At 42.5% G+C, this 144179-nt stretch overlaps 2 protein-coding genes across 2 annotated transcripts; one reads left to right on the top strand and one right to left on the bottom strand.

Annotated features, from left to right (window-relative positions):
- Positions 1 to 28484: 28484 nt before the first annotated feature.
- LOC147465129 (NAD(P)-binding Rossmann-fold superfamily protein) lies at positions 28485 to 54246 on the top strand. The gene is made up of 7 exons (XM_086518322.1): positions 28485 to 28778; positions 29173 to 29260; positions 51465 to 51553; positions 51630 to 51685; positions 51788 to 51934; positions 53557 to 53682; positions 53763 to 54246. Exons 1-7 carry the CDS (start codon positions 28591 to 28593, stop codon positions 54044 to 54046), a joined length of 978 nt encoding a protein of 325 aa, XP_086374448.1. The 5' UTR covers positions 28485 to 28590; the 3' UTR covers positions 54047 to 54246.
- Positions 54247 to 66647: 12401 nt separating this feature from the next.
- Positions 66648 to 107398, bottom strand: LOC147465128 (uncharacterized). Its single transcript, XM_086518310.1, has 14 exons — positions 107220 to 107398; positions 106933 to 107085; positions 96053 to 96145; positions 95869 to 95970; positions 95653 to 95796; positions 95473 to 95567; positions 95235 to 95370; positions 94919 to 95023; positions 94717 to 94823; positions 94572 to 94623; positions 67348 to 67437; positions 67194 to 67278; positions 67040 to 67104; positions 66648 to 66961 (listed from the first exon to the last, which is right to left on the bottom strand). The coding sequence occupies exons 1-14, from the start codon at positions 107340 to 107342 to the stop codon at positions 66860 to 66862; spliced, it is 1452 nt and encodes a 483-aa protein (XP_086374436.1). The 5' UTR covers positions 107343 to 107398; the 3' UTR covers positions 66648 to 66859.
- Positions 107399 to 144179: the final 36781 nt, after the last annotated feature.

The following is a 144179-nucleotide window of genomic DNA, read 5'->3' as shown; positions in this document are numbered from 1 at the left end:
AGGAGGAGGATCACTCTAGGAGTGATAGCCCATGTGGAGACCATGACAATGGTCTCATGTGTAGGAGTGTCAATAGCAGTCGTAGTTGTGTGTACGTCATGTCTATCTGTTGGGCACGTCTATTCTCTAATGGACCACCCTTGGTCACTTGTATGAGTAGCTTGTTATCAACATGGAGAGCCTTCTCCATATCTCTCTGTCTCTCTCTCTCTCTCTCTCTCTCTCTCTCTCTCTCTCTCTCTCTCTCTCTCTCTCTCTCTCTCTCTCTCTCTCTCTCTCTGATATCTTGTCTCTTTCTACCTCAATGATCTCTCTTCACCATAGGTGCGTTTTTCATGTGTGTTGCATTGCAAATGTTCTAGATTAGATTTGAGGTGTTCATCAGATCACGAGCCAGTCCTTGTCTTCATTGCATCTTCCACTACCATTTTTGACATGGTATCAAATCCCTACGCGACACGACCACCTTGGATGCTCAAATATGACTAATCCTGCGACATTTTGTACTTGATTGAGAGAGAAAAAACTTGCTATTTGTTCCTAGTTTTTCTCTAGTTTGGGATTGATTTGGGTATGTGGAGGCTATGGAGCCTTATCTATGACTTCCCCATCTTTACCCTTCTTTACTTCAACCTCTTTTCATCAAGGGGAACCCATTGGAGGTTTTAGGATGTGTAGCAATGTTGTATTTCTTTGGTTTTCTTAGATGGAGTCATGTTGTCGTGACTTCCCAAAAGGGGAGAAAGCATGCTGTTGTTGGATCCAAAGGGGGGGACTATTCATTTCCAGATTCTTCTATACAGAGAATTGTTTGGACAGTAGTAGGATCTTCTTCATCACTTTTGAAGCAAGTTTCTATGGCTGTGTTTTCTTTGAGGAGATGGTTTGGTAGATTTGCTATGTCTTTTGCAAATGCACATCTTTTTTAGAATTTTTGATAGAGCTACCTAGAAAATGGGTAGCAAGTTGATGATTTAGTTGCACTTCTATACCAAATTGTGGATTATTTATGATATCTTTCCTTCTTGAAGAAGATGATGCTCTTTGAATATTTTTTTCCTTTTCCATCCAAGGATGCAAGTTCAAGTTTTGGATTTAGTTAACTCTTGTTCATCCGGCAGGCAGAAGTTTAGGTGTGAGTTCTAGTGCATGTGCTGGAGTTGACTTTGAGAGGCTGAGAGGGATACTTTATCTCTATAACCACTCCTTGTTTTATTATCTGATTTCCTTGGATGAGGTTTAGAGGTAGAGCAGATCCTTAAACAATAATGAAAACAATTCTAGGAGGTTTTGTTGGAGTGTGGATTTCTCCTATCTCCACATTATCCCCTTCCTCAATGATAGTGTGACTATATAGATTTGGTCATTCCTTTGCCCTTTTGTGAGCTTGTTAGTACCAATTGTGGGACAGGTTTACAATATCTTGTGAGCTTGTCACCAACAATTGTGGGACATATTACCAACATTCTATGGGTGGTTTTCTTGATTTTCGATGGTAGATTTGCCGAGATCCTTTGGAGGATAGGTTTGCACGTAGTGTCAACTTTTAGTATTCATAGAAGTTCAAGTTGATCAATGATGTATTTTTGAGTCTTGAGTTTCTTAAGATTCAGGTTTTTCTACTCAGTTACATAGGAAGCAATTTTACTCTAGGTTGTCTCAGATTTCTTTCTGGTGGTATATATTTTCTCAAGATTGAGCAAGAAGGGGGCTTCCTTTCTTTGAGGGAGTTCTTGGCTGGATCTTTTGAGCTTTCAATCATAGTGTTTTCTTTGTTTCAACATGGGGTTGAGTCAGTTGTTACCTTAGAGCGTAATTTTGACGATACTTATTTTTCAAAGAGGGCTTCCAAGTTACTATCTTCGGTCAACCACCAGTGCTCCATTTAGCAGAGTACCATGCACGGTGTCTTCTAGTCCTTGGTTTCCTTGCCCATGTCTTGAGGCTTTGGATGGTGTGCTTTAGCCCACATTGTAGTTAGTATCTGGGTAGATGTTTTCTTGATCCATTTTGGTGGTTGCTTCATATTTAGAATTTGTGGTGTTCTGCCTAGTGCATCCGGGTAGTAGTGCCTATGTTTTATCTTCTAGATCGATCCCTGGAGACTGTACCATTGAGGGTACACCTACTTTCCTTATCCTTAGACTGGCATGTTGTTTTGTATAGGTGGATAGTGGTTCTTCTCTGACTGGGAACTAGTTACAATTAGCCGACATCCTTTATAGTGGGGATATGATCGTCTTGGTTCTCCAGATTTGGTTCCACGTTCCACATGTATATTTTCTTTTGGATTCACCTACCTTGGGTGGTCTAGTTACACAAGTAGAGATTGTTGGAGAGTTAAGACATCTATCCACGGTTCAAGTGTTCTCCTTTAGAGCGGGGTGTGGAGCCATCTTAAAAGCCAGTTTTTGCAGAATAATTACTTTTAGTTTTAGTTGTGCCATGCCCAACAAACATGATTGAGAGTCTATATGGTGGCTCTCTATAGGACATTGTTTTTCTCTAGCAAAGCTTGGGTACATGGTCTCTAGATATTGCCATATTAGTTAAAGTCTCAGTGTTGATGTGTGTTCCTTTTTGCTGGATGTTTGTTCCTGATTCACTCTAATAGTGGGGTGATACTCTCTCGGGATGTGCTCCATGCCGATCAAGATCTGTTGCAGCATTCACTCTTAGTTTGGATGAAGTTCCTTCAAATTCAACTTGGAGCTCATTATTCTATATGGTGGTAAGTGCAACTCTTTGACTCTTCATCATTGAACATTGATTTCTCAGTAGCTTTGGCAGTCCCATTCTTTGGACTTCCATAGTACATGGCATGTGGTATATGATTAGAGGTGTAAGTGTCCGACTTTTTCTTCGAGGGTGGAGCAATTTAGAGTTGGGAAATGATACAAATACCAACAGTTTATTCCTTTACCCTCAATTTTGATGCATTCTCTTAGAGTAGTCAACAACAATACCTTCTGCAAATGTTGGTTGTGTGACTTGTGAGTCGGATGAGTTGAGGAGATTCTTGTTAGAGCTGGATCTATTATTAGCAGATAGCTTTTAATTCTCGAACGTGTTTCATGATAGTGGTTGATGATACTATGATGCCTTGTATTATTGGACCCCAAAGTTTCGTAGTAAATATCCTCATCCATAAAACCCTCTTTTTTACAATTGCAGATTGCTCAACTTTCTAGTCCATCTTTCTTTAAAGGAGCTTAGAGGGGGCATTAGAGTTCACACATCTCTTTAGATGCATCCAGTTGGTCCTAGTTTCTCCTAGGGATAGGTGTAAGGAAGTATGGATTGTTTTGTGGTTGTGCCTCATTAGTGTGAGGTTTTTTTCTCATGTCAGGATATCTCTAGCCTTTTGTTGCATGGCCAAGAGGCTCCTGCAAGCTGGAGGTATATTTTATAGCCTTGCCGATATTTTTCCCACAACCCTCTTGGGCCTCTGGTGCCTATTCTTACATACTACCCTATTTTAGAGGTCTTGAGGGCAAGTGCTTAGCTAGCCGACCCAAACCTCTAGGGGTATATAGGTGGGGACAGGGCCACCTTGTGTAGAGGGCACAGTGCATGCAAAGTGCGATGGAGAAGAAGAGTAGACACATAGAGTGGGTGGAGCACAATGAGGATAAGGATGCCTCTTATGTCCTTATTCTATTAGGAAAAAGAAAAAGGTTAGTGATGGGTTGGTAAGTTAGTGGGCATCCGGCGAGTTGATCCAAATCCCAATAATCTCCCACTTGAAGGCCAACGTGACCTATGTATGTACAACCTATACATGTGTGAAATTTCCATGGCTTCACCCTACACCCATCATCTCAATGCAATGTGAAAACCACTCTAAGGCTAGGCTCTTCTTGAGAGCATCTATGGGGTTGTCATCCATATGAACCTTGATCCCAATGCGCTTCTTGCTAGCCAGTATGCCCCATATCACATGATACTTGACCTCTATGCGTTTAAACTTGGAGTGAAACACGGGGTTCTTCACTAACACAATAGCACTTTGACTATCACAATGCAACACTGGAGTCTGATGAATGCCAAGTTCTCCCAGTAGACGAGCTAACTATAAGTTTCCATGCTAGCACCAGAAACTGCAACATACTCTACCTCTATGGTGGAAGAAACAATGCAATCTTGTAGACATGATCTCCATGATACGCGTGCTCCAACAAATAGGAATACATATTCAAACATGGATCTTCTATTATCCACACAATGCACATAGTCTGCACCCGTCTTACCCACTATGGATGCATCACTATTCCCAAAGCGTAAGCACTTGCTTGGTGTACCCTTAAGGTATCTCAGAATGTGTGTCATTTCTTCCCAATGCTTCATGCCAGGATTTTCCATAAATCTACTAGCCATCCCCATTGCAAATGCAATGTCTGTATAAACCTTATTCTTTTCTAGATAAAGGAATACGGGGCTCTCTTATAAACACATTGTGGTGAGTTGCTCCACCCACATCCTATGTGTTCTCTCTCTCTCTCTCTCTCTCTCTCTCTCTCTCTCTCTCTCTCTCTCTCTCTCTCTCTCTCTCTCTCTCTCTCTCTCTCTCTGCACACGCACCGCATTCGTGCAGTCAAAGTTGTTATCAGAGTCGGAGTCAAGGTCTTGCATCATTGCAACATTGCGGCAAAGAATGGGGAGATGCTGTGAAATTTCTAGTACTATTTTGCAATAGATATTCAACTAAGCAAAAAGTCGGAGTGAAGGTCTTGCATCATTGCAACATTGCGGAGGAGAATGGGGAGAAGCTATGAAATTTCTAGCACTATTTTGCAATAGATATTCAACTAATCTTACCAGAAACACAATGATCTACAACTTTCTACTTGAAGGTTTTTCCAAAATTTGCACCAATTTTGATGTACGTTTGACAAACTGCCTGCAGATCAGAGTAGACAACTGCAAATTTTTATACATGTGTTTTGACCTATGAAAATGGCCTATTTTATTCCTATTGTTATTCTTAACTATTTATCTAAGATTTACAACTTTGCAAAAGAAAGTTTGTACAAATTTTGAACGGTATGAGAGATATTGACTGACTGACTACATAGTATTTTGAAAGTTACAGATAGATATGTAGAACATGTGTGTGTTTTATGGCGGACTAGAGTGCTTTTAAAGCTGATTTTCAACATCCAAAGAGCTTGGATTGAGCTTGGTTGTTGTCTTGTGCATAAATTGAGAAAATTTGGTGGATGTATGCACACTTATTATAGGAAAAATATGAACCCTCTAGGGGCCCTTTGGGATTAAGGTTAATTAGAGGCCAACCAATAGGAAGAGGATGGTGGACATACCAAACGTGACATGCAACACACAATGACTTTTACTATAATTTTGAGGCATATTTAAGTTAAATTTACATGCAAAATACACATCAAATACTTGGCTTCGGGGGTGCTACACCCGAAAACCCTCGCCAGCTGGGTGCGGCTCCATAACATGTCACCACCCCCCCTCTGGACCCGCCACAATGACAAAATAAAAGGGCTTAAGGAGAGATCCTGAGAATGGACCTTGATTTGTGGTCACACAACGACTTTATTTCAACAACATGATGTTAGCAAATCTAATTTAAGCTATCAAGAAAAAGTATGGTAGATCTAGAGTAGTCTTGCACAATTACAAACAATAAAGTCCAAAATTCTTCATATTAACTCTGATCAAGATACATTTATGAGGAGTTTAAAAGGGGAAGTGCCATCATAGTTCTTGCATCCATTCCATGGCATGTTGTGCTCATGGTGGAGATCTAGCACATAAAACTACCGCTATTAGGGGAGCCTCCATGCTAGGTGAGAGTGCCAGAATCTAGGAAAGATTTCGTATTGCTCTACTAGGGATCCCCCCATGTTAGCATGGTGGTTCTTGATGTAGTGGGAGCTTGAGGAGAGTTTTGTGCTACCTTGCAGGAGTGACGATATGCTTAGCAGCTTAAGCCTTTGGCATGAGACCCCTCAACCAACATCATAAGAGTCTAGCTTGTGCCATGCCTTGATTTCACAAATCTGCAAGCTCTGAGGAGGTAGAGAGAGAGAGAGATGATTTATTTATTTTTTTTGGGGGGGGGGGACTTTCCAAATTTTGAATTTGACATTTTAGGAGGAGAAAGAGAATAGAAAATGATATAGAGTGTGTAGATGTAGAAAAAATAGCTTAAACCCCCTTCTCTCTCTCTCTCTCTCTCTCTCTCTCTCTCTCTCTCTCTCTCTCTCACACACACACACACACACACACACACACTGTATTACTTACCTGTAAAGAATCCCTAGCTTATTTGACACCCTAGATTCTACTAAAACATGCTTCCTAAGCTGCACTATGTGGGGTATCCACCATGGGACTTGGCCCTTTTTAAACATAAGTAAGACGTATGGTTTACTGCCTTGGGTAAACCCGACAGTGAAGGCGCTATGGTGGTTTTTCCATACCACATTGTAGGCGTCCTCAGAGTCATAGCAGGGGATCTCTCCACTCCTGAAGATCAGCTCTCTACACAGTAATGGTGGCCTTCCTTCTTCCTCTATTTAAGAGGTGAGGGTGCAACTCTACCCCTCACTTAGCTTTGTATGTTTTCTTGCTTGCTTAAAATGGGACTATGTGTCTATTTCTCTACTGCACCAAAGTATGGAGCTCACAACACAAGCAACTCAGGTTGGCTTTGCGTTATCAATTTGATGGTATGGAACTTTTGTGTGGATTTCACTCAGTATAACGGAACTTGTTTAAGGTTCATTGGTGGATAAGTATATATGGGTGATGGTGTTTTGGCAAGGCCTTGACCCCACTGCTGGGTTTCGGTTTGCTGTCAACTCTGCGTAATTATTGTTATAAAGATTTTGAGGTTTTTTAGTATAGATGGTTTCGAGTATGGCTTACTGGTTGCTGCCGCTTAAACTCTGTAAAAAACTTGCCTTTTGATTGCTTTACGTTAACTATTCACTAATTTTTTAGGCTTGCTGCCGCTTAACTTGGCTAGGCAGAACTTTGTTGAGGATAACCGGACTTACTATTGGTGCTTACTAATTATGAAAATGCTTGGGGATTTGCTTGGTACTCTCACTTTTGCATGGGTTGTTAATCACAGTCATGAGAAGCCTTGATAGGCCCTGTGTTTTGGTTGGATATGGGAACACAAAAAGGGTGGAGTTCTCTTACCCACTGCGCACTGATATTGAATGTTTTTAAAGGGGAGATGGCCCGGTTGCACACTATTGCTTTACTTGGTCATTACTTTATTGTTGGGATGGGGTAATGCAATACATTATCTGCATTCACATAGGCAGGTGTAGCTCCATTTGTAGCTTTGGGATTGACTTGGTACTATCACTTAAAGCATGATATATTGCCTGTTAAAAGACCACCACTTGGGTTGGTTATGTGAATATAAAGGGGTTGACTTGCTGCGCACTGTTATTAGATGTTTTTTGGATTTGTAAGGGAGTTTGCCCTTGTCATAATAACTAATATCCAATTCTCCTTAATGATTTTCTCATGTTAAACTGATCATTTAATATGGGGAAGTGTCAGGGGAGAAAAAGCTAGAATATTGGTTAAGCTGGCAGACCGGCCACATTAGGGATCCAAAAGGGGGCCCATCTGCAAAAGAGCAATGTGCAACAATGGGCGTAAAAGACCCTAAGGTTCAGCCCATTAAGACTTCCAAAATGCTAAGGTTCCAAAATTTAAAGATTGTGTCCAAAGGTCAAAAGCCTAGGAAAATTGGATGCTTTGTGTGTGCTCAAAAAGTCTTCATGCATCCCTACATAGGAGGGGGCGAGCCCTAGAAGTAGGAGATGAGAGAGAAACACACACACACTCACACAAGCTCCCTTTACACAAAGGGAATGAGGGACACATGTCAGCTCCCTAGGCCAGATGCCCACAAGGTGTACTCAAATCCTATTGGATGGCCTTGGAGGTGGACCAATGAGAATTAGGGCAGATTAAATCTAGCTTAATTAATTTAAAAACAATTAATAAAAGAACCAATAGGAATTAAGCTCTCTAGAAGACTATTGGACAGTCTCCCAAGCGGTCCAATGAGCATTCAACAGTCTAATGGCTTGCCTGATTCCTATTGGCCAGGAGGCAAAGGGGTCCAATGAGAGTTTAGTTGCATTTATTAATTACCTAAAGCTCTCACAAAAGGGGAAAGGGGGACATATGTCAGAAGGCTATCACTTATGATTCTTAATACTCATTGGCTAAGCCTGAAAAGGGCCAATAGGGTTGCAGCATGAGCAAATAGCAAGGGGGGTCGACCAAGAGAGAGAGGGGGCTGATTTTCTCAAGGCATTATCCACACACACTCACACAAACTCATGTGTGAAGCAAGAAGACTCTCTCTCTCCTTCTCAAGCTTTAATGGAAAGCTTACCACCTACTCCAAGCTTGTGACAAGGGAGGCCTACACCAACAACTCTTGGCTTTGTGATGCAAATCCAACCAAGAGACAAGCTTCAATGCATGCTCATCTCCTCTAGCATGCTAATTACTAAGCTAAGATATGCTAATATTAGTGATTATGTAAGGAGATGTACATCTTTCTCATAAGAATACTCCTTCTTCCTCTCAGTCTACTCTCATACACCACTAGCTCTCACCATCTTCGAAGGTGTGTGAGGTCTTGGGTCTGAGACCGTATAAGTATTCGCAAGGATGATCATGGATATACAGGTTCAGATCTATTTTTTGCTAAATGCATGCACACTAGGTGTTATGGACCCTAGTGTTTAGCAAGGGCTGATTTGGAGCGGCATGCATATTCATCACATTAGTGCTAGGAAGCATTTTGCACTCTATGTGCAATATCTCTATGAGATTATGTTTTGATCTACCAATCACCAATAGAGGTCATGGCTCGGTTTGGGTGCTTGTGGATCTTTCAAGCTAACCAAGATGGTTATGAATTTCATTGTTGATTCCTCATCAATATTATACGACATTGTGATCCCCTTTTATGAGTCATCTGGGAAGACTGTCTGTAAACCTTGGGAACACTATCTGTAAACCTTGGGAACAAACACCTCAATACTGTCAGTTATCCAAGGGGATAAGCAGATTACAAAGTGTAAACTTGTGCTAAAGAATATGCAAAGTGCGTACGTAGCACCAAGCAATCCATTTAGTAAGCATTTATTGCTCTACTTGGAGTTTGCTTACCTTAAGTTAAAGCATGTTTGCGACTAGGTTGGTCTCTTCATGTATAAGTCAGGTTCTCAACCTTGAACACTACTTCTAGTGGGGTTGTTTACTGATGAAATTTGAGAACAAGTCAAGGACTTAAACTTGAATGATGAGTTATGTCAGCAAGTTACTTTCATGGAAAGTGAATAGAGGTGCTCTTTGGGGTACATCTTTGTTGTGATAACTCGTTTAGCATGCTCATGTACGTTCTAAATGGAGTCTACACACTATGCTTGGATAGGAATCGGTAACACGAGATGGTTGCAAATGGACAACAATGTGGAAAAAATCAAGATGTTACTCTTGCTTTCATTGAACCTCCTGCTAAACCGTGTTTCGATCAAACAAATAGCAGGATCCACGAAGGATGCCACTAGGGAAAACATTAGTGTATCATCACTCTTGTTTTTGAGGACGAAAAACGCTTCTCCAAGGGGGGAATAATGTCATGCCAAGGGTAGGACCAAGCAGGGCCAAGGGCCAGGACGGACATGTAGTCAAGGGGGTCTCTATGTGTAGCAGGCCAAGGGCCTATATAAAGCATGGCTGGGTGGAGATTAGCATGTTCCAGTTCCTTGTGCCTTTCACTTATTGACCAAAACATCAAGTATTTTTTGCTTCCATATCGTGAAGTTTGTGCCATCAAACTTCTTGATATAATACTCTTCTTTAGCAAAAGGTCCAACCATAACTAATAAGAGCAAATGCAAGAGAGAGAGAGACTAGGAAGTTATGGCAATTTTTTTTGGCAAAGTCTCCTTTATACAAAGATCAAAATCTCAACGAAAACTTAGCAAAAATACATAAACCATAAAAGAGTATTGACAGGGCATCAACTGGCATATACTGCTCAAAAAAACAGTCGAAAGAATTCCAACTTGCACCTATACTCTTTTATACATATCCTATGGTGAGGCCACAAGTGGGGATCTCCAGCGAGCTAATCCACCTCACTTTGGGTACCTGGCCTCTAGTGCTCTGTTTTAAAAAACCTTAGGTAACAACCCTCACAAAGGCTATGCAAACACAACTAGTCTCAAAAAGGGCACTTCCTGATCGAGTTTCGAAAATGGTTGAGACTGCCAAAAACAAGCCATAATAGGCTTTATAAGGGCATATAGATGTAGTATCTGCAACACAACTTACATATGTCATGAAATTACTGCAAAATATAGTGTATGCACTAAACAGGTGACAAAAAAATAGCAAGCAAGAAAGCACGTAATTCAACTCCTTGCGGGGAGTAAAACAATCTCAATGCAGCTCACAACACAAAATGCATGCCAACATATGCATAGTCCATACACATAAAACGTCCATTGGAACTATAATGTTTGACGCTGCCAAAGGTGCTCGTAGATCTATTTTGTCAAAAGAACCTGTAGATCTATATCTAAAAGTTGTCTCTGAGAAGTCATCAATGGCTATGCATGAGCAATACCACAGAGAACATACATCATGTCCAAAACACGCATATGGAAATCCAAAAAAAATCTTCCCAAAATGCCTAGAACTACTGCTAATGGCAATCTCTAACTTGCCTCCCACTCCTGACAAATTGTTGCTCTCTACAATGCCAAAGAGCATGTGAAAATTTGTAGTCAGTCTCACCAATGTCAATGCCGATGCCAATGCCAATGATGGGTGTCACTCCTATATGGAAGAGGCACCTCACCCATGCATGTCGATGTCAGAGGAGAAGCCGATGTCGTAAGGCAAGAAAATGAGTCATTGATGTCGAGACAATGCTAGGTGTCGATGTTAAAGATTAATGGGATGCAAGGATATCAATTATCAAAAAAACCAAATTGATGTTATAACATGAAAGCATTGAGAGTCAAATTTGATGCCAAAAAGTTGGCTGAAAAGTACCTTCTAGTGTGCTAGTCAAATGGAAATTGTGAGAGCATAAACAACTGGGAAGGGGGGGTTAAAACCTAGGACGCCTGTTAGAAATACTCTCGGCACTATGAAGAAGTTGCAGCAACAATCAAAACAAGCCTGAAATTGTGTGCGGTAGTAGTAATAATAAATGAATCAAAAAACCCAACTGGCCATACTAAAAAATGAGCTTCTCTTGTACAAGTTAAGTAGCCATGCTATATAGATTTATCTTAGCATGGACATTTGACAATATCTGAGATCTGGTGTTTTTGCCATAAGGCCTTAACACTCTCCATTATTTAGCATACATAGCTCCAACTATATAACAAATTTTTAGATGACAGTATCTGTTACCCAATAGTTTTGAGTTACCATCTCTTCTATATGGGTGATAACAAACCCATCAATCTTCTCTAACTAGAGATGATGAGCTACTTGCCAATCAAACATGCTAGATAGAATGTTGAGAGAGAAATATTTTCGCCAGATGTAGTGCCATGTGCACTTTAAATTGAATATTACCACTTTCATCTTACATGAAGCTTTGGTCTTTGCCCATACATGGTAAATTTCTCACTTGAAGCAATTTGAATCGCTCTAATGAACATGATCTACAATGATGGTCCATGCAAAATTAAGGGTCAGAATGAGAGACCCATTATTAAGTGTATATGTTCTTTACTAAGCATGTCTAGCCCCTTTTCTATGCAACAACCACAAGTTGTGTGTGGTTTTGGCAAGATGCTCTTCTTGCACCTCTACCTTGGACCTCTTGATGGAACCTTGGTCCACTGTTCATTCGATGTTTGGGCCAAGGTGCAAGTTTTATAACAAATGTTTTTGTTACTCCACACCTCTTGCACTTATATGAGAAACTATGTATATTGTTACTTTGTGTGGATTCCTCTCTCAAGTCCCCCTTGGCTTCCTCCCGCATCTTGTCTGAGAGAACCAATGTTTGACAAAAACCGTGGTTTAGTGTACTTTTGATCGGCTAAAATTACAAAATCTAGGCTACATTTTGAGCTTGCCTTTAAACAAAAGTGACCAAATTTCACAAGTTCGTGTAAATACCAATAAAAGCTTCAACAAAAAATTGTGTTACATAAAGACCGGTAGAGGTTTAAGTGAACCCTTATTTTTTTAGGGCAAACTAGGAAGACAATTGAGATTTATGATTATTACTTTTTGACCTAGAAAATCAAGGTCTAATGAAGTTACGACAGGGATATGTTTTTTTTTCATTTTCTATTGGAAACGTCACTTTACAAACGAGGATTACTTTACGTTGGATCATGTATTAAGAAGGACATACGATGACTTAAAATACTCCCTTTCTCTCTTTTTTGAAGGCTCTTAATGCACCATCCTCTTGGACTTCCTTTACAAAGGGTAATTGCCACTATCCACCTTCTTTTTTACTCTCTTTGAAGAGATTGGAAGTGAGAAATGTGGTCTATGGAGGAACCCAAAGAGATAATACACATGTTTTTGATTTGTTGCAAAGAATGAATGTATTTGAATCTTGAAAAGATCACTTTTTTTCAATTTAACATTAAGTATTTAGGACATATAGTCTCTAAGAAAATTGAGGCTATGAAGTTAAGACCAGTTGCTACAATTTGCATGAGTTAAGATAATTGCTTGGCTTATATAGTCATTATAGAAAATTTGTCAAATTTTGTTTTGTACAAGGCACAATGTCGCACATTGATTTTGAGAAAACCTAACCTTATGTTTGGTTTGACTTTCATGACCAATCTTTTTAAGATTGAAAGAGTTATTGATCAATGCACTTGTTTTAACATTGCCTTTTTCCCATTAGTTCTTTGTTATTCTAAGGGATGCTAGTGGAAATGGTATATGTGCTACATTTATGCAAGATAGTCACCCAACTTCTCTTGAGAGTCAAAAGTGGAAGCCCTCCAAATCTAAATCCATCACTTACGACAAGGAACTCGTAGTTATCATACATACACTTAAAATTTGAAAACATTATTTAATGAGTTAATTTTTTTTCATTAGAATTGATCAATAAACCATCAACTATCTACTCTGACACACATTAAGTGGATGTCTTTCATTCAAAGTTTTCAGCCTAGTGTTTAGTACCAACGTTGGGGAGAAAATGGTGTGACTGATACTTTGAGTAGAAGACCCTCTCTTAATAATCTATCATTGAAAATGCATCAATTGCATCCATGCTTGATGCATATGCCCAAGCTGAAGATTTTAAAACTACATGGTTTCTCATGACTGAGAATGCTACACATTCATTTTCAGAGTATACCATTAAAGACCAATTTCTCTATTTTCAACAAAAGTTGTGTTACACAATCATTTTATTCTCATCATCATTGAACACTTGCATGAGCCACCATATGATGATCATTGAGTTTTCTTTTTGTGACATATCAAAATTTGTGTTGCGATTTCTTTTGGCTTACTGTGTGCATTTATGTTAAGAAATATGTTGAAATTTGTTTGGTTTGTCAAAAGATTAAGTCTCCTTTTAGGTCTTTTGCATCCACTTCCCATTGTTCAAAGACCTTATGAGCATATTTCAGTGGATTTCATTACTGGATTTCCTCTCGCTTCACAATCATGATATGGTTTGAAAGTGAGGGGATGGGAATGGAGCGAGCTTGTGAGAAAGGTTTTTTGGCATTTTAAGCCAAGTTTGACTTCCAAAGAAAATGTTGAAGAGAGATTTTTCGAGGGAGATTTTATTAAAAAAAAAAATTAATCAGAGTGCCTCAAACATATCTATTCACTCAAGCAAAACACCTTCCATCAATGCACTCTACAAGTTTTATGCCACAATTCCTTCTCCAAATGAGAAACAAGACTTTATATTTTTTACAACACTTAGTTGTGAAACCAAAGAACACTAACTACCATCAGAAATGCGGAAAAAATATATTGGAATATCTGACAAAATAATTAAATGTTACAAAGAATAGGTCCACACAGGGCCATTTCCTGATGGCCATTTCCTGGAGGGGTGAGAGATTTTGGGATCGGATACAACTACTAAAGAACACTTCTTTCTCAAATAGCACGTCAACAATTGAAAACATGAAGCAAATCCTCATTTGTTAGCTTGATTTGATGGATAAACACATTGCGGCTCACAACCAAGCCAAAGTGTCGAGGAAAATGAAGTAAATATGCTTGCAATCCATGTATGGTTTGCTTTGTGCCACTCTCTTTGCAAAGCTTCAACATGTACACATTGGGCTACTTGTGATATGAATTTCATACCTCTCACCTTTGACGTGCAAACTAGATGTCTCCACCACAAATTTTTCATGCATGTTTGTCTTAACAATAGTGTGTTGCACAATTTGAGCTTCCATGATTACTATTCAGTCAATTCTCTTGGAGGTTTGAATTGAAACTCCTGGCCAATAACGTGCATTGTTGGTTTCCTTAATTGTGGTCTTCTTTAATGTGAACCCTCCTCACTCCAAATTTTGCAGCTGAGAACCAATCAAGTTCATTCCCTTCTCTATTGGCCATATGTTGGGTACTCTTGCTCGGCATTGGACGATCGTGTTACAAATTTTCCATCCATGATCTACACTATCATCAAAAAACCAAATAAATGTGACTTTGAACCACTACCATGAGTAGAATCAACCCCAATTTCCCAAGTTCTAACACCCCAAAATAATGGTGCACCGGCTCTTATACCAGTGTTTTCTATATTCTTCTTGCATTTCCCCACTTTGGACCCCAACCACCCCTGACATTGAACTCTATTGCCCTTTGGTATGCGATGAGTTGCCTACATTGTCTTGTGGATCTCTGTCTCCTCCACCACTAGCCGACCATCTTGTTGATGGCCTTCTTGATTTTCCATAGTAGTAGGTGCTCTAAGACCTGCACGATTTTGTGGAATGTTTTGTGTGACATACTCGGGTCAATGTGATGCAATTCGCATGCTTTGTTTCGGTCAGATTTGTTGTTAATACAAGCAATAGATCATCCACCTCCGGCAACAAAGTTGTTTTTAGTGACATTATACATTGTCCACAATGAACTATATCCACAATCTCGATAGGTTTTGTTTACCCCAACATAGTGTTTTCTCTAGCGAGGGTACCACACACATGCCACCAACTTAGCCAACAATCCATTTGCGACAAGTTGTAGTCAGACACTTTCCCAGATGCCCATCAAGCTCGTATGTTTTTGTACAAGCTGGTTGCCTCATCCCCGATCCTTGCACATCATCATAATTCACACATACGCTTGTGCTCATCTTGGAAAGTTTTATGTACATATTGAGTGGTGTGAATGTGTAAGCTCTGTTCCCACCAATGAAACAAGCAAAAGTGCTCTCTTATTTCCATAACATTGTTAGGACCTCCGTTGAAGACAATGCGGATTGCTTTCCAATTTGCTCCAGCCTCATCGGCCATGAATCCTCTAAAATCAACTGAACGGTGGCCGTAATCCAACAAAACCACTTTCATCATTTCCCAGAACATGGTTTGTGCCTGCGTGTCTTCTTCTTTCATTTCACAAATAGCAACAGTTTGCATCTCTTGAATTCTGTGTAGAGATAGGGTTAGTCAATTTCTCAAAAAATGGATCGAGAAAATATTTGTGATATTTCTTAAAGGACTTACATAGGATTGTATACATGTGATGCCATTGTTGTCCACCCTACAACCCTTTATACATGATCAAGCATACCTAGCTCCTTCACAAGTCTATATTACCATCCTTATGTAGGATCATATACATGTGTTGCCATTATTTTCCACCCTACAAGCCTTTGTACGTGATCAAAGCATACCTAGCTCCTTCGCAAGTCTCCATTACCATCCTATTGCAATTTATTCACTAGTTCCACACCAGATTCAGGTCTATTGATCAACATTTCAAACACGTGACATCTTTTTGTTGGATCTGTGGATTTTCTTGGAAATAGCATGCCATGGAAAAACTTATGCCCGCAACTATTCTTCAGCCTCAGCAACTGAGACTTAGCATCAACTCCAATCATTGCACTAGTGGATTCTCTCATCAAGTGTATGAACCTGGCAATGTGGGGACTTTTCCACAACAAGGCTACAAAAAATGCCAAATATGACCTAAAATAGTTGCATTATCACCTTGGAAATTCAGTTCCTTGTGCCAACAACGCCTCTTATCCGGTTCAGGGAGTTGGAAATATTGTGCTTATTGTTGCAAATGGCAGTTCTTTCACACTTGTTGATACACTTTATATATCTGGGATCAAGAAGAATCTTTTGTCTGTGTCTGCACTTGCTAGACTTGGTCTTGTAGTCATTTTTGTGGATGATAGATGTACAATACATGATCTCAGTTTCAGTGATGAAATTGTAGCATCTGGCATTTTATGTCGTGGGCTGTATAAGCTCAATCTATATGACAAGTGTGGGCATAATTTTGCAAATGCAATTGTGGATTCTAAGGCTATTTCATATGTAGAACTTTGGCATGCACGTTTTGGACATCTGAATTTTGCCAGTTTGCTGCATTTGCAAAAATCTGATATGGTTGCTTCTCTGCCACCTCTTGAAGCACCTGTCAAACATGTTTGTCAAGGCTGTATTTTGGTAAGATGCAGCATTCAAAGTTTCCAAAGGATGGTTCAGTTAGGGCCACATGTAGGATGCAACTTGTGCATAGTGATGTTTGTGGACCCATGCAAACTCCGTCCTTAGGCATTTACCTTTACTTCGTGACTTTCATTGATGATTACTCCAGGCATGCATGGTTATTTCCACTTAAAGCAAAGTCCGAAGTATTTGTTACCATATACATGTGGTAGTGATGCGTGTGAACGCACTAGGACCGCCGGGGCATTTTTTCCCTCTTTAGGAGGTTTCCCCCCCTGAGCATTGTACATACGCCCATCACTCTAGGGCTATCTATCTTTCCATTGCATGCTAAGTAACACACTCTCTATTGTGTGCCTTGAGATTCCTTCGTCTTCTCCAAGTTGTGTGCGTTTCTCTGTAACCCTAATTCCAACAATTGGTATCAGAGCAAGTTGCATCCTCCCGGGCTTAGTCGCCAGCTGCTCCAGCACACGCCTGCTCACTTTCTCCGATTTCAATGAGCTTTGGCAAGTGTTCGCAGGTCGACAAAGATTTCGGTTAGACTCCTAGAGCTCAGTCTGCTCAGATTTTTTATTTGGGCTCATTTCGGCCGCCGTTTTCACTACAGGCAGTACTGCACATGCTATTTTGTCATATTGTGCAGAATTTTTGTCAGTGCCGTTTTCTGTATCACAGGTGCCTCATAGTCTTCTACGGTTTGTGCTATATAGCACGTATTGTTCCCTCTCCGTTTTTCCTATTTTTGGGTAGTTTTCACATCAGGTGCATCATTTACCATGGCTGACAACAACACAGATGTGTTCAAGATGTTTGTTGCTGAGGATAGGTTGGATGGGGACAACTACCCTATGTGGGCTTATATGATGCAACATGTTCTTGTGTCAAAGGGCGTCTAGAACATTGTGGAGGGCATTGATGTACGTCCAAGTTCTGAGGATGTAGGCGATGTTGAGGATGTTGCAGGTCTTGCTGCAAGGATTGCTGCTATTAGAGTTGTTTTGCCTACGGCAGAACAAGGTCGTTGGGATGTAAAGGATGCGCAGGCTCATGCACTGATTGCGTTGTCTGTGAAGCCCACCATTGTTCCTCACATTCGTTCAGTAAAATCTGCAAAATAGGCTTGGGATATTCTAGCAGGTCTTTATGCAAGCCGCAATGAGGCTAAAATTGCTTTGCTGCGTAAAGAGCTGGAGTCGAAGATTATGCATGAGGAAGATGATATGGACACTTTCCTTGCTAGTGTCAAGGATATCAATGAGCAGCTTATTTTTGCAGGTGAAGTCATTTCAGACAGCTCCCTTGTGCAGACTGTTCTTGATGCCTTACCAGATTCTTACCAGACTTTGCTAGTACTTGGAGACTTATGACCCAAGGAAATCCAGAAGTTGTCAAGTTTGATGCATTATGCACATTGTTGTTGCAAGAGTCACTTTCTAGAAAAAACAGGACTAGACAGTGTGCAGTTGAACAGGCTTTTATTGCTTCTCAAAGAAACGGTGGTAACAGCAATGCAGCCACTTCATAGGGTTCTACTATGAGTGGCAAAACTTCTATTCCTAACGCTTCTACTGGCAGCACTTCGTCGGGAAATTCTGGTGACAAGGGAAAAAAGAAGATACGTTGCCATTATTGTAAAGCTAATGATCACTTGATCAAGTCGTGTTCTAAGTTGAAGGCCAAAGAGGCTAAGAAGAAAGAGGGTGGTTCCGCGGCAAATGCTGGTTCCACTACAAATGCAGCCATTGTTGAGTCTTATGTAAAAGGAGACTGTGTTGCTTATGTTGACGCAGAATGGGCTTTTAGCACAGAGTGCACTTACAATCGTGCTGTCCATGATGCATGCTTGTCAGTTGCTGCAGATTCACATGTGTGGTATTTTGACAGTGGTGCTACAAAGCACATTACCTCACATGGTGAATTGTTTACCTCTCTCAAGTCTGTCCCTCATGGGAATTCAGTCACTTGTGCCAACAATGCCTCTTATCCGGTTCAGGGAGACTGCTACAAATGGCAGTTCCTTCACACTTGTTGATGCACTTTATGTGCCTGGGATCAAGAAGAATCTCTTGTCTGTATCCGCACTTGCTAGACTTGGACTTGTAGTCAAATTTGTGGATGACAGATGTACAGTTCATGATCTCAGTTTTGGTGATGAAATTGTTGCATCTGGCCTTTTGTGTCGTGGGCTTTATAAGCTCACTTTGCATGATAAGTGTGGACAAAATTTTGCAAATGCTGTTGCAGATTCAAGGGCTATTTTAGATGCAAAACTTTGGCATGCACGTTTTGGTCATGTGAATTTTTCCAGTTTGCTGTGTTTGCAGAAATCTGATATGGTTGCTTCTTTGCCGCCTCTTGAAGCACATGTCAAACATGTTTGTGAAGACTGTATTTTGGGTAAGATGCAGCGTTCTAAGTTTCCAAAGGATCGTTCAGTTCAGGCCACATGCAGGTTGCAGCTTGTGCATAGTGATGTTTGTGGGCCCATGCAAACTCCGTCCTTGGGCAATTACCTGTACTTTGTGACTTTTATTGATGATTACTCCATGCATGCATGGGTATTTCCGCTTAAAGCGAAGTTAAAAGTTTTTATGTGTTTCAAACAATTTCTAGCTATGGCTGAAAATGTCTCGAACTGTACTATGGGCACCCTCCGTTCCGATCGAGTGGGGGAGTATATGTCTCATGAATTTAATGCATTTCTGGCTAGTCTTGGGATAAAACACCAATGTACAGTGCCTTATACACCTCAACAAAATGGTGTTGCTGAGAGGAAAAACAAGTCACTGACGGAAATGGCACGATGTATGGTCAAAAGTCAAGCTTTGCCGCATTCTTTTTGGCTTGAGGCCATCATGTGTGCCACTTATGTACTTAACATGTGTCCTATGAAAGCTTTGCAATCTATTACTCCATATGAAGCATGACATGATAGAAAGCCTTCTATTGAGCACATGCGTGTTTTTCGTTGTTTGGCATATGCTTTGGTGCCACAAACACAACGCAGAAAATTGGACGATAAGGTTGTCAAATGTTTTTTTTTAAATTATAGTATTGAAAGCGAAGGTTACAGGTTATATCATCCGCAAACAAAGCGTATTCATGTTTCACGAGATGTAGTGTTTGTGGAAGATTCTGTTCAGCCCTTGCTGTCATGTACTAGAGGCAGTAATGTAAGCTCACAGGACATTTATGACACTTTGTTGCCTCTTTTCAGTGGTGGAAAAACGAATTTAGGTTCCAATGAGGCAAATGTACAGCCTATGGGGGTTTCTGAAAATGTTACAGATCATTACTGATGCAGATGTACATGATGTACTTGATGAGGGAAGGGCTGAGAATGAGTAGGCTAGAGGTATGCCAAAATGGTTGTTGCACACGTTGCGTGACAGTAAATTGGATGCACCTTTGTCTAGTCGTACTCGTTTAGGCTCTCGCCATGCATCTTATGCATCAAATTGTTATGCTTGGGCTATGTCTAGCTTACATGATGTTGAGGAGCCTCTGTCTTTTGATCAAGCACAAAATTCAGAAAATTGGATGGCTGCCATGCAATGAAAATATGATGCACTTATAGAAAATGACACATGGACTTTATGTGATTTGCCTCCTGACAAAAAGGCCATTGGTACAAAGTGGGTTTACAAGTTGAAACGCAAGCCGGATGGTGAGATCGATCGCCATAAGGCTCGACTTGTTGCAAAGGGTTATGCACAACAAAAAGGCATAGATTATGAAGAGACTTTTGCTCCCACTTGTCGTATGACTACTGTGCGTTTTCTATGTGCATTGGCAGCTCGTTTTGGTTGGGTTGTACATCAATTAGACATTGTTACTGCTTTCTTGAATGGTGACATATTTGAGGAAGTTTATGTAACATAGCCTCGCGGTTTTGTCATAAAAGGACAAGAGAACAAAGTGTGCAGATGTAAAAAGGCTTTGTATGGGTTGAAGCAATCTCCTCGTGCTTGGTATGAGAGAGCTGACACTCATTTGGTCAAACGAGGATTTCGTAACAGTCCAACAGAAAGCACATTGTATGTAAAGCGTGAGAATGATGTACTTCTTATTGTGGTTCTTTATGTCGATGATTTGTTGATCACTGGACCAAATGAGAGACATATTGCTGAATTTAAGGATGATTTGAATGCTACTTTCAAGATGAAAGATTTGGGGCTGTTGCATCATTACTTGGGTATACAGTTTAAGCAGTATGATGGTGGTATTGCCTTGTGTCAAAAAAGTTACATAGAGACATTGCTATGTAAGTTTAGACTTGAGGATTGCAAACCTATTGCCACTCCCATGGAAACATGTTTGAAGTTGAATCTACATGATGCTGGCGATCCTGCTGATGTCACTCTTTACCAAACTGCTGTTGGCTGCCTCATTTATGTATGCAACACGAGGCCAAATATTCAGTTTGCAGTCTCACGAGTCAGCAGATTTATGCATAGCCCAAGGGCTAAGCATTTGCAGGCTGTCAAGAGGATTTTCCGCTACCTTAGTGGCACTTTACATCTTGGCTTGTTTTATCCCAAGGGGGGATCATTGCCGCCAGACTTACATGCTTTTTCGGACTTAGATTAGGCTGGTTGTTTTGACACGCGAGTGTCCACAAGTGGTTTTTGTTTCATGCTTGGCAATTCATGTATATCATGGTTGAGCAAGAAGCAACCTACTGTGGCCACTTCGAGTTGTGAAGCTGAGTACATGGCAGTCTTCACAACTACATCGAGTGTGTATGGCTCAGACGCCTAATGGCTGATTTGGGTGTTGGACAGGACACTACCAACACTATCTACACTGAAAGTCAGAGCACATTGGCAGTTGCGACGAACCCAATTTTTCATGCTCGCACAAAGCACATTGAGGTGCATTACCACTATGACAGGGAGAGGCTCTCAGCAGGAGAGATCAGCTTGGCTTATGTGCCAACACAGGACAACCTTGCAGATCTTTTCACAAAGGCATTGTCTCGTGAGAAGCTTGAAGCTTGAAGCAAAGCTTTGGGCTTATTCCCCTTTGTGGACTGATCATGTCCTCAGGGCATGACACTTCCCTTTACTCATGTGGCAGCTCTCGTTCACCGCATCACTCCAAGGGGGATTTGTTACCATATACATGTGGTAGTGATGTGTGTGAACACACTAGGACCGCCGAGGCATTTTTTCCCTCTTTAGGAGGTTTTTCCCCCCGAGCATTGTATATACGCCCATCACTCTAGGGCTATTTATCTTTCCATTTCATACTAAGTAACACACTCTCTATTGTGTGCCTTGAGCTTCCTTCATCTTCTCCAAGCTGTGTGCGTTTCTCCGCAACCCGAATTCCAACAGTATTTATGTGCTTCAAACAATTTTTGGCTATGGCTGAAAATGTCTCGAAATGTATTACAGGCACCCTCCATTTTGATTGAGGGGGGGAGTACAAGTCTCATGAATTTAATGCATTTCTGGCTAGTCGTGGAATAAAACACCAATGTACAGTGCCTTATATGCCTCAACAAAATGGTATTGCTACGAGGAAAAACGAGTCACTTATGGAAATGTCACGATGTATGGTCAAAAGTCAAGCTTCGCCACATTCGTTTTGGCATGAGGCCATCATGTACGCCCCTTCTGTACTTAACAGGTGTCCTACAAAAGCTTGCAGTCCATGACTCCATATGAAGCATGGCATGATAGAAAGCCTTCTATTGAGCACATGCGTGTCTTGGCTATTTGGCATATGCTTTGGTGCCACAAACACAACGCTAAAAATTGGGTGATAAGGCTGTCAAATGTATATTTGTTGGTTATAGTGCTAAAAGCAAAGGGTACAGGTTGTATCATCCACAAAAAAAGCGTAGTTTGGTTTCACGGGATGTTGTGTTTGTGGAAGATTCTATTCAACCCTTGTTCTCATGTACGAGAGATAGTAATGTAAGCTCACATGCATTTATGACACTTTGTTGCCTCTTTTCAATGGTGGAAGTTCAAATGTAAATTCCTATGAGGCAAATGTACAGCCTATGGGGGTTTCTTAAAACTTTGTAGATTAGCCTATTACTGATGCAGATGTACATGATTTACTTGATGAGGAAAGGGTTGAGAATGAGCAAGCTAGAGGTATGCCAAAATGGATGGTGCATACTTCGCGTGACAATAAATTGGATGCACCTTTGTCTAATTGTACTCGTTCACGTTCTCACCGTGCATCTTATGCATCAGATTGTTATGCTTTGGTTGTGTCTAGCTCACATGATGTTGAGGAGCCTCTCTCTTTTGATGAAGCACAATATTCAAAATATTGGATGGCTGCCATGCAATCAAAATATGATGCACTTATAGAAAATGACACATGGACTTTATGTGATTTGCCTCCAGGAAAAAAGGCCATTGGTACAAAGTGGGTTTACAAGTTGAAACGCAAGCCGGATGGTGAGATTGATCGCTATAAGGCTTGACTTGTTGCAAAGGGTTATGCACAACAAACATGCAAAGATTATGAAGAGACTTTTGCTCCCACTTGTTGTATGACTATTGTGCATTTTCTATGTGCATTGGCAGCTCATTTTGCTTTGGATGTACATCAGTGAGACATTGTTACTGCTTTCTTGAATGGTGACATATTTGAGGAAGTTTATGTAATGCAACCGTGCGGTTTTGTCAAGAAAGAACAAGAGGATAAGGTGTGCAAATGTAACAAAGATTTCTATGGGTTGAAGCAATCTCCTCATGCTTGGTATGAGAAGGCTGACACTCATTTGGTCAAATGAGGCTTTTGTAACAGTCCAACAGAAAGCACATTGTATGTAAAGCGTGAGAATGATGTACTTCTCATTGTGGTTCTTTATGTGGATGATTTGATGATCACTAGGACAAATGAGAGACATATTGTTTAATTTAAGGCTGATTTGAATGCTACTTTCAAGATGAAAGATTTGGGGCTGTTGCATCATCACTTGGGTATACTGTTTACGCAATGTGATGGTGGTATTGCCTTGTGTCAGAAAAGTTGCATAGAGACATTGCTATGTAAGTTTGGACTTGAGGATTGCAAACCTATTGCCACTCCCATGGAAACAGGTTTGAAGTTGAGTCTTCAGATCCTGGTGATCCTGCAGATGTCACTCTTTACCAAACTGTTGCTGAATGCCTCATTTATGTATGCAACACGAGGTCGGATATTCAAATTTGCAGTCTCACAAGTCAGCAAATTCATGCATAGCCCAAGGTCTAAGCATTGGCAGGCTGTCAAGATGATTTTTTTGCTACTTGAGTGGCACTTTATATCTTGGGTTGTTTTATCCCAAGGAGAGATATTTGCCGCCGGATTTGCATGCTTTTCCAGACTCATATTGGGTTGGTTTTTTTGACAGACGAGTGTCCACAAGTGGTTTTTGTTTCATACTTGGAATCTCATGCATATCATGGTTGAGCAAGAAGCAACCTATTGTGGCCACTTCCAGTTGTGAGGATGAGTACAAGGCAGTCTTCACAGCTACGATTGAGTGTGTATGGCTCAGACGCCTTATGGCTGATTTGGGTGTTGGACAGGACACTGCCAACACTATCTACACTGACAATCATAGCGCATTGGCAGTTGCAAGGAACCCAAGTTTTCATACTCGCACAAAGCATATTGAGGTGCATTACCACTATGTTAGGGAGAGGCTCTCAGCAAGAGAGATCAGCTTGGCTTATGTGCCAACACAAGAGAACCTTGCAAATCTTTTCACAAAGGCATTGTCTCGTGAGAATTTCAAAGCTTTCTGCAAAGCTTTGGGCTTACTCCCCTTTGTGGACTGATCATGTCCTTAGGGCATGTCACTTCTCTTTACTCTACGTGCTAGCTCTCGTTCGCCGCATCACTCCAGGGGGGATTTGTTACATGTGGTAGTGATGTGTGTGAACACACTTAGGAACACTGGGGCATTTTTTCCTCAATAGGAGGTTTTTCCCCGTGCATTGTATATACGCCCGTCATTCTAGGGCTAACTTAATCTTTCCATTGCACACTAAGTAATACACTCTTTGGCATGTGTGTGTGTGTGTGTGTGTGAGAGAGAGAGAGAGAGAGAGAGAGAGAGAGAGAGAGAAGGAGGGAGAGAGAAATAGAGTGGGATAGAAGGATTGAATTTTCCTAAAAAATAATTCATGTCATTTGATTTAAGGCAAATATAGGGATATCATCAAATTATAATTTAAGCAAGATTTGTTTCTTGAATCGTGTTGGGACTTTAAAAGTTGAGTGTTAAAGTATCCATAGTGTATATATACTTGAAGAAAAGTTTTCTTCTCCTTCTCAATTAAGAAAGTTAAGAGGTGGTTTATAATTTAAAAACCTTGTGCCTCATTAATAGACTTAGTGTAAATGATTATTTTTTAAAGAAATTTCCTCATCCCCTCTTTACCTCTCTCTCTCTCTCTCTCTCACTCACACACACACACACACACACACACACAAGAGAGTGTATTACTTAGTGTGCAATGGAAAGATTAAGTTAGCTCTAGAATGATGGGCGTATATAGAATGCACGGGGAAAAACCTCCTATTGAGGAAAAAATGCCCCAGTGTTCCTAAGTGGGAAACATCAAGTGGTGGGTTCTCAAGAAGTATCTTTTTGATGCATTGGTGACACCGATGCTTCTTTATGGAGTTGAAGTGAGGCGAGAGCATCTCAAAGTCTACTTGGAAAGAGTTTGAGAATGTCCAAAAGCGTTTTCTCACAAACTTTCTCCAAGTAAAGACAAACACCATATATGCTCCTACTTCTTGAGTCAGGATGTCTTCCAATTGAAGTTATGGGCATAGAAAGGGTTGTGGAGTACACGATAAAGATGCGTCAAAACCCCTCACATCAACTTCCTACAATTGCATGGGAAGCAAGCAAAAAAGTTCAAAAGACGCATAAAAGCAAGCTCTTAAGCACGAGAGGGATACAAGACATAAAGAAGTGGTTTGGGAGATGGGATGCATTACACTTGGTATATGATGCTTCAATTGACTCCCAAGTGAATGAAGTTTTTTTACAATGCCAATGTATTACGGATTGGGAGAAATCCGATGGGTCACGCTTCATACATTACACCACCCATATTGCCCTTAACTACAAAACCATGTTCTTTGCTGAAAGAGAAAACCGTACTCACAGTTACATGCTTGAGCCTATCCCCTTGTCGACGATACGCACTATCGCAACTATTCGACTTAGCTCGCATTTCCTCCGATGCGAGATAGGGCGTTGGGGCAATGGAGAAGAGTCAAATCGACTGTGCACATTATGCTCACTGCAAGTTTGAGAGTCTGAGTACCACACACTACTAGAGTACTCAGCTTTTGGTCACATCCGAACTTGCTTCTCTCACATTTTTAGCCATAACTTAGACCTACACACTTTCCTCTCCCAGTCAAAGTGTGGGCTCTCCATTTCGACTCTCATCACCACAATTTTGGAGCATCGAGAGTCACTCATCAGCCATACACATACTATATCACATGTAACTTTGGTCCCATAGGTCATATTTGACCTTCGAGGACCATAATAAAATCTATCTCTCTCTCTCTTGCGCACGCATGAACGCTGGAGCACAAGTCTATGAGAGAGAGAGAGAGAGAGAGAGAGAGAGAGAGAGAGAGAGAGGTAAAGAGGGGATGGTAAGATTTTTTAAGTTTAAAAAAGCAATACTGATTTTGCTTTTATGAATCTATTTATAATCAATCCGAGAAGTAAATAACCTATCACTATTTTGTCTCTCACTTAATCAAGGTAACTCTCCCCCTCCCCCTAATCCTATCCTTCTCTCTCTCTCTCTCTCTCTCTCTCTCTCTCACTCGCTCTCTCTCTCTCTCTCTGTGTCTCAGTGACCATGAGAGAAAGAGAGAGAGAGAGGGTGAGAAGGATAGGATCAGGGGGAAGGAGGGGACGTAAAGATTTTCTCCCTATATTCAATTTAAAGATTCAATAACCTCTCCTTCTTTTCTCTCAAGAAATCAAAGTAATGTTAGGGAATATGACGAAGCTAAGTAGATAATTGAGTAGTTTACTTAATGGAGAGAGATAATTTTCACACATGAGAGATTATAGAGTAGAGTAGAGTATAGAGAGAGAGAGAGAGAGAGAGAGAGAGAGAGAGAGAGAGAGCACATGATATACGTGGTTCACCCAATGTAGGTTACGCCCATGGAAAAGCAGCCATGGCTTTAGTACTTCAAAACAAAAAGTAGATTACAAAGGGATTATACCCCCTTTGGAGCTCCCGCCTTGCTTCATTCTCACCACCGCACATCAACTTCACAATGCCAAAAGGACTGTCCTCTCCCATGAGAGGCAATCGTGTGTAGCCGCCCTTGTGTAAACAAATCCAAGTTGGACTCTCCAATGCGCCCATGTGTGGCCGCCCTTGAGAAGACAAGTTCAATTTGAAATCGGCCACCGGCCATTGAATTTGGCCACTGCCAAAGGCTTTCTTCCACCGGCCACTGGCCATTGACTACCGACAACCGGCACGACGAGTCGATTTTCGACCACTTTCCAGAAAACTAAGGCACCGCAAAAGCATATACATGCCCGAAATCGAGTAAATATAGTAGGTGCATTCAAGTATTCATATAAATATAAATAAATAAATAAATAATATATTGTAGGAGAGATTGGTGACTCACCGCTGCTAAGGTTTGTAAGCATAAGGAAGAGGCTTCATAGGTAGTGGCACTGCACAAATTCTTAATTTACCATTTTGCTCAAGGACACAATGCAACATGGCAAACCATGGCTTATAGAGTTAGCCATATACATCCTAAAGCGGTGTGATCGCCCAAGCATCTACAACAATCGTCCAACTACTAACATCACGCTGTCGATTTCTTTTATTAGGGAACCTCGATTTAGAGTCAACGACCGTAAGAGGAAAATAACAAAACTCAGGGAATGTCCCAATTCTTTTCCCACATAGGCATACGCAGACCAAAATTTTTATCTAATGCTAAGGTATCTCCCTAGATATGCCACTATGAGGGTGCCGAATATGCATTTTACATTTTGAAAAATACGTCATTAGTGGGATTCGAGAAAGATTGCAGGAAACGAAAAGCGCAAGGCACATCACAAGTGGTGGACTAGTAGAGAGAGAAGTTATGCCAACCGGACAGAAGAAGTTTTTTTTTGGGAAAATTACCAGAATACCCCTCTAATTTGTGGAAATTCCCAAAATACACTTCAAATTTCAAAAATTCCCAATAGACCCTTCATATTTTGTCAAAAATTCCCAAAATGCCCTTCAAATTTTCCAAAATTCCCAAAATACCCTTGGTTGTGAGAGTAAATTTATCCAAAAAATAAAAAATTGTAGCTTTTCATAAGAAGATTGATTGTCTATGAATACAAGATACTAAAAGTAGAATTTGAGCTGGTTATGTTGGCTTTGGAGATGAATTGCTTCATTATTTTTAGACGTAATTGTCTTTTTTTGGGATGTAATTTGTGACAAATTACATGCTAAGCACTAAAGAACGGATATACATTGTCAAAATAAAATAAAATTAGGAAATCGTGAACAATCCAGCTAAAATAGATACTAGGGTATTTTGGGAATATTTGAATTTTGAGGGGTATTTTGGAAATTTCCACAAATTAGAGGGGTATTTTGATAATTTCCCTTTTTTGTTTTGGCAAATCGCACAACTAGCGCCAACGGGTCACTTGGCCGCATTCGAACCGATCACCAAGGATGAATGCTCAAAAAGTGGTGCACCACACACACTAAATGAAATTAAGTGGTTGCCGGACCCCCGTCTCTCGCGGGCGCACACACGCCCACACGCACACACGTCACATACGCGTTACTCACAGACCACAGTTACCCACAAACACTCCCTCTCCCTAGCACTCGCGATCGAAGAGTCTCAGATGGCGGGAGCAGCAGCAGCAGCAGCAACGCCAGCTGCGATTTCATCGACGGCATTGCTTTCCGCCCCCAACGCGACCTGTTGCTCCTCCTTAGCATTCCGTTCCCAAGCCCAGCAGCTACAGGCCCGCTCTCTAACCGTCTCCTGCCAGCATCATCTCCATCGTCCTTACCAGCCGACGAACCTCCAGTATACTCTCACTCTCACTCTTAGAAATTCTTGACTGTGGGCGCAATTTATGGATTTTCTCTGCATGCAAATGTGTATGAGCTTCTACTGCTCTCAATACTGGATATCTTCTCCAGCTGAGTGGTTTTCTTTGCCCGTGCAATCCAATTGGCAACATCTCCAGGGAAAGGACCGTTCCTTCATCAATGCAGGTTTCATGCATGTCTGCGGGTGTCTTCTCTGCATTAAATTGCTTGAGCTCTTAAATTTTGATTTTCAAAGGCGAGACTAGAGGTTTTTGAGGTTGTCAACTGTCCATCTCACATTCACCCACCTATTGGATACACATTTCCTCCATCTATTTGATGGTTTTTTTTCTCCTTACGTGATTGACCTTGCTCTTACATGAATGCAGAGCTGTTATCTGTGCGGCCTACACATCTGGTACCAATGAGTTCTCTGCAGATCCTATCGATGTTGTTGCTAAGGTGCAAACAGAAAAGGTATCCAAATTTACTTCTAGCATCCAATTTTTTCTTTTGTCCTTGTGCAGAAAGAACTGAAAACTTGTTAAGAGTTTGTTGGGTTTAAGTTTTTTAAATGCACGACTCTTGGGAAGATGTTTTGATGATACCAAAGAAGGTCCTTGAATTAGTATAGTACAGTGAGGAAGGCGTCTCAAGTATAAGCTGTATGTTCTTTCCCCGTAAACTACATTGGGTTTTGTGGGGCAAGGTATACAATAGGTTTTAGTAGGTGGAATGAAGTTTGTACAGCAGCATTGTTTTGTGGTTTGCAGGTTTATAAAGATTCTACATTGTGGTACTAAAGAAGGAGATGAATTGGCTTGGATCGTAAAAATGGCTTAGGTCCATTCTGTTCAACCTGTTTACAGTGACATTGAACTTAGTCGGATTTTTAATTAGATACAGGCATACAAAAGATACGTTCATGCCATGTTACAAAGTAAAGACCTCGTGAATACTTCTTTAGCCTGTTTGATAATAAAGATCGTGAATTTTGAGCCCAGTAGATTGTCTCCTCTCTTTCTTGCATGGTACTTTGCTCTGTCACCTATTAATCTGGACAGAGCGCTGCCTTCCTTCTCAAGGTTGGGGTCGATGATGTGCAAGAGTAGTACTGAAGTGATTGATAGTGTATTCAGATGACACTGTGCATGATGCACCAACAAATATGGAGCTGGTAGCTATAGACTTTTGGATGATGATCAGCATGGCTGAAGTGCATTAGTTTATTGAGGTTTATTCAGGAAATAGTTTGCATGATGGAGCGGATGGTTATATTTTTGCTGGATAGCTCTTTTTGTATTCCAAATTTGCTCACTCTTGGTGCGTGCTAGCCTCTATCATGTCCGCATGTGACCACCCTACAATGTGATAATAAGCAATATCGAAGGGGGCGTTAGTCTTTGGGGCCAAAAGGGTGTCGTTGTCTGCTTGGTAGCGCTCTAGTTGCGTGGCTTGTCTTGAAGTGTTGAATTTCAGTCTCACAGGTTTATTCTTGAAGTTCCTTTGTGTCGTAAAGTTAAAGTAAAGTTTCGGGTGAAAGCCAAGGTCCACCGCCCTACGGGCCGGTTTCATGGCTTCATTGCCGGGACAGAATCACTTTTTCTTCAAGAAGTGAGCCTCGGTTGGTTTGGTGAAGACACAGAGCACAGGAACTTGCAATTACACTATGGTTGACAGGACGGATGATACCAGGGAAAAGGGTTCCTCTTCACAGGACAAACAGGAAATTCTGCATGATCGCCTTGCCAAAAATTGGTCAAATTAGGGCTGATTTTCTAGTGCGTTTTTAGGGTTTGCAAGTATGAGATAGGGAGAGGTCTCATGGTGGTAGATTGGCCACTAGATCTCCTGCGGGAGTGATGTGGGTCTGCCAGGTGGCATGCTGCTCGCAGATTTTGTGAGGTGTTTGCTTGGATTCTTTGATGCATTGGTAAATCATCTTGAAATTTGAGCTTTCTTGGTCGTGGGTAGTACACTACAGTGTTGTGGAATTATGCTCGTTTGCTGAGGCAAGAGCCTCTTGCACAGGTAAAAGTTAGGGGAAAAGTTGCTAGATGTTATTTGGTGAAGTTCAAGAACCATCCACCTATGGATGTTAAGTGGATGGAAGAGCATGAACTGTCAGAGTCACCAAATGTATTGCAGCTTTACCTTGAGGGGTTACAGCCTACGTATGCCCCAACCCAATGTCTGCAAAGGAGGAGTAATGATAGAGCTAGCACATCAAATGTACTCATGGATTCAATGCAATAGCAGTGTACAGTTTGACAAAAGTATGAAGGTCTCATCAAGTCATTTGTACACATGTTTTGACAGTCTTTCTTGCGGATACATGCGATGATAAAAGGGTGCTTACCACACAAGATCATCTATGGCATGTATAGATGGCACGCAATCGAGGACGTTTGCGATTTTGAGAGGGCGGTATGTCACGAGGACGTGGCAATTGCTAACTTGAGTTGTTGGTTTCTTTCCGATGATTTTTGTTTAATTTTTGGGAGCCTCTTTTTGAAGTTGCAAATGACTGGACATTGGATGGCCAGTGTGAAATGGTGGACGGTTGAGAGTTTCACCCGCAGTCGGGAAGGCAGGTCGCCACGAGTTGGTCGGGCTAATATGCACTGGAATCGGAGCGGTAAAAGGGTGTCTAGGCTCAACTCAAAGTCATGTAGGCCCCTCGCGACACTTATAAGTTGGTGGATACTAGGGAATTAACTCAAAAGAGGCAAACTGGACACATGGCGGCTCCTGATGCAATTGCTAGAAGCATCGGCAAGAGGGTGCGCCTAAGAGAGAGAGAGGGGGCTGATTTTTGTACATACAATGTGTGCTACAGTGTGAGTAGTGGGTGCAGGTGCTCACAGCTTTAATGGAAAGCTTGCCTTCTCCCTTGCTCTATGTAGCGCGACGATTTGCTCTCGCACATCTCTCTCCCCCCTATGCACATATGGTAATGCTCCACTAGTTGGGCTTTTAGATGACCATGTATAGTTATGGGGGTTTTATGCGCGTTTGCCAAGGCAAGAGCCTTCTGTACAGGAACCGGACTAGCTAATTGCTAACCCGCTTCAGGTATGCACAGTTCCATCGCGAAGGAATGCGAAAACGGAGAGTTTTCTTGTGTGAAAACTTGTGCGATTTGAAAGGGAACTGTTACATTGCATGCGGGAGCACCTGAGACACGCGTAGGCGTGCTTGCTCCGCTCAAAACGGTCCAAAACAGAGAATTACAGCTTGCTGTGTTTTTCTGCAGGTTTAGGGTTATGCACCTAAACTGCAAGGAATTGCCTGGGGAGCCTTGGGAAGGCCTTGGGATGCGTGTACAGGGCAGTAAGCACCTAACAGTGGCAAAACAGAAAATTACAGCATGCTGAAATTGACTTGGAGCTCACTAGGAAGCTTCCATACCGTAAGGGAAAAGGTCCTTGACGTGTACTTTTGACCTATAGGGATATTTGCGTCGTTATGTTGGCAAAATTGGGTCAAAAACTTGCAATTACAGCCATTGTCACGTGACACATCTAACCCTATGTGTACGTGGACAAGCTACTTCATGACAAGGGTTCGGTTCGGTTCAGTCAATCTAGAATAGGAAGTGATGTGGCACTTTTGTGAGTCTGTTCGCAGACTGTGCATGTCCAGACACTTAGAGTAGATGCATATCCTCTGATTGCACACAGCATGATCATCAGATTTCCATCAAAACCCATCAGTAGCATTTTTACAGTGCATAGACCTATTTTCCATTTTTCACTTATTTATTAAGTGACTTTTGTTGGAAACTAGGTAGGGCAATTTTGTTCAGTTTGTATATATAGAAACCTAGCGCTAGCACTTTCTGGCAGAAGAGGTAGCAGGAACCCGGTGTTCATCAGACAACTTCTCAGCAAGACTTTCCCCCCGTTACAACTCTAGCGTTTTCACTCACCAGAAGGCCTAGCGTTTTTGCATTAGATCAGCCATCGTTTTTGCACTTGCAAATTCCCGACGAAGGTAGACAGCAGATCAGCCCTAGCGTTAGCAGATTCCCCAGAAGATAGCAGACTCCGAGTGTTAGCAGATTTCCACCGCAGGAAGCAGAATTCAACCTAGCGTTTTTGGTTTGCAGATCATCCTCAGCGTTTTACAATTCCATCGCGACAAATTCAGCCCTAGGACTAGCGTTTTCAGTTTTCAGCACATCGACTCCACAGTACAAGTCCCGAACCTCGCAGATCTCACCTTCCCACAACAGATCCTCGCTGCACGATGAGCTTCATCAAGGTTTACAGTTTCAGCCCGGAAAACGCAGATTTCAGCATCTGCGTTTTCAGCACATCGTCGTTGCATTGTCGTCATCGACATAGAGTCAGTTTTCAGCAGATAAAGATTTGCAGATTTCAGCCTTAGCATTTTCAGATTTCAGCCCGTCTCGTCGTCGTCTTCATCATCGTAGACATCGTCGGCAAGTCCAAGCATTGTAGAGATTTGTGCAATCGTAAGTAGACCGCTCTTGCCATAGAGAGTGGGGCCTTCGGAGAAGGGTTTGACAACATTCTGGTGTCGTATTCTTCTCTCTCTATCTCTCACTCTCAGCACCTTCATTCACTGTGTTGATCCAGTTTGTTTGTGTCCATTGCACTCTCACTAAAGGAACGGAAGGCTCTCCCTTTCGTAAGAAAAAGGAACCTTGAGCACAGTTCGGAGCACTCATCTTGAGCAAAGTTCAACATCCACTTCCGCTACACCTTACATTAGTGTTCTGTATCACTCAAGGAAAGAACCATATAATTTTTTTGCTTGTTGCGGTCGCACGTAACCCAAGTCCTCTTGGGAGGTGTCGATTCCTAATCGTGTTTTTGAAGAAGTGACAGGAAACCCAAGAAAGAAGGGCTTGTCCAGCCTCCCCTTGTTATCTTTTCACTCATTGAGAGCGGACTGTGCACTTAGCGGCCGGCCAATCGACTTGAGGTGGGAAAAAGCAACCTTGGTGTGAGCGCAAGGCCGCCAAGGGGTGCACCCGCAGAAAAGAAAAGAGCTCGGGTGAAGAGAAGATCCTTCTCTAACACAGATTGCAAGCTAAAGAAGAACCTCAAGACCCGCAAGAACCTCAAGAACTCAAGAACCCAAAGAACCAAGATCCCCAAGAACCCAAGTTCCTCGTGAACTTAAGAATCCAAGACTTTAATGGATGGTCATCACCCGAAGCGGAATGGATACTTCGCATGAAGGTGGTGAGCATGGGAGTGGCGAAGAAGAATTTTCCCCACTAGGAGGTTTTTCCGACCCTCCCCCTTCCCCATCTACGCCAAGGATTGCACTAATTCCTATGGAGGAGTCCAAGCAGTTGTCTATGGAAAGGAAGTTAGAATGAGAAGAAAGAAGAGCAGAAAGAAAAGCAGAAAGAATGGCAGCCATAGATCATGAATCCGCAGAAAGAAGGGCAGTCATAGATCGTGAATACGAAGAAAGAATGGCAGCCATAGAGCGTGAGCACGAGCAAGCACGCTTGGAAGCCAAAGCACGAGAAGCAAAGTTGGATCGTGAGAACAAAAAAGAGAAGCAAAATTTGATCGCGAGAACAAAGAAAGACAAGCAACATTTGATCGCGAGAACAAAGCAAGACAAGCAATGAACGATTGACGCATGAAAGAGATGTTGCTACTCTTTTCTCAAATTCAGGCACAGATGCAAGAGATTCGGGAAAAGGAGACTCTCTCAGTCTCTTCTATGCATGACACAGGATTTGCATGAAGAATTGCCTGACAATGACAAGCATGATGTTTTGGATGACAATGACAAGCATGATGATTTGCATGATCAAGATGTGATTTCTCACAAGCATGATGATTTGCATGAAGATGATGTGATTGTTTACAAGGATGATGTGCTAGTTGATACTTTCTCTAGTGAAGCTAACCTCATTGCAGATTCGATCAATCACGAAGAACCGATCTTGGCTCTCGAGCCTAGGTCAAACGAACCCTCACAGGAAGTATTTTGTGTTCGAATGATTAGTCAGCACACATTGTTCGAGTGTTTCATTCGTGATGCTTTTTTGTATTTTAGTCACAGTTCTTATGCGATCCCTTTTCACAGGCATGACATATTGTTCGATGAGCACGATTCACTCATGAATGAGCACGGATGTATGCGGATTTCTCATGAAAAGCTGAAAAGTATGCATTTAAGGAAGTCACATTCCATGTCTCTTCCTTGGCATGAGACAGTCGTAGAAAGAGCACAAGAAGGATTGAGCACCAAGCATAGGCATTTCTATTGTGATTTGCCATAGTTGATTGATTTAGGTCAGAAAGACAAGTTTCGACCCCATTGTTTGTGTGTGTTTGATGAACGGTTTGGTACTGTGTCACTTTGTTCATCTTCATTGTATGCACTGTTTTTTTTTGAAGGAATAGAATTTTTCCAGTCACTTTACGTGGAATGAATATGTTCATGTTTTTGTGTTGGAAGTGGTTTCAGGAATTTTCATCCTCGGAGATTCTTGAAAAGGTGTCGCATGACTCTAGACGAAGTTCAAGCATTGAAGGAGCCTCAGATGACTTTGTGTCGCGTTCGGCGCGGCCCAAAGAAGCAAGCGTTGCAGACTTTTATGAAGTTCAAGTATTGCATGACCCACTCATCAGAGTGGGCCGGCGAAGAGTCTTTTCCAGGATTCCAAACGCTGTTGGCAATCTCTCTCGACGCCATATGTTCGGTACCAGTACCTCACTTTGAAAAGGAGGGGATGTCACGTGACACATCTAACCCTATGTGTACGTGGACAAGCTACTTCATGACAAGGATTTGGTTCAGTTCAGTTAGTCTAGAATAGGAAGTGATATGGCACTTTTGTGAGTCTGTTCGCAGACCGTGCATGTCCAGACACTTAGAGTAGATGCATATCCTCTCGTTGCACACAGCATGATCATTAGATTTCCATCAGAACCCATCAGTAGCATTTTTACAGTGCATAGACCTATTTTCCCTATTTTTGACATTTTTCACTTATTTATTTAGTGACTTTTGTTGGAAACTAGGTAGGGCAATTTTGTTAAGTTTGTATATATAGAAACCTAGCGCTAGCACTTTCTAGCAGAAGAGGCAGCAGGAACCCGGTGTTCATCGGGCAACTTCTCAGCAAGACTCCCTCCCCCCCCGCGACAACTCTAGCGTTTTCACTCACCAGAAGGCCTAGCATTTTTGCATTAGATCAGCCAGCGTTTTTGCACTTGCAGATTCCCGACAAAGGTAGACAACAGATCAGTCCTAGCGTTAGCAGATTCCCGAGAAGATAGTAGATTCCGAGTTTTGCAATTCCATCGCGACAGATTCAGCCCTAGGACCAGCGTTTTCAGTTTTCAGCACATAGACTCTACAGAACAAGTCTCGAACCTCGCAGATCTCACCTTCGCGTAGCAGATCCTCGCCGCACGGTGAGCTTCATCAAGGTTTACAGTTTCAGTCCGGAAAACGCAGATTTCAGTATCTGCGTTTTCAGGGCGTCGTCGTTGCATCGTCGTCATCGCTGTCATCATCGACATAGAGTCAGTTTTCAACAGATAAAGGTTTGCAGATTTGAGCCTTAGCATTTTCAGATTTCAGCCCCCGTCTCGTCGTCATCCTCATTGTCGTCGACATCGTCGGCAAGTTTAAGCATTGTAGAGATTTGTGCAATCATAAGTAGACCGCTCTCGTAGAGAGTGGGGCCTTCGGAGGAGGGTTTGACAACATTCTGGTGTCGTATTCTTCTCTCTCTATCTCTCACTCTCAACACCTTCATTCACAGTGTTCATCCAGTTTGTTTGTGTCCATTGCACTCTCACTAAAGAAACGGAAGGCTCTCCCTTCTGTAAGTAAAAGGAACCTTGAGCACAGTTCGGAGCACTCATCTTGAGCAAAGTTCAACATTCACTTCCGCTCCACCTTACGGCCATGGACAGGTTTGGACAGCTTGGTGAGGGTTAGGTGGAAGTGTTCGGATTGTTATTTATCAGGGGAGCCTCGAGAAAGCATTGGGTGCTTGTACAGGACAATTAGAGAGATTTCCCGTTAGGAATCTCATCTAATTCAAGGGGCAAGAGACCCTACAGGTGCGAGAGCTCGAAGGCTACCTAGAAAAGTGATCGGCACGCGGATCGGAGCGCAAAACAGAGAATTCAGCGAGCTGCAATTTTTCGTCAGGTTTTGCAAAGAGCTCTAATGTGCGTGGTCAGTCAATGTTTGCTTTGGATTTTGTCCGTGGAGACTTCTATTGTGGTTATGTTGCCGAAATCGGGTTGGAGTAGAGGAATTTCAGCCCGATAAAAGTGGGATAGCTTATAGAAGTTTACAGGTTTTTCTCAAGTATAATAAGAATAAAGAAATACCGAAAGGGGCGCTAGTCTTTGGGGCCAACAGGGTGTCGTTGTGTGCTTAGTAGCGCTCTAGCTGGCAGGCCGTGGTTTGTCTTGAAGTGTTGAATTCCAGTTAGGTTTATTCGTGAAGTTCCTTTGTGTTGTAAAGTTGAAGTAAAGTCTCGGGTGAAAGCCAAGGTCCACCGTCCTACTGGCCGGTCTCTCTCTCTCTCTCTCTCTCTCTCTCATGGGTCTCTCACTGTTTTTAGGGTTCTTTCACTTCTTCTTTGCTGTTTTTAGGTTTCGAAACTGCTTTTTGGCTGGTTTTAGGATTTCGTCATTGTTTTTTTGCTGTTTTTAGGGTTTTGAAACTGTTTTTTGCTGTTTAATAGGGTTTCGTCTCTGTTTTTGCTGTTTTTCAGGGTTTCAAATCTGTATTTGCTGATTTTAAAGGTTTCAGAAGCGTTTCTTGCTGTTTTTTAGGGTTTCTTGTATTTTTTTGTTGTTTTAGACTCTCTCTCTCTCTCTCTCTCTCTCTCTCTCTCTCTCTCTCTCTCTCTCTCTCTCTCATGGAAAGCATCGGTGAAGTGCCAACGGTTTCCCCTTCGTGTCAGAAGACGCATCCCTCGCCGGTCGCCCACAAAGCCTCTTTCAGGCAGACATGGAAGAGGATGTCGGCAATAGAGAAGGAAATGAGAGAATGGAAAAACGAAGTGGAAGAGTGGAGGAAGGATAGGAGCACTATTCTTCAAAGATGGACCGAAGAAAGAGATAGCATGCGTAGGAGGGTTGCTTCGCTTGAAGAGAAAGTGGGCATCCAAGATTCCATCATCCGAAATCTACAAGAAAAAAGTGGGTGGCTCGAATATGACGAAATTCAGCCATCCATGATAGAAGAATTGAATACCATGAGAGAAGAAATACGGGTTATCAAGGAAGGTGAGGAGAAGAAGTCATGGGCCGTGGTCATCTCCGCAACACAAAAGAAAGAAGTGGAGTCCGAAAAATGGATCGTGGTTGCCAAGGAAGGTAAAGGTAAGGAAGCTCCTTGTACACCCACTCTTATTAACATGACCCTCGACGAGGAACAAAGAAGGAGGATGCGGGCTCTACATGTGAGGGTAACCGGTCTCAAGGACATAAACAATGTGGAAAAAGAGGTCACAAGCCTCACATCCATGATGGGGGTGGACAAGCCTTCACACACAAAGGCATGGAGAGTGTGGCAAGAAGAGTGATGGCCCGGGAGAATCTTCAAAAGGGAGAGCTCTCATACTACGCTTCCCCTTCTTGGAAGAGAAGAAGGAATTCTTGAGAAAGAGGCCTATTCTCAAGAAGACAGGTATTTTCCTCGGTGATGATCTCACTCTCTCACAGCTTGCGCATATGAGAGAGGTAATGCAAGAGATTAAGGTGGCAAGGGAGAAGGGAAAGATGGCCTTTTACAAAGATGGTCGGGTGGTGATTGTAGAGCGGTGCTCTACATGACGGTGTGAGACCTATGGGGCCACACTGAACATGGCTACTTGGAATTGTACTGGATCTATGATGTTGGACGTTGGTGCCTTTGAGGATAGTTTCAGAGACAGGGACATTGTTTTCTTCTGAGAGTCTCATCAGGCCCCTGGACAGCTTATACCACATGTGGTGGGATACAGATGGGAGACAGCCCACAGGACAGTCGCGAGATCTGAGCATGGGAGTAGAGGTTCAAGAGGAGTAGCAGTGCTATTTAGGGAGGAGTTACAGCCACTACTACATATTGTACGAGAGATGATCATGCTAGATACATGTGCGTGAGGCTGAGAGCTGACACAGGCGGATTTCTATATATTGGCATATGTTACTTCCCCCCAGTACGTCGGTATATGCTGCATCCAGAGGACAATCGCCTTTCTCTATACTAGATGATGATATATGGGAGTTTTCTAGGGATGGTGATATCATCCTCCTAGGGGACTTCTGTAACAGACTTGGACACTCCCAAGTCAAGAATCAATCACGACAGCACCAAATAACCACTTCAAAACAGTTCACAGTTCACAATAGATTTGCACTGGCCCGGCGGAGTTCTGTGCCTAGAGATATTGGCCCCAAAGACTGGCGCCCCTTTCGGTATTTCTTTATGTATTAATCAGTTCAAAGTACAAGAGAGTGGTTAGCGTTTCACTCTCAGACTTTGCGTCCAGATGCTCTGCAGAGTGTGAGCCCAAACCACTTATTTAAAGTTTATAAGGGATGCCAAAGCAGAGCCCCAAAAGCTTAAAAATAAAGCAAAACTCTTTTCTCTCACAAGCTCTCTCTCTAGAGCTCTTAATAAAATAAAAGCAATCGAACACTCTCTCTCTCTCTCTCTCTCTCTCTCTCTCTCTCTCCTGGCAATTGCGTAGAGAAAAGCTTGATCTCTGGTTGCCGTAAAACGCGCCGCAAAAAGCGGGCTCAGCCGTATGGTGCCACGCCATCAAGTCCCCGCAATTTTCGGGACTGCCCGAGGGTTAGGGCTAGGGTTTCTGGCAGTTCCTAGGGTTTGCAGGTTTTAGGGTTTGGGTTAGGGTTTTTGGCAGATTTTAGGGTTTGCGGGTTTTAGGGTTAGGGTTTCTAGAAATTAGGGTTTCAGCAGTAGTCAAGGTTAGGGTTTTCCGCATGCTCTTGGGCAGACACGTCATCACTTTGTGACATACCCTCCTTTTGAAAGCATTGTAATCGCCCTCGATTACGCCTGCAAAACAGACAGAGGCCATAAACCGTCTTAGCAAACATTGACTGTTAGTACCTTTGTACTAGGAACACATCTAGCACATGTACCAATCGACAATCACTTCACACGACATCCCAGGACATCACATGACATTCAACATTCATTCAAAAAGCGGGCTCAGCCGTATGGTGCCACGCCATCAAGTCCCCGCAATTTCCGGGACTGCTCGAGGGTTAGGGCTAGGGTTTCTGGCAGTTCCTAGGGTTTGCAGGTTTTAGGGTTTGGGTTAGGGTTTTTGGCAGATTTTAGGGTTTGCGGGTTTTAGGGTTAGGGTTTCTAGAAATTAGGGTTTCAGCAGTAGTCAAGGTTAGGGTTTTCCGCATGCTCTTGGGCAGACACGTCATCACTTTGTGACATACCCTCCTTTTGAAAGCATTGTAATCGCCCTCGATTACGCCTGCAAAACAGACAGAGGCCATAAACCGTCTTAGCAAACATTGACTGTTAGTACCTTTGTACTAGGAACACATCTAGCACATGTACCAATCGACAATCACTTCACACGACATCCCAGGACATCACATGACATTCAACATTCATTCGGATCTTAGACCATGATTTATTGGCAATGTAGCTAGCAATCGCATCTAGATCCAATCGGTTGACTAACCCCTATTGCAACCATGTCTATTTGAGATCAATCAGACCAAAATGCTGCAGTCATTTCGTCTATCAGTTCCTGCACTTAAAAGAAATCAAGAACAAATCAATATCATAATCAGGAATTCCATTTCATAAAGTCATACAACAAAATGTTGTCAGCTTTCAGTATCCCTGAAGCTCAAAGAGACATCAGTGACTCTAGTATCTAAATCAAGGCATCTGTTGACAAAGGAGCGGAGTGACTCCCCTCTTGTGCGTCTCACTGCACCAGATCTCCAGCCAAGCTGAATTGTGGGTTCTATTTGGAGTAGACTATGCTAAACCAAAAGCATCGAGGTAAAGTTTCACACTCTGAAGAGTATCTGCCCGGTACTCCTCCTCCATCCACTTCGCATCCAATGCAAGATAGTTCTTGAACTTAACCAAGAACCGCCTTCGGACTTTACCTTTATTCTTCGTATCCTTATGTGCCAAAATCTGTTCAGGAACAAGGATCTCCTCGTTTTCTTCCACTTCGGGTTGCTCATCAGGCTCCCCATCATCAGGCACATCACCTTTAAAAGGTTTCAAGAGACTCACATGAAATGCATTGTGACACCTCCAAGTATCAGGTAATTTCCGTTGGAAGGAGACATCATTTATCTTTTCAGTGATCTGGAAATGTCCGTAGTATCGCATACTAAGCTTTGGAAAAAGCCTCTCCTTTCCCTTTTTCTTTCTCAGGCGTGCCTTCTCAAAACGTAAGAGCACCCAATCATCCTCCTTCAATTTCAAGTCACGACGATGGCGATCCGCTGCCTTTTTCTGTCGTTCTTGAGACTTCTGTAAAGTCTCGCGAACCTTGGCAAAAGCCGTAATTAAGTCTCGCGTATATTCATCCGCTTCAAAAATCTTATTTTTTCCTTTTTAAGAAGGGTGGAACCTTTGTAGCACCTTCAACAATCTCAAATGGCGCCTTCCCCGTCGAAGAGTGTATCGTGTTATTGTAGGCAAATTCCACAAAAGGTAAGTACTTTTCCCATTGAGTCTTCTGACTTGAGATATAAGACTTCAATAAATCTAGAACCATTGAATTGGCAATCTCTGATTGCCTGTCAATCTGCAGGTGGAACGATGACGAGAACTGCAACCGCGTGCCAATGTTCTCCCAAATTGCCTTCCAAAACGAACTCGTAAATCTGGGGTCTCTGTCGGAGACAATCGTCTTAGGCATGCCGTGTAATCTGAAGATCTGGGCCACAAACAGTCTCGTTAAGTGATCCGGCTTGATTGTTTTCTTCACTGGAATGAAATGAGCCTGTTTGCTAAATCTGTCAATAACAGTTCAGATGCCATCGTGACCACTCTGTGTTCTCGGGAGATCAAAAATGAAATCCATCGCAATACTTTCCCAGGGGCGGGTGGGTATGGGTAAAGGCTGCAACAATCCGTGTGCCTTATGCCTGTCAAACTTGACCTTCTGGCATACTAAGCAACTGCGCACAAACTCTTCCACATCCTTTTTGAGTCTCGGCCAAAAGAAGTATCTCTCCACCCCCTTCATGGTGGTAGCAATGCCGCGATGACCCGTAAAAGGTGGACAGTGGCGTTTAGTCATAACCTTTTCCCTCAACGGCTGTGTAACGCACAATATAGTCTTTCTCATCAAGTAGCCTTCCCGAATGGAGTATCCTGCTACTGTCTCCCCATCCCGTATCCGTGTGAAAATATCTGCAAAATCTGTATTTGTGGCATACTGGTCTACCATATCCTCGAAGCTCCTATGATGTATCGCGGAAATAGCCAGAACCAACGGCTTCTGAGACAAAGCATCTGCCACTACATTCTTCTGTCCTTGCACATGGACAATCTTGAAGTGAAACTCTGACAAGATGTTCGCCCACCGCATCTGCTTTTCTGAACAGCTTGTGTGACAAGAAGTAGGGCAAATCTGATGGTCTGTAAAAAAGACAGTAAAATCCGCTCCGAGTAGGTAATGCTGCCATTGAGTAAGAGCATAGATCACCGCCAAAAGCTCTCTCTCATAAGTCTGTGCTGTCATTTTCGGCCTTGAGAACAATCGGCTCTCGTAAGCAATGACATTGCCTTCTTGCATTAAGACCGCACCCAGACTACGACCACAAGCATCACAATATACCTTAAATGACTTCTGCAAGTCCGGCAAAGTCAAAACTGGTCCCGTAGTCAATTTCTCCTTCAATGTCTGAAAGGCAGTCACCTCTGTGGATCCCCACGAGAAAGGGACTCCTTTCTGGGTCAAGATATGCAAAGGGGAAGCAACCTCTGCAAACTTTCGAATGAACCGCCTGTAGTACGAACATAGTCCCAAGAAGTTTCTAACTTCATGGACATTCTTCAAATCTGGCCAATCACGGATAGTCTCTATCTTGGCCGGATCCATTTGCACTCGTGCTGCTGAGACAATGTGTCCCAAAAAGTATATCTTTGGTAGGAAAAATTCACTTTTCTTTGCATTAATCACTAACTTGTGATCTCATAATGCCTCAAAGACCTGAAGCAGATGCTCTCTGTGTTTTGTCTCATTCTTGGAGAAAACAATGATGTCGTCAAAGAAAGTGCCAACAAATAGCCTGTACTCTCGAAAAATCTTGTCATCATCCGGTTAAATGTCGCAGGAGCATTGGTTAAGCCAAAAGGCATCACCAAAAACTGAAATAACCTAAAAGTCGTTTGAAAAGCTGTCTTGTAGACGTCTCCCGACGCGATTCTGATATGATGATATCCACTCTTCAGATCAATCCTGCTAAAGCATGAGGATCCTTGTAATCTGTCGAGTATATCATCGATCCTAGGAATTGGAAATCTGTTGATGATGGTGATTGGCCCAGGATGCCAGAGTCGAAGGAAAGCCTCTCTGCGCTCCCGCATGCGGTCGGAGCTGCCTTGTAATCCCTCGAGCTGTCCTTTGAGAGTGTGGATCAGCTCTAGCCAAAAATCGCGAAGTCTCTGTTGGTAGGCCCTCTGAGAAGTAATCGGTGTGAGAGTGGAGAAAATCTTGGCGTTCTTTATCAAGTTTAGACATATTTGTCCTATCCTTATTGCTCAATTCTTTCATAAAGATCGAGTAAACAAACAGACTGGATTTCATTAATTTTTTTCCGTGAAAAAGATCCTTCTATTAGTTACTGAAATTGCCCATAGGGCTACAACCACCTCTTCAAGAGAGGGCTACAACAACCATGGTGGGAGACCCTCCCAATGAAAAAACCAGCATATGTACAATGGGGCTAATCAAGAAATTGGGGGAGAAAAAGCCACACAGGTGGTCGGTAGTGCCATCGGAGTACACCCTAGACCATGGTGTAGAAAGGCCCAGGATGCCAGAGTCGAAGGAAAGCCTCTCTGCGCTCCCGCATGCGGTCGGAGCTGCCCTGTAATCCCTCGAGCTGTCCTTTGAGAGTGTGGATCAGCTCTAGCCAAAAATCGCGAAGTCTCTGCTGGTAGTACAGGGCGAGCCTCAGAGATGCGGAAGCAATGGGCCCGCCAGATGAACCAGAGTGTCAGGCCACTGATGAGCTCCCAATACTCCTCTCTCTCATTGCACCACTCCTGTGGAGTAAGCTTTGTAGTAGGCTGGAGTGTAGGTCGCCCCTCCTGCATCACTATCATCCTGCTGGTGGAAGATAGCTCAAACTTAAGTGCCGAGCTCGTGAGGGTGGACCAAGCCGCTGCTCCCCAAGTGTACTGTCGAGCCGTGGAGAGAGCAGGCATCAATCGAAGAACTCGTAGCCACACCTGTTGGGCCGAGGGACACTCCCAAAGACAGTGACGCTGACTCTCCACAAGATGGTCACAAGCTGCACATGCGGCCGAAAGACCACTATGCACTAGCCAACTCCCAACTGCTGTAGCTTTGTGTGCGACCAGCCACTGAAACAAGGTGACTTGCCTCGGCTGTCTGGAGTCCCATAACCTCTCCCAGAAGGCTGCCAAGAACTTAGCTGTGAGACCCTCCTCCTGCCAATGAGGTGCTGCAGCGGAGCGGGCCTCTCTCTGTGCTGCTAGTATATGACGTCCTAGTCGAACAATGTACTGAAAGAACGGGACGCCTGGGTGGTTTGCAGCCCAGTCAACTTTGTCGTAAGCCTTCTCAAAGTCGAGAAGAAGAATCACTAGGTCCTCACCACGGAGCCGTGCTAGGGCAAAAGCCTCCCAAAAAGTAAAGATGTTGTCAAGGATACTGCGTTCCTTGACAAAACCTGTCTGAGTCCCATGTATAAGGCTCTCTAGAAGTGGCTGAATCCTCAAACTCAGAGCCTTGGCAAGAATTTTGTAGGCTGAGTTGAGGATGGTGATGGGGCCCCACTGTCGAATCTCATCCAAGGAGCCACCCTCCTTGGGAATGAGGTAGATCAAGCCCTCACTCATGCTGTCAGGCATCACTTCTGTGTGCAAAATGTACTGAAAAGCACTACAGAGATATGGGCCAAGCAGGTTCCAGTACTCCAAGAAAAAACTGGGAGTGAACCCATCCTCACCTAGACAGCTACCATGGGGGAGGGCCCTAAGAGCCGTGTGCAGCTCCTCCAGCTGAAGTGGCAACTCAAGCCTCTAACGTATCTCCTCAGTCACAAGACAAGGCATCTGTGCCCAAACCTGCTCCCTGCATGCATCCTGACGCTCTGACTGGGGCTCTGCAGACAGTAACTCACGGTAAAAGTCAGTAGCAACTGCACGCATATCCTCGGGCTCAAAAGCAACTTACCCGTCGGGTCTCCTCAATTGACTGACCTTGGCATGCGAATGCCGAGGTCCCACTACCTCAAAGAAAGCACCAGTCACTCTGTCGCCCACCTGGGTCCACTGAGATGTCCGTCGTCGGAAAGCAAACTCATGTCGCCTCTCCTTTGTGCTAACAAGCTCCTGTCGAGCCTGCTGTAGCTGCTCCTCCAACCAAGGATTGTCTGGATGCTGCTCCTGCATCCTCTGTAACGAAGCAATGCCTCGTCTGAGACGTTGCTCCTCCTCTCTCGCTATAGCCCGGCGAGCCAGAGACTCCTGGAGAAAGAAACGCCTAATCTGAGCTAATCCTGAGGCCACTCCGTCAGCAGGAGAATCCTGCCTGTCCAAGCTCTCTGACCAGAGAGCCTCTACTCGCTCTCTGAGTGCAGAGTCCAACAAGATCCTCCCTGGGATGCGAAGCATCGTGCTCCCACTCCTTTGCCTGTTTGCCACTGTGAGGATCAATGGTGCATGGTCCGAGAAGGAAGTCCCTGACAGAATGCCAACTGTCTCTCCCAAGTCACTGAAATGGTCACTGTGTAGAAGCGATCTATCCGCGATAGATTCACTCCTCCCACTCTGCGGTCCGAACGAGAGAAGGCAAGGCTGTCTGGGGGCCTCACAAAACTAGAGTGCTGCCAAACATCCGAGACCCTCATAATCATACAAAACCTCTCCCAAGCTGCTAGCTCAACTCCATGCACAGTAGCATGGCTATCATCAATCTTCTCAGAAGGGTCCTCCAACCTGTTGAAGTCCCCTCCTATGCACCAGTGTTCTGCCTGCGGCGGCAGAGACTCAACTATCTGTGACCAAAACTCTGCTCGAGCACTCGCCACATTGGGCGCATAGATGTTCAGGAATCCCACTAGGCAACCCTGAACCTGCATAGTAATCCATTGAACCTTGCCTGGCACAATAATCTCTCTACCCACAATGGCCTGCTGCAAAGAGCCCGCAATAGTCATACATATCCCACCCTGGATGCCTCCAGGTCCAAAAGCAGCTAACCAAAAAGTATCATATCGTCCACGCAAGAGCTGACCACAACGTCTAATGTGGCTCTCACACAGATGGTGCTCTTGAAGCATAAGGAGATCAATCTCTCCTCCCACAAGGCAGTGCTGAAGCTAACGGCCTTCCTGTTCATGCTAACCCATGCTTCATCCGCCATATTCTGCGGCTTCACCTGTTCAAGTGCCCCTTCGCAATCTTTAAGAGATTCCTTGAATCCTGTCTTTCCAAAGATCAAAACTTGTTCCATCGAACCTCCTAATCTCGAAGAGGTTCTTCACATCCGAAGAAGATGAGGCCATAGTTGCACGAAATAAGAGGGGTAATACGCTGAATTTTTGGGCAAAATGCACAAAAATCGGAGTATAGCCTCACAGAGATGTGCACTACAGTTCCAAATGGTCACAGGAGCAATTTGGGGCAAAATAGAACGATTTGGGCACAAAATTCAATTTCTGAAATTTATGCGCAGAAAATTTCAGCGAGCGAATTTGTGCTCGAAAACAATGAATTTAGTTGTTTTTAGCCTCAGAAGACACACATAAGGCTAATACACAGCCTTTAGAAGCATGTAAGCGCAAAAGCCCCAATTTGTAGCATCAAAATTGCATGAAATTGAGCCACAAATGGTCATACATCGACAAAATTTGTCAAATGTGCGTAGATTGCATCGATTTGCACTTTCCCGAATGTAATTGCACCATAAAAACACTTGCAAAAACCTGCGTAAATCTGAAATTTTCTTAAAACACCCGTTTTAGGGCTTGTTTTTCGGCAATTTCAGGGTTTTTGGGTAGCGGGGACTTAGCAAAAGTATTCCCACACCTTAATACATCATTTGCAAAACCTGTATTTTCGCTGTCATAACCTGTAATTTCCTGTTTTTGACCTAATTTCAGCTTGTTTTAGGTCAATTTTGGTTGCCGGGAGCTCTCTAGTGTCCGGGGACGAGTTCTTTGGCGACGAAATTGCAAAATCTCGCGTGAAAGTTGACCTTCTTGGCTGAAATTCAGCGTTTGCAGGTTTGGGGGCAAACCCTAATTGGGCTCTGATACCAGTTGATGAGCGCGCGGCGGTGTGTGAAAGTGAAAGAGCACGCGAGGAAGTGTAGTGTGTGTGCAGAGAGGGGAGGCGAAGAGCAGTAGGAGAGGAAGAGCTAGCAGAAGAAGAGGGAGAGAGAGAGAGAGAGAGAGAGAGCTCACGTTTTTGAGGAAAACTCAATAAGTGAGTTTTGGGTTTTTCCACTTTTATTATAAGTGACCTTTAAAAAATGTGTCCAGGTTCAATATGAACCTGGACCAAGTATAAAAATGTACAAAAAGAGGTTATTTAGGCCTTTAACCCAACATCCATGTCCCTGCCTGCTGTGCACCTCTATCACTATCTCTCTCAATGTAGTCAGAAACCTGATCCACATACATACCAAATAGAGTAGGAGAGAGTGGGCAACCCTGCTTCACCCCAATAGTTGAGTGAACCGGTGTGGATAGACCCTCTGAGGTGCGTACATGCCCCACTACTGACCTGTATGATGCCATGACCCCCCGAATGAGCTCTGTGGGTACTCCCATCTGCTATATTTTGCGCATCAATCTAGCTTTGGGTACCGTGTCAAATGCTTTGCGGAAATCCACAAAGCTACAATAGATCCGTCTCCCATGTGATCTGCCCTCCTCAATGATGGCTTTGAGTGTCAAGATATGGTCAAGAGTAGAAAAACCCCTCCTGAACCCTACCTGCCTGGCTGCGCGTATCCCTCCCTCTCTGCCCACCTACTTAGCTGCTGCTCAAGAATAGATGCGTACAACCGTGGCAATGCGTGTCCAATCATGATAGTGCGATAATTCCTAGGCTCCATAGGGTCTCCCGACTTGAAGATAGGTACAATAGTAGATAGGCTCCAAGTATCAGCAAGCCCTCACACATAGCACGGTTAAACATAACTGCTAGAAGCTTTGCTAGTATATCTCTGGCATGCGTGAAATGCTCAGCCAGTAAGCCATCATGATCATATGCCCTCCCAATCCTCATCGTGTCAATGGCCTTCCTCACCATCTCAGCGGTGAAAAAAGCCCATGTGTGTGGGCATGGATCGGGGGGGTCGGGAAGGAGGGGATTGCTCAGGAACTGTGTACAGAGATGATGCGAACTAGCCCCAGGCCTCTATAGAAGTGATGGTAGGGGGGGGGTGGTGCTCATGAAAGAGCCGCCATGCCTCACGTGAGTCCCGACTCAAGAATAGCTGGTATAGATCCTGCTCTAGGCGAGTCAAAAATGCCCTTACCAGGCGTCAGAAGTCAATCTGTGATTGTCTGTGAGTGATGTCCCCCAAAAGCACCTCCCTCTGAAGTCTAGCTCTAGTGTCCCGGCATTCCTCATCATACCAACTGTTCTGGGGCATGCTCCCCGAACGACGTCTCTGCTCAGGCTGGGTATGTGGGTATACCTCCACTGCTGCATCATGTAGTGTCTGTGTCAGCATAGTAGTAAGCTCCTCCAGAGGTCGCCCTGGCTTCTCTGTGCACAGGCGTATGTAGATCCCATCTATGTATACAGAGTTCGTCTCCCGTGTGAAGGTGTCGCGAGTAGGGGCTGTTGCCCGTGGCTTGTGTGCTACACTAAACTGAAAAGAGATGGTCAACGACATGATCCACTGCCACACCAACAGGTCTGGGTCCAACCGTGAGATCCTGGATACTAGAGATGAGGCTCGGCTGTGTCATGATAATCCACTGTGTTGGCTCCATGTCTGCATGGAAAGCATGTAAAACCCCCCCGCAACGGGAAATCTCTGTAGGCCATTCAAGATGGCCAATCCATGTGCAGTCCCCATGTCTATCAAGTGTCATCCATACTCAGTGTTTCCCCATCCTGTGATAGTCTGGATAGGCCCGTCTCTGCAACATCCAACTCTCTCAGCATCTCCTGTGAAGTATCATAAAATACTGTCTGATGATGGGTAGTCCTAGCATTGAAATCCCCTAGAATGATGATGTCACCATCTCTAGAGAACTCCCATATGTCATCATCCAAAATAGAAAAGGGGGACTGTTGTCTGGGTGGTGCATAAACTGACGTACTCAGGGAAAAGTAGCAAATAGCAATGTAAAGATATCTGCCTGTCTGTGCTCTCAATCTCACCCACATGTACCTAGCTTGCTCATCCCTACGGGCTATATGTATCAATGGCTGCAACTCCTCCCTGAATAACACTGCCACTCCTCCTGAGCCCCGCCCTCTGTGCTTTGATCGTGTCTCCTGTCTACAGGCTGTCTCCCATCTATATCCACTAATGTGAGGCATAGACTGCCCAGGGGCCTGATGTGTCTCAGAGTAGACGATGTCTCTTTCATAAAACTATCCTCAAAAGCACCCACATCAAGGCGCATAGATCCATTAGAATTCCAGGTGAAAACTTTGAGTGTGGTCCCATAGGTCTCGCATCGTCATTTGGAGCGCCGCTCTACAATCACCACCCGACCATCTCTGTAGAAGGCTGTCTTTCCCTTCTCCCTTGCTACTTGAATCTCTGGCATTACCTCTCTCATATGCACAAGCGGTGTGAGAATGAGGTCATCTCCAAGGAATATGCCCGTTTTCTTTAGTGTAGGACGCCTTTTCAAGAAGTCCTTAAGTTCTTCGACTTCCCCTTCCACATCATCTCGGTCTTTTAGACCGGTTACTCTTATATGCAAAGCTCTTTCGCTGCTCTTCTTCTAGAGTCATGTTGATGATCCTAGGAGTGGGGACAAATGTGGTTTCTTTCCCTTTCCCTTTCTTAGCGACTTCTATCCATTCCTCGGTCTCTTCCGCCTTCTTCTGTGTCTTTGTTATGACATCCATCCACAAAGACCACATTCTGTTTCTCCTCCTCTTTGATCATCCGTACCTGCTCCTTAATGACCTTGATTTCCTCTATCACCGAGGGCTGGAATTCTCCTTCCTCTAGTCCACTGCTTGCTCTATCAGCAAGCTCTCGCTTAAGGGCTGAGACCTCTTCTTTGAGTGCTTTTGAATCCGCCTTAAGTGCTTGTAGCTCTGCGTGCAAGTCCTCTTTCTCCTTCTTCCATTGTGCGCCTTCGTTGAGAAACATTTGAAGAAGGTTGGCCTTCTCTTTCCACCATCCCTCCGTATCTGCTTTCCATTCTTTCATCTCCCTTTCCATTTGTGTTATCCGCTTGTTTGTAAGCACAAAGGTTGCCTTCGTATGGGGCTTACACACTGGTGAAGCGCTCATGACCTCCATCAAAAACACAATCTGCACTTTTGTAAGAGAGGCCAACACACTATATCCAGATTATGCATACATCCATGTCCCGCATAATGCATACATATGTTTCCTCATATCAATCATACATTTTTTGATTTTTGGATTTTCCTTTTCTGCTAATTTCTGTCAATGCTGTTCTGTAGTTCCCTATGTGAGCTTCTGCAATATCTTCGACACTTGGAGAGAGAGAGAGAGAGAGAGAGAGAGAGAGAGAGAGAGAGAGAGAGAGAGAGAGTACATGGGCACCTCTTAGAACGGAGTGCTATGCATGCTTGTGAGATGGAAGAGGAGAGAGGGAGAAGAAGATCAACACGAGATGGGGGCAAAGGCTATTTCCCCCCACATGGGTCCCTCAAATAACCCATGTGGCCTATTCATAAAGTTCTAGAGAGGTCACAAAATAGAGAGAGATTTTGTAAACAGAGATATTATCTGTGAACAAATGATATCCACCGTTAGATTTTGAAAGACGATCCAATGTTTTGCATTGCTTTCCACCTGTTAGCCATACAACAATCAACTGTTAATGTATCATAAGTAAATACCATTACGTGCACAGCGCGTAGTGTATATTTTATGGCCCAATTTGATGGCACATTCAATATGCATGTTTGATCTTTTGAAAAATGTCTAAAAGTGAAGTTTGTCTGTCAAAAATAGGCTGCCTTTAAAGAATTTGGATAGGCCTTGCAGAGTCTTGCATTATACCTTAACTTTGATTTTGCTTCAATGATATTTTCTGTGATATTTTGACTCTCTTAAAGCCTGCATGTGGAGATTTTTGGCTCTAGGGTTGTATAAATTTTTCTGAGGTTTGTTGTCTCAAAGGATCATTTGAGGTAAATAGTTAGTTTCTTTATGGGAGCTTATGTTTTATGGGGTAAAGCTCTGGCTTTGTTTTTTTTAATGGTCTACAAGGAAAATCTCTATTCAGTTTTTGAAGGTGCCTTATTTATTTTCTTACCTGAGGTGCAGATAGTGGTTCTTGGAGGCAGTGGGTTTGTTGGATCTGCTGTCTGTAAGGCAGCTGTCGGCCAAGGGATTGACGTTGTCTCTCTCAGCAGGTAGGGATTCGTTGGTATTTTGTCCATCTAGGTGTAAGCTCTTGATTGTACCCTGGCCTAAGCTATAGCAGTGCAGGTCAGGGAGGCCCTCTTATAATGATGCATGGGTGGACCAAGTTGTATGGATTGCAGGTATTGGATTATGGCATAAAATTTCTGGGCTCATCTTTGCATCTCATATTCTTCGTAATGTATTAGTGCGGTGAAACTGACTCCGCTACAATATGCTTACAGGGGATGTGTTCAATGCGGATTGGGATGGCCTTTTGAATGGTGCTACAGCTGTTGTCTCCACTATTGGAGGCTTTGGAACGAATGAACAAATGGAGCAGCTGAATGGTGAAGCAAATGTGCTGGCAATTAATGCTGCAAGCAATGCAGGTATTTTAGTGGCTTAGAATCACATGTCTTTCTTTGGGATCGAGTCTCAGCTTGTAAGTTCTCTATCTTGCTGTTGTACTGTTTAGAGACGTACTGAGTATTTTAGAGGATTTGTCTTCTAACTGGGTTACCTGGCTGTGGTCAAGGAAAGAAGAATTTTGTCAGACTATGGTTTGAGGCTTCAACAGACACCCACAGGCATGCACACCTGTGCACACTGCAGGCCCCCTTGCTGTTTTGACTTTTCAAGAAAAGAAATTTGACATACTGTTATGATTTAGGGCTTTGGCAGACAATACATTAACTGTCATTCTCAAATTCTATGCCGTTTATGCGTAAATGGTGGACTATCACATGCGAGTGTTTGTATTCATACTAGTGTAAATTCGAGTTACATAGATTGACATTACTACAGTGCAGATTAGGCTGCATTATGAAATAGTTGCTTAAGTGTAGAGTAAGTATGTGCTAAGCATACATAGTTTCCCGGAGAGCTCTAAAACTGAATGTAACTTAAAACGTCAAAAGCAAGCTCAGGCAGCTGTGCCTTTGAGCCAGTAGGAGAAGATAAAGGCTCTGCACCTGTATAGCAGTGCACATGCATTTGCAGCAGCCATGTACTGGTGGGAAGGTGGCCATACCGTCATTCTCTAGTGCAGCCAGCAGTGAGGAAAAGAAGAAAAAACGTCATTAGATCAATGCCTACAGAGGTTAATACAGGTTTGCGAGACAGAAAATACCAAGTGTCTGAGTGTACTATGATTGCACTATCAAACCAGTCTGCGCCGTGCACCCATGCATCCTATCCCTATTATGCTGTAGAAGTGATTTATGCCCACCCGGGTGGACTTAGCGTGGTCTTGATCTACACCAGTGCTAGTGAGATATGTTGCCCTGTCCCAAATGGGAAGGACTGGTCATCCTTGATTCTCAATATCCGCCTGTCTCTGGAAAAGATGGAGGACCTATGTGTTACTCCCTTTATGGAGGCTTCCAAAAACAAATCCATCTCACAGCTCTGTCATCAAGGATAAAGTAGCAACAGAGCTAGCTCATTGTTGTTAAGCTTGTGTAAGTTCTCGAATCCTTGACAAGTATAAATGCGCTCAGCAAAAGGATCAAGATGAGCTTACCCTGAGGTTGACGCAACCTACAGCCTGATAAGACCCACTGTTTCCATCAAATGCTGTTTGTTTGCTGCCAAGATAAGAGCTGTGTAATTTTCTCTGGTAGTTGTCAGAAGGTTGTTGACAACGATCTGGCACTTGGTATCAAGAAGCATCACGCCGATTTTTAATCCACAAGTGTTAACTTGTATACCTATTATCAATAGATTGTTTGCACTCCAACGTCATCTTTGTTTCAGGCACAAGAGTGCATGAATGCTGCAGTGTGCGTAGTATATGCTTCAAAACACAGCTTTGCTCTTGAGGGTCTAGCGGTTGTTTGGTTGAGGCTCTGATGGAAGGCTACCTGCTCCTTTGTCTGTTTTGTAATAGTATATTGTGTACAAGTGATTTAGTCTTTGTCTGACCCCTCTTATAGCTCGCAAGTGCTCACTTCAGATTTTTTCAATCTTTCTCAAGTTGGACTTTCTAATTGCCTAAAGTGTGAGTTTGCAGGTGTCCGAAAGTTTGTTTATATATCAGTACATGATTACAACTTTCCGGATTTCGTGAAAAGCGTGGGCTATTTCACGGGGAAGAAGAGGGCAGAGGCTGAGGTTCTGGCCAAGTTCACTACTACAGGTACTATATTATATTCCTCTTGCTTTCAGTACAGCTTTTCCCTGTTGGTACTGAGGGCAAGGATTGATGACCATTTGTAGGCACCGTGTTGCGGCCTGGCTTCATCTATGGGAAGCGGCGTGTGAACGGAATTGATATACCTCTTAATGTAGTCGGAGAGCCTTTGGAGAAAGTTCTAGACGCAACAAAAACATTTACGAGGCCACTGTCCTCACTTCCTGCATCTGATTTCTTTTTTGCGCCGCCCGTTAGTGTAGATGATGTTGCTAATGCAGCTATAAAAGCTGTGACAGATGACGATGTTTTCGGTGTACAAACAATTGAGCAGATTAAGGAGCTTGCTTCATCAGTTAGAGCAAGGTAGCATGGCTATGGCCAACTGTCTACACTGCCTCATTGGCCTGTAATTTTGCTCTTGTTCTGATCTAGTTTTGAGAAGTCTTGATCACATTTTTCTTCACCTGGAACAGCGTATGAAATGCCAGTTTTCCAGCTCCAAAATGCTGATAATACACAGGATTTACTGTAATCATTAATGTAATAAGAATCTCTTTCCTTACGCTATTAGGTGGGATTGTAAGCCAGGTGCTAGCTTTATGGCGGTGGTTATGGTTGCATTGAGGCTGATTTACACTACTTCCTCACTTCCGAAAAAATGAGTGTCTTACCATGTGAAAGCATGAATAAGCTCCTTTGTTACACTACTTCCTCACTTCCGAAAAAATGAGTGTCTTACCATGTGAAAGCATGAATAAGCTCCTTTGCCTAAGTATCCTCAGCACTTAGTAATATAGCCGACCCATGTTTTTGCTGACCTCAGAAAGAGTCCTATCTTTTTCAACTGTCAATTTCTGCAGTCTGAGATTAATACATTCTGCGAATTGTCTCTTAAGAATTTTGCTGGGTTCTCTACTTATTGCAGAATCTCAAAGACTCCAATTCTTCAAGTTAACTATGTTTGTAGCTCACAGCCAGGGGCTTTCACGAAATGCTGCAGGGGTTTCGGTTTTTTAATTCTCCATAGTAGCATGAGAAACCTTAGAACTACAGTGATTGGTGTTTACCTTGTCTTCACGTGAGCATGTTGTGTCCGTTTTCAGGATCACCAAGCATCACCTTTGTGGCAGTGTCGCTATGCCTCTCCATCCCTCACAGCGTGCAGACTTCCGAGGTCAAGGTAGCTCGGGACATATCCCACAAGAAAAAGATGGGTGATGTTTAACAGCTTTTGAAAGAACTCACAATATGGGTTTTACTGGCAATGCAAATCTTTTCCAACTTATCTTCCACCTTTGTTGGTTAATTTCACTGTCTGCTTTTAGTGCCAAGTATTCAGAATCCTGTAGCAGTGGCAATGAATGCATACCGTAATGGGCACCCCAGCAAAACTTTACTCAACAGGATGCTTTTGGCCATTTGGTGGCAGTACTCTCCTTGAGAAAAATTAGTTATAATTGAAGAAAGCATTTTGTTTTGAGACAGACCATGGCCACCGTGGTTCCATTGCCCAACCGAGAATTGATACCAACGTCAGCACACAGCTCATTGCCACTCCTGTATTTTTCTCCCAAATGGATAGAACAGTCCACAATCAATAGTGATCTTGGACCATAGATTCCCTGGAGGTGTCAAATAATGCAGTGGGGACACCATGTTGGTCAGCCTCATGTAGCACTATTGGCTATGTAGCACCAAACCTAGACGTATTGTAGATTCATGTAGGGGTGGGTATGTGTGTAGAGTATGCAAACCTGTTCAGATGTTAATTAAAAGTAACTTTATTAGGTTAGCTTGACAAAGAAGTGGGAGGTGATGAGAAGAGATACAAGCAAGAATAACACTAAATACCATAGGCAAAACAGGAGATTGCTTTTGCAAAGTGATTTTACAACATTATAGGATAGTGAGAACTTTTGTATAGCAAGGTAGAGTTGACCTTTGTTACCTGCCACCATCAAACAGTAACGAACAAGGGTTAGACTTTGAATGGAAGGCAGGTGTTAGAGAGATCATCTTTGTGATCTCGATGTCCATCCGACCACAAAAAGTAAAGGCACCTCTTGGGTAATGGAGGTGGTTGGTGGAAAAAGGGCCTTGGGTCCAAGCAATTTCTCAATCAGCTTGCAAGTGTTTTGATCCCATGCTACAACTATCTAAAGATTGTGTCAGAATTTTAGGTGTAGTTAACTTTCTTTTGATGTAATCATATTCATTTGAATGAAAATACAAGTTGCACCATATGGGGGAGCATGCTAGCCAGGTAAATGCATTGTCTAAAGAGGAGACCTTGTTGCTGACTACGTCACTTATTATTATCACATAATAGATAATTAAGGAGCTCCAACAAGATGTGCTGCTACAGTGAAGCTGCAGATAGGCTCGGCTGCGGGTAGCTTTGGCATTCTGAAGCCACCCCTCACCTAACTACCCAATATGCTATATTTCTGCAGTTGCGCACCCAATTGAGACCATTCATCTTATTTGTCATTCTCATGTACCTGTGATCATCAGCGGAAACACCCCCCCTCATGCACCACACCAACGCGCGCGTACACATACAGATCCAACCATCGACTATTTGCTGCAGAGTGCGAGAGAATAGTCCGGAGCAGGAAATGTGTGGCCCCACAGGAAGAACCTAAGTGGCGCTATGCAATACCGGTAGTAGCACAAGAAGTTTTGGACAAATTCTCACATTGTGACTTACCTCAACATCATGAGCTTCACGGAGGCACCACATACCTAGCTAGGTACCATTGGGGGCAGGGGACCGCCGGTCCGGTGGGGGGGCTGGGGTCCCCTGCCCTCGTCTCTAATTGACACCCTCAATTTTTAGAGGGGATCTACGATTGAAAATTGGCGTCACTTGTTGGCGAAGATCACAACCGTTGATCCCAGATGTAAACTAGATGTAAACTCAAACAAAAGTGAACCAGTTGTGAACTTGCATGTAAACTAGATGTGAACTTTGAAAAGTCTGTGAACTATAGTATTGTGATGTAAACTCAATGTGAACCCGAGGTAAACTCGATGTGAACTAAGATCGTGGCAGGCTAGATCTACGCAATATGATGCTATTGCATTTACACACGCTTTTGTTTGTAATGAGTGATTACCGTTCTATATGCTTATTAAAACGCGTGTATTAGCGTAGTGGTAACGCATTGGTCTTGGGACGGGGAGGTTGTGAGGTTGAATCCTACCCAATTTACTTTTTTCTCTCATTGAATCGACGCCCCATGATCAACAATGATCTGGGACTGTAGATCCCCTCTAAAAAATGAGGGTATCAAATAGAGACGTGGGTCCCCTGCCCCCAATCGTACCTAGCTAGGTATGCGATGCCTCTCGAGCTGAAGCTCATGATGTTATGCCTTGTATGAAAAACACTGAAAAAGACTCTGTTTTCCTACATGAGAAAATTTCTAAATCTTGTGTAGGACATGCGGAGTAGTAGGAGAGACGGTGGAAGCACATGCCTTTCAGTTTTCTCCAAAAATATCGACCTTTCAGTTTTCTCCTTGTAAAGTGCAACCAATATGGTGAGCATAATGAAACTCAATATAATCATGACAATAGGCCTTAGACACATAGCTAAAATAAGAACGTTCAAAAGAAAGCCAAACGCAGCCCAAAGCTCCATAATATGCTTTAGCAAGAGGTTCTAGAGTTAGAGAAAACAACCCCAAATTGCAAAGCAGCTTCAACTCCTTTATCCCCAACAAAAAGTAACAAATAATCTAAAATGGAAGTTAAAGTAATCAAGAGCAGGCATCACCAAGTCAAAAAACATCCCTGAGTATTAACATTCCAAAAAAGTGAAAAAAAAAACTATTTCAATTAGAGTCTTTGCTCAAAAAAGTTCTAGGATTCAAGAATGCATACACTTTTTGCTTATAAGCTTTGGCCAACTATGTATCAAAAAAATATATTATAACGACCACTTTTTAACCTCATAGTGGATGAAGTCTTGGTAAAAAATTGTATCCTAGCAACCTATGTTCCTTAGCGAAGTCAACATCAAGGGCTTAGTCCTAACAACATCCAAGTTCTTCAATAGTCAAACATGCATGTCCAGCACTAACAATGCCCATAAAACACTATTGAAAATTGAGAATCATAAAACCCAAATTAAAAAATTACAGGAAATGAACCATGTTAGAATCAGAGCACTCAAGAGATCAAGCTTCCAAAGACATATTGTTTCACGGGATCCGACAAGAATCCAAAGCAATGATCCAACCAATGGTTTAGCACCAAGTTAGAGACCATTAGCAAAATGTTATGGTAAAAGATTTTGAGCTACCCAAGCGAGATATTAAACTCGGTCTAGTGGTAAAAAAAAGCCATAAGCAACACACTAATGATAGTATACAAGAGAGAGCACATCCATCCCCTAGCTTTACAAATTCAAGTACTTCAAAGCATCCCCCATATGTCTCTTGCATAATGTTTACCCCTTGTTATTTACTTTCTATGTAGGAATGGGGCTACTTTGGGCTACTTACTTTTGAAATGTCTGCCTTCTACTTGGCTCTTGCTATTGCTTTAGTTTTATGATGTTCATTTTGAGTGGTGAATATATGGATCATATATACTAGATCTACCTTGGCAATTGGTTTCCTAGGGCTAAAAATTTGAACTTCCTTTATAGCCTATTGGTTTCTTAATAAAGTCTTGTCAGACAACTAGCTTCAGATATAGGCTAGTTGTGTTTGTCTTCAAAACATCCACTTATTTCAAAGCCCATTGGTAGTAAACACAAGGTTGTTCTCTTTACAAATTAGTCAATGTGTTCTTCTCGGTAAAAATGACAAGGATCATCATCCTAAACAAAATTTTTGTGCTTGATGTTGGTTGTGTTTGAATATGAGTTATTATACATTGGGGTTAATCACCTATTTCTTGCTATTCAAACAATTAGTAAGTTTGGATTTTGGATACCGAGTGGCTTTACTGATGATACATGCCACTTATCACTTAGAGATATCTTTTGCACCCTTGAAACATGAAATTTGTGACAAGAAAAGGATTTTAACTAATCCCTTCTTTTGGCTAGGATATATACATTGGAGATCAATTGAGAGTCTAAAATTTTGATTTTATTTTTGTGCATGGCTGCACTTTAGTGTGTGCCATACAAGATAAATTACTTAAGCACATGCTTTGAAAGGAAACTATGTCTGGGTACATCTGTGATCAAGGTAAAATCGGTATGCCTATGGTTGTGGCTGATACCATCTAGCTTTGTATACAATAATTTGCCAAGAAGAGTTGAATCTTTTTTACAAAAGGTCTATTTGGTTCTGAAGAAAAAGAACAAAATTTTTTAAAGTTATTTTGCCATGTCCATCAAAGGGGGTGATGCCCTTTTGATGGAAACCAAGATGGTTAATAAAAAGAACTTATTTAAAACTCTTGTTGGAATCTCTAAGGAAGTTATTGCATATTGGATATCCTACTTTGCTCAAATCATTAATCTGTCAATTGCTTTTTTGATGTATATCAAACTCTTAAAGTTTAAACTAAATGGGATAGCAGATAATCTGTTATGTTTAAGTGATGACATTGAAAGCTACTGGTAGGCCCTTTGACACCTAAATTATGTATCTAAGGATAACAAAATCTATCGTCTTGTTTTTCTATAGATGCCAGTGAGAGTCCTATCCTTGCTTAAAGATGTTTAGACTAGTTGCAATCAGACCTTGATGATGATGAATTAGTTCATCTATATACCTACTTCTTGTCTTGGTGTGAATAGGATAATTGGAATGAATATTCATTCTGACTAAATTGTAAAAAAATGATTTGAATACGTAAATATTTTTGTGTAAATACTTTCCTTCTATGGAGCCACATGTATTTTGAACATGGTGTCCCCCGCCCCTTCACCACCGCCACCGCTACACATGCGTGTGCGCGCGCACACACACACTCCTCTTCCTGTATGGAATCTCACTCTCAATGGTCGAATTTTATGACATACCTTCCAATTTACATTTGTATTGAAATTGGGAAAAACCTATGAGGTGAATTCACACACATGTATGGTGTTGGCTACCATGCAAATCACTCATACCTTGGCTCACCACTCCTCACTCGCATGCACCACCTTGCACCCAATTTTTTTTCAAAATGGCAAGGGATGGCAAGCTTTTATCTCCCATTGTTATCCTATGGTAGGACAAAGGCTCGTTAGATGTTGTCCAACTGATGGAATGGCCAATTCAATTCTATATGATGGTGGCTACCCTAAACACTTAATGAACATTCCCCAAAAGTCATGAGAAGGTTCATGGAACTTCATGGCAAGAAGCTTTGTAACAACCGAATCATGAAGTAGAGGAAGAAACAACCTCTACAAGGCAGCCAACATCTCATCTTCAACCCACCTCCCAATCCAACCACTAGCCTCATTCTTGATGAACTGGGTGAGGGAAGAAGCAGTCGTGTTCAACAATGAATTTATCCTTATTAATAGGACTCTACTTAACAAAATCTCCAAGTCCTTTGAAACATGTATCCAAGTACCTAATAGCCCCTTGGATCTTTTGCTTGAATGAGGCACATCATAAGGGTTGGGCTTTTGGTAGAAGGCTTGGGCTTTGGGTAATTTTGTGCTACTCGAACCCTAAGGAAGGGCTATTGATAACACTTCGCCATGAAGGGGAGAGAGAGAGAGAGAGAGAGAGAGAGAGAGAGAGAGAGAGAGAGAGAGAGAGAGAGAGAAGGCAAGCATGATCCACTCTCGCGACTTGTCCGTACTTCTTCCCCTCCTCCATCGCCGCTTTGGGCTTTGATACCAATATGAGAGATTGGGAACCAGCACATGCACATCTCCACCCAACCATGCCTAATATAGGCCCTTGGCATGTTAAATATAGGCACCGTGTACAACATGTGTGTTCTAGCCGTTGGCCCTAGCTCGTCTTACCCTAGGCCTCGCATTACTCCCCCCTTGGAGAAGAGTTTTCTTCCTCAGAAAAAAAATGGTGGTATCTTCGTAAGAACACTAATGTTTTCCACAATGACATCCCTCACTGATCCAAGTCTCCATTTGTGAAGAGTGCGTGGTGCATATAGAGTGCGACGGAGAAGAAGAGAAATACGAGCATGATGTGGGTGGAGCTCTCCATGAGGGTTGGAATGCCTCACTACTCCTTATTGTTCTATGTGATCAAAAGAATAGATAAGGTTAGAAAGATTAGTGTGATAGGTGTCCGGCAAATTGGCATGAACCCTAACAATCTCCCACTTGAAGGCAACGTGGCCCAGGTGGCCTATGTGTAAGTATGTACATCTGGAAAATTGTGAAGCAATCATGTCGCTTCACCCATCATCTCCATGCAATGTACGAACCGCTCTGAGGGTAGGCTCTTGGTGAGATCATCTACAAGGTTGTCATCCATATGAAACTTGACGAGCTGAATGCGCTTGCTAGCCAATATGTTTTGTATCACATGATAATTGACTTCTATGTGTTTTGACTTGGAGTGAAACACAAGGTTCTATCCTAATGCAATCACACTCTATCACAATGCAACACTAGAGTCTAAGTAATGCCAAGATCTTCCACTAGGTGACCTCATCATATAGCTTCCTTGCTAGCATCTGAAATTGCCACATACTTCGCCTCTATGATAGAAAATGACATACAATTATGGAGACATGATCTCCATGACATGCCTGCTCCAACAAATGGGAAAACATACCTAGATGTGGATCTTAACCTATCCACACAACCCGTATAATCCGCATTTGTGTAACCCACAATGGATGCATCATTGTTCCCAAAGCGTAAGCACTTGGTTGGCATACCATTCAAATATATCAAGATGTGCTTCACCCGCTTCCCATCGCATTTTGCCAAGATTTACCATAAATGTGCTAACCACTCCCACTACAAAAGCAATGTCTGGTCTTGTGGCTACCATTGCGTACATAAGAAATCCAACTACTGAAGAATATGGAACCTTGACCATTTTTTCTTTTTGAGCATCAAACTTGGGAGTATCATTTTTTGTTAAGTTTTTCATATGCCTGCATTGGGATACTCAATGTAGCCTTTCCTCCTTGTATATTAAAATGTTGTAAGACCTTGTGGATATATTTTTCCTAAGACAATTCCAGTATTCCGATTTTATATCCCTCTTGATACGCGTACCAAGAAAATGACTTGCGTTTTCCAAATCTTTCATAGCAAATTGTGTGCTAAGTGACTTCTTCAAGATGGCAATCTCATCTTTAGACTTCCCAGCAATGAGCATATCATCGACATAGTGTATGAGGATGATGAGGGAACCATCGTTCAACATCTTGGTATATAAGCAGTGACCTTCCTCACTCCTTACATAACCTTGTGATTGTATGTACTTGTCAAACTTCATATACCACTACCTTGAGCCTTGCTTTAGTCCATACAATGCCTTACGTAATCTACACACTAGTCCCGTCCTTGTAGGCTTTTTAGGTTTGACTTCAAAACCCTTTGGCTGCTTCATGTAGATATCTTCATCAAGATCCCTATGAAGGAAAGCCGTCTTCACGTCCATCTACACAAGTTCCATGTCCTCAATGGCTACTAGTCCATGCACAAAACGCAATGTAGTCATTTTGACTACCAGAGAGAAAATCTCATCAAAATCCATGCCTTTTTTCCTGCTTGAATCTCTTAGCAACCAATCTAACCTAATACTTAGGCCAAGGATCCTCTACCATGTACTTCTTCTTATACACCCATTTGTTGGGGTACAGGCGCACGTGCCTTGTTCGACCGCCCAAGTTATGGACGCGCGCACACTAACACCTTATTCTTATGTACATATACAAAGAATAAGGGACAACTCATTCGATGAGTGTTGCTCCACCCACACACGGTCTACTCTCTCCTTCTCCCCTTCTTGCACACACCCCGCACCGCACATGCACGCATCCATCCACATGCACTCTATTAATCCCCAACATGCGTATGTGCCTTGCCAGACTGCCCAAGTTATGCGCGCCCTCCCACTGACTCCTTATCCTTGTGTACATAAACAAAGAATAAGGGGCAGCTCTTTTGACGAGTCTTGCTCCACCCACACACGGTCTACTCTCTCCTTCTCCCCTTCCCGCATACACACCGCACCGCACACACACCCATCCATGAACACGCACTCTTTTAATTGGTATCAGAGCATTGTTGGGGTACATGTGCGTGTGCTTTGTCCGACCGCCCAGGTTATGGATGCCCGCCCTCTGACACCTTGTTCTTGACTACATATACAAAGAATAAGGGGCAACTCATTTGATGGGTCTTGCTCCACCCGCACGGTCTACTCTCTCCTTCTCCCCTTCCTGCACGCATGCATCCGCGCGCACACACACACACACACACACACACACACACACACACACACACACACACACACACACACACACACACACACACACTCTTCAATTGGTATTAGAGCTTTGGTGGCGGCGACGGTGATCGACGCGCGCAATGGCTTCCCGACGCTGACACGGAAGCGATGGATTGTTCTTTAGCCTGAACTTATCTCTTACATGTAATAGGGAATCCATTTACGAAACCTGGTCTTTCAATGATTCACACAAGCTACAACTTTGCAATACTAAAGAAGAGATAATAGCTCTACTGGTTTACTCATGATGTAAAACATCTTATTTTTATATATCAAATTACTAGGACATGGTTATTTAGAATTGGTCCTTACTAAGGGATTAAACGACATTCCTCAACACCTTTATGCTTACATTCCTCTATTTTAGAATCACGGGATTGTGTTGAGCTCATACTACAAGAAAGAATCTTTGCTCCTACAGTTGGCTTGTATTAAACATTTATTTTGGCTTGAATGTCAACATCAACACCCTTTTGCTTCCACTGAAGCACAACTACTGTATCACATGTGTTGATAAAGCCCCTAATAACCTAGGTTTTGTCTTTAGGCCTTCATGATCAATGGACTCGAAAAGAAGCTAGAGGAATTAGATTTTCTACCTTGGCATCTATCATCTCAAGCACTTGCCCAAACTTTTGAATAAGACAATTCTAACTCCTTGGCTTTGCCATACTTAATGGCTATGTACAAGGCACATTAAGAATCCTTTTGGTGGATTTCTTAAGGGATAAATTGCCTTTTTTTTAATAATATCTCTTTATTCTTAGCTTTCATTCTAAAAACCTCTATCCCCATGCTCAAGATGAGGCGTATAAGCTAAATTAGACAACTTATCCCCACCATAGTCTTAAGATTCAATCTTACTAGAATGTTGATTCTATTTACAAAATAGTAATCAACCTACCTCATAGCATACATTTATCGTACACTATTGATATCAAGAAGTGCTATGAGAACATCCCTCATGTAGGTGATGATGGGTTCATCATTCTCACCTCCCCTATAGTTATAAGCATTCTCAACGCACGTTTGTCTCTTTTAAAAGACTCCTAGTCTCATGTTTGTTTGACAAGCCAAACAAGAAATTTATTTCTTTTTCAAAGTAAGATACCCTCAGAATCAATTATTGGCTCATCAACCAGATGTTTGTACAAAGCAATTGTCAAACTTTTTGATAGGTTAATGGCATAACGATGGGGCTAGCCCAATATGGTGTAATCTATATCTACATGCACTTTATAGATTCCTCACCCATGTCCTAAAGGGTGATAGACAACGTAACCTCCTCACAAACTTTCAACATTCTTTTTGCTACTATGATGACATTCTTTGGGTCAACCACAACCTTCCTAGGTATTTTATACACGAGCTCCCTACATATATCACATGCTTGGTCATTGATGATAAAGGCACACTCTTCTTAGACAGCGGATATTCAAGCTAATTTTCTTAGCATAAAGCTATAAGGATTGACAAAGCGAAAGTTTTACCCATCAATGCGCTTAAGGTTTTGCATCGAGGTAGTAATAGGCTATCTAGATGGAGTCACAAAGTCATCTTGTTACAATTAAAACTTATCATCTATTCAAACTCCTATTCAGGAATAACTTCATAGGATATTAGAATGTGGATACAAGATTTTTGTAATAATGGCTTTAAGTGCATCAAACTGTGGAGAATTATCAAGCCATCTATTAACCACAAGTGCACTTGTCAACCATGTGAGATTTTTATGCTTATTACTGGTGCCACTAGGTCCATGATGGGAGCCTAGTACCCCCATCATTTACTTGGTGTACATGGCCTATTATGAGAAGGATGGTGGGATGCCTCTTCTTGCATGGAAACTCACTTTTTATTGTAGAATTTTTTGACATGCCGTCTAATTTTCATATGCATTGAAATTGGGATAAACCTAAAAGGTGACTTCACATACATGTATGAAGTGGAGTTGGCTTCACCACTCTTTGCTCGCATGCATTACTTGCACCCAAAATTTTGCCATAATGGCACAAGATGGTAAGATTTTAACCTTCCAATCTTGCGTTGTGTGGGCCAAAGCGTCTGCAATTGATGTCGAACACGCTAAAGGCATGGAGCTCCCAATTCAGTTCTATATAAGGGTGGCTACCCTAAACACTTATTTGTGCTATCCAACACCCTAAAGGCATGGAGCTCCCAATCCTATATAAGGGTGGCTACCCTAAACATTGATTCGTGGAAGCTTGAAGATTATCTTCTCAAACCCCTACTCCTCCAATCAATAGTCCATGTGCATGGAACAATGGGTAAATAATAAGGGAAGGCCTAGATCAATGTGTTTATAGCATAGATAAATGTGTTCATGACCCCAACACGCATAGATCAATGTGTTGATAGGCATAGATAAATGTGTTGATAGGCATAGATAAATGTGTTCAGGGCTTCATAGTTTGTTTTCATGATGGTTACAAGCATCCATGGATTCTCTATTTAGCCCTCACTTAATACATATATGCTAAGTTGTATCTCTCTGATGACGAGTTTTAAAGATTTTAATGGTTTTTATGAAATGACTTGTCTATACATATTAACTCTCTTTGTTTTTTATATCAAAGTTCCCTAAACAACACACACACACACACACACACACATAGGTAATATATCTAGAGAGAGAGAGAGAGAGAGAGAGAGAGAGAGAGAGAGAGAGATCCATAGAGTTTTAAGAGTTATGAGGGGACAATCACTAGGACTAGGTGATTGAGTTGAGTTGTTTTGACATTATTATGTTATTTGGGTAGACATGTAAAATTAGTTTTCCCAAAACCTAGGTGCAAACATGTACAGCAATGGAGCTAAATCTTCCATGATCCCACTAGCACAATTTTCTACCTATATTTCCTTACGCTCCAACATAGGTTTCCCATTTTTTGTGACCAAAGTTACACTATAAGCACTTTTTGTTCCTTCTCTCTCTCTCTCTCTCTCTCTCTCTCTCCACCCACCAAATACTAGTGTGCTGGCGGCATCTTCTTTATTCAAAAAGTAGAACATTTTGCTAAGTTTGCAGTGAAAGACACCAATGAAAATATATTTGAAGCATAATAAAATTAGTGTGGTTTTTAGCCTTTTTTTTCTTTAAGGCGGGGGACTCTTTCGCAAGGTTGCTCAGGAGCAGAAGTAATAATAGGCTGGGTTCAGAGGAGCCCGGAGAAAGAAAAGTGAGCTGCAAGCCTGCCGCCGCCTCGTCTGAACGACCTTGGAGGAGGCGGGAGATGTTGATAGCGGTGTGCAGTCTTTCGGGGGGGGGGGGGGGGGGGGGGGGGGGGGGGGGCTATGGCAGGCCCAGAGGAAGAGAAACCTTGCCTGCAGAAAACCAGGTCTAACCACGGAGTTTTGACGCCCCTGTGCATAAGATTTCTACCGCAGCATCTGAACCCAGCCATACACCCAGCCATACATACAGATAGTGTCTTGACAATTAGCCTGCTAATGGGCACTCGTGACTGCAAAGGAAGGGCATTCATTCCACATGGTCTTGCTGAGACGCTCAAAGCAACACAAACCAACAGGACAGAACACTCACTCCAAAAGGCTTTTATTAGTGTCAAGAATACACACTTTTTGTGTGGCCTGGAAAGATGGCATCCTTGATAAGTACAACAATTTCAGGTTAACGGACAACAGAACCAAAAACTGCAACGAGGGGTTGCCTTTTTCTGGACAATATGGTCAGAGAAGATTGTGCCCTGCCTTTGTATTAAAGTACATCTATAGAAAAAGTTGGCAAAATATCATTGTGACTTAAATTGAAGATACCCTTTCCTGATGGACTCGGCTTCCCTAATTGCATTTTGTGCCTCATTTGGAGACCCTGTCTTTTCATAAAACTCTGCCTGGAACAGAGAATCGATTATATAACTTCAGAACATTGAAAAACAATCAACACCTTAAAAGCTTTATGTCGAACATACCATGAGTTCCCAAGAAAATGGGGACCCACGAAACACTGAGATGCGTCTTTGAAGTACCCCATGAACTGCAGTGCAAATCAATGACCTTGTTAATTACTAAATGCTTGAAAGAGAGAACTTCAAATCTTATGCACAATGAAAAACTGAGTCATACCTTCGTCAAAATGCCCTGTCCGTAAAGCCACAAGACACCATAGCTCTTCAAAAATGTCTAATTGCTCATCGGATGCTCCAATGACCTAGAATCAGCAAGACCAATCAACTACCCAAACAGAGTTTTAAAATGCACGTGACATTGAGCAACTTACTTTAAGCTGATCTGTCCTGAAATTTGGACCCAAGACATCGAACACCTTGTTGAGATTGCCTCTTCCATATTCATACAATCCTTCCGAAAGCTGTGGATATCGATCATGAAGCGCTCTCGCTCTCTCTCTCTCTCTCTCTCTCTCTCTCTCTCTCTCTCTCTCTTTCTTCACCCTGACGTTTCAGTTCAGCAGAGCTCCATTAGGAGAGGTCCCTACACACATCCGGTATACCTTCATGAGGGAGACGGACTCTGTGTATATGGATGAGATATACTCCTAGGAAGCTATGCACCCAGGGGCCAAGATGCCCACTAGATGAACTCACTCAGATACTGACAGAGACGCTCCATGATGCAGCATCAGAAGCATACCCCCACAGCCAGCCTACACGGAGACGATCTGGAAAAATGCCCCAGAACAGTTGGTATGATGACAAGTGTAGAGAGATGCGGATCAAGTTACAGTGGGAAGTGCTCATGGGTATTACCACACATAGACAGTCACGGATCATCTTTCACCGCCTAGTGCAACGAAAGAAAAGGGCTTATTATCCCAGCTAGAGCAAGATCTGTATCAATTATTTGTAAGTCAGGACTCGGGCAAAGCATGGAGGATATTCCACGAACATTCACCACCACCAACGGTCACCTCCACTGAGACATGGGGGGAATATGCCACATCTCTCTACACAACATCAGGACAACCACCTCTGCCAGACCCACTAGAGACATGCTCGGAGACATGCTCTTTCTTTACTGTCGAAAGGGTAAGGAAAGCTATTGATAGGATGAAGACAAGGAGAGCACATGATCATGATGGTCTGGTCGCAGAGCACTTCATCCATGCTAGAGATATGCTCGCAGAGCTCCTGGCTATGATGTTTAATCGAGCCATGTATGAAGGCTTCCCTGAGACTTGGAGTATGTCCACGATTGTGCCTATTTTCAAGTCAAGAGATCCCATGATTCCCGGGAATTATCACACTATCATGGTTGGTCACACATTAGCTAGGCTGTATGCATCCATCCTTGAACAAAAGCTGAATAGATGGGCAGAGCGAGAGGGCACAAGAGCACCAAGGCAAGCAGGTTTCAAGAGAGGTTTCTCCCCCCTTGACCAGATTTTGACACTCAAAGCTATTAGTGAGGAGGGTAGACACCATGGCAAGAGGATCTATTGTAGCTTTGTGGATTTCTGCAAAGCTTTCAACACAGTGCCGAGAGCCAGACTTCTACGCAGATTACAGGACATGGGAGTGCCTACAGAGCTAATTTGGGGGTTTCTGGCTTTATACGGGATAGTAATGGGGCGGGTGCACACCACTGAGGAAATGTCGGACATGGTCCTCTCCACTATTGGAGTAAAGCAGGGATGCCCCCTATCCCTGACTCTATTTGGGATGTATGTGGATGAGTTTTTGGACTATGTAGAGCGTCAGCGGGACAGGGGGGCTCAGCTAGCAGGGACATGGATTCCGTTGTTATTATATGCTGATGATATTGTGCTGATTTCTGACTCTCCAGACAGGATGCAGCATCGTTTGGATGCTCTGCATACATTTGCTCATGACAGTGGATTGTCTGTCAATCTGGGGAAAACCAAGGTTATGGTGTTCAACACCACACCATAGTGGGTCAGGAGGTTGGCACCCACATTTATGTATGGCCAGGAGACTGTGGAGTACACAGATGCATATACTTATCTTGGGGTAGTCTTCGGTGGACCGGTGTTTTCACTAAGGAGAGCATCAGAGACTAGATTGACGAGAGCATATGCAGCTTTGGGAGGACTAGAGAGGATGTGTTCGCAGGTTCAGTTTCAGGAACCGCGAACAAAGCTTTGGCTTTTTGACACTCTAGTGACTCCACCTATGCTCTATGGAGTTCAGGTACGGGGACCCTCAGTAGACCACCATGGGAGATCTTGCAACACAGATGGATGGAGATGTAAATGAGGCCTCTGATCTCTATAATCGCTCGGATGATTCGGGATAAGGCCTCAGTACCACATGAGATTATCCGAGCCGAGCCCGCCGCCCCCCCCCCCCCCTCGTGGTGGAGGCATTGACGAGATCAGTTTCCATAATGCACGGTCTATGGGATCTCCCCAGGGAGAGATACGCTCGGCTTGCCCTGAAGTCATCTCGACAACTAGCTCTACAAGGCGATACAGATGTTGGTATGGACAGATGCCAGTATAGTTTCAGTCGCATGGTCTCAACATGGATAGATTACCTCCGCTTCAATACTCACCAGACTCATACGTCAGGTCTGATTCAGCTAAATACCAGGAGCACATGGATACAGCCGACGCAGGAGTTAGGCACGAAGATGGCCTTCTACGGAGAGCATCTTCTCAAACTCACGAAGGACGGCTTTGTGACTAGGCCTGCATACATGGACACACACTTATCTCATGGGATAAGATGCGCTATTGGACAGATACGCACATCCTCACATCAGCTCCAAATCGAGACTCGCCGATTTCGAGGAGTGCCGACACGAGCTAGGATATGTCACCTATGTAACTTAGAGCCAGAGACAGAGCTGCACTACACATGTCACTGCCCGGCATACTATGAGATACGCGGCCGCTTCCACTGCTTGTTCAGAGAAGGGTTCGGACCCTTTTCTAGAGTCATGAGATACAAGGATCAGAGGTGTCTCAGATTGTTCCTGCTAGAGGTGCGCAGACTTAGGGAGAGCTTGCTGAGGACATCAGAGGACAGACAGTCTTAGAGTCGAATCACAGATTTCTTTACACCAGCCAGAGGAAAGCCAACCGAGCAGTTATTACAGCAGATCTCAGAGCCTACTCATACTAGAGGTATACTGCTTGATCGAGCCACGGAGCTTGGCAGATCCAGACGTCCACGACCTAGGGGGGTCTCCCACCACCGACGAAGGCTGCAACAGAAGATACAGATCACTCTAGCTCGACATGCAAGACGCCCAACCAGAGTACTGACCATGGACAAGGTCGATGAGATCCGATAGCGACCAATGAGAGATTTCATCTGAACCCACAAACGACCCCCCCCCCCCCCCCCAATTTCCTTTCTCCTTAGTGTCTTAGTGTTAGTTCTTTACAACTTCGTAATTTCTGTACTCAGACATGATATCAGATTCACCAATTGTAACTTTTTGTTCTCATAGGTCATTTTGGCCTTTTGAAGACGTTATATAACATTTCATCTCTCTCTCTCTCTCTCTCTCTCTCTCTCTTTGACTCTCTCTCTGTGTGTGGCGGAAAAGCCATCATTCAAAAGTTTCAAACTCCTAAGCCAGCTCCCCCTCCGCCTGACCCCCCTTAAATTTTGTTCTTGTTCGTTTCCTTTTCCCTTTACCCGTTGGACCCTCAGTTCCCAACTGATATGTATCTAACGCCTCCACCTCGAAAGAAAAGATGTGATGTTTTGTTTTGGTCCAATGGATCATATCTGGCCTCCGACAATTAACTAATTAACTAACTAACTAACTCACTCTCTCTCTCTCTCTCTCTCTCTCTCTCTCTCTCTCTCTCTCTCTCTCTCTCTCTCTCTCTCTCTTTGACACTCTAGTGACTTCAGCTATGCTCTACCGAGTTCAGGTATGGGGACCCTCAGTAGACCATCATGGGAGATCTGGCAGCACAGATGGATGGAGATATATAGAGAGGCCTTTGGTGTCTATGATCGCTCGGATGATTCGGGCTAAGGCCTCAATACCGCATGAGATTATCCAAGCCGAGCTAGCCGCGCCCCCCCCCCCCCCCCCCCCCCTCCCCCTTGTGGTTGAGGCATTGACTAGATCAATATCCTTTATACAGAGTTTATAGGACCTCCCTAGAGACAGATATGATCGGCTTGCCCTGGAGTTCATCTCGACAAGTAGCACAAGGCGATACAGCGTGTTGGTATGGACAGACGACAACATGGTTTCAGTCACATGTTTTCAGCATGGATAGATTGCCTCCGTTTCAATACTCCTCGGATGCACCCTCCTTGTCTCTCACACGGACAGAGATCACCAGACTCATATGCCAGGATCTAATTCACCTAGATACCAGGAGCACATGGATACAGCCGACACAAGAGTTGGGTACGAAGATGGCCTTCCACAGAGAGCATCTTCTCCAAGTTCCAACTCACGGAGGACGATTTTGTGACTAGGCATGCATACATGGATACGCACTTATCTCATGGGATACGATGCGCTATTGGAAAGATACGCACATCCTCACATCAGCTTCCACATCGAGACCGGCCGATTTCGAGGGGTACCTACGTCTCTTAGAGCGAGAGACAGAGCTGCACTACACATGTCATTGCCCGGCGTACTATGAGATACAAGGCCGCTTCCACTGTCTGTTTAGAGAGAGTTTTGGACCATTTCTAGAGTCATGAGATACGAGGATCAGAGATGTCTCAGATTGTTCCTACTAGAGCTGCGCAGACTTAGGGAGAGCTTGTTGAGGACATCGGGAAAGAGACACTCTCAGAGACAGATCACATATTTCTTTACACCAGTCAGGGGAGAGCCCGAGGAGAAGTCATCACAACAGATCTCAGAGCTCACCCACACTAGAAGTACGTTGATTGATCGAGACATTGAGCTAGGTAGATCCAGACGCCCACAACCTCGAGGGGTCTCCCACCATCGACGAAGGCTGCAAAAGAAGATCCAGATCACTCTAGCTCGACATGCAAGACACCCACCCAGAGTACTGACCATGGAGGATGTTGATGAGATTCGACAGCGACCGATGAGAGATCAGATCACATATTCCTTTACACCAACCAAGGGAGAGCCAAAGGAGAAGTCATCACAACAGATCTCAGAGCTCACCCACACTAGAGGTACGTTGATTGATCGAGACATTGAGCTAGGCAGATCCAGACGCCCACAACCTCGAGAGGTCTCCCACCATCAACGAAGGCTGCAGCAGAAGATCCAGATCACTCTGGCTCGACATGCAAGACGCCCACCCAGAGTACTGACCATGGAGGATGTTGATGAGATTCGACAGCGACCAATGAGAGATTCCATTTGAACCTACCACCCCCCCTCCCTCTATCTCGTTTCAGTTCCGGATCAGCTTCAGATTCGTTTCCCTCGTGTTGTAGTGTTTTTAGTCTTAGTTCTTTGTACTTTCCGTACTCAGACATGGTACTTTTTGGTCTCATAGGTCATTTTGGCCTTTCGAAGACGTCAATATAACATTTCATTTCTCTCTCATCTTTGACCTATTAGACAGCAATCCATTTCAGTCATAACTTCATACCAACTCTGAGTTGGGCAAATTCTGGCTTCAATCGAGGAGGACGGCCCCTAAATGGTGCTGTGAAAATAGAAATTCTCTGAGTAATGGAAGGCAATTCCAAAAAAGCATTTCATAGCTGACAGTCTTCAAACAATTTCTATCTTTTCCTCTTCTATGAATGAGTAAAGAATGAGAATCTTAAGAAGACACTCGAGATGCAAAATGCACGGCACGAAAGAGACGAGTAATAGGATGTCACTGATGGATCAGTGTCTGACCTTCTCCCTTTGTCCAATGTAAGCGAGGAAGTCATCTGACCAGTGTCAAATTTATGCTGGACACCTTGCAAGAAAGTGCAATACATGGTCAAGGAAAAACTACCTAGTGAAGCCATCATCCACCGGACAAGAAGCAATGTCAATACCTACTAGAGTATGATGCACTTCTTTGATTGTCAATGAGACAACAACGAACTACTCATCAACGAAGTGACAGAGGACTATGGGTTGGTATGGGCCTGAATTGCAGCCCTTGGCTGTCCAAGTTCTTAGCCGTGGTTAGCTCCAGTTGCTCGGTGCAGCCATGGCATGTCTACAGTCATATTGCCTCTACGCCCATCTCAGGGTACAAAGGGCCAGTGATTTTGTTTCTGTGAATGCTACACGGCCCGGCGTAGTTCCGTGCCCAGAGGTATTGGCCCCAAAGTCTAGCGTCCCTTTCGGTATTTCATTTCAAAGTACAACTCCCGAGGGACCTCTGCTGAAACCGGCCCGTGGGGCGGTAGGCTTTGGCTTTCACCCAAAATTCTTTACTTTCACACATAGAGAGAACGTGCAAAGGAAACCTGCGACGGAAATTAACACTTAAGCACACAGACGGCTCAGAAGCTAGAATGCCCCGAGCAGACGCCGACAACCTATAGGCCCCAAAATTGGCGCCCCTTTCAGTATTTCTTTATTCTTTAGGAGGGTAAATTACAAAGAAAAGTCTTGGGAATCCTTTATCTATATCGAGCTAGATACCACCTGTTTTGGCCAAATTTTGGTAACATAACAGCCCCAAAACTTGTGCGAAACCAATTCCCTTGCTGGAACTCAATTCCACTGGCATAAACCCTCTGATTCCGGCCCAAAAACAGTAAATTCATCATGCTGTATTTACTAATTTTTGCGCTGTTTTCAGCCCCAAACAGTCCCCTAATTGTCCTCTGCCAGTGGGGCACGATTCCCAATGGTTCTGGCGTCCGTATGGCTGAAAAACAGTCAATTTACAGCACATACACAGCGCTGAAAACGCACCTGTACGGCGAGGTTATGACCCTCACCGGTGCCTTGTTTGGAGTAGCAGTTAGCTACCCCTGTTCCTGCTCAAGGAGGCTCTTGCCTCAGCACAAAAGCATGAACCCACACAGTTGTACATCAGTCAAATGAGGAAGGAGCCCTCTTGTGGTGCATCACATAACTACAGGTAGGGGGGGGAAGGAGACTTTTGCCTCAGCACAAAAGCATGAACCCACACAGTTGTACATCAGTCAAATGAGGAGCCCTCTTGTGGGGCATCACATAACTACACGTAGGGGGGGGAGAGAGTAGTGTGTAGTGTGCAGGGCATCACTCCTAGCACCACAAGGTACATGAGAGGGAAAGAAAGCACTCCATAGCTCTTAACCTGTGACAAAATGCAAAGTGAGGCCTCTCCCAGCTTAAATTTCAGCGCCACTTCTTGATGGAGAAGGAAAGTGCACAGAATTCCGCCACTTGGCACGATAACAAGCTCTTGCCCGTTTCGGGGTTGCCGCCTAAAAATCTCCCGACTGGTTGCCCAGTTGACTTCGTAGCAGAGTTGTAGAATGTTCCCCTGGTCATATCAAAGGTAATGCTACGAACACATTTCACGGCCCAAAATAGCAGTTCCCTAATTTTTAGGAGATGCTTCCGTTGGGCTCCCACGGGTCATTTGACCATCTATCCTCATTGGGACCGCATCCAAAAGTGCAATGTAGCCCAATGTCGGATACTTTTTGTTGGTGATCCCACCTTGACTTTATGCCTTTATTGAGTTTACTTCCTAGTATCCACCAACTTGCTAAGTGTGACGGGGGGACCTACATGATCTTGCACAGAGCCTAGACATCCTCTTACTATACGAATTCCAGTGCCGACCAACTTCCCGTCTACGGGTGAAACTACAGTTTACATTGGCCATACAATGTCCGACCGTTTGCAACTTCAAAAAGAGGGTCTCAAAAATAAAACAAAAATCATTGGAAAGAAACCAACAACTAAGGTTAGCAGTTGCCACGTCCTTGTGACATAGTTCACGGCCACGACGTCTTCGTGACATCTGCTCTCAGGCTTTGTATCCAAATCCTTTGAAGAGTGAGGTCCCAAGGGCTCTTTTATTCTTACAAGGGATGTCCCCCAAAAGCAATCAATCCCCAGAAGCGTCTGCTCCCAAAAGCTATCAGCGTGAATCGCGGAAATCCGTACAGCCTGTCACGTGGCACATCCAACACAAAACGCGGGATTTCAATACAGCCTGCCACGTTAGCGCCCGTATAATCTGCCACCTCAGCATGTCAACGCAATTTACGAAACTCTCTTGCAGAGTGCGAGCTTTTGATCTTTAGGGTTTTAGGCCCCTCGGCCGGGGTCACATAAGTTGGTACAACTCTGAGCTTCAATTCTTTATGTCCCTTGGGCCCCATCGGACGGGGACTCCATAAGTTGGAACACTTATGACATTTTATCAGAAACCTGTCTGGGTGGTCATGCCACGTCATCATTTAGTGACATACCGCCCTCTTGAAAGAATTGTAATTGCATGGGTGGTCATGCCACATCATCATTTTGTGACATACCCCTCTCTTGAAAGAATTGTAATCGCTCTCGATTACGCCTACAAAATCAATCATAAGCCAACAACTAGTTCAATAGAGATTGACGTCTAAGTACCGACGCACTAGACGACACAAATCCAACACTCGCACAAAGATCACAGTCATTCAAATCAAACCACATAAAGTCCATCAAGATCTCGGACCATGATCTCTCGGCAATGTGTTTAGCAATCACATCTAGATCCACACCGGATCTCACTGATGTCCTATTGATAATTCTTATTGCTATCATGCCCATCTCATATGGAATCTCAAGACCGAAATGTTGCAGTCATTTTGTCTTTCAAATGTGCACTCAGACAGGACTCACATGAAAGAGCACATGTAAATTAGAATCATTTCAGGAATTCCCATGTTGAAGTACTTTCATAAAGTCATCCAGAAGAATACTGTCACCCCATCAGTATCTCTGAAATCTAGAGGAAGATCGGTGACTTCATTCCATCTGGGTAACATGTGACAAAGAAGCGGAGTGACTCCCCTCTTGTGCAGTCCTATCTGCACCAAATTCAACCATGTTGATCCACGAGATCTCTCGGAATAGTCAAAGCTAGACCAAAAGCCTCAAGGTAAAGTTCCAATATTTGAGGAGTATCTGCTAGGTCCTCCTCCATCCACATCGCATCCAATGCTGGCTAGTTCTTGACTAAGAACCGCCGTACACTTTACCTTTCTCTTTCCTTTCCTGGTGAGCCAGTATTTCTTCTAGAACGAGAATCTCCTTGCTCTCTCCACTTTAGGTTGCTCCTTAGGCTCCCTGTCGACTGGCACCTCACCCTTCAAAGGTTTCAAGGACTCACATGAAAAGCATTGTGAATCTTCCAAATATCAGGCAGCTTCAATCTGAACGATACATCATTTATCTTCTCTTGAATCTGGAAAGGGCCATAATATAACATGCTTAGCTTTGGAAAAAGCCGCTCCTTTCCCTTTCGTTTCCTCAAGCGTGCCTTCTCAACATAGCTACTGTCAGAGTGAGCACAGAGAGAGAGAGAGAGAGAGAGAGAGAGAGAGAGAGAGAGAGAGAGAGAATGGCGATAGACACACAAGAGATAGATGGAAAAGACTGGCAAACCCCAATAACTCCAGATGGTATAAACTGTTGTGTACAAGATGGCAAGATGAATGGGAGTGTAAGGATTCTAGGTACTAATCCTTAACTAAGTACTTAAACTCACGATTAAGACTTAAGAAACTTGAATTGAACTCAGAAACAAGACTCAGAAGACTCTGTGTTTGATTCATTAAATGTGTAATACAAGGGCTTCTTATATAGGAGACGAAGAGACATAAATGAAAAGACACGTCTCATGATGAAGAGACGCGACTTTAGACGTAAAGACACATCCTTTCGACGAAGAGCTGCAACCATTGGACGAAGAGTCGCAACCGTAGAGCGAAGGGGTGTGACCAGTCGTCGAAGGAGTGTGGCTTTTGGCGAAGAGGCACATCTCTTGGGCGAAGGGGTGTGACCATCCAAGCGCAGGGGTCCTCCTTGGCATGACACTTCGCATATCTGCAACTAGGAGTAGATGTAATGTTGTTAACATAGTCACAATCGTGACAGAGAGAGTGCATCCCCCCCTCCTATATATAGGAGAATAAGGAGTAGGTAGGGCATACCAAAAACCCCAACGACCATGCATAAAAAATACCCATAAATGAGGAAAAAGTGGAAAAGGACCAGAATAGATACGGCCGGGCAAAGTGCTAAGCAAAACCTAAATGTGCCTGAAGATCCATGTCTAGCAGGTGTACGGGTGGCCAACCCACAACCAAGGGCCAGTGCACGTGATGTGTGTGAAGCTTGAAGGTAGGGTGCGAAGCATCTAGAGATGAAGAATCTAACCGTTACAGGGAATGGTCTCGCATCTAGATCCACACTACATCTCATTAATGTCGATTTACCTAATCCCATATCGTGATCACTTCCGTGGATTTCGTTTTGATCTAGGACCATGATTCCTGGCAACATATTTAGCAATAGCATCTAGATCTATCCCAAATCACATTGATGTTGGATTGACTAATCCCATATTGCGACCATGTCCGTAGATTTCTGCACTCAAGCACTGTCATGTGCGAGTGATCATTCCATATATACTCGAGCACTGTCGTGTACGAGTAATCATTTCTGGGGATCCCAATCCATCACTAAGTTCATACTGAACAAAGTGGTCCAATCATTCAGTTTTCTAGCTGTGTGGCCATTGCATCCCACAGGAATTCTTGATGTGCTCACGACAGTTCCATTGAATCGGTCGCGATTCAAAATTCATGATTTGATATCAGGTTTATTCGAGAGCTGTCACGGCTCCACGATCATCATCTCATTCTTAAAGCACTGTCGTGTGCGAGTAATCATTTCCGGGGATCCCAATCCATCACTAAGTTCATACTGAACAGAGTGATCCAATCATTCAGTTCTAGCTGTGTGGCCATCTCATCCCGCAGGAACTCTTGATGCTTTCACGACAGTTCCATTGAATCAGTCGTGATTCAAAATTCATGATTCGATATTAGGTCCATTCGGGAGTTGTCACTGCTCGAAGATCATCATCTCATTCTTAATCCTGTTATCTACTCACAAATAGCAGAATCTTCCATAAAAACGTTAGGTTCATACTTAAATGAAAATCAGCTTCCAAAAAGTCCTATTTCATTCATAAATTCATAAAGCAAAATAATGCTAGTTCATCCATAATTTTCCTCGCCTCGTTCTAATTTTAAATTTGTCAACCATTTTCATTCTTGTGCCTTCTTGGGGCACTGTGCAGAGATATGTCCTTGTTCTTCACATTCAAAACATTTTCTTGCTTTGAAATATTCATCTCTCTATTCTTCTGTCACTTGAGATCGTGTATCTCTCTGTCGTCTGTTTCTGCTCTGACTTGTTGAAGCTTCATCTCGTGGGTAAGTCAAGTTACCCAAATGTATATCAAATCCCCACTTCGCATGTCCCATCAACTATTGTATGGACTCGGACTTCTTTTCAAAACAATAGTCTCAAATTTCTTTATGAAGTCCACAACAAAACCGCTCAATCTGCTCCTTAAAACCGATCTTCTTAAAGGATGAAGCCGGTAGAAAATCTTTTACAATAATTATCCAAAGATTCGGCCTTTACCATCTGAATATGATTCCAGTTAGTAATCACGTCTCGTTCGTATTCTTGAGTGAAGAAATAAAGGGTTTCTTAAATTTCAGCCACTTTGTCGGTGCTTCTTTTCTTAACAAGAGAGTGGACCACCATGTCCGTGCATTGCCTTTCAAAGAGAATGTTGCCTATCTGATCTTGGAGTGCTCCGTATAGCGGCCTCCAAAAAATGCTATGTCAAACTATTGGATAAAGGCTAAAGCCTTGGGAGCATCTCGAAACCCTGAAAAGTACTCAAACTTTACCGTTTGTCCTCCTCCTTTGAATTCCTTGGCCTTTTTGCCCTTGTCGTCGAGAAAATCATACTGATTGGCTCTATAAATTGTTGACTCGTCTTTCAACCACGTCCTCCAGTTCATCTCCAGTAAACATCCGTGGGGAAGGAGGTTTCTTGAGGGCCGACTTTTATCGAGGAATCAATGGCTTTCTGACAATGGGTGTCCACTTCATCAATCGGGTGCCGAGTCAAAAACTTAGCATACTGACGATCGTTTGCAAATTGGAGCATCCACTTTGCACAATCATCAACTTCTTGTTGACGTTGCATCTCCATCAATTGATATCTCGTAGGACGAGGGGGCCCATACTCGTGATCCGCACCCCAAGTCGAGAATCCAGCACGACACATGAAAGAATCCCTTAAAATACTTCACAACTTTAAAATCACAATTCGATTTGGTCGACATGGTCCGGCATAGTTTCGTGCCCAGAGAGATTGGCCTCAAAAACTAGCACCCCTTTCTGTCACGTGCCCTAACCCTATGTGTATGTGGACAAGCTACTTCATGACAAGGGTTCAATTCAGTTCAGTTAGCTTAAGTAGTGTTCTGGCACTTTTGTGAGTCTGTTTGCAGACCGTGCATGTCCAGACACTTATAGATGCATATCCTCTGGTTGCACACAGCATGATCATCAGATTACAATCAGAATCCATCAGGAGCATTTTTACAATGCATAGACCTATTTTTCCTATTTTAGCCAATTTTCACTTATTATTTTTAAGTGACTTTTGTTGGGAACTAGGTAGGGCAAACTTTGCAAGTAAGTATATAAGAAACCCTAGCGCTAGCACTTTTGGGCAGAAGAGGCAGCAGGAACTGCGTGTTCAACAGTGCACCTTCTCAGCATGACCCCCCGACAAGAGACATAGCGTTTTCAACCAGCAGACAAAAGAAGAAGCCTAGCGTTTTGCAGATGACAGGAGAAGCCTGGTTGGCATTAGCAAATTCTAGCAGTTTACCTAGCGTTTCTGCAGTAGACCCCAATTCAGCCCTAGCGTTTTTGGAGCAGCACAGCAGCCCAGTGTTTTGCAGTTCCTCGACGATAGAACCTAGATTAGCATCAGCATTTTCAGTTTTCAGCATCAAGACATTGCACTAGAAGTCCAGATCCTCCCCGCACGGTCAGATCCACCGAAGTTTGCAGATTCAGCCCGTCGTCGTTGCATCATCATCATTGCCGTCGTCACCGACATAGAGTTAGAATCCAGTAGATAAAGATTTGCAGATTTCAGCCATTAGCGTTTTCAGATTTCAGCCCATCTCATCATCGTCCTCATCGTCGTCGACATCGTCGGCAAGTCCAAAGCATTGTAGAGATTTGTACAATCAATAGTAGACCGCTCTCACCATAGAGAGTGGGGGCCTTCGGAGGAGGGTTTGACAACACTTTGGTGTCGTATTCTCTTCTCTCTCTATCTCTCAGTCTCAGCACCTTCATTCACAGTGTTTACCACTTTGTTTGTGATCACTTGCACTCTCACACTAAAGGAACGGAAGGCTCTCCCTTCCATAAGTAAAAGGAACCTTGAGCACGGTCCGGAGCACTCATCTTTAGCAAAGTTCAACATTCACATCCGTTGCACCCTACATTGGTATCAGAGCTTTAGCAGTGTTTGTATCACTCAAGGAAAGAACCACAAGAATGTTTTTTTGCTTGTTGCGGTCGCACGTAACCCAAGTCGTCTTGGGCGTGTCGATTCATAATCGTGTTTTTAAAGAGTGACAGGAAACCCAAGAAAAAAGGGCTTGTCCAGCCTCCCCTTGTTTCTCTTTTCACTCATTGAGAGCGGACCGAGCACTTAGCGGCCGCGGAAAAGAGTAGAGCTAGGGTAAGAGAAGATCCTTCTCTAACACAGATTGCAAGCGATAAAAGAAACCTCAAGAACCTCAAGACTCAAGAACCGAAGAACCCAAGACCCACAAGAACCCAAGTTCCTCGTGAACTTTAAGAACCCAAGACTTCAGTGTATTGATATCATCACCCGAAGCCGAATGGATACTTTGTATGAAGGTGATGAGCATGAAGGAGGTGAAGAAGATTTTTTCCCACCAGGAGGTTTTTCCGACCCTCCCTCTTCCCCATCTACGCCAAGGATTGCACTAACTCCTATGGAGGCTTTCGACAAGATAATGATGGACAGGAAGTTAGAACGTGAAGAAAGAAAAGCAGAAATGGATCGCGAGCACCAAGAAAGAAAAGCAGAATTGGCTCGCGAGCACCAAGAAAGCCAGTTAGCCTTTGAGCGTGAGTGTGAGCAAGCGCGCTTGGCGGCTGAACAGAGAGCCCAACACATGCAAGAGTTGTTCCGACTCTTTTCTAGTGTGCAGGTGTAGATTGACAAGAATCAGAAGGAGAGACAAGACTCTCTCAGTCTTTTCTTCTCCAAAGCACGACATACATGATTTTGCACGATAATGATAAGCATGATGATTTACATGATCAAGATGTGATTATTTACGAGCATGCTGATTTGCATGATCAAGATGTGATTATTCACGAGCATGATGAATTGCAGGATAATGATGTGATTGTTCACAAGGATGATGGTTTAGTTCACAAGGATGATGGTTTAGTCGATACTTTGTCTAAAGAAGCTAACCTCATTGCAGATTCGATCGATCACGAAGAACCGATCTTGGCTCTCAAGTCGAGTCCAAAGAACCCCCACAGGAAGTATTCTGTGTTCGAATGATTAGTCAACACGCATTGTTCGAGTGTCTCATTCGTGATGCTTTCCTGTATTTTAGTCACCATCCTTATGTTCGCAGACCGTGCATGTCCAGACACTTAGAGTAGATGTATATCCTCTGGTTGCACACAGCATGATCATCAGATTACAGTCACAACCCATCAGGAGCATTTTTACAGTGCATAGACCAATTTTCCATATTTTAGCCAATTTTCACTTATTATTTTTAAGTGACTTTTGTTGGGAACTAGGTAGGGCAAACTTTGCAAGTAAGTATATAAGAAACCCTGGCGCTAGCACTTTTGGGCAGAAGAGGCAGGAGGAACCGCGTGTTCGACGACGCACCCTCTCAGCAAGACCCCCCAGACCATAGAAGGAGCCTAGCGTTTTTCATCAAGATCAGCCAACGTTTTGCAGACAGCAGGAGAAGCCTGGCGTCATCAAATTCTAGCAGTTTACCTGTAAGGTGCAGCAGAAGTGAATGTTGAACTTTGCTCAAGATGAGTGAGTGCTCCGAACTGTGCTTAAGGGTTCCTTTTACTTACGGAAGGGAGAGCCTTCCATTCCTTTAGTGAGAGAGTGCAATGGACACAAACAAAGTGGATAAACACTGTGAATGAGGAAGGTGCATGAGATTGAGAGATAGAGAGAGAAGAATACGACACCAGAATGCTGTCAAAACCTTCCTCCGAAGGCCCCACTCTCTATGGCAAGAGCGGTCTACTATTGATTGCACAAATCTCTACAATGCTTGGACTTGCCGATGACATCAACGACGATGAGGACGACGACGAGACGGGCTGAAATCTGAAAATGCTAATGGCTGAAATCTACAAATCTTTATCTGTTGAATTCTGAATCTATGTTGGTGACGATGTCGATGGCGACGATGTGACGACGACACGCTGAAAACGCAGATGCTGAAATCTGTGTTTTCCCGGTTGAAACTGCGAACTTCGCTGGATCTCACCATGCGGCGAGGATCTGTTGCAGGAAGGTGAGATCTGTGAGGTTCAGGGGTTCTACTGCAGGTACTGACTGCTGAAAACTGAAAACATTGATGCTAACTGAGGTCTTGTCGCAAAGATCTGCAAAAACGATGATGGTCTCAGATTGATGCAAAAACGCTAGGGCTGGAACTGCTATCTACTGTGTAATCTGCTAACGCTGGGAGTCTGCTGTCTTCTAGGGAATTTGCTAACACTAGGGCTGATCTGCTGTCTACTGTCGCCGAGAATCTGCAAGTGCAAAAACGCTGGCTGATTTGATGCAAAAAGGCTAGGCCTTTGAGTGAGTGAAAACGCTAGAGTTGCCACGGGAGGGAGTCTTGCTGAGAAGTTGCCTCATGAGCATCGGGTTCCTGCAGCCTCTTCTGGCAGAAAGCGCTAGGTTTTTATATATACAAACTTAGTAAATTTGTCCTACCTAGTTCCCAACAAAAGTCACTTAATAAATAAGTAAAAAATGTCAAAAATAGGAAAAATAGGTTTAATGCACTGAAAAATGATCCTGATGGAATCTGATGGATTCTGATGGTAATGCTGATGATCATGCGCTGTGCAACAAGATGATATGCATCTAATCTAAGTGTCTAGACATGCACGGTCTGCGAGCAGACTCACAAAAGTGCCAGATCACTGCCTATTCTAGACTGACTTGACTGAACTAAACCCTGGTCATGTTGTAGCTTGTCCACGGACACATAGGGTTGGATGTGTCACGTGACATCCCCTCCTTTTCAAAGTGAGGTACTGGTACCGAATTGTATGGCGTCGAGGGAGATCACCAACAGGGTCTGGAATCTTGTGGACTCTTCCCCGGTCCACTCTGATGTGTGGGTTGTGCGATACTTGAACTTCATAAAAGTCAACGCTTGCTTCTTTGGGCCGCGCCGAAAGCGACACAAAATCATCTATAGCTCCTTCGATGCTTCAACTTTGTCTATGGACGTAGATCCATCTTCTTCAAGAATCTCCGAGGATGAAAATTCATGAAAAACGCTTCTAACACAAAAACATGAACATACCTATTCCATGTAAAGTGACTGGAAAAACTCTTGTCTTTGCTAAAGAGTGTGCATGCAATGTAGATGAACAAAGGGACGGAGTGCCAAACCGTTCACCACACTTACGCAAACAATGAGATCGAATCTTTCTCTTCTGATCTAAATCAATCAATTGTGGCAATTCACAACGGAAATGCCCATGCTTGGTGCTCTACTTTCTTGTGTTCTTTCTACAATTGTGTCGTGCCAAGGAAGAGACATGGAATGTGACTTCCTTGAATGCATACTTTTTAGCTTTTCATAAATAATCCGCATACATCCGTGCTCATTCATGAGTGAAACGTGCTCAACGTACAATATGTCATGCCTAGGAAAAGGGATCACATAAAGATGTTGACTAAAATACAAGAAACGATCACGAATGAAGCACTCGTACAATGCGTGTTGAATAGTCACTCGAACAAAGAATACTTCCTGTGGGGGTTCTGTGGACCTAGGCGCGAGAGCCAAGTTCGGTTCTTCGTGATAGATCGAATCTGCAATGAGGTTAGCTCCACTAGAGAAAGTATCAACTAACACATCATCCTTGTGAACAATCACAGTTTCTTCCTGTAAATCATCATGCTCGTGAATAATCACATCTTGATCATGCAAATCCTTGTCATTATCATCCAAATCATTATCATGCAATTCATCATTATCATTCAAATCATCATGCTTATTATCATGCAAATCCTGTGTATCATGCTTTGAAGAAGAAGAGACTGAGAGAGTCCTTCTCCTGAATCCTTTCAATCTTCGCCTGCACATCAGAAATGAGCAATGGAGAATGAACAACTTGCTCTCCACGAATGACAATGGGAGAGTCACTTTTGGCATTGAAACTGAACGTATTTTCCGCCCAATCAATGAGAGGGTTATGCTCACGAAACCATCGAATGCCCAAAATCATATCACATCCTGAGAGGGGAGAGACAAAAAAATTTCTACGAAAAGCAGCTTGCTGAACTGTAAACAACACATCAAGGCACTCTTTCGTGATGAGAGTCCGTACCGGGAGCGATGCCAGAGACCTCAAGAGGAGGTTTCTGACTAACCTCTAGGCGGACTCTCTCAACAAGAGAGGGACTAATCACATCATGCATACTACCTGGGTCAAACAATATGACAAAACGTTGCCCCGTCATATAACCATAACATTTAATGAGAGACTCGTCAATGGGAGGGTCATGAGCAACTTGGGGCACACTCGTGTTCTCATTTATTGCATTGACAGAGAAAGTGGGTTTTGTGGATTCTCATTATTCGTAAGAGTCAAGCTTAGGACATGTTCTTTTTATGTGACCCTTAATGTGACAATGAAAACAACGACCTTCCTTAGAATAAGTGCTTTGCTCTTCCGACATGATGTATCCTCCTAAAATTCCTTGTGCTACCTTTTCATCAGGAGTGAGCTTAGGTTTAGCAATTGTGTTAGCTTTACCCTTAGGTTCTCTTTTCTGAGAGACTATTGGAAGATTGGTTAGAGGAGTTACCGTTCTTACCGTTCTGAGGGTTCTGAGAAGTCTGAGAGGTACTTGTGGAAGTCTTGTTTTCCTTAGGCTTTACCTTGTTGTGCTTCATCTCCTATGCGAGAGCAACCGCTACCGCCTTGTTGAGATCGATTGGATCAAGCACCTGGACATCATACTTGATATACTCGTCCAATCCATAAAGAAATGCCTCCTTGCGCTCCGCATCCGATTTGTGTAATTGAGTGCCGAGTTGCAAAACACGATTAGAGAAAGACATAACTGGCATACCATTTTGCTTGAGACCGCGCCAATCGTCCTTCAATCGTGCGAGATACTGAGGTGGCATAAACCGTGCCTTAAGCTTGTCTTGGAAATCGGCCCAATTGAAGGAAAGGGGCATGAATTCGCCGGCTTCCTCTAGGTGCGCGGCTAATTGTGCCTTTTGCCATGCGTGGTACCAATTGATGGCATTACCGGCAAGGTATATAGCTGCCGTCAAAACCTTGTTATTTCATGTCTTCTTAGTTGTCGGAAAATAAGCATTAAATTGATGTAACCAAGAATGAAAGTAGCATCCATCTTACCATCATACTTACTGAACTGGATCTTCTTTGTGACTAGGTTGTTGGAGTCCGAATCTCGGCTTGCGCCACTTAAACTACCAACATCTTTGACTGGCACAGACTTCGAGGCGAGAACCTATCGAACCAATTCTAACGTACGTAGGTCTCTTTGAACCTCACGATCAGCCTCCAAGGCCGCTCGGCTTTCTTTGGCTACCTCCTTTCTTTGTGCTTTTCTTTCTTTTCGTGCATCACGCTCGCGTTCCAAGGCAATGCGAGTCGCTTCTTGTTGTGCCATCATGTCCATCATCGATTTCACCAAAGCCTCCATAGGATTTGGTGCAATCTCTGGCGTAGATGGCGAAGGGGGAGGATCAGGAAAACCTCCATGGTGAGGAAAACTCTTCTTCGCCACTCCCATGCTCACCACCTCCATGCGAAGTATCCATTCCGCTTCGGGTGATGACCATACACTGTGATCTTTGGTTCTTAAGTTCACGAGGAACTTGGGTTCTTCTGGATCTTGAGTTCTTGGGTTCTTGGGAATCTTGAGTTCTTGAGGTTCTTGAGGTTCTTCTTTCGCTTGCAATCTGTGTTAGAGAAGGATCTTCTCTTCACCCGAGTTTTGCTCTTTTCCGCGGACGCACCCCTTGGCGGCCTTGCGCTCACACCAAGGCTGCTTTTTCCCACCACACGTCGATTGGCCGGCCGCTAAGTGCATGGTCCGCTCTCAATGAGTGAAAAAAGGCACAAGGGGAGACTGGACAAGCCCTTCTTTCTTGGGTTTCCTGTCACTCTTCAAAAATACGATTAGGAATCGGCACGCCCAAGAGGTCTTTGGTTATGTGTGACCGCAACAAGCAAAAAAAAATTATGTGGTTCTTGTGGTTCTTTCCTTGAGTGATACAGAACACTGCCAAAGCTCTGATACCAATGTAAAGTGCAATGGCAGTGAATGTTGAACTTTGCTCAAGATGAGTGCTCCAAACTGTGCTCAAGGGTTCCTTTTACTTACGGAAGGGAGAGCCTTCCGTTCCTTTAGTAAGAGAGTGCAATGGACACAAACAAAGTGCATAAACACTGTGAATGAAGGTGCATGCGACTGAGAGATAGAGAGAGAAGAATACGACACCACAATGTTGTCAAAACCCTCCTCCGAAGGCCCCACTCTCTACGGCGAGAGCGGTCTACTATCGATTACACAAATCTCTACAATGCTTGGACTTGCCGACGATGTTGACGACGATGAGACGGCCTGAAATTTGAAAATGCTAATGGCTGAAATCTACAAATTTTTATCTGCTAAATTCTGACTCTATGTCGGTGACGATGTCGATGGCGAAGATGTGCCGACGACGAGCTGAAGGACTGAAACTGCAAACTTTGCTGGATCTGACTGGGTGGCGAGGATCTGCTGCGGGAAGGTGAGATCTGCGAGGTTCGGGGATTCTACTACGGGTACTGACTGCTGAAAACTGAAAAGGCTGATGCTAACTGAGGTCTTGTCGCGAAGATCTGCAAAAACACTGATGGTCACAGGTTGACGGCAAAACACTAGGGCTGAAACTACTATCTGCTGTGGAATCTGCCTGACGCTGGGAGTCTGCTGTCTTTTGGGGAATCTGCTAACGCTAGGGCTGATCTGTTGTCTATTGTCGCCGATAATCTGCAAGTGCAAAAATGCTGGCTGATCTGATGCAAAAACGATAGGCCTTCTAGTGAGTGAAAATGCTAGAGGTGTCGCGGGAGGGAGTCTTGCTGAGAAGTTGCCTGATGAATCTCGCAGATCTCACCTTCCCACAGCAGATCCTCTCACCGCACGGTCAGATCCACCGAAGTTTGCAGATTCAGCCCAAAAAACACAGATTTCAGCATCTGCGTTTTCAGCGCGTCGTCGTTGCATCGTCGTCACCGACGTAAAGAGTCAGAATTCAGCAGATAAAGATTTGCAGATTTCAGCCATTAGCGTTTTCAGATTTCAGCATGTCTCATCGTCGTCCTCATCATCGTCGACATCGTCGGCAAGTCCAAAGCATTGTAGTGATTTGTGCAATCAATAGTAGAGCGCTCTCGCCATAGAGAGTGGGGCCTTCGGAGGAGGGTTTGACAACATTTTGGTGTCGTATTCTCATCTCTCTCTATCTCTCTATCTCTCAATCTCAACACCTTCATTCACAATGTTTACCACTTTGTTTGTGATCACTTGCACTCTCTCACTAAAGGACCGGAAGGCTCTCCCTTCCGTTAGTAAAAGGAACCTTGAACACAGTTCGGAGCACTCATCTTGAGCAAAGTTCAACATTCACATCCGCTCCACCCTACACTTTCGGTATTTCATTTATATTAATGCTTGAGCACGTACAACTCCCAAAGGGTCCTCTGCTCTCAGACTCTACGTCCAAACGCTCTGAAGAGTGAGGCCCCTAAGGGTCCTTTTATTCTTAAAAGGGATGCCTAAAGCAAAGCCCCAAAAGCTTATAACTTAAAAGCAAACAATTCCAAAAGCTACTCGTCCCAAAATCTGGCCCAAAAAGCATCGACGCAATTTGCGCAATTCTGTACATATTGTCAGCGCTTTTTGAGGGGGGCCGTACAGGCTGCCACGTCATCAACCAGTGCAGAATTTGGGATTCCGTACAGTCTGCCACACACGTCAACGTTCGTAACGCCGGCTTGTCAACACAAGCCACGGGCAGTCCGTATAGATAGCGCCACGTCATCATTTTGTGACACTGTCAAAACCTTTTCTCTCAAAGGCTATGTAACACAACATTGTTTTCCGCATCAATAGCAGTCCCATATGGAATAGCCTGCAATTGTCTCTCCACTCTCTATCCAATGAAAGATATCTGCAAAATCAAGATCCGTGGCAAACTGATCTACCATATCCTCAAAGCTTCGATGATCTATTGCGGAAATAGCCAGAATCAAAAGGGCTTTCTAGACAACCCATCTACCACTAAATTGTTCTGTCCCTAAACATGGACTATTTGGAAATGAAACTGTGACAGGATGTTAGCCCACCTCATCTGCTTTCCGAACACTGCTTCTTCGACAAGAAGTAGCGTAAACTCTAATGGTCTGTGAAGACGGTGAAGTCAGCTCCGAGTAGAAAATGTCGCCACTAAGTAAGAGCATGGATAACTACCCAAAGCTCCCTCTCATAAATTTGTGCAACCCGGTCAGGACGTGAAAAGATCCTGCTCTCGTAAGCTATGACATGGTCTTTGTCACAGGCTTGGGCACCCCAAGTCGGGAATCAGGCACGACACACGAAAGAATCACTTAAAATACTTCACAACTTTAAAATCACAGTTCAATTTGGTCGACAGGGCCCGGCGTAGTTCCGTGCCTATAAGTATTGGTCCCAAAACCTGGCGCCCCTTTCAGTATTTCTTTATTATATTGATGCTTGAGCAAAGTACAACACCTGGAGGGGTCCCTCTGCTCTTATACTCTGCGTCCATGGCTCTGAAGAGTGAGGCCCTTGGGTTCCTTTTGTTCTTACAAGAGATGCCAAAAGCAGAGCCCCAGAAGCAGTTAAACTCAAAAGCAGAACTGTCCCAAAAGCAATAAACTACCAAAAATTGCCAAAAGCAATCAACGCAATTTTCGGGCTGCCACGTCATCAATTTGTGACATACCCCCCTCTTGAAAGAATTGTAATTGCCCTCGATTACACTTGCAAAATCAGACATAAGCCATAAACCTGTTCAGAAGACACTGATTCTAAGTACTGACGCACTAGACGACACAAATCCAGCACTTGTACAAAGACGACAGTCACGTCACATCACATGACATAACATGATAGATCAAATCAATCACAAAAATAGTCATTCCAAGTCTCAGACCATGACTGTCAGCAACGTAATTAGTATTCGCATCTAGATCCATCCCAGACCTCACTCATGTCGAATTAACTAATCTTTATTACGATCATGTCCGTAGGAACTCTTGATGCGCTCATCACAATATCCAGTCATCTCATTCATATGGAAATCTTGATGCACTAGAATCATTCACATGCATTATCTTGAATCGACGGATCCATTCTTAAGCTTCCGATCTCACCATCTCATCCTCGATTTCACCTGCAAAACAGATAAGGAGATGGCTCACCTCGTTGCAAAAGAGTGGATGTCCAGCTCCATGCTTCCCAATCCATACAGGTGCGAGTTCCTCGCTCCTATTTCCGGTTATCTGTCACAAACAACCAGATTGTCAGTACATCAATATCCCTTTCAGTGTCCTTTCCAATGTCTCGTTCATCTTCTAGTCAACAAATCTATTCCAGCTCTTTCTGCGAGTAAACGCTTTTTTGCACTCGTTTGTCCTTTCAGCTGAATCAGTGGCCTCACGCCATCTTGAATGAATCTCATCAATCAGGTAATTTTTAGATGTTTCCCAAATCTCGGGTTTCAAGGGTACTTGATTAATCTTTTCACACATGTGTCAACCTGTAGACGCTTGTACTTCCCTCTCGCAAACTCCTCTGCCAAAAAATTGCCCAAATCTTCATTCTTTTCTTCAATTCCCACGATCGATTTCGGTGTTATCTTGTCAGATTCTCCACGAGAACCCATGCGTAATCTGGGATTCTTTTTGGCTTATGCCTTGTAAGACAAATCCATGAAGACGGGAGCGCGCCTGATGCGGATGAAGGGTGGGAGTGGCTAATAAGTCCGGGGTCGGGACACGAAGATTCTTTAATAACAACTTCCAAAGTGCCGAAGTGCCCTGTCTGTTCTTTGATAGGGCCAGTATGCTTTGAGAAAAGCACACGCATGATGCTCTGATACCACTATCACAGGCTTGGGCGCCCCAAGTCGGGTATCGGGCACGACACATGAGAATCACAACTTTAAAATCGCAGTTCAATTTGGTCGACACGGCCCGACGTAGTTCGATGCCCAGAGGTCCCCAAAACCTGGCGCCCCTTTCGGTATTTCTTTATTATATTAATGCTTGAGCAATGTACAACACCCGGAGGAGTCCTCTACTCTCAGACTCAACGTCCAGATGCTCTGGAGAGTGAGGGCCTTGGGTTCCCTTTATTCTTACAAGGGATGCCAAAAGCAGAGGCCCAAAAGTAGTTAAACTCAAAAGCAAAACTGTCCCAAAAGCAATAAACTGCCAAAAGAAGTCAGCGCAATTTTTGGGCTGCCACATCAACTATCCAGGTGGTCATGCCACATCACCAATTTGTGACAGTCTTCTTGCATCAAGACTGCTCCCAAACTGCGACCGCATGCAGCACAGTAGGAGTCAAAGGGCTTTTGCAAGTCTGGTAAAGCTAATACTAGTCCGGTTGTCAACTTTTCCTTGAGAGTCTGAAAGGTTATAATCTCTGTGTCACAAACTGCTGACGTGTCAATCCACCGAGGACCTAAGCCAACTTGCAGATCCCGGCCGAGGGGCCTAAACCCTAAAAAGCAAACGAAGAAGAAGTTCCTACCAACTTATGGGACCCAGTTTGATGGGGCCCAAGTGACACAAGAGAATAATATAAAGCAGGACCCCCACACACACACAAAGACTTGCGCAAGAAACTGATGACTTGGCAACTGTACGAACAGCCCGGATTTTGCGTTGACTACTAACGTGGCAACCTGTACGAATTTTCGTAATTTGCACTGGTTGATTTTCAACACCAACTTGTGGGCCAGTTGCACTGTAACTGTTTTTAATGGCTAAGGGCCTTTAAATATGAGGCTAGGGCTCATTCTCTGGCACTCTTCTGGTGCAGAGAGTGGAGTACCAGCTTGTACAGTGTTGACGCAATATAAAGAAATACCGAAAGGGGCGCCAAGGTTTGGGGCCAATACTCTCTGGGGTGGAATTCCGCCACTCCGTGTCGCGTGTGCTCTCTCTCTCTCTCTCTCTCTCTCTCTCTCTCTCTCTCTCTCTCTCTCTCTCTCTCTCTCTCTCTCTCTCTCTCTCTCTCTCTCTCTCTCTTTCAGTTCAGTTATTATTGAAGTGCTAAAAGTCTATTCAGTCTGTTCTTTTCTATTGGCACGTGGTGACCATCTTGTGACACTCTGATTGTCCCCAAGTAAAAAGAACCCCTTTATGAATCAACACATGCATAGGAAAAGCTATCTTTGCAAATTTTCAAATGCACCACCGATAATAGGAGCAGAAACCCAAAAAGCTTTGAGCTTCAAGAACGTTCTTCAAATCAAGTCAATCACAAATGGTCTCAACTTTGGCCAGGTACATCTTTACACCTTCCGTTGAGACAATGTGTCCCAGAAAGTATATCTCACGCAAGAGAAACTTGCTCTTTTTCGCATTTAAACTAGTTTATGTTGCGGCAGTGTTTGGAAAACTTGTAACAGATAATGTCTGTGCGATGCCTCACTCTCGGAGAAGACAAGGATGTTGTCAAAAGAAAGTGCCCACAAATGATTGGTACTCTCTAAAAATCCTATCCATCATGAGGTTGAATGTAGTTGGAGCATTCGTAAGGCCAAATGGCATCACCTACAACTTTCATGTCTTGTAAACGTCTCCAAGGGCTATGATAACCACTCTTCATATCAATTTGGCAAGTAGAACCCTGAAGTCTATCGGATTTGATGATAACCGCTCTTCGTATCAATTCGGCAAGTAGAACCTTGACATCTGTCGAGTATATCATCGATTCTCCGAATGGGGAATCTGTTCTCTTCTTTATTTCTTCATTTTGGGCTCGGCTAGGTCGGTAAGATGGCTGGTTCAATGGTGTACTATATAGAATCAAATCGTATGATCTTTCGGACGAGCAAGAGAGAACTCTCCTGGTAAGCCTTCATGGAAACCAATGAGCCTAAGCTTGCGGAAATTCTTGTCATTCCTTTTTGAGGTCAAACATATTTGACCTTTGATCATCATTCAATTCTTTTAAGAAAATCGAGTAAACAAAAAGATTGGATTTCATTAATCTAGAAACGGTTGAAGCCGGTACCAGTGAGACTGACTCGCCCTTCAGTACAATCTCTTTGCCCTTCTCATTCTTCGAGATCGCTTTCCTTGCCCTATAATTGATCACAGCACTGTTCTTCGGGAACCAAAGGATTCCCCGTAGGACATCACACCCTTCCAAAGGCATGATGTAAAAGTCCTCGTGCCCTAACCGCTGACAATGCAAACGTAGTTTGCCAATGACAAGTGTAATGGCAACATCCTGTCTGGGTGCCTCTAGAATAGCCTCGACCGATGGCCCCATTTCCTCTGGCATAATTCCAAGTCAGGCGCCAATTCGGTTGAAATGAAGTTGGCCTTGGCTTCTCCATCAAAGAAGAGAAGGGCTTCCTGGTCTAACACTTTGTCCCATGCTTTGCAAAGTTCTGGTGGTCCTCTAGTGCTTTTCAAGAATTCTATCCAGCCCTTTCTACGAGTACAGGTTCCGCTTTTTTGCACTCGTCTATCCTTTCAACTTTCCTCCAGACCTGAGAGTGGAATCAATGGCCTCTCGCCATCTTGAGTAAATCTCATCAATCGAGTAATTCTTCAAGTGTTTCGCAAATCTTGGGTCTCTGGAGTACTTGATCAATCTTTTCACACATGTATCAACCTGCAGTTGACGTTTGTACTCCGCTCTAGCAAACTTTTCTGCCAAGAATTTGTCCAAATCTTCATTCTTTTCTTCGGTTCACGCGTCGGATTTCAACTTTTCTTTGCCTACCCACTGAGAGGTGTTATCTCCTTCAGATTCTCTGCAAGAACCCATATGTAATCTGGGGTTCTTTATGGCTTATGCCCTATAAGACAGGGATGAAGACGGGAGCGTGCCCGATGCGCGATGTACAAAGGAAGGGAGTGGCTAATAAGTCCTTTCAAATAAAAAAGATCGAATCCTTCTGCTCCCAAAAGCTGCTAGCGTGAATCGTGGAAATCCGTACAGCCTGCCACATGGCACAGCCAGCACAAAACACAGAATTTCAGTGCAACCCGCACGTCAGCATCCGTACAATCTGCCACATCAACATGTCAGGGCGATTTATGGAACTCTCTTTCAAAGTGCAAGTTTTTGGTCTTTAGGGTTTCAGCCCCCTTGGCCGAGGTACCATAAGTTGGTACAACTTTGAGCTTCAGTTCTTTAATTCTTTGTGTCCCCTGGGCCCCATTGGACGGGGACCCCATAAGTTGGAACACTTGTGACATTTTATCCGCAATCTGTCTGGCTGGTCATGCCATGTCATCATTTTGTGACATATTATCTATCGATGCACCATCAATGCTTGATTGGCGCATTTTGCGAATATGGCTCGTGTTTTTGGTCTATTTGGCGTAATTTTGTGGGCATAGTGTTCTATTTTGTGCTATACATAAACAGAAAAAGGTTTCTTCTTGTCACTTTTTGCACCAACCTTCTTCCCAATTTCTGCCGTCCTGGACCCGTTCTCCATTGCATGACTTCCGAGATCCAAGCCAGAAGGAGAGACAACAGGCCCCTAGAGACAAACGATCTCACAACCACCACAGGATTCATGCAATCCTTTTAAATCATCAGCATTGTCTACAAGGCAGAGGCTGTCAAAGATCTATTGGTACAGAGGGTATCTTCGGGATACTTAACACTGTGAACTCAGATGTCTGAGATAGGTCACCCACCTATTATTAGTGGACGGAGCTGATTAGAGTTATATTGAGCTGTACTTACTCTAGCATATAGCCTTGGATTCAGCCTCACATTCAGTTCACTAACGACCCTTGTGTTGTGTTTTGCTGTCCCTAGGACTTACATCTTTGAACATGGATTTGTCTCAAAGGCCAGTTTTGATAGTATCTTTCTTGCGAAAAACAGAGCTCGTCTTGATGTACATAGAATCTGAGAGTCCTAACCTGAAAAGCATACTGAGAAAATAATACCAGAAGACCAGGATGTACCTTCAAGAACGCCTTCAAGCTTTCTCGCTTGGTTTGATTCAGAGAACTTACTCTAGTATACAAAGAACAAACAAAGCACAATTTAGACAATGTGCAGAGAAGTAGAAATGGGACCAGATTTGTGTTACGAAACTGTAAGAATTACCTTTGCGTAAGTTGTTTTACAAAATCAGAAGAGATGCTGTATTCATTCACATATGCCAATGCCCAAATCATTAATAAGTCAAGAAGTCTCTCCTTGTGCCAATCTGACTGAGCATATCAAAATATCATGTCGTCAGGTAACCGGTTCCTAAAACTTGAATTTGTTGTATATTGTACATAATCATGAGGTCAAGAGGACTCACTTTGTTGCAGACTTGCTGGGCTACTGGCTGAATACGCATTTGCACCCAATCGGTAAAACCCCTAACATGGAGGCGTAAAAGAAGGCCAAGTGCACTCAACAGAGCCTGCCATAGAGACATTAGGTTGTTTTCTGAAAAATCAGTTGAAGTAGATGAACAGAATGTAGCTACAGTCCACTACAGTTATGACAACACCACAAAGCGCAAAAGCAATGCAAGATTGAGAAAGTACAACAATGTTAATTACTACTATTAACCTCAATTAGATCACAAGAATATCAAAAAATCTAAGGAAAGCAGTGCATTAGGCATTGACCTGCACAGAACCGCCCAAATCCTGACATTTAGCAGGCCAAAGATGACTATCATAAATCCCAAAGACCTTGTCTAAAGAATGTATACAACCCCACTCCAGGTAAGACACAGCTAAATGCCACCAATTATGACTGTACCTGCAGACGCATTAGACAATATTCTATTTTAGTACAAGTATCTAACATATTCATAACAACTGACCAAAAGAAAGCGGCTAATTGAGTTACTCTCACAATTACATAAAAGAGCAGCAGTTACTCCATGAATCTTTGTTTTCTTCCATAAATTGAACCACTTCTGGAAATAAACATCTATATTGAAGCACATGGCAGAGCTGCAAAAGGAACAGCATAGAAGTCCAGATTCAAAGTCTTCAGAAAGCAAGAAGATACACAAGGGAAAGAAGGTGCTATTCGTACAGCATGTTGCGCCCACTTGTCGGTACTTCTTATCATGAGAGCTTTTCTTGCTGCTCTCTCAGCTTCTGCAAAACGACGAGTTTCTAAAAGCGCAAAAGCATGCATTCCATGAATGTATGCCTCCTCTTTGTTGGAGGGTAGGACCTGGTCAAGAATTGAATTGAGAACGTAACAGCTAGCAATGCATGAAACAAACAACTGTCTTGCTGTGCTAACCTTGGAAGATAGCCTCAAGGACTCTTCACATTTTCCCATGTAGAAGCAAAGCACCTGAGCCCTCTTCAGAGAAAATAAATCTTTCGGATAGTGGTCCAAAATCTGGAAGGCAAGACTGACTCAATTGATTCATTTCCAAACACAAAACTTGTCACCAAAAAAAAGTAATTTAACCATTACACACCGTGGAATATGCAGCCAATGCTGCTTCCCACTGTGCTGCAACTAATGCTTCTGCAGCAATCAATGCCATCTTTTCATATGATGTTGCGTGTAACTGCATGAGAGCAGAGACACCTACAAATTATCACAAGCCTCATCTGACAGCACAAAATCTAGATGGATATACAGAACAACATAGCATACAACTTGGGCCTTCCAGATACTAAACATGGCAATACACTATTGCTATGTGCTGACTGGAAAAGCACATAAAAGAGCAAACACCATCAGCAGGTCTATTAGATGTGCAAGTCTTACTTGAAATAGTACTATTTTAAGCATGGACTACTTGATGATGTGTCAGTCATAAGCGGACGAATGTAACCTTTTACGATGCATGCTTGCAGCAATGTAATCATGTGTCGTTGTACATATGTACGTAAACAGAAATGTGTGAACGAATGTGTGCAAAACAACACATGTACATAACAAAAAAGAAATAGCATAGTGGAGTGAACCAAATCAGAAATCCCCTCTGGAGTTCGTACATGCCCCACTACTCACTTGTATAGAGCCATGATCCCCCAAATCAACTCTTTGGGTATCCCCATCTCTTGAAGTCTGCGCATCAATCTAGCTCTAGGCACTGTATCGAAGGCTTTGCGGCAGTCCACAAAGCAAAAATAGAGCCGTCTCCCACGTGATCTCCCCTCCTCAATAATGGCTCCGAGGGTCAGAATACGTGGGGCTTCATTTGGACTGCTCGACCCAGCATCTAGGGGCTATATAACGAGGCCTAGCGCCAATAGAAGAAGCAAAAGAGGCAGAGAGACACACGGAGGGCAGGCACCCGCAGATCGGCAGCACCCTCAAGCATCTCCAGTCTTTTCTCCAGAAGCAGCCCAGCATTTTTGCATCAGCAAGACCTGCGTTTTCAGCCCATTAAACCAGCGTTTGCAGATCAGTCCCTTAGCCTCGCCATACCGCACCATCAGGTCACAGATCCTCGCCGCAATTCACCCGATTGTTGCAGATCTGCCAGCGCTCAGTTTTCAACCTAGCAGCCAGCGTTTTTGCAGTTCAGCCTTTGCATGCATAGGTGGTTGCTGATCAGCCCCGTAGAACCGCCACAGTTGCAGATCTCCAGCAAAACACATAGCGTTTTCAGATTTTCAGCCATCGACAACGTCGTCATCGTCGTCGTCGTCAGCATCGCCATCATCTCCTTCCAGTTCAAGTGTGAAGTGCTAAAGTTCTTTTCGGTTGTTCTTTTCTATCAGCACGTGGCGCCCTTCCAGTTACAGAATGAAAGGACCAAAGAGTTCAGCACCTTGCCATAGAGGTAACCCTCCTATTATCTTGAATGGGTGTCTCCATGAGAGCTTTAAGACACTGAAACCCTACTACACCAATGCTACAAAGCGTATGTCCGAGCAAACCATTTGTTGTTGAGACGGATTCTTGTGATTATGTGGTTGGTGCAATCCTATCTCCTTGCCAATTCGCATTGCAGATGCGAAGAGTGACCAATCAAGGGGACCCTTGCCCTCAACTGGTTGCAAATCTTCGTCCTAGAGACACACCTCTTCATCAAAAGCCACACCCTTTCGACGACTAGCCATGTCCCTTCACCCCATAAAGACATCTATTCGTCCAAAGGTGTGTCTGTTCGTGATTAATCATGACTATCTGTTCATCATTTCTATTTAGTTTCGTTCATTCTATCAAACAATCAAGCAACCGTGTTCTAGTCTCTTGAGTCTAATTTGAAAATTTCAACTTTCAAGCTTAACCACACAAATTAAGTAGTATGAAACACTAAGTAGGACTAAAATCCTTACAGTGGTATCAAAGCAAATTTTTCCCAAGCTTGCAGGTTGTAAGCCTCTAACCTTTTCCATTACCCTCTTCACCCTCTCCCTTTACCACAATTGTATGGAAGTAGCAAAATGGAGGTCACCAATGGCAATAAGCACTCCATTCTGTTCACACTTATGTCCCAGGCACAAAGACGCATAGAGCGAAGGCATGGTTTTCCCTATCTGGTGATGGAGCCAGGGTGGTTGTTTCCCCTTCACAAGTGTTCTCTCCCACAACATACCCGAATAACCTCTCTCATGCTTCTACACACCCTGGTGTGCTTTGGCCCAATTCCCCTCTACACGCTGAAGTTGCAGTAGCAAAGCCACCAGTGCTGCCTCTTCTCCCTATCAATGGCAATCCTCCCCATGGCCCCCTTCCAAGCTGCCCTTTTTCTGGCTGCCTCGCGTGCGACTTTTCACCTTGCGAAGAGGTTTTACGCTAGTGTATTATTCAGCCAGCACTGGCGTATTTTCAGGACACCCAAAGGTTAATCTTCTGTAAAAAACACCCAGCGGGCCAGCGCAAAATGGACCTGCGTAAGAATTGGCAGGCAGCACGTGCAAAGAGACTAGAGTGAAGGCCCTCCTGCACCACGCTGGCACTCACTGCGTGTCGCCCCAGAAGAATTTCTCCCGAGGGAAACCTCTTCACTCACCTGCCAACGATCCTCCCCCTGTTCCTTTCGCTCCAGAGCTCGGAGGACCTCCCAGTTGCAGAGGCGAAACCCCTTCAAGATTCCATCCCAGAACATGTGCTTGCCGAGCGAGAACTTGCACCAGAAAATTACCCTTTGCAGGAACTCCCCGCAAAGGATCCAGTAGTTCCAACCCCCCTCCTTTTTTCTTGTGCCTGCACCACCTGCTATTTCCGTTCCTAAGGAATACCTACGTGACATGGCCATGCATCATAGTTTTAGGTGTGAGTTGAGTGGTTGGGCACATTATTCTGACATGGGAGCCTCTTCGTCTTCCTCAATTCAAGAACATCCTTGGTCAGTACCCAGTCAAGACTCCTTTGTTGGGTTGCAGCGGCTATGGAGGATGCAAGCGGTGAGGATCCATGGCTAGAGGCGCAGCGTGCAGAGGAAGAAGAAGAACGAGATGAGAAGAGAGATCTCGACACCAAAAAAAAAAAAAAAAACGCTATATATTTTTTGATTGAAAAAGAGCCTTACATATAGCTGTAGCCATGCAAACCCAAACATGCAAACTGGACTTTAACTGCATGCTTTAAAAGGGATAATTCCCACGGGCTTGGAAAACCCAACAATCCCCCCCTCAAGCCCGAACTAGACAGACCCTCTCATGATACCTCGAGTTTTTGGTGTACTGGTCAACCGTGAGTTTTAGGTTCTCTCACAACCAAGGATTTCTGGTGTATCCATAACCTGGTGCTATGATAAACCCCCCCTTGAACAGATAGGGTGTGGGTCAAAAAATTAGCTACCAAAAATGGAGTTTTTGGTTCACTACCAAACCTTGGGTTTCAGGTGTACCCAGTAACCTCATGAGAAGCGAGACAAAAATGGGACTTGAGAACAAAAACTGATAAATTGGGAGGTCTTACCACTCATATGTGGTGGCAATGTCTATAACCCATACAAAATTTGGATATGGCTGACAACAGATAAAGTAAAAGAGGCTTTGACTGAAAACAAAAGGTAATTTTGTTGACAAAAGACAAAGCATAAATCTATGACACTTAACAAAAACAATTTTGGACTCTTTATATGTTGTTGTAGCGAGTGCTCTAAGCAAACCTTTGAATAAGCTTTCCTGGCATTGATGCTATCTTTCATGCACTGATCAAGTAGGTACCCATAAAGCTTGGTTGCATCGAGCTTGACCCCAAAACTATTGCACCTAATGTCGGCATCACACCCCAAATTTTGCATCTCTATAGTTGAGAATTTTGGAGAACAAGTATTTGGGTTGCTTGATTGATATGAAGCTGTAGAAAGAGAACCAAGGCTTTGTTCTGTGATAGAAAATTCTCCAAAGGGCAAGGTGATGTCGTCAACTGCAAGATAACACAAGTTGATGTAGGTCGTAATCATGTAGAACCACTTCTGAAGCAATCCAATAGCTTGGCTAAACAAGGTTGTGCCTGCCATGCCTACAACCTGGGCTTGCCACCTGGAGTTTTTAATGTTTTTGTCCACCTTAGCTGGCTTTACTTTTATTGCAGCCTTTATAGGTGTGAAGGCCCTCTTGATTAGAGGCCTAATGATCAAATAAGGTTAAAAGTAAAAAAGCCAAAAATGGCGCGTTCTGTAGCAGTCAAACGGGCAGGAGCGTCAATGGCAAAGGGTGCTCGTAGGTGACTGTAGAGTGCAAATTGGAAGGCGTTATCAATGCAGCTTGAACCCCTTTTGATATGCAATAGAACTATGGCCTTGTAGGAACTGTTTGCCTGCAATTTGACGCCTGCAACACTTCGGCGCCTCTTGAGATGCACGCTGAAGTGCCTGCCTATGCCTGTGCTCTTGCTTGGGATCTGGCAGCGTTTTGAATGCAGGATCAACTTGCCTTGCCAGCGCCAAGAGCTCCTCCTTGCTTTGGCAGTTGTGCTCAAATTGATGCAGCTTGCCGAGCCGGATTCCCCTTCTTGCAAGCAACGTTTCGAGCTGAGGCCTCCAAGAGCGCATCAGGCTCTGATACCAGTTGTTGGGTTGCAACGGCTATGGAGGATGCAAGCGGTGAGGATCCATGGCTAGAGGTGAAACGTGCAGAGGAAGAAGAAGAACGAGATGAGAAGAGAGATCTCGACACACCAAAAAAAAACGCTATATATTTTTTGATTGAAAAAGAGCCTTACATATAGCTGTAGCCATGCAAACCCAGACATGCAAACTGGACTTTAACTGCATGCTTTAAAAGGGATAATTCCCACGGGCTTGGAAAACCCAACATCCTTGACTACCCTCACTTGGCATACTCCTTGATTGAGTGTCGCGTGGATACAATAAACAATGTCATCTCAGTAGAGCCAATGGTGCATGTGCACACCAAGATTCTGGTCCCACACTAGTGACTACACTCCACTCACTCCAACCTGCACGCCTCCTGCCAACGAGGTAGAAGACATCAAAGATTCCCGTCTTGAAGTGGCATTCTTAACAAAATTCATCTCTTCCTCAACACCACCTTCACCTCGCTACAGTCCACACACATCTTCAGCTTCGCCTCGCTCTTCCCTCTAACTTTCCATCATACTCACAGGAGGGCGAAGACCAGAATGTAGATCCTCTAGCACTTCTCAGGGAGCAAATGGAGGCTCTTCAACAAGCCTTCTCAACAGGCCTAGCCTTGATGACTTCTCACTTAGACCAGATGCAGTCACACACATTTTCCCGGTCCTAACGGCGACCTTCGCCAACACATTCATTAGCTGCTTCGGTGGACAACAAAGACAAAACATATGCTTTCGCCAACGTCGATAACCAAAAACTAAAACTAATTTATGAAATCTTAAAACACTACAGAAAAGAAGAAACTAGATTTCAAGCTACACGAACCTTACACTGGTCGCCCGCGACAAGCACGTGCTTGACCAATGGCTATTCAAGCTAGAGGTTTACTTTTCCAACACAAATTTGATTGAGAGCAAGGTGGAGGCATTAGCTAGCTCTCTATTAAAGGACACTGCCTTCCTTTGGTGGCATCGTGGGTTTACAAATGGGAAAATCACATCCTCAAAGGACAGATTTTGGCGCGCGATTTGCAAGGCCTTCCAGCCCGCAATGCAAGTTTCCATGCCCGGTACTCTCTGCATTGCCTGAGCCTAACCATCTCCTTGGCCGCGTACATCTCCAAGGTCTAGAAATTGACTTGGAGATAGAGATTCTCGGCCTCTCCAATAAACTTCACAGTTTCGTTGACGATCTTGAGCCAAACCTAAGGGATGTTCATAAATTTGATCCCGTCACCTTGGATAATGTCATTGCCTATGTCGAGCATCTTGGTGATGATCGATGCCCTAACACAAACTTTTCATCAGGTGACCGATCTTTTAACAATGTCCGCTCTTCTCAACGCAAGGCCAGAGGACAATTTACCAAAATCAACGCCCTTTTTCTAGATCTTAATGTTCTGAACAAGCTTCTCGACAAAATTTCTTTCAGCCTCGGTTTCCTCGCCAAGTAGCAACTTCTCACACAGAATCTTCTGCAAGACAATCCTCAAGCAGTACTTATAATCGAGAAAGGTCTGGGCCAAATCGCCGAACAAATGATCATCGTGATGTCTGATGCTATGCTTCATCTGGGCAGCAAGCCTCTTCATCATTCAATATGTGTATGGTCTTTAGAATGTGATTGTAGATGCTTTAAGCATGCCTCGAGCCACAAATTTTTCCATAATTGATGTGCTGATGGAAATTATTGCGTGTTTCAAAAATCAACACTTCACGTATCGAGATGTTAAACATGCCTTTCAAGCTTTCAAGTTCTCTGACTCAACTCCTGCAGAGAATATATTTGCAATTTATACAATCGTGGATGAGTTGTTGTATTATATTGATTGCATCTACATCCCTCACAATGCACCATTGACAGGAACATTATGAGGTCACTTTTGCTGCTCATTTTGGAACCAACATGATATATCGTGTTAGTAGTATATTTTGGGCCTCAGATGTAGGATGTTATCAAGTTTGTAACTCATGCCAAACAATTAAAGCTTTTCAATAGCTTCCTCAAGGTTTACTTCAACCTTTGCCACTACCTCAAGAATGGTGGGTAAGCATCGTCATGGATTTTATCACCACTTTGCCTCGTTCACCCAAAGGCAATGCTCAATTCTTGTGGTGGTTGATTGATTTTAGAAAATGGCATGTTTTATTCCTTGCAAGAAAGGAGTCATTGTTTGTGCGACATGGTTTTAGATTACATGGCTTGCCGAAGTTCATTGTTTTAGACAAAGCACGTCTCTTTTCAAGTCTCTTGGCACAAATCTGTTGTTCGGCCTATCATTCTCAAACAAATGGTCAGGTAGAAAGAGTTAATCAAAATTTGGAAGAGATGCTTCAACTCAAATTCGATGGCATCTTGGGAAGTTTATTTGCCAGCACATGAGCATACTCCTCTCGTGCCTACGAACTTTGTTCTTCAACACAAAGTAGCACATCAATTGGTTCACAAAATGCAAGATAATTCGTTTCCTTTAGTTCAGCCTATCATTCTTAAATGGTCAAACAGAAAGACTTAATCAAGTTTCGGAAGAGATGCTTCAATTCAAATTTGATCTGCATCTTGGGAAGATTGTTTGCCACTTGTGGTGTTTGCTTACAACAATTCTCCTCATTCAAAAATTGGTATGACTCTGTTTCAAGTAGCATATGAGCCTACTCTTCTCGTGCCTACGAACTTTGTTCTTCAACACAAAGTAGCGTTAGCAAATCAACCGGTTCAAGAGATGCAAGATGTGCATATACAAGTTTGAGAAAAATTGGTTTATGCTCAACAAAAATATCGAAAGCACGCCAACAAGCATCGTCGTCATGTAGAATTTCAAGAAGGCGACTTGGTCAAGCTATATGTAGCATCTCATCGCTACAAAACTGTAAAACCAATTTCTTCAAAGTTGCAATCTCGCTTCTATGGACCTTTCAAGATCATCAAGAAGAATTCAATTGTCAGTTACAAGTTGGAACTTCCGCCTTTAGGAAAAAAGATTCATCCAAATTTTCGCATTTCATAGCTCAAACAATACATTCAAGGAGATTTGCCTGATGAATATATTATTCTTGTTCCAAAAAAAGGTTCTTGACATTCATAAAAAAGAAACAAGATAAAAAATCACAACAGAATTTCTTGTCAACTAGATGGATCAAAACGAGTCGGATTCTACAAACATGCAACAATATCCCAACCTCCTTCAACAGTTCTTTGACAAGCGGCCTACTTTAATTTGACAAATGAATTTTATTTTAAATGGAAGGAAATGTCACAATTCTGACATGTTTGTACGTATGATCCTCTTTCCAGTTGAGGATGCGAAGAGTGACCAACCAAGGAGACCCTTGCCCTCAATTGGTTGTGCCTCTTCGTCTCATAGACACACCTCTTCATCACCCCTTCAATGTCTAGCCATGTCCCTTCACCCAATGGTTGTAGTTGGTCGCCTAAAGACATGTCTATTCATCCAAAGGACGTGTCTGTTCGTGATTAGGGAAGACTTCGTTCATGTCTTTTGACCTCCTATTAAAGGAGCCTATTGTCCTCAATTCATTCAATCAATTAAGCAACAAATACAAAATTGGCTCTTCCCTCAGATGTTAGTGTGCATCCAATATTTCCTGTCAGCCGCCTAAAGAAAAACCAAGTGAAGCAGACATTGTTGTGTGCCTATGAGGAAAATGTTTGGGAAGTTATCCAAACAAAGTATATTCCTCAAAAACTAGAGGCATTTTTAGATCATCGTACTCGTCATTCGCAATGATGTGCTTACAATGAGTATTTAATTAAATGGAAGGACCAGGTTGAAAGGTTTGCTACTTAGGAGTCAATTACAGCTTTGAAAGCGTATCCCCACTTCATTGATAAGAATATAAACAATTCTTAAGAAGTATGTTATGTCCCTATCACACAAGAGGGGACCTAGTCAATGACACCAACAAATGAATGTCCAATCTCCAAGCAAGCGTAGTGTGAACCCGCCAATGTGGCTGGTCACTTATAAAAGGAGGCCAAGGCCTCATTTGTATATAGCACCCTCCACTGACAAAGTACTAGCGGTTGCTCCTTGAGGCTAGGCATGCACGAGGTCACCTCGAGGAAGAGAGGCTGGGTGGTATGGGACACTTGATCTTACAACTGCACGTCCGCATCCTCGGACACTGACCAATTAGGGGGCACTGCCGGATATTAGCTACGGTCGATGGTTCATCCAATGCATGCCCATAGACAGTTTAGGTTGCCGAGAGATCCTCCCTCCTATTTGTTTCAATTCCTCTCGATGAAGTCGAGCTCTGCTTGCATGACCACACATTACCTTCATAAGTTCCTCTATAGCCACATGGAAGTCGTGTGCAAAGCATGTTTGTGATCCTAACAAGTGGGAGAAGGCCCATAGTACGTCTAGGAAAGCCAATCATCCACATGCTCACGATGACTGATGCATTGCAGCCCTGCATTGGAAAGATGTAAGAGGCAATGAACAAACTTATAGAGCAACAACACCAAATACAACCTAACAAATCTCATCACCAAGTTTTAAAAGATTTATACCAGGAGAGGTGGGACTTGTGTTACTCTCCCATGTATACTGCAACATTCAACGTCGATCCTCAATTCCGATCAGGCACATAGGACATAGATTCAAAAGTTGTTGCAGGTTGGGACGAAGTATTTTACCAATTGCAGCCAAACTTAGCAACGCAAAGACTTATCTGAAATCAGCTTGCAGATTTCAGGTATCATAGAAGAAAGTTTTTCAGAGCAGATGCGATGACCAATGGCACAACAACAGACCCTTGTGTGTGTGGTGGGAAGACTACGGTCATAGTTTGTCCATATGGCAACCATACGGCAGGGCAAGTGTTGCAGGTTGGGACAAAGTATTTTACCAATTGCAGCCAAACTTAGCAACGCAAAGACTTATCTGAAATCAGCTTGCAGATTTCAGGTATCATAGAAGAAAGTTTTTCAGAGCAGATGCGATGACCAATAGCACAACAACAGACCCTTGTGTGTGTGGTGGGAAGACTACGGTCATAGTTTGTCCATATGGCAACCATACGGCAGGGCAAGTGCATAAAGGTAAGGAAGTACAAATAAAGAGTACAGTTCACACCCCAAGAAATTCCATATGACACCCTAAAAAATCATGCTACATGTGACATTAAAGTCATACATAGTCATAGATGACTAAAAATGTTACATAACCAGACTCATAAGCCGATGTAAAACCTTGATGCCATCCTGATGTCGTAGCCTAGACTAGTTAACAATTAGTGGCTATTAAATGCTGAATACAACACAAATTGAGAGTGCCAACCTGTATGACACACCAGTTGCTCCAAACTTAGGGCAAAGGATGAAAACTTGCACACTATGTGCCCCAAACTTAGGGTAAAGTACTAAACAAATTTATATTTATCACACGTGGACTTTTTCATACGTCTGGCAATTTTACCATACGTGTCAAAAAAAAAAAGGTGCCAAGTTGCAACCATTGGTGAATAAAGTTCAGTTGAGTAATCAACTCTTCTTATTTGTAACAATTGTGGAGCTCATTCAGTCACATTGCTTCAACAAAGAGGAACATCCTGACTTGGGAAAACCAATGACTTGGTTTTTGAGGGCGCAAGGCCAATTTGCACCATACTATATGGGGTTTGGAGAATCCGGCAACTTGGACAAAAGAGGAGGGATGGTAAAGCTGATGGCTTTGAAGGTGACGATCCAGGCAATCACCCCACTATTGGGATTGACACAGGTACCAAGGGAAGCCAGTTTGAGGATCTATTAAGGAGCCTTGATAAGGGTTCATCATATTGTATCAAATTTCATGAAACGAATTTCTCTTCATGAATATTTGTTGGTGGACCTTTTTCATGTAGGTTTTCTTTTCCTTCTTTTGGCATTTATAACATTAACTGTTAAGAAGGGCATTATTTATGTGTGCGCATAAAATCCGTTCCCAGCCATTCCCATCCCCTTCCTCTGAAAATGTTCCTAGTTCTGTTTGTCTTCGTTCCCATATCTGTTCCCCATTCCGGCTTGTGAGCACAAGTTGCTGCCCAATTTGTGTCATTAATTGCATTTTCCACTACATATTCTGACCATATAGTTTCTGCATGCATACAAGTGTGTACATGTAAGAGATTTGCATAACTTTGTCAAAACCTATGGTGCCACATGCACAGGTTCTCTTCCCAATTCACCACCTACACAAAATTCAAGCCCCTTCAACATACAACATAAAGTCTGTGAAATGAATAAAGACTGATTCTGTTAAAAAAAATACAATTAACCCTCCTCCATAGAAGACGAATTACCAACTACTGAAAAAAAAGCACCAAAAAAACTCAATTTACCAAGCATCGTTTTGCACTCTGTATGCTGGAAAGGGCCTCATCAGTGCTGCTTCTCAAGGAATGAAGAGCCGAAAGCACGTGGGCAAGGGCACAGTTGCAATCTTCTTCAACTGCTTTGAAGATAGTCTTCTGGTTGGATCCGTAAGCTAGCACCTATAAATGCACATGGCAAAATAATATTGGAACTCTCTGTGGCAAGGTACTTGTGCAAGCAGGAGCGTCAGGCACGGACACACACAACTACCGCAGCACGCACACAAAGAAAGATTACAAGGGATAATGCCTACCTCCTGGTAGTAGGAGTTGATGTGTTGGATGCAAGCAACAGAAGCGGTGTGCACTGAGTGGCCCCAAAGGTCCAGGCTTGTGTGTGTAACGAGCTCGTTCTGATGACGGGGATCGGCGTCCATGATCTTGTCGACAATGGAGAGCTGCTGGTCCTGCTGCTCCTCTCTTCTTCTCTTCGAGTGTAACGTTGCCTAGTAATTTTTATAGGTGCATTCCACGTGGCACAAAGTTTGGCAGTGTCTCTTTCTAGCCTAATAAAAGCTTAGCTAACCGACTCACTTATGTCCCTTTTTGGAACTCTAACTTCCGTCTACATTGGACCCTCCACAACATGCTACCCCTTGTCGTTCGCGTTGCGTTTTCTTGGAGCGGTCAGCAGCGGTGAGATTTGAACACATAGCCTTCTTTCTTCAATCCACTCAAAACACCTGCTTCTCTGAGTTTTAACTTGGAACACCAAAACCATGATTTCTATGTCATTTTGAAGCCGCTTTGATCTCCATAAATTAGGCTAAGATCCATTGAGAGATTTCTTGCTAGTAACCACTTTCTATTAGAAATATGAATGTACGTGAAGATGAAGAAGATGAAGCAAAAGCTCAAGAGCACCCATCAGAGAAAGTAGTCTTACTAAGTGTGTTAATACAAAGATAAGGCTTGCCCTAGAGTGATGGACGTACATACAAGGCAGAGGGGAAAACCTCGTAGAGAAGGAAAATAGTGCCTCGATGGTCCTAGGTGTGTTTACACACATCATTGCCATAATATGGTAGCAAATCCCCCTTGGAAGTGATGTAGCGAACTTGAGTTGGCACTCGTGTATAGGGAAGTTTCAAGCCCTATGTGATCAGTCCACAAACGGAAGTAAGCCCAAAGCTTTTTGAAATACTTCGGACTTCTCAAAGCCTATGTGAAAAGATTATTAGGTTTGTCATCCGTAGGCACATAAGCTAGACTGACCTTTGCTAGAGATAGTCTCTCCCTAACACAACGCACCTCGATGTGCTCTGTGTGAGCATGGAACACTAGGTTTTGCGCTTATGCCAAAGCACTCTAAATGCCAACGAAGATCGTGGTGGCAGAACACCCGATTTAGTCAAAAGGCATTTGACCAAACACACTCCACAATAGATGTAAAAGCTACCCTATGTTGAACCTCGCATCTAGAAGTTTCCATTGTAGGTTGCTTTAGGATATGCATGAGATGTCGAGCATGAAACAAAAACCACTAGTGGGCACTCATGTGTCAAAGAAACTAGCCCAATCCGAGTCTAGAAAAGCACGTAATGTGGGAGCAATGATCATCCCTTGGGATAAAACAACCCAAGGTATTGGTGCCACTCAAGTAGGGAAAGCTCCACTTAACTAGGTCCTTCTAATGTGTAGACGGTAGGTTACGCATAAATGTGCTCACATGTAAGACTGCATATTGAACATCTAGCCTTGTAATGCATACATAATATCGAGAAACCAATTGCTTGCTAATAGAGAATGATGTAAGAAATGTTGAACAAAGAGGATCTTGTAACAAGGAGAGCAGAGAGAGATACGATGTAAAGTAGATTAGTGGAAAGTCAAATTTTAATTAGCACTGTTACAAAGTGATGGTGTCATCCACCCATGCGCTAGAGCTAGTAGGTAGGAATACAAGGAGTTGGTTATCCTTCAACATAGGATGCAAATGTTCATGGAGATGGGCTCCTTATATAGTGTTACGGGTGGGTGGTAGATAGATGTGTGTGCGTGTGTGAGTGTGTGTGTGTGTGTGTGTGTGTGTGGCATGTGCAATACAGACTATGCCACCCCACCGCCACGACCACCAACCATCGGCCATAGTACTTAAGGCATGTACATATGACCAAATATCATAGGGAATATTCTAGAAATATTCCTTGAAAATTTTTCTCGAGGGCATTATCTCGAGCCCTAGCTGGTCCTGCTTATCGCACCGCGAACCCCAAGGTGGGGCTCCCAACTTAGCTTCATACTATCCACTATCACAAATAAAGATCTCATGAGTGTGTAGGTTGGAATCCACAAGATATATGTGCACTATTGGCTTCTCCTTATCTCGGGGCCTTACAAATTGTGCAACATACATGATGGTGGGAAAAAATGACAGATGAGCATCTCATGTATTCTAACAAATGACATCAAAGTAATCTCCATCAGCATGAGACTAAGCTGCAAACATGTCTCCATAGGGACTCCATAGAGTAGCAATAGGCTTGCAATCTACAAGATTGAATCTATGCAACAATGCCTCGATTTACTTTGTTTGGTCTTTCTACTTACTCTCTCTCTCTCTCTCTCTCTCTCTCTCTCTCTCTCTCTCTCTCTCTCTCTCTCTCTCTGGGGTAAGTACCATTGTTAAAGGACTTAAACCCCTTATAGTGTTCTAAGAAGGCCAATGAATGGTCTTTTCTCATCATAACCATAGGCTCATGGAGCTTCATCTCACAAAAGAGTGAAGGGGATCGGGGAGAACCACAGACGGAGAGTGAGAGAGAGAGAAGGAGACACACACACGATGTGGGTGGGGAGACTGTGAAGTGGCAGCTCCCCCTATACAGTATACTCACTATAAGTATAGGGTAACAGTGGGCGGGCGCCCATGACCTGGGCGACCGGTCAAGGCACATAGGCCTTAACCCCAACAACCTCCCACTTAAAGGCCAATGTGCCTTTAAGCAAGATCTACTAGTGTACAACTAATAGAAGGTGAGAGATTCTCTCAACCTATGCCCACTGACTCTCGATGAGCTAGTGCATCCGGCTCTACTGATAGACAAACATCCCGCTGCGGAAGCCACACAGAGCTAGCTCCAAGCTCTGCAAGTAGTCTACAAGAGCTCATACACTCCTGCAAGTATCGGTCCAATACCTACAAACCTCCCCTATGCTCTATGCCGAGATTAGTCATCGAACAACTAATCAACCCTGCTGCAAATGCTCCCACTGCAGTTGCTATGTCGGGCCTAGAGATCAGCATCTCGTACATGAGGACACCGAACGTTGATGCAACCCTGGCAACCTCTGTCACCTCCAACTCAGAACTCAACTCATGGCAATCCTGTCCCCTATCATAGAGACCATGGCACTCTGACTCCGAGCTCTGGAGTGACTCCTCGTGCCCACCACATATCACATGTGTACCAAGAGTATCCATCTGTCCTGAATCTGCATCAAGCTCTGGCATAAGCATATCAAGAAATGACTCCACAATAGCCGACATCTCAGCATCCATGTGAGTCATCTCTGTCATCACCTCTGATGACTCATCTTGTTGTGACTCACTAGAGCTGTCCCGCTCTACCTGTGCATCCGTAGACGCAACCTGCACAACAAGGTCACTGCTCTGCACTCCATGCAAAGCATCCTGCAACCCACAAGCAAAAGAGACTCGCCTGCTCTCTCGTTGTCTACCTGGCTGCATGATCACAGAGACAACACCGTCTCTCACGTGATCCACATGCAATGGGTAACCTGTACCACTCCTAGCACCTCTCGCAATCACTAGCAAACCCAAATGCATCACAAAATCTCGCTCTCGTAGCGAAATCTGACATCCACAATCTCTAAGCTGACCAATCGAGATCAAAATCACTGTCAAATCTAGTACATAGCGCACATGTCGTAACAAGTAAGATGTACCACTCGGTAATGACAGTCTCACATCTCCTGCACCTGTTATCGCATGCACCGATCCATCGATCAAACGTACACTGCCAAGCATCCCGCTAGAATAGCTACAAAACCATTCATGATGCGGCGTGACATGAAACATAGCATCTGCGTCTAGCAACCACTGCGAAGGGAGTGCACTATCCACATGTATAGCATCTCGTGCATAGCTCGAGGTAAAAGTGACATCCCCGTCACTAGTATACTCCGACACTACATCTGCCTCAACTGTCAAAGCAACTGAGTCCATGGCATCACTACATACATCTCTGAGACTGCCATGTCTCCTATGATGTCACATACGACAAAAACAGCGCCGTCTAACGTGTCCAGAATGACCACAATACCAACATATCACCTGTCGGCGTACTCGTGAATGTACATGTCTCACACGAATCCTTGATGACTCAGATCTATCATACATATCATGTAATCTGCGCCAAAGTGCTCTCGAAGTAGTCTCATACATAACAAGAGTATATACAGATTCCGCAAGGTGCAAAGAGAGCGTAGATAGTGCCATCTCCTCTAGCTCCTGCCACTGATCGTCAGACATGTTTGAAGGTCTACCTGCATCACCACTCAATGGTCGATGCAACCCTCGCTGTGTCAATTCATCAAGCATACACTCTCTCCATGCTGCAAAGTCTGGCCCATCAAACATGCACATTTCAGAGAGATCATAATCTGAGCGATCATCTGTCTCTGCCATGAGCAGAATGTAGCAAACTAGAAAGCAAAACCACCTCACCAACAACACCTGGAAACTGTCTACAAATATGGCCAGAAACACAATGTAAAACCTGTGAGACACACTCCAAAATAGAGCTCCCGCAATGTCAGTACAAGCCTCGCTTGCTCTAGTATCACACTGCAATCTGTGAGCTAATCACCAAGCCCACATTGTGCGGTATCGATGCATACACATGCACAAATCTCCCACCTGCAGAGAATACCGCACGCAAACTCTGAGTGTAACCAACACTCTCAAAGCCAAAAACTGAGTGCCAAAATCAAGCCAAGCTAAGCAAGAAACATGCACATTATGTCACAAAATACTGGGAAAATTTTGCCAGAATTTCGACGTAAAATGGCTATCTAACCCAAAATAACCATAAGTCGATCAACCGCTCAACGAGAGCCAATGCGTAATCAATCAGCACTCAACATGCATGATCAAATCCCTGCAAATCTGTGCATTAAATTGCCTGCACAAAACCTGTGCTACAAACCTCTGTCATAAAACCAGCCAGCAATGCAATCAGAGTGACCACCTGTGAGCGCATAAGCGGAAAACCTATCCGCAAGCAACAAGTCAATGCATGACTAATACCTTACGAACATTGTCACAACATGCATAAAACTCCTGGCACAAATCGGACAGAGTCTTATTTGTATGGGGACTAAGTCACACCCAAAACAACAAAGGAAATAAGATGCCAAATCCTATGGCAAACAATCTGGGAGTAGCTCAGCCAGATCACTGAGCATACAAAGAGCTCCCGCAGTGTATATACATGAGCACAAACCGGCTAACAAGACACTGCCATGCATGAAATCGAGTCACTGTAGTACATCTGCCATCTGAAGAGAAGTCACCTGTACACCTGTGGCAAAGCAAGGTACCAAAGCCAGTAAACAGGACACTGCAACACCTCTGGAACTGAAATCCAGGAGACTAGAGCGTAACAGCTCTCCACAATGTCATACATAGCCTGGCAAAGCACAAAACACGCTCTATGCCAACCCGGCACCTAGAGCAATCTGTAGTGCAAACCCTGTACCTGTACTTCGTCTCTTGGCTTGAATCTGGAGGAGCGTCGTCAATCTCCTGCACACTCCCCTCCCTTCAGAGGGATGACTGGCTCTCTTGCAGCGAGGACAGCTTCCTCCATAGATCCACTTGCCGATTTTGGTTAGATAGAGTATCAGATCGTTAAAAAAAATCTGACACCACCCCAAATCTTCCCCTGTTGCTGTTGTAGACACCTGTTCCTGTCTACGGACCTGCTGTCCTGATAGCTACAGCCTGGAAAAAATCTGCCAAAGTTTCCCCGTAGAGTGTTAAAAAATCACGCACAAAACTTAGCCATAACTGACAATCCACATCCTGCATACATCACTTGCCAAACATATGGTACCTGAGCTCACTCCTAACTAAGTGGCTTGTTGGACAAACTGTCCACCTGTACGCACGTGAATCTGTCACCTACGAGCTTGACAGGCTCAACATGTATCTAGAATTTCCATACTTAGCAATCAATCCGCACAAGACATGTGCATCATCCCTCTGATCAGTGTACTTGTATGCATATAACACTCTAGGCCAAAGCACGGCACTATGAGCAACCACTCTCACTTCTGAGAGCAAACATGTGCAGAATCCTCAATGCACATACATGGCTCCCTCTCCAGCAAACTAGCTCAAACACCTATGAGCTCATGGCATCCATGTGATTGCAAAACAGCAATGCGCAAGGCATACACCATCAAGCTAAGCACCTCCTGACACAAGGGCTTACTACCCACCTGCAAGAGCTCGCCGCCTGGCTCTCAATGTATCAGACCTCAATGCCCATACATGGTCTTGAGCACATGCCAACCCACACAAGCAAATTGAATCCGCTTTGAAAGGCCCTCAAAGCTCAAGTTTTGCTACTGTTGCTCACTAGCTGTGCTGCTGCCTCCTACTTTGAAATGTAAATTTGACAGCCAAAATGAGCGCAGACCCGGGTACAAAGTACCTTCTTTATTTTGGGCGGCCGATTTGGGTAAAATCAAGTCTTTGACCACCTAATTTTGACACTTTCACAAAAGCCTGCTGTTTTGCAATAAATCTACAGCAGATGTGGCACCTGTAGTAGGCAATGAAGCTAGCTCTGCAAGCTTGAGGCAAAATAGCCCACGACCTCTCTAGAATGCTCAGATCTACACCGACTCTTGCACTTCAAGATCTCCAAAGCTCCAAGCTCTTTGAGCTCTCCAATCCAAGCTCCTTGCTTCATGCCTGTGTAAGCTCTCTCTCGCCGAGCACTTCTCTAACGAGCTCCCTCTGCCATAGCCGAGCTCCGAGCTCCGGGCACCTGCTCCGCCGCCAAACCAGCTCTGATACCACTTGAAGGGGATCGGGGAGCACCACAGACAGAGAGTGAGAGAGAGAGAGAGAAGGAGACACACACACGATGTGGGTGGGGAGACTGTGAAGTGGCAGCTCCCCCTATACAGTATACTCACTATAAGTATAGGGTAACAGTGGGCGGGCGCCCATAACCTGGGCGATCGGTCAAGGCACATAGGCCTTAACCCCAACAAAGAGGACTCACCTTCCTTCCTTTTTTGAGTTTTTCTTTATCCTATAAACCTAGAAACCCTTAAAAAGATATGTAGACTTCTCAAGAAAAGACCACTACTCACATACCTTCACCCATGATTTTTACATAAACAATACCTTCTCGAATGTAAATAATTTTAGACATCAAGTAAAACCTGGCGTATTTACAAAGTGACAAGCAGTGCAAAGTTAGTGAATCTACAAAATCTAAAAATGGCTAGGGTCTTGAGACAAAGCATAGGTCCTAAAGATAGACTGAGAGAAAGTGTGTAAATAGGTTGGATGGCTAATGCATGTCAAGTGTGCCTATGACACACAGGGACAAAGGTGTCAAGTGTGACTACGACACACAAGGACAAAGATGTCAACATTAGCCATGGATTTTGGTAAGTAGCTAGAACTCTAGCCTATTCTTAGAGGTGCTTATAAAAAGTAAAAGTTGCAAACATGTGACAGAATTGCTAAGGAGTAATGGATGATTCTCTAGTGGAGCTTCAAGGGCAAGGTCGAATGGATTTTTTAGAAGGGAAAATGTTTTTCCTATATATGCAAAGGTTGGATAGAGAGCTAAAGACACTTTGCTCATTTTTTCTCCTTCTCTCTCTTATTTTCACTAGAAACAAAGGGAGTTCTCGTCTTGGCGAGACTAATGTCTCACATTTGGTATCAGAGCAGGTGGTTGTCTGACTTGTGGATGAGTATCTAAATGCATACACAAATACATGCACGTGATGTTTTCTTTGGAAATAGGTAAGGAGTTTTATTGTTGGAACATTTGATGGTTTGTTGAAGAGAAGTAGTAAAAAAACAATTTGATTATATGTTGAGCCATGTAGCCCTAAACATCATAATTGAGTACCTGTTCAATATAGTATTTGAATGACCAAGATTGATTGGTAGTTTTGTGCTTGTGCTTGTGAACATCATCTATAGAAATCATTTTGGAAATGTAAAAAAGACCTACACTATCTACATCAGTTTATCAAACATGCAAGGGCCACTAATCAACACTAATCATGGTAATACTGACTATGGTTGGGCGTGGCCGATAGCAACAGTAGGAGGCACGCCTACAACCCACAACTATAGTACGCAACATGAGTGAGGGAAAATTCTTGAGGGGGTCATTCATAAATATGTTAATATAGCACGTTGTCTGAGCTGGAGGCTTTTTACAAGATCTGTCACATCTCATAAGAGACGGTCCCAAGACAAAAATGTCAATCCAAGGGGCAAGTGACTTGATTAGGGCATTGAGGCACGCCAAGAGGTTGTCAATCTCTTGTTTGAACCCAATACACTCCATGGAAACAATCTATGAGCTCTCTAATTGCGGAGAACCTGATTTCTACCACTCTAATCCAATCATACATCCACATGCAAAACCAATATCAAATCAACTCCAATCAACATAAAACTTGGTAGGCGCATTCCTTACTAGGTCAAAAACACTTTTGAACCAACAAACCTAAAATATGCACACTGGCAAAAGCCTCAATTTTCTCTTGTAGCAAGTTACAAGTCACCAAATCTGATGTTGGACACACCTATTAGATTCTCCTAAGCACTTGAAATCACATGCAACTGACGAAATCACTAAACATCACTTGGATAGTGAGATATGTCATCTGGAAGGTTGTGGGATTCGGTACTCAATACGGTAATCGTGCGGTGCAAAGAGATGAAATCTTGACAGAAAGAGGGAGCTCACAACATATAGAGAAACCTTATCTCTTTATTAACGATAATAAAACTTTTTATCAAAACCTTACAAAAATGCCTTTTATACCCATGCTAAGGGTTTTATACAATGAACTGCTTCAAAATGAAGTATCCTATCTAGGAAATTTGTCCAACTTATGATACAGCTTGGAAGCTCATAGCCCAAGATTCTGCATAAATGAAAAGTGAACAAAGATCTAATGGTTATTTGACGGGAAATTTACATTCAACTTTGTGTTAGGTAGGTTCAAAAGACCTTTCAAGCATCTCCTTCTCTTGAAGAAGCATCTGTTGTTGGAATATTCCAGCAATCATCTCCTCCTACTTAATATCGTCCCTGACATGAGTCAAGGTCTGAAATTAAGGAGTCTTCTATTAAGCTATCTCTGTCTCCTTGAGGAAAGTGAAGGTTGGCAGTTGCTCTAGCTTGCTTCTGTATCTGGTCGAGTTATGCTCTTTTGAATCTTGACCAAAAAACCTCCAATTAGACTTTGGAAGTTCTCGTCACTTCATAGACTCTTTATACTTGTATCCTGCTTGTCTTGCACTTTTTTCTTCTTTTTAGCTTTTTATAAAAAAAGGTTATAGAAATTAAAAAACACAATAGAAAATAGAGAAAAGCAATGAAGATAAGTGAAAATTACTCTAAAATATGTACATAAGTACTCACACCTAAGGGCTCATATATGGCGTTTGTGCCTTACATTTGATATACTTCTTCTCTTCAGGGCATAATTTATTTATTTTGGTCAAAAGTAAAATCAAATGCAAATTATAACACCAAAATTGATAAAAGAATGCCCTTGTTTTCAGTTGATCAACAGGTTCCGCATTCAAAATGCGCCCCCCCCCCCCCCCCCCCCCCCGGCTCCTTGAGTGATTCACATATGCTTGTTGTTGATACACGAGTTGGGCTTCTATTGTGGAGGCAAGTTTATATCTTGTTGCACATTCTCCTTTGTCTGGCCACTGTCAAGTGTGAAGATGGCTTTTAATGTTCCTGCATTTTTGGGAACTTAGCTTCTTTGGGTTGTTGACAACGGATCTTGCCCGTGTTTCCAATGTGGTGTGAGTCTTTTACAATATTTTGCCAACTTTGAAGCACTTTGTGATCTCCTTATGATTTTTGTTGAGAACTCTCTTGCTGAATTTGTCATTGCTTGGCACTTGTCTTTATATTTCTTTCTTTGACTCGCCATTGTTGTTGAAGTTGTGTTGTTGTCATTGAAGAGAAGGTGCTGCTCTTGACAAGCATGTGAAGACCTACAACTATTGTTGTGATTCCTTGATGATTGATATGGGAAAAAACACTCACCGAAAAGTTAAATTAAAACACGTCAAAATATTCCTTTTTAGCAAAAAATCATGGTGGGAGAGTGACCAAAAAGCGATTGAAAAACGACCGTCCAGTGCCCAATAATCAATGGCCGGTTCCTCGATGGCCTTTGGTTAGTAGTTAATAGCCAGTTCGTTGGTGGCCAAAAGTGTATGGTCGGTACCCAAAATTCAATGGCCAAGGTTTGCTTCTTTGTTTCATTCTAGTGTATGGTAATTAATGGTCAGTTCGTTGGTGGTCAAAAGTGTATGGTCGGTGCCCAAAATTCAATGGCCGAGGTTTGCTACTTTGTCCAAAATTCAAGTCTAGAGTCCAAGGTTATGCATGAGGAGGATGATAAATCAGGGCTAAAAATGAGCAAGTTAGAGGTATGACAAAATTGTTGGCACCAGTTTTGTGTGATAGTAAATTGGGTGCACCTTTGTTTAGTCATACTTCTTCCGGTTTTCAACATGCCTTTTATGCATCAAACTGTTATGTTTTGGCTATCGCTAATATGTATGTTGAGAAAGAGCCTCTATCGGCACAAACTTTAGAATTTTGGTTGGCTACAATGCAATTTGAGTATTATGCTATTGTGAAAAATGGCTTAAGGTCTTTGTGTGACTTGCCTCCTCACAAAAAGTATCGCAAGAAGACGAGTAAAATATTTTAAGCAATTGAAAGAATCGAGCGAGTTTGAGAACATAGAGAACCTCTTTCAAATGCAATCCTTGGTTCTAACTTTTTAACACAACACATTGATACAAAATTGACAAATATTGTATCCAACGATGCAACCATTAATCTTTTAACCTTGAGGCACACAAGAAAATTACGTTGCAAAGTTTGCAAAAAGAGTACCTCCAAATTGAAACTTCTATAGGTGATATCCTTCACAACCATCTATGCAATATTAAACCCAAGACATACTTAGATTTTAAAAATGAAGCGAGTTCAAAAGCAAAGTGAACCTCTTTGAAATGCAATCCTCAGTTTTAACTTTTTAACATAAAACATTGATACAAAATGGAAATATATCATGTGTCCAAAGGTGAGACCATTAATCATTTAACCTTGAGGCAAATACTTATTTTACATTGCAAAATTTGCAAATCTAAACTTCTATGAAGAAAAGCTCCTCCTATGAAGAGCCACACTCATCATCAACAAATATATTATGAATGTGTGGTTGCTTGAGAAGCTGCAAATCAAAGCGACTATTTGATGCCATTCGTCTCACCTCTCCTTCAACGTATACACTAGCAATATACTTCACAAAAAAATTATAAACTAGCCAATTAGTGTAATGAGATCCATCACAACCATCTATGAAATATTAAACCCAAGGCATACTTAGATATCATTAAACACACAATGAAATAGGAAAACCAAAACACACATAGAGTATCCAAAGGTGTATAAAAAGTTCAGCTATGGGATGGGAGCCTCACTGGTCATCAAAAGGTTTCCCACCCATAGGCCTAGCACTCTCATCCTCCAAATCTCTAGAAACCAAAGCCTCCTCTCTGGTCTGCTTTTTGCTACGGAACATAGGCTGCAAAAAACCTAGAATAATGCTATCATCAAAATCCAAAGAACCACACACTTTCCCCGGAGTTGCACATGCCACCAACACAAGTGCAATCGTGCACCCAAACTCTAAGAAAATGCCTCTGCTCTTGCACAACATCTCTACAAAAGTGCCCAAAAATGTAGCGCTTTGTTGCAATGCTCCATATCAAGGAACCCCAGCCGCAAAAATGGATATTGAGGTATCTAGGATATAGTGTTGCATGATAGAATCTATAGGCCTCATGCCAAGTGATAAAAAACAAGGCATACTCTCAGCTATGTAAATGGGCGATGTTGGACCTCGTCAATGCACCGTGTACAACATCGAGGTCTCAAACTACACAAATACAATAAAAGAAAGGTTATCTTTTGGAAAAGGTACACACCTTAAATAAAAGTATATCATGACTATAAATAAAAAATAGCGGTCACCTCAGCTTTGTCTCCTCCTGTCTTGATGAAGCCAAAGGGAGTATGATGAAGCACCACTATCCGTCGATAAATCTGCATGTCGGAAGCAATGCTGAACCTCTCCACCCATCAAACTGAATCACCTAAAGTGCAAATCACCACATGAGTGGTTAATGACTTTTAAACGTGAACTCCAAATACGTACTTTAAAGTGATGAAAGACTACACAGCCATGAAAGAGGCCATGATTAACAACCATCCCGAGTCCAATAAGGTGTTCCATGCGAGATGAATCCCTGCATTAACATGATCCTCTGTGATCCTATCCCACATAGGGTTGACACCATAGCCACTAACCAAACAACTAAAATTGACAATGTAATCTCCGGTGACAGCTATACATCAATCAAAATCATGACTAGTCTGACCATGCATCATGATATCATCTAGACAATCAAAGGAAAAGACACGATGCAATCAAGAAGAGCCACCAAAATCTGAGAAAGAAACTGTTCAAACTTAAACAAAATATCATTGTAATCAACTATAAATTATAATGTGCATTTCAATGACAATCCAAGCCCAAGTGTGGGTCCAAAATGTTAAGAAGCTTACAACACCAAAGACCTTAAAAATATGCCATTTAAACCATAGCATTCACACAAAAAAACTAGCAAATCAGAAAGAATACCTTCCCAATCTTATCACTATACTTTGTAGTGAGGTCGTGATATATTTTATTCTTTAAATCCTCATTAGACAAACAAAAGAGTTGATCAACCCTTGCGTCGTATTCCTTGGTCATTTGCACCTATCACAAGAAATAAATAATATACAATCATTTCAAAATTGCATGGCATTTAACACGAAAGGGATAGAAAGCATTCCACTTACATCATAGACAAGCCGTGCAAGATATTTATGTGTTAGTGGATACCATAGTTTTTGCCCCTTAGAATTGTATTTTTTGACGTCTGTAATCAATTTTTTAATCCTTCTTGTGTAGAGCTTTTAGGAAAAAATCAAGGGCAACACAAATGTGAGATAAATTCACAATCTCATCCCGAAGATGCGTAGTAACAAAAAAAAAGGGAATTCATACAAGTAACACCCAAAGAAAGAATTTAGAACTTTGAATTGACTTCGATATAAAAATAAGTTCCCATTAATCCCAAAAGTTACAAAGAGCACTTACAAGTTCATCTCTAAATGCTATGAGAAAAGCAATCTCAAGGACTTTGTTGGGATCAGTAATAAAGAACTTTGCAATGCCTACATTTTGATGTAAATTTTTTTCTTTTATGGCTTGAGTCCATGCCAGTGTTCTATGGTTACCCTCCCAAACATAGAACATATGGCCCACAAAACTTGACAACCTTGGATTACTCCATCTCAAACTCTTCATTGACCTCTACCCAAAGAGGATCCCACTCCTTTGTCACCTCATGTACATAAGATCACATGTTCAAATGCATAATAACTATAAAAACAAAGTAGATTGAAAAATATACTGGAGATGCTTTTCTCACCTATGACCATTCTTTCCTCTCTCTGACACGACCATAAGGAAACAATGAAAGACCCTTTTTCTTGCATGTAGTCTTCTTTCACAAAGGCTGACTTCAAACCACTTAAATCATCCCTCAAGCCTTGAACTATGGCATATGGATAGAGACAACAAAGTGGAATAGGAGGACACTCAAAAAAGCTGAAGAGTCTAGTAGAAGCCAAAACACCTTTATGTGTAAATGCATTGGATTCATCGTTTGGCCCAATGGCTGCAAAAATATCATCTCTTATCTCCCAAGGCACAAGCTGCAAATTACTTTCTTCAACCACCAAAATGGGATTCACACATGCAAAGAGCATTGTCACATCTCAGGAGACAAAACATTGTCTTTAGGTAATTCCTGTCCTGCTCCCATTTTTGACTCCAAAATAGAGCTGATTTGGTCTATGGAATCATGTGCTCCAATTGGCAAGGAGTCTAGGACCCTCCTACCTGAACGACCTCTAGATCTTGGACTAGTCAAAAAGTTATACACAAACAAATAAGTTATCATAAGTATTATACTTTTGACATTTGATGACTTAATGAGCTCAAAATAAATTGGCCAAAGTTTCATTAATATAGTGAGCAAAATTTCAAAGAACACTTTCCCCTCACAAAATCGGATGAGTATCTTAACAATACAATCAATCCAAATAATGTTTAGCACTTACTTGTATTGCCATTCATTTCTTCCTCCTACGAACATCCATGCCCAAATAACGTTTAGCACTTACTTGTATTGCCATTCATTTCTTCCTCCTACGAACATCCATGCCCAAATAACAACCTTTAGACTACAACCTGACCTCCATCTAAGCTTTAGCCAACGGTCACTGTCAGAGTTCTTCAACAAGCCAATGAGGAAGCCCCCAATTTCGACGCTATTAGATACAACCCTTAAACCTTCACCTTCCCACAATCCATAAACGCATGCCAAAAGTCAAGAAAAGTGACTTGTGAAAAGAGAGGAAAGCAACATCCAAGCACATCCACTACTCTGGAACACCAATCAATATAGTAGCAAATTTCCATTATTTGTGACAATCTCACAACTATTTACATGGAACCAAAATCTGAACAGGAAAAGGGAACACATAACCGCGTACAGGGTTCCGAAAAAAGGCAATTCCTTATAAATAGTACGAGGGATATTATTTGGATTTCAATCATACTCTTGGAATTTGTGCGTCAATGTGGCTACTCTTCTAATTTGGTCATTATTCTTAAGCCTTTTTTGGCACACCAGCTTCAAGGGTGGTCCCAGGCAATGAAAAAACATAAATTTTATAAGGTCCCAAGGGATCTGTGGCGGCACAAATCCCGCAGATAACATTATGGGTATGCTTACGCTGCAAAAAAAACATCAACTTTATAAGGTCCCAAGGGATCTACAACGATGCAGATCCCTCAGAAATCATTATGAGTTAACTTATGCTTATGCTTATGCCTGCGTAGATCGGTTAAGAGATGCTTCTCTTAAAGAACCATTTACCAGCTTTCCATTTACCTTCTTGATCGCTTAAAAAATGATGGGACCTAAAACGCGATTTAAGTAGAACTTATAGAAACAAATGTAAGCTTGAGCAATTCACTTAAAACAAGTTGAAGGGATCTGCGCCGGTGCAGATTTGTGTCAACGCTTTCCAAAATGGGCTTATTCAAGCAAAGTTCAAACCAAAGAAGGCGAGTTGCAGGCGTACCTCTCATAGGGAATGCAACCTCGACGCAAAGGAGCAAGAGGACAACGGGGGGACGACCTGGGTGTGGAGCGGTTGGATGCTTGTGGCAGAGGGTGCTCTACCAGCTCGATTTCTTCTATGTCTACAACTCACATTTTTTAGTTTGTTTACAATGAACAATGGCTTTCTCACGATGATTGTATTGTTTTTACAGAGAGGGGATTATTAAAGGGACATATCAATTTGAAAATCTCATAAAATAATAATAAACTAAGACTTGGCATGCGAATGTATCGAAAATTGCGACATAAAAAGATTCATGAAGTAAAATCTTCTTCACAAAATATGCAACTTCAAGAAAGATCCTTTAAGTAAATGTTAAAGCTTGAATATGTCTCATTGATTGGTCACATTGATGAGCCACAATTTGTAATAATACCTCACCGCAAAAGATATTCTAGACTATCTCGTAATGTTGTTTTGGTTTGTTTAAAATATTCATGTGTGGCTTGCTCGAAAGTTTGTTTTCATGACCATGTCTAGACACGTTATTGTTTATGGTCCTTCCAAAACACAGAAACTTGTAATCATGTCTGATCAAAGGCATATTGAGCTTTCAACAACTAATATTAGAAGTCAGTCTATGCTTGGGGAGGCAATGTTTACTTTGCATCCTTTGACATTGTCTGGTGACCACGTGAAGTTGGAAGAGATTCCAATAAGCACAGGGGAGAGGTAAAGAAATACCTTGTGCATTTCATTGAGAGCAGTCCATGATATGACAAACAACCAAGTGTATTCGTCCTTCGTCTCAAGAAGAGCACAAAATCTTATGCCATAGGTAGAGATGTGCTCCTTTAGAGAATCAAGCTCTGACATTTGCAAGGGGGAACTATGTTGCTTTTGGAACGTTAGCCATGCTATTCACGATGATATTCCATGTATAGAAACATGGTTGGCTTGGTGGGATGTAAGAGTGTTGCATTGGAGGGCAGATTTGTGTCCTAAGATGAATCATGTATTTTTATCCCTGGTACAAATTTATCACAGACAAAGCATGCAAGCATGCGAGCTTCTACTGGTTATAAGAAAAATCTCAACTTGTACGAGGCATCCATGTCAATGGCAGTCCTACAAAATGTAAAATACAATGCATATCTTAAAGGTGTCCGTACATTTGTGGGACCAGGTTTAGAAAACTTGGCAGAGCGCTTCGTGCTTCTGGTGCTTCAGCTGCAAAAAAACTAGCTGATTATGCTAATGTTTCTATGGAGGAAATGGGTTTCAATAGTCCTGAAATGAATAGAATCCCCACAAGAGAGAAGAGTGCTCGAAAAAAAATACCTATCTTTGTTGATGGAGAAGTGCAACTTGATGAGCATGGCCATAGGCCTAAATTTATCACAGAAACTGTTGACATTGGTAGTTCCCGACAACGAAGAGATGAAGCTTGTGATGTAACCAATGCTTGGCATGAGATGAAAATAGCCAAGAGAATGTGGGCAATAAGACAAATAGAGCTAGGGTCCAAGGTCACATGCTTTGGAGTTGTTGGGATCAGAGAAATCGATGCGGTTGGTTCATAAATGAGAATTCTTTTGATGTAAAGAACGGATAGCCAGCCCCTTTCTTTTGAGGACGTCAGAAATACCCCAATTCAAACTCAAACCCAAGTGGAGTTAGAGAAGGGTTTATTTGTTTTTGCAATACAATAAAGTGAATACATGGAATGTCCACAAGATGGTTGTGAGACCTCCTGGACGAGTGCTTGGAATATGGCCCATGGCAGAGGGAACAACATTGACTTTGCCATAAGCGGAACATCTACAAGCTGGTGGATTTGTGCTTGTGACACATCAAAGGGTTTGAAAACTTGCAAGGACACTCATGCTACAATCAAAGTACATAGTGCTATTCGCCCAAAATATCGAGAGGGCAAGGTTGTTAGGTGGAGATGTAAGTTGACCAAAGAGTTCCAATGTAGGATTGATGTCATAAAATATAATATCTAACTTTACCAAATGATTTTCTCATATTAAATTGATCATTTAATATGGGAAGATAAAAGGGGAACAAGAGTTAGGATATAGATATGTGCTTCTAGACCTATCTCAATAGTGGACTAAAAGGAGAAATGGTTGCATCTCAATAGGGGATCAAAAGGAGACGGTCTACCGAAGAGCAATGTGCAATAAGTGCTTCTAGGTTTACCTCAACAAGGGACCAAGAGGAGAGATGGTCACTTCTCGATAGGGGTCCAGAAGGAGGTAGTCGATCAAAGAGCAACGTGCATCTAATGGAGCTTAAAAGACTTTAGGATTAGCTTCATTAAAGACTCCAAAAGTTAGTGTTAAAAAGTACTTTGACCTTAGGCAAGCTAGGACTGACCTTGAGGTGGAAATCCTACCCAAGCATGAGGTGCTTGTCGTCTTTCTAACTAAAGTGCTTAAAGTGTTTGTGGGAACCTTGCCCAAGCTTGAGGTGATTCTCATGCTTAAATGACTAAGGTTCTTGAAGTGATCAACTCAAAGATAAACTCTCGAGGCATAAACAATTTCCATGCTTAATTGACTAAGTGCTTGAAGTGTTCAATTCAAGCCAAATGACTTAAGAAGCATAAAAGACACATGTCAAAATCCTCCACATGTGGCCCTCATGATGGCTTGAATCCTATTGGATAGGTTTTAAAGGGGTCCAATGAGAATTTAGATGCATAAAAATAAATAATTAAGTTCTTTCTCTTTCAAAAATATACTCATCAATGGTGGGCTAGCCTTCGTGGCAACGCCAAGGCCCCAAAGACATGGAAAACTCTACGAGTTTCCATAATGAAGCAATTCCTTGCAAGCGATACAAAGGATAGTGCTTATTGACTGGCGGAGCTTGAAGCTGCTCTTCAACGAGTCTACCCACAAATATGAAGACAAGTGTTGGGATTTACATCTCAAAGCTATAGTCTTTCAAAGGATAGACTTCGCCGATAAAAAGCAACAACTTTGTGCAAGATTACCTGATGAAATGGTGGAGTATGTCAACTCACAACGGCCTAGCACTATCACTGAATTCATCCACCAAACTATGGTTGCTTCAAGGATCGATTTCCAACAAGGGATGATAAGAATTTCAAGCCCATGGAAAACAAGGATCGAAATGAAGCTGAAGGGAGGAGCAATGCTCAAAAATTTTCCCAAGGCAACACCAACACCAACAACAACAAGGCCAAGGAGAAAGGAGCTTACAAAGGTAAAAATAAGCTCTCTCCCGAAGAATTAGAGGCCTTTGTAAAGACCATAAATGCTTTACGTGTGGGGAGCAAGGACATGGTTATCGTTCTTGCCCTAAAAGAAATGTACGCAATGACACTCCTAGAGCTTCCATAGTTGAAGCTCCAAAAGAGGATACTCATTGCAAAGGCTCATCACTCTCCTATGCTTGGGTAAAAGTAAGGCATCATGATGCTTTCATCTTGTTTGACCCTGGCTCTACTCACGACTTCATATCAATGGAGTTGGCCACCAAGTTGGGCATTCAAGCTTTCGAGATGGGAGATATTGTAACTGCTGACACAACTTCAAGGATAGCAAGCTTCCATTACTCCCTTGATTGGGAAGCTGAGGCTTCATGTCCAAAAGTATGTCGACAATGAAGACTTTTTTTTTATCTCTCCTCTCCGACATGAGGATGTTATCCTAGGGGCACCATGGTCCAATGATAGCTGCCAACATGAAGTTCCCTGAAAGGAATATCTATTTCACCTACAGGGAAAAGAGCATGTACATAGATGCTAACGAGTTGCGGAACACCATATCCTGTTAAATACGTTTGCTTTTGATAAGTCAATGAAAAGCTCTATTTTTGCGTGTATGATTTTTGTTGCAGAATTTGTAAATGATTCTAATGTTTTCACAACTAGCAATAAAGGAAATCAAGAGGAATATAGTTGTCTAATTTTCTAAATGGATTCCAAGATGTTTTCATTGATGACATCCCTAGTGAGCTACCTCCAAAATGAGGGGATGATGACCATGCAATAGAGCTTCTACTAGGAAGCTCACCGCCTAATAAACCTCCTCATTGGGTTTCACAAGCTCAATAAGAGGAGATCATTACGCAAGTACATGAATTGGTGGAAAAAGGGATGGTGAGGCCTAGCTCCTCTCCATTCTGTTCACCAGTACTTTTAGTGCAAAAGAAAGATGGTACATATCACATGTGTGTCGACTATAGAGCACTAAATAGGATCACTAAATAAAAAATTAAAAAAATTTCGTGCCGTGAGTAGAAGATCTATTTAATAAGTTACAAGTTTTGGCCTGACAAATGCTCCAGCCGCATTCAAACTCACGATGGACAAAAATCTTCAGGCCACTCAAATTCTCTTGAGGAGTACAACTGACACCTCCAGGTAATCTTTCAAGTTGTGAGAGAGAATAAGCTTTTCATTAATCAAAAGAAAAGTGAATTTTTCCGACAAGAGATTCAATATTTAGGTCACAATATCTCTCAAGATGGTATGAATCCATCAAAGTTGGAGGTAATAAAAGCATGGCCTAATCCAAGGAATCTACATGAGCTAAGAAGCTTTATTGGTATGTCTGCATACTATAGACGCTTCATAGCAAAATTCTCTCAAATAGCAGGACCATTGCATGACTTAACAAAGAAGAATGTTAAGTACTCACAGACTACTAAAGAACAAAATGCTTTTGACAAGCTCAAAAAGAAGCTTACCTCTCAATCAGTCCTCATGCTTCTGGATCTCTCAAAACCATTTGAGGTCCAATCTGATACTTGTGGTGATTGCCTTGGAGCAGTTTTGCTTCAAGAAGGGCATGCCATAGCATATGAGATGCGAAGGCTCAATGCTGATGAACGGGTCTTGGGCATATATGAAAAAGAGCTTTTAGCTATTCTACATGCCCTAGACACATGGAAGTACTATCTCTTGGGGGCTTCATTCATCCTACTAATGAATCACAAAGCCTCAAGAACTTCGTGACGTAAACCAAGCTCTCTGGAAAATGAATGAGGTGGGCAAATTTTCTTTTGCAATTTAAATTTCATATTGTTCACATTGTTGGCAAGCACAATCAAGTGGTCGATGCACTTTCACAACGGCCAAGGGTAAATGTGGTGTCTATAGCAACTCACAATGATCTATCCTTTATGATAGATGAGTATGCTACTGACCAAGACGTTAAGTAGGTAATTAGAGCCTTTGAATTAGGGAAGAAAAAAACAACCATTCACCTTGAAGGATGGTTATCTTCCAAACGGCAATAGGCTATGTGTTACTCACCAATACAATAAGAAAGTCATGTATGAATCCCATGCTTCTCCTTATGCGGGGAAAAGAGGGATTCCATAATCTACTCTTCAAGGACTAGAAATGTATTTCTATTGGTCTACCATGAAAAGTAAACATACAAGAGTATGTTTCAAAATGCATGGTATACCAAAAATTGAAATTTGATCGAGGGAAGAAACTTGGATTGTTTCAATCGATAGGCTTAGCAAGAAAACACACTCTATGCCTATCAAAAATTCTACTAAGGCACATCAAATGGCAACCCTCTTTAGATCTCAAATTTTCAAGTATCATGGCTTGCCAACATCCATAGTGTTGGACAAAGATCCTAGAATGACCAATAATTTCTAGAAGGGTCTCTTTGAGAATTTAGGAAGTAGATTAAATTTCTCTTTCGGTCTATCATCCACAAGCAAATGACCAAAGTGAAATAACTAATCTAGCGATTCTTGAAATTACTAAAAGCGTATGTCATGGAAGTAGATCAACGTTCTCAATGAGAGAAGTACCTACCTCTTATAGAGTATGTATACAATGACATTGTACATACTTCGATGGGGAAAGAAATTTTCGAGGTTAAAGAGGGAAGATCCAAAAGTCCCTTACTACTTAAAGTATATGGGAAGATTCACTGCTGACGAATATAGCCGAGACTTACAAGAATCTTTTCCAAAGATTAAAAAGGTTATATCCATCTTACAGCAAAGGCAAAAAGGGTTGCTGCTAATAAGCACAGAAGAGCCTTAGACTTTAAGAAAAATGATTGGGTCTTGCTAAAGTTTCTCAAGGCTCATCTAAGGCATACTACGGGCAAGAATCCTATGAGCCACCAAGAGTGTTATGCTAAACTAACTATGGTCCTTTCTTTTAAAATTCTTAAGCCAATCAATGAGATGGCTTATTAGTTAAAGTTGCCCAACCATTGGCTCATTCACAATGCTAACCATGTGAGCCTACTAAAGCCTTACAAAGGAGAGTCACCAAAAGAACCAATAATGGAGGACCCACCAAAGATCGAAGATCAAGAAGAGGTATTGCATCCTGAATCGATTTGTCGACACGAAAACAAGGTACTAAGAAATGGTAACGTTATCCAATGATATCTTGTTAAGTTTAAGAATTATCCTTTTAAAGATGCTAGATGGATGCAACCTAGCTTAAGGATAATATGAACCTTGTCAATGCTCACAATGCTACACTAAAGTAAGAAAATGAACAATGTTTTTGTCTTATAAGACTCATTCTCTTTCTTTTATTGTGCACAAAATTTAAGAAGTATGCATGCTTAGGATCATTTTGAGGTGACAACGTCTCCCAAACACCAAGTAGAACTTGTCACTCTACTTTGGAGCAGACATGCTTGCGGCATCTAAGTCTCCAAAGCACCAAATGGATTAGTCATCCATTCTAGAATAATGTCGTAGGGTAAAAAGGGATCCTCTACATGCTAAGAAACATACTAATGACTAGGCTTTATATTCTCTACCTCATAGTCGAGGACGACTATGATTTTAAGAGAGAGATAATGTCATAAAATATAATATCTAACTTTACTAAATGATTTTCTCATATTAAATTGATCATTTAATATGGGAAGATAAAAGGGGAACAAGAGTTAAGATATAGATATGTGCTTCTAGACCTATCTCAATAGGGGACCAAAAAGAGAAATGGTTGAATCTCAATAGGGGACCAAAAGGAAACGGTCTACCAAAGAGCAATATGCAATAAGTGCTTCTAGATTTACCTCAGCAAGGGACCAAGAGGAGAGATGGTTACATCTCAATAGGGGTCCAAAAGGAGATAGTATATCAAAGAGCAATGTGCATCTAATGGAGCTAAAAGACCTTAGGATTAGCTTCATTAAATACCTCCAAAAGTTAGTGTTTAAAAGTACTTTGACCTTAGGAAAGCTAGGGTTGACCTTGAGGTGGAAATCCTACCCAAGCATGAGGTGCTTGTCGGCTTGCTAACTAAAATGCTTAAAATGTTTGTGGGAACCATGCCCAAGCTTGAGGTGATTCTCATGCTTAAATGACTAAGGTTCTTGAAGTGATCAATTCAAAGATAAACTCTCAAGAGGCATAAACGGTTTCCATGCTTAATTGACTAAGTGCTTGAAGTGTTCAATTCAAACCAAATGACTTAAGAAGCATAAAAGACATCCTCCACATGTGGCCCTCATGATATGCTTGAATCCTATTGGATAGGCTTTAAAGGGGTCCAATGAGAATTAAGATGCATAAAAATAAATAATTAAGTTCTTTCTCTCAAAGTGGAAAAAGAGGACACATGTCCAAATGATATAATTAAATATACAAGAGAGAGAGAGAGAGAGAGAGAGAGAGAGAGAGAGGGTGGAGCAAGCTTGAGAGGGGGTATACTCTCCCACACACACACACACACACACATTCTCTCATTGTGTGAAGTGCAAAGTGCAAGAGCTCCATCTCCTTCTCCAAGCTCATTGAGAAGTGGAGAGCCTACACCAACACTCTTGGCTATGGAATGCAAATCCAACCAAGAGACATGCTTCAATGCTTAAGCTTGCCATATTATTCATCTTCATTACTATGCTATTATGCTATGCTAAGCAAGAAGAATGATGATAAGTGAGGAACTATTCTTTCTCCTATGGATGACTCTTCTTTCTCTTTCCTACCCTCATTCCCTGCTAGCTCTCTCCACCTTCGAAGGTGTTTGAGGCCTTGGGATTGAGTCTTGGGATAGTTAATGTTTTTTTGCAAAGTTTATGTTATGTTCGTGATGCATGAAGCTTTCCATCTTCATAGCATCACTAAGGTCACAAGGAACACAAAGATTGTATTGTACCAAGTCTCTCTTGATGGGAGACTCTATAATACAAACGCCTTTTGGAGGGGGGACCAGCTCCATATAAATCCGGTCCTCAACTCTCTCTCTTGCAAAAAGTGTTGTTCATGCCAAGTTAATTAAGTACTATGTTCATGTTGCTACCATCAATTAAGTTCACCCTCTATGTTCTCAAAGTAATCTCACAACTCACTCTAATTCTCTTAGTTCCGCTATTCTCAGAATTCATAGGCCATTTCCATTAAAATTGACTTGGGAAGTACCATGTCAACAAAATTGATAAACGAAGTAATAATTTTTATTAATGAGTCACATAGATTCTACGTTTATATGAAGGGGTCATTGGCGAAAGGAGTAACTTACTCGGTCACGCTGTCTGATTTTTTGTGGTGCACATGCGAGGATTTTCAGAAGTGAGAGAGTAAGAAGCTTGGATATATACCATGCAAGCATTTATATTATGTGTTTCTTCAGGTGCTTGGGTTAGATGAAAGAGCCCATGAGTTTATCCACCAAGCAGCTTTGACCAAAGTGGAACTCTTTCAGGCTTTGGGAGGTGTGCGAGTAAATATCCAACTCTAGAGAATCATAAATGTGGTGAAATTTTGATGTTGATCAATGCAAGCTTTAGTTTATATAAAATGGCCCATGAGTTTATCCACCAAGCAGCTTTGTCCAAAGTGAAACTCGCTCAGGGTTTGGGGGGCCCGCAAGTAAATATCCAATGCCAGAGAATCATAAGGATGCTGCAATTTTGATGTTGATCAATGCAATCTATTTTACGATAATTTTTAAAGTTCTTTACTTTTGTCAAGGTGTCAAATTAGCAAAACATAGTTTGAACTTTTTCATAAACATTTTTTTTTAATGAGGGCGCAATAATTATTGTTGATTTTGAGTAGTTGCTCAATTTTCGTGTTTTGAGTGTTACCATATACATGTGGTGGTGACGTGTGTGAACACACTAGGACCGCTGAGGCATTTTTTCCCTCTTTAGGAGATTTTACCGCCCGTGCATTGTATATACGCCCATCACTCTAGGGCTATCTATCTTTCCATTGCACACTAAGTAACACACTCTCTATTGTGTGCCTTGAGCTTACTTTGTCTTCTCCCAAGTTGTGTGCGTTTCTCTTCAACCCCAATTCCAACAATTGGTATCAGAGCAGGTTGCATCCTCTCGGGCTTAGTCGCCAGCAGCTCCAGCACATGCCTGCTCACTTTCTTCGATTTCTGTGAGCTTTGGCGAACGTTTGTAGGTCGACAAATTTTTTGGATAAGCTTGTAGAGCTTGATTTGCTCAGATTTCTGATTCGGGCTCATTTCGGCCCCCGTTTTCACTACAGGCAGGTCTGCACATGCAATTTCGTCATTTTGTGCAGAATTTTTGTCAGTGCCGTTTTCTGCATAACAGGTGCCTTACAGTCTTCTACGGTTTGTGCTATATAGCATGTGTTGTTCCAGCTTTTTTTCTTCTCTTTTCGGGCAGTTTTCACATAAGGTGCAGCATTTACCATGGTTGACAACAACACACATGGTTCAAGATGTTTGCTGCTGAGAACAGGTTGGATGGGGACAATTACCCTATGTGGGCTTACATAATGCAACATGTTCTTGTGTCAAAGGGCGTTTACCGCCCGTGCATTGTATATACGCCCATGACTCTAGGGCTATCTATCTTTCCATTGCACACTAATTAACACACTCTCTATTGTGTGCCTTGAGCTTACTTTGTCTTCTCCAAGCTGTGTGCGTTTCTCTTCAACGCCAATTCCAACAATTGGTATTAGAGTAGGTTGCATCCTCCCGGGCTTAGTCGCCAGCACCTCCAGCACACGCCTGCTCACTTTCTCCGATTTCTGTGAGCTTTGACGAGCGTTTGCAGGTCGACAAAATTTTTGGATAAGCTCGTAGATCTTGATCTGCTCAGATTTATGATTCGGGCTCCTTTCGGCCCCCGTTTTCACTACAGGCAAGCTTGCACATGAAATTTCGTCATTTTGTGCAGAATTTTTGTCAGTGCCGTTTTCTGCATAACAGGTGCCTTACAGTCTTCTTTACAGTTTGTGCTATATAGCATGTGTTGTTCCCGCTTCGTTTCTTCTCTTTTCGGGCAGTTTTCACATCAGGTGCAGCATTTACCATGGTTGACAACAACACAGATGTGTTCAAGATGTTTGCTGTTGAGGACAGGTTGGATGGGGACAATTACCCTATGTGGGCTTACATGATGCAACATGTTCTTGTGTTAAAGGGCGTTTGGAATATTGTGCAGGGCAGTGATGTACGTCTTGGTTCTGAGGATGTAGGCGATGTTGAGGATGTTGCAGGTCTTGCTGCAAGGATTGCTGCTATTAGAGTTGTTTTGCCTACGATAGAACAAGCTCGTTGGGATGTAAAGGATGCACAAGATCATGTATTGATTGCATTGTCTGTGAAGCGCACCATTGTTCCTCACATTCATTCAGCAAAATCTGCAAAATAGGCTTGGGATATTCTAGTAGGCCTTTATGCAAGCCGCAATGAGGCTAAAATTGCTTTGCTGCGTAAAGAGTTAGAATCGAAGATTATGCATGAGGAAGATAATATGGACAATGTCGTTGCTGGTGTCAAGGATATCAATGAGCAACGTATTTCTGCAGGTGAATTCATTTCAGACAGTTCCCTTGTGCAGACTGTTCTTGATGCCTTACCAGATTTTTACTAGACTTTTGCTAGTACTTGGAGACTTATGACCCAAGGAAATCCTGAAGTTGTCAAGTTTGATGCATTATGCACATTGCTGTTGCAAGAGTCACTTTCCAGAAAAAACAGGACTAGGCAGCGTGCAGTTGAACAGACTTTTATTGCTTCTCAAAGAAAGGGTGGTAACAACAATGCAGCCACTTCTTATGATTCTGCTGCGAGTGGCAAAACTTCTGTTCCTAATGCTTTTGCTGGCAGCAATTCGTCTGGAAATTTTGGTGATAAGGGCAAAAAGAAGATGCGTTGCCATTATTGTAAAGCTAATGATCACTTGATCAAGCAATGTCCTAAGGTAAAGGCCAAAGAGGTAAGAAGAAAGAGGGTGGTTCCACTACAAATGCAGCCATTGTTGAGTATTCTATGAAAGGAGACTGTGATGTTGATGTTGATGCAGAATGGGCTTTTAGTGCAGAGTGCACTTACAATCCTATTGCCCATGATGCATGCATGTCAGTTACTGCCGATTCACATGTGTGGTATTTCGACAGTGGTGCTACAAAGCACATTACCTCACATCGTGAATTGTTCACCTCTCTCGAGTCTGTCCCTCATGGGAATTCAGTCACTTGTGCCAATAATGCCTCTTATCCAGTTCAGGGAGTTGGAAAGATTGTGCTTACTGCTGCAAATGGCAGTTCTTTCACACTTGTTGATGCTCTTTATGTACGTGGGATCAAGAAGAATCTTTTGTCTGTATCTGCACTTGCTAGACTTGTACTTCTTGTCAAATTTGTGGATGACAGATGTACAGTTCATGATCTCAGTTTCGGTGATGAAATTGTTGCATCTAGCCTTTTGTGTCGTGGGCTGTATAAGCTCATTTTGTATGATAAGTGTGGACAAAATTTTGCAAATGCAGTTGCAGATTCAAGGGTTATTTTAGATGCAAAACTTTGGCATGCACGTTTTGGGCATCTGAATTTTGCCAGTTTGCTGCGTTTGCAAAAATCTGATATGGTTGCTTCTTTGCTGCCTCTTGAAGCACTTGTCAAACATGTTTGTGAAGGCTATATTTTGGGTAAAATGCAGCGTTCTAAGTTTCCAAAGGATGGTTCAGTTAGGGCCACATGTAGGTTGTAGATTGTGCATAGTGATGTTTGTGGGCCATGCAAACTCTGTCCTTGGGCAATTACCTGTACTTCGTGACTTTCATTGATGATTACTCCAGGCACGCATGGGTATTTGCGCTTAAAGCGAAGTCCGAAGTTTTTATGTGCTTCAAAAAATTTCTAGCTATGACTGAAAATGTATCGAAATGTACTATGGGCACCCTCTCTGTTCCGATCGAGGGGGGGAGTATATGTCTCATGAATTTAATGCATTTCTGGCTAGTCGTGGGATAAAACACCAATGTACAATGCCCTATACGCCTCAACAAAATGGTGTTGCTGAGAGGAAAAACAGGTCACTTATAGAAATGGCACGATGTATGGTCAAAAGTCAAGCTTTGCCGGATTCTTTTTGGCTTGAGGCCATCATGTGTGCTACTTATGTACTTAACAGGTGTCCTACAAAAGCTTTGCAGTCTATTACTCCATATGAAGCATGTCATGGTAGAAAACCTTCTATTGAGCGCATGCGTGTTTTAGGCTATTTGGCATATGCTTTGGTGCCACAAACACAGCGCATAAAATTGGATGATAAGGCTGTCAAATGTATTTTTGTTGGTTATAGTGCTAAAAACAAAGGTTACAGGTTGTATCATCCACAAATAAAGCGTATTTTGATTTCACGGGATGTAGTGTTTCTGGAAGATTCTGTTTAGCCTTGCTATCATGTACTAGAGATAGTAATGTAAGCTCATAGGACATTCATGACACTTTTGTTGCCTCTTTTCAGTGGTGGAAGTTCGATTGTAAATCCCAATGAGGCAAATGTATAGCCTATGGGGGTTTTCAAAAATGTTATAGATAAGCCTATTACTGATGCAGATGTACATGATGTACTTGATGAGGAAAGGGCTGAAAATGAGCAGGCTAGAGGTATGCCAAAATGGCTGGTGCACACTTTACGTGACAGTAAATTGGATGCACCTTTGTCTAGTGGTACTTGTTCAGGCTCTTGCCATGCATCTTATGCATCAAATTGTTATGCTTTGGTTGTATCTAGCTTACATGATGTTGAGGAACCTCTGTCTTTTGATGAAGCACAAAATTCAAAAAATTGGATGGTTGCCATGCATCAGAATATGATGCACTTACAAAAAATGACACATGGACTTTATGTGATTTGCCTCCTGGAAAAAAGGCCATTGGTGCGAAGTAGGTTTACAAGTTGAAACGCAAGCCAGATGGTGAGATTGATAACAATATGATTGTGAGAAGCTCGAAGCTTTCCGTAAAGCTTTGGGCTTACTCCCCTTTGTGGACTGATCATGTCCTCAGAGCATGGCACTTTCCTTTACTCATGTGCCAGCTCTCGTTCACCGCATCACTCCAGGGGGGATTTGTTACCATATACATGTGGTAGTGATGTGCGTGAACACACTAGGACCTCTATGGCATTTTTTCCCTCTTTAGGAGGTTTTTCCCCCCGTGCATTGTATATACGCCCATCACTCTAGGGCTATCTATCTTTCCATTGCACACTAAGTAACACACTCTCTATCGTGTGCCTTGAGCTTACTTCATCTTCTCCAAGCTGTGTGTGTTTTTTTGCAACCCTAATTCCAACATTGAGGTGATGAGATGCGTGAATGCACTCAATATTGCCTAAATCAACTCAATTAATATCATGATAACAGAATGTAGTGTGAATTATTTAGTAAAACATAGTGTGATTTTTTCATAGATTTCAAGTGGTTCCTCAATTTCCATGTTTTGGGGTGATCAAATATGTGAATGCATTCAACATTGCCTAAGTCAACTCATTTAATATCATGATAGTAGAATGTAGTAAAACTTAGTGTGAGCTTTTTCATACATATTTTTTTGTCTAAGGGAATTGTAATTATTTTGGTTTTGAGTGGTTCCTCAATTTCCATGTTTTGGGGTGATCAAATATGTGAATGCACTCAACATTTCCTAAACTCATTTAATATCATAATAGTAGAATGTAGTTTGAATTAATTACAAACATTTTTTTTTTTGAGGTCGCTCAAAAAAGTGTTCGCTCGGAGATATTTGCTCGGATTTTGGGATTCCTCTTCACAAAAAGGCCATTGGTACTATGTGGATTTTCAAGGTGAAACATAAGCTTGATTGTAGTTTTCATTGCTGTAAGGCTAGAATTCTGGCAAAAATGTATGGTCAAGAAAAAGACATTGATTTTGATGAAACTTTTTCTCCCATGTTTTGTATGACTACCATTCATACATTGTGCATTGGAAACTCATAATGGTTGGAATGTACATCGCTTCTTGGACATAAAGACTACATGTTTGAATGGTGATTTTCATGAGGAAGTTTATGTATCGTTGTCTCATGTTTTCTTTCAAATGGATATGGAAACAAGGTGTGCAAGATTATGAAGGCATTGTATAAATTGAAGCAAGCTCCATGTGCTTGGTATGAAAATATTCATGCTTATTTGGCTACAAGTGGATTTCAAAATTGTCCAACTAAGAGCACTTTGTATGTCAAGCATGCAGATGATGTATTTCTTATCATTGACATTTATGTGGATGGCATGTTGCTCATCAGACCAAATGAGGGACATATGGCTGATTTTAAGGTTGACTGAAATGCTTCTGTTTTGTGTCAGATTTGGGGCTTTTGCATTTTTATTTGCGCATATAGTTTAAGCGGGTTGATGAGGTATTGATTTATGTGAGAAGAAGTATATTTATACATTGCTACATAAATTGAGCCTTTAGGATTGCAAACCTATGGTACTCGTATGGAGATTGGTTTGAAGTGATGCTAAAGATCACTTTGATGTCACCTTCTATTACTAGGTTGTTGGTTGCCTCATTTATGTATGCATTACGAGGAAATATGTTTAGTATGCAATCTCACATGTGTGCAGATTTATGCATAGCCCATGGTGTATGCAGTGGAAGGCAACTAAGCGAATCTTTCATTGCTTAAGTGACGTTATTCATCTTAGGTTGCTTTAACCGAAGGGAGGGTCATCACTGGCAAATTTACGTGCTTTTTCAAACTCAAATTGGGCTGGTTGCTATGAAACATGAGTGTCCCACAAGTAGTTTTTGTTTCATGCTCAAAAGCTCATGCATATCTTGGCTGAGCAAGCAGTAGCATCCTACAATGACCATTTCTATTTGTGTTGTTGAGTGCAAGATATATTTCATAGATATAGTTGAGGGAATTTGGTACAGATGCCTTTTGATTGACTTGGGTGTTGCTTCAATCATGATCTACATCGACAATTAGAGTGATTTGGCAATTGCAAGGAACCCATTGTTCCATGCTTGTACACAACACATTAAGGTACACTATAATTGTGTCAAGGAGACTCTTCGCAAGAGAGGTCAACTTGGCTTATGTACATACATAGGAAAACTGTGCTAATCTTTTCACAAAGGCTTTACCTCACGAGAAGTTCAAATCTTTGGGCTTACTACCCTTTGTGGACAGATCACATAGGGTCTGGCACTTCTCTATACATGAGTCCCAGCTTATGTTCACTGTGTCATTCCCAAGGGGATTCATTACCATATTAAGGTAGTGATGTGTGTGAACACACTTAGTACCGCCATAGCACTTCTTTCCCTCTTTTAGAGGTTTTTTTTCCGCAACTTGTCTATACACCCATCACTCTAGGGCAAGACTTATCTTTGTATTGGCACACTCAATAATGCTACTTCCTATGTTGTGTGCTATTGATCTTCTCCTTCATGTCCTTTATCTTCCCGTGCATTCATGCTACTATATTTCCAACATTAAAGTGGTTTCTTTGAGAAATGAACATTACTTGAATTTGTCTTCCTTGATATCGCAATTGAAGTCTCCTAAAGTAAAAAATATTTCTATCAAGTATTATTTGCTTCCTCAATATGAAAGTCTTTAAAATAGACAAAGACTTTGCAAACCCTAGGATTCTAACTTGAAGAAGGCTATCCTTTATAAGTCCCATGATACCCGCTACCTCAAGACACCTAGGATTCTGACTTGAAGAAGGCTATCCTTTACAAGTCCCATAATACTCCCTACCTCAAGACACCTTGATTACATACAAAAACTCTTAATGCAATCAAAAGAAGCTATTTTTGGTCTGGCATGAAGAAAGATATTCTTTGTTAAGTGAAATAGGGTCTATCATTCCATAGAATCAAAGATGAGAAAACCAAGTTTCCAGAGAAACTATAGCCTCTAGACATACAAAGAATGAAGTGGAAAAACAATTAGAATGGATTTTGTAACTAAAATTCCCATTGTTCTAAGAGGCTATGGTTCTATCTTTGTGATGGTGGACATGCTTACTAAAGTATCCCAATTTAATTCCAATAAATACAACCTTCATTGCTTTTGATAACATCGCTTATTTATCAAAGAGATCCTTAGAAGATCCTTAGACTTTACGATCTTCCAAAAAGTATTGTAAGCCCAATTAAATTCCAATAAAGACAACCCTTATTGCTTTTGCTATCAATTGCTTATTTATCAAAGAGATACTTAGAATCTCCTCAGACTTCACAATCTTCCAAAAAGTATTGTAAGCTGTACAGATACAAAATTCACATGAAAGATCTGAACTGATCATTTTCAAGCTATTGGGATCCTGTTATGATTTAGTGTACCATCCTCAAACCAATGGTCAAACCCCGGGGAGGTCACCTAATAAAATTTAACCTATCACGTGAGTTCAATAGAAGGGTATTTAAAGTTCTTGAAACTTACAAAAATATAATACAGAAGGGCATTATTTTTTCAAAATTTGAAAAAAACTTACAGATTTTAAAAGAAAAGGGTACATTATATTTCTAACAAAATTCACAGATAAGGGTTTTTACAAACATGTCTTGAACGCACGTGATATGGTAGGTTTACACATAGTGAACCCCCCGAGGGTCAAACCAAGAGGGCGAATCAAGTCACCAAGGACAACATAGAACTTATTGTTCTAAAAATGTTTCAAATGGATCCAATATCATCCTTTGATAGAGTTTACTTAGAGCTCATCTTTACACAAGAGTACGTAATATGACCTCATTCAATGCTCGTTATGGTTAAGATGCTTAGCAAGTATAAATTTTTTGAACCCTACAATCTGATTCAAAAAGTGCCAAGGCAAATGCTTGAAGAAATGAAAGCCTACACTGAAGCAATCCACAAAGACATTCAGCCTACCCAAGACAAACAAAAGGACTATGATGACATGAAGAGATCATGCCAAGTTTTCAAGGAATTTATAACGTATTCCTTAGTGTCAGAACTAAGAAGAGAAACCTATGCTTGGGAAAGTACAAAAAGCTAGGCCCTAGATATCGCAACCCTTATGAAATTCTTAAGGTGGTTAGTGATTAGGCCTACAAATTAAAGCTACCACCTAAACTTAGGTTCATGATGTTCCTCGTATCATACTATTAAAGTCTTATGGTAGGTTTACACATAGTGAACCCCCCCGAGGGTCAAACCAAGAGGGCGAATCAAGTCACCAAGGACAACATAGAACTTATTGTTCTAAAAAATGTTGCAAATGGATCCAATATCTTCCTTTGATAGAGTTTACTTAGAGCTCATCTTTACACAAGAGTACGTAATATGACCTCATTCAATGCTCGTTATGGTTAAGATGCTTAGCAAGTATACATTTTTCGAACCCTACAATCTGATTCAAAAAGTGCCAAGGAAAATGCTTGAAGAAATGAAAGCCTACAGTGAAGCAATCCACAAAGACATTCAGCCTACCCAAGACAAACAAAAGGACTATGATGACATGAAGAGATCATGCCAAGTTTTCAAGGAATTTATAACGTATTCCTTAGTGTCAGACCTAAGAAGAGAAACCTATGCTTGGGAAAGTACAAAAAGCTAGGCCCTAGATATCGCAACCCTTATGAAATTCTTAGGGTGGTTAGTGATTAGGCCTACAAATTAAAGCTACCACCTAAAATTAGGTTCATGATGTTCCTTGTATCATACTATTAAAGTCTTATGTTCCTAATTCATAGCACATTCTCGACTTTGGGCAGGTAGTCATTTCAACCCAAGGAATTATGGAGATGTAGGCAGTTTAGTTTTCAAAAAAATGAGAGAGGGAGCTCAAAAATAGAAGCAATTGTAGAGCATCTAGTCAATTAGGGTCTCTAGGGAGCAGACTTTACCACTCAAAAATCACACTAGAGAGCACTAGGCAATTGGCTCCCTTTGGACTAAGAGATACAATGCCCTCAATTCAGCTTGATATTCAAGTTTAATAAGAAACTAGAAGCAAGAAAGATAGCTACTAATGCTAGCAAGGACTTAGTGTTATAGTGTCATTTGAAAAATATCAGATTAAACACCATTCGGTGATAGGTTCACACTTTTAATTGCTAACAACGCCAGAAAGTCCAAACATTCCTTCTCTTACATCGAATGCATTCCCCCGAATTTTTATCCTTTGGCACTTTGGCAAGGATAAAACAGGTATGCTCACTATCGGACTCGAACCGATAACCCTTGTCACTCTTTTGGGCATGAAAGCGAAATGAAATATTGTTTTGAATACAACTTTGGTTCTTAGGTTTCTAATGATTATATTTGATTGAAATTTTTTCAAAAAGAAAAACAAGGCATTGCTAAACATTCAAAGTGATGAAAGGTAAATTGATGGCAGATCTCCTTGATTCATTCCATCTACTTCAAGTACAAGGACATATAAAATTTTTCAAAGCTGCAAGTCCTCATAATGCCTAAAAAAGGCCGTCTTCAAGCTGTAGGAGTTGCCCTTTCTTCCTTTTTGCTCCTTTCCCCTTGGATTGTGAATAGGAGGGATTTTGAAATTAGTACAACTTTCTCGCTTGACCTTGGGTTCAAGGATAGATAGAGTCTTGAGTATCTTTGGTAGAGATCCATTTTTCTATTAGCTTTTTGAGAGGGCCACTAGCTAGGTGGTTAGGGCTCTTTTTGGTCTCTTTGTTTGTTGCAAGGTCTAGTTGAGGCTCTCCTTCGGTTTTTGGTATGTCTTATACTGTTCTTTTGCATGGATGTCTCTAGAATCTTCTTTGGGGTTATATTTGAAATCTTAAGTGATGCACCCTTACGTACTAAGTTTTTCTTTCAAAAAGACTACGACAGATCTTTGATTATGCTTTTGTTGCAGGATGCTTTTTAAGAACCTTTTCTTTTTTTATGGTATTTGCTTTATGAAATAGTCTCCATGTATTCTCTTTCTCTTAGTCTTTGACTTGGATGGTCGTGGATTATCTAGGATAGGAGAATCAAGATTGTGCTAAGGCATTTTGTAGAATGTAAGAAATGCAAGTCTCCTCACTTACCATGTTCAAGATTCATTCAACTACCAAACCATATAGTAGAGAGTAAATAATAACTGAAAGGAAATGGCCATCAAATGGATGCTAATGAATATATTCAAATCTTAATGTGGAGAATTCTACATGACACCCATGTCCAAAATTAGCTATCACTAGCTTTCCACATGTAGTAACATTCATTTTGAATAGTCAACAAAGATGGTAAGATACATTGATGCAAGTTGTGGACCATGATGGCATGAGATTTTTGTAGATTTGATCCTACTTGTTTTCTAATTATTCAAAAGGTTGTTTATTAGTGAGTTGAATATCTTTGTAGTTCATTTTGAAGATAGATGGAAATAACTTTCTCAGGAATGAAGCTAAAGAGGTTGAATATATCTAAAGAGTCAGACATTGCAAGGGAACATGAGTCTATAAATTTCTCTGGATTGAAACTAAAGAACTTGTGGAAGCCATCTAAGGCCTCCCTTAGTACGTTGTTTGTGTGGGTTAAATGATGTTTCATTGGTATCCAAATTAGCAGGTCCTTCAAACCATTAGCTTTATTCTTGCAAGAAATATTTTGCAAAAGAAAACATTGTGCTTGCTTGATAAGATATGAGATTTCCACTTTGCATTTAAGTGTGTCAAAATTTGAAATGGCTCCACATATGAGAAAATGAAACATGATTTTTTTTCTTATAGATTTGAACGCCTCAATTTATTACTTGATAGATGCATTTAAACCTTTTAACTATCCATTAGCATGGAAAAAACGAATCCCATCAACACTTTTAGAATCATGATTTATACATATATAAAAAATACCAATGTTACTCACTTTGGAAGCGAGCAACTATGTTCAATTCCCAAAGATGAACATAGAATGCACCCTTATGTTGAAGAGATTGCTGAAGAGTATGACAAGTAGAATGTAGTTTAGACATGGTAATTAAATCGACTATGTAAAATATGAATTATGCTTTTATTTTTGGGAAAGTTACCAAAATACCCTTAAAATTTGGAAAAATTCCGAGAATACCCCTCACATTTCCAAAAAGCCCAAAATACCCCTCATACTTTGCCAAAATTTCAAAAATGCCCTTAAATTTCTCCAAAAGTCCCAAATTACCCCTTGTTATTCTCACAAACATCTCCAAACACTATTGTTTTGGCAACTTTATACAAAGATTAATCCCTCAACCAAGGATAAATGAACTAAGATTTTGGGTGTCATTGTGGGCTCTCAAGTTGAAATGGTTTATTATTAGTAGACACAAAGGTCTTTGTTTGTTAGTTCACGGGACAATCATACTTGGGTAGTTTGAATACTTTGGCATTATCCAAGATATCTTAAAGATTTGTTTCACGAGGTTTGATTTCTCTATCTTTGATGAAAGGTGGATCATTAGCCACAACACGATAAGAGTGGGTTAATGTAGGTCGAGTCCAAAAGGATATGGAGTGACTAGAGGGATACATTTGCACTCATAGAGCATTGTGAGCAAGTGGTTTTTACTTGGGCCTAGTTGATACGCACTGGTTGTTTGTGATTCACGTTACACCGCATAACATACAAGTGTTTAAGGGCGTGGAAGTGGAAGATGTTCCAGATAATGAAGTAGGGTCACGATAACTTCCCCTTGAGGAAGGGGATGTCAATGAGGTGAAGGTTCAACCTACAAAGGAAACTATTGAGGAACAAATGGATGGGGGTTTAGGGGAAGACATGGATGAGGATAATGCACAACCAATTGAACTTCAATTGTTTGATGAAAACATTGGAATATAGTTCGAGATAGATATCTTTGGAGCTTTGCATCTATTTAGAATGATAGATTAATGGGCACTTAATGTCATCACAATTATCTAGAGAACATCATCTTTTTTGTCACTCCATTTTGTGATGTGTCGATGTGTGGCTACCAAATCATCGTGACCTAACCATGTTTTTTCTTAGTGTGCTATGTCATTTAGTTTATGTGTGCTATGATTTTTTAGGTTGTCAAATTCTCCAATAACCTAACAATGTACTATCTTCAGTATTTTCGTTCAAATTTGTCGGGTTTTTTTTGGGTTGTGTGTGAAGATTTGTCCATTAATCTTTATTTTTCTATATTTTGAATTTATGGTAAAGAAAAACATGTACAAATTCTCTTCAATGTTTAATGCTTGCTTATAGTGTTTCTCCATCATGAATACACCTCTAAAGGACAATTTCACATTCTCAATGAGTGCTTCCCTAAGCTTCAACATGCCTCTTGATTGGTTCAAGAGATGGGGTAGGTGATGCCACCCTGACCAGTAGCAAATGACCATCAGTTGCTAGTCCCCGTCTATAACCGCTACCCCCTTTGGTATTTCTACATCCGCAACTCGCATCGGTCCTTCCTCTTCTTTATCCTCTTAGGCACCCCACCTCAGGGGCACACCCTAGTTCCAA

Source organism: Adiantum capillus-veneris, chromosome 1, assembly GCF_014529385.1.
Source record: "Adiantum capillus-veneris isolate H3 chromosome 1, ASM1452938v2, whole genome shotgun sequence".
NCBI classification, from domain to species: Eukaryota; Viridiplantae; Streptophyta; class Polypodiopsida; order Polypodiales; family Pteridaceae; genus Adiantum; species Adiantum capillus-veneris.
The sequence above is the reverse complement of the archived record's forward strand: the minus strand, read 5'-3'. Positions and strand labels throughout refer to the sequence as shown.

Coding starts and splice junctions, on each gene's coding strand:
- LOC147465129 (XM_086518322.1), top strand. CDS start 28,591: ATGGCGGGAGCAGCAGCAGCAGCAGCAACGCCAGCTGCGATTTCATCG. Junction 28,779..29,172: donor TACCAGCCGACGAACCTCCA/GTATACTCTCAC, acceptor ACATGAATGCAG/AGCTGTTATCTGTGCGGCCT. Junction 51,935..53,556: donor TAATGCTGCAAGCAATGCAG/GTATTTTAGTGG, acceptor GTGAGTTTGCAG/GTGTCCGAAAGTTTGTTTAT.
- LOC147465128 (XM_086518310.1), bottom strand. CDS start 107,342: ATGGACGCCGATCCCCGTCATCAGAACGAGCTCGTTACACACACAAGC. Junction 95,971..96,052: donor CATTGGCTGCATATTCCACG/GTGTGTAATGGT, acceptor CTTGCCTTCCAG/ATTTTGGACCACTATCCGAA. Junction 94,624..94,716: donor GTAAAACAACTTACGCAAAG/GTAATTCTTACA, acceptor TTTGTATACTAG/AGTAAGTTCTCTGAATCAAA.